Source organism: Gymnoscopelus microlampas (assembly GCF_963454915.1).
Source record: "Gymnoscopelus microlampas genome assembly, chromosome: 10".
Classification (NCBI taxonomy): Eukaryota; Metazoa; Chordata; class Actinopteri; order Myctophiformes; family Myctophidae; genus Gymnoscopelus; species Gymnoscopelus microlampas.
In genome coordinates, this window is record NC_139947.1 from 4,727,367 (window position 1) to 4,857,366 (window position 130,000).

Below are 130,000 nucleotides of genomic sequence, written 5' to 3' on the forward strand. Positions count from 1 at the left end.
GGGCATGCCCATGAGGTTCCCTCGTGGTGTACATGTGGGCTAACTGGCATGTACATATGGGCTAACTGGGCATGGGTTGGAAGTTGGAACACACGAGCGCGTTCTCACTCACTATAAATCGAATAATGTGTAAACAGAGACATTTGTTTTTGTTTTTTGTTTTACCACTGCCAAACTAAATGCTAAGGCCAAAAATAGCCAATCTACAAGCTCAAAAAGATGGACAAAATATTCAACCCCATTTTCAGTTGTACTATATCTTCCTCTTCTACCCCAGATTTTAACCCAGTTTCCTGCACAAGTGCTGACATATTTTACCATTAAGATAGAGCCTGCCTGCTTAGGAGATGATTTGAATCTTGAGTCTGGGTGAGACATGACCTTTGACACAATCTAAATGTCTCAATAGAAGAGCAGGGAGACAAAATGCAACCACCCCAATTATATATATAGCATAAGTTATATTGTATGAACATACTGTACCATACAGAATGGACATTACATTGTATTCATTATTTTTTTTTAAGTATTTGTTTGTATTTATTAGAGATGGCCATAGCAGGCTAACTGTTTAACTGTAACCATTAAAATGATCCCTGGCTAATAAACCAATCTACAAGCTCAAGCTTGTAGATTGGCTATTTTTGGCATAGAGGTTTGGTGTAGAGGGGGGAAAAAGAGCAGACCAAGCACAAGTTTAGTAAGGGTTTAAGTGGTTAAAGGGGCAGCTACCCAACTCACTTTTTCTTAGATTATAAGCCACTCTGAGTCATCTGATACTGACTTGTTTGTAGCGACACCACAGGTGGACAGTATACAGAGGTGTACAGAAAGATTTAAAGAGTGAAGTGCTAAATTTGCGCATGATATAGCATTAAAAAAAAAGTTACATGTGCCGCTTCAAGTCAAAGCAAAAGCTCCTGGTCGAATCCAGACTAGATCCTCTCCCCCTGACTGCCTGTTAATGGCTCTCTCTCTGTGTGACACACAGATAGCAACAATGCAACAATGGGTATTCAAATTAAAAATGTCCTGCTTGCTATGGGTCCTAAAGGCCCCCTCTTTTTGTCCACTGCATTCAAATTTAAACTGACAAGGACAAAAGGAGCAAAGCAGAGAGGAGGATTGCAGGAAGTGCTGCTTCCTAACTGGACAGGTTGATATCCCAGAAGTGTGATTGACTTGGAGTTACATTGTAATGTTTATGTGTTCCCTTTATTTTTTTGAGCAGTGTATATAGCATAAGTTATATTGTATGAACATACTGTACCATACAGATTGGACATTATTTACATTTTATACATTTAAAAAAAAGTATTTTCTTTTATTTATTAGAGATGGCCATGGCAGGCTAACTGTTTAACTGTTAACTGTCTAACTGGTAACCATTAAAATGATCCCTGGCTAGCTCAAGCTTGTAGATTGGCTATTTTTGGCAAAGAGGTTTGGTGTAGAGGGGGGAAAAAGAGCAGACCAAGCACAAGTTTAGTAAGGATTTAAGTGGTTAAAGGGGCAGCTACCCAACTCACTTTTTCTTAGATTATAAGCCACTCTGAGTCATCTGATACTGACTTGTTTGTAGCGACACCACAGGTGGACAGTATACAGAGGTGTACAGAAAGATTTAAAAGTGCTAAATTTGCGCATGATATAGCATTAAAAAAAAAGTTACATGTGCCGCTTCAAGTCAAAGCAAAAGCTCCTGGTCGAATCCAGACTAAATCCTCTCCCCCTGACTGCCTGTTAATGGCTCTCTCTCTCTGTGTGAGCCTGTGGGGGTCACACACAGATAGCAACAATGCAACAATGGGTATTCAAATTATCACTTCAAAGTGTGTGTGTGTGTGTGTGTGTGTGTGTGTGTGTGCGTGCGTGCGTGCGTGCGTGCGTGCGTGCGTGCGTGCGTGCGAGAGAGAGAGAGAGAGAGAGAGAGAGAGCTCGGGTGTTCATTTAGGAAGTCGAATGTTTACATCAGCACAGGTTATGCTGATAAAGGCTGGTGGTGTTTGCTTTTATGCAGTATTACACACTTTACTTAAGTCAGGCAAGGCCATTGTATTTAGTTTTCAGTTCAGTTATTGTTATTTATTTATTGTTTATTTGCTCAGGCATTTCTAAGGACAGCTAAAGGTCCTGCTTGCTATGTGTCCTAAAGGCCCCCTCTTTTTGTCCACTGCATTCAAATTTAAACTGACAAGGACTCAAGGAGCAAAGCAGTAGTGATGGGAAAAACAGTTCATTTCGGTGAACGAACGAGTCTCGTTCAGTTCACGGCAAAGACTCGTTCAAATGATTCGTTCTCGTTCTCGTTCCGTAGCGCTTGCGGTCCCGGCGGAGCGTATGCGATGCGAAACGGTAACTGCATGAAACTGTGCATCTGATCCCACTGACATGACTGCACAGTCTGCACAGAAACACAGCACTGTCATTCACAATCTAATTGCACCATCTTCTTTGTAATATAATGTGTAGAAGTAATACATTACTGCAATATATAATGTAAATTTATTTTTATTTGTCGATAATTATTTATAATAACAATAATAATTGTATACAAAGCAGCCCAAGTCAGTACACTCACATGACTATCGATTTCCAACCATGTCTTTAGCCTACTATTAACTTCATGAATAGTAGCTGTGTAGCATACTGTTTGCATCTTCTACTCAAACTAAAACGTGTTAATTGACCTATCTGTCCTTTGTCTAGGACCATGCATATTTATTTCTTTTGATACTTAAATGTCGTGCTAACACTATCTGTCTTTTGTCCAGGAACAACAGTAGGCTACCTTTATTTCAATTCAAATTGCAATACGCATGCATGTCTATACTGGAAAACTCTACAGCACAGCTTTCTGATGGTCTGTCTGTCGCGGGAGGAATAACAGCCCGCCCGTCGTGTGTGCGGTGTGCTGGGGAGGGGGGAGGGGGTATGAACGAAATCATGAACGTAACAGTTTCGAGTCATGAACGTATTCGTTCACGCTCACGGCAAAGAACTAGTTCTTAAGAACGGATCGATCATGACCGACACATCACTACAAAGCAGAGAGGAGGATTGCCTTGTGGTGGATTTCTGCTTTCATAACTAAGTAAGTAACAATTTAAATGCTGTACTGATCTCTTTACGTTGTAGATTGTGCATTACTCTGTTCCTTAAGCTAAACTTTATTTTCATGCTGTTTTATGCTGCTCAGTTTGGGCATTCTTCCTGCTTGTCTTGGTGAATCATTATATACTGCTCAAAGAAATGTACGGAACACTTTGATCCCTTAATTATTTTGAGTTTTCATGAACTGTGTACATACTGCTAACAAAAACTGCTCAAAAGAATTAAGGGATCAAAGTGTTCCCTTAATTCTTTTGAGCAGTGGTATGCTAGCTAAGGTATTAGCTGAAACTTTTACAAGTAAGAGAGAGAGAGAGAGAGAGAGAGAGAGAGAGAGAGAGAGAGAGAGAGAGAGAGAGAGAGAGAGAGAGAGAGAGAGAGAGAGAGAGAGAGAGAGAGAGAGAGAGAGAGAGAGAGAGAGAGAGAGAGAGAGAGAGCGAGCTCGGGTGTTCATTTAGAAAGTCGGCTATTTTTGGTGCGTGTGTCTGGGATTGTTCTCTTCCATCCACCATGAATGAACCGCTCCAGCTGAGCTGAGGGGGGAGGGGGAGGGATCTCCAGCCTGATGTAAGCACGCAGACTGGGAGCCATCAGACCGTGTTGCCAAGTCTGCTTGTTATAAGCCACTTTGGCCTTGGTTTTGATGTAAAATTGCACTTGTAAATTGTGGTTGTTTTGGTCCTTGTTGTTTTGATCTGTTTAACATTTAAACAGATCTTTATCTATACACATACACTCACTTTAAACTCTTTCAGCCTGGAGCGGGCATCATTAGTGTAGCTATTAAAGTCATGAGCAGATCTACACCCTAAAAAAGCTACAAAGAGGACATAAGTGTTTTAGCTGACATTCATCAACAATGCTGCCAGCTTAACACATCGGGTGCCAAACACGGTGGGGGGCTAGAGCAGCTCTGGAATCACCCACGGTGACTCTGAAAAGGAAGGGACAGATGGATCACCGTGCCCAAAAACATGGCTCCCCATCGGCTCCCCATCCGCTTCCGTTCTATCTCCTTCATGAAAACCTCCGTAGCTCCGAAACTTTTTATGGTGCAGAAAACGAGTCATTTGCGATGCACGATCGCTCCGCCATTGTTACTCGCGTGAGAGATGTTAAAACAGCACAGCGCAGGGTGAGATTTCTGGCACCGAACGTAATCTGTTTTAATAAACTTCTGGCACCCGGTGTGTTAACATACCTCGTGCCTTTTGAAGTCATTAAGGCCTCCCTGAGCTGAGCAATTGAGAAGTCACTGTTACATCAACCCGATCTCCAAGAATTTAGTATACATTGCACGGAGTGGTCATTCTGTGCATAGACAACTGGAAAGCCCGAAAATCTGTGCATAGCCGCCTCGCATCTCGCCCATTATGACTAAACCATTTCGGAGGCGCGCAGTTTCAAGGGAATTGTCGCCACGAAAGGGAGCTAAAGCGAACAAGTTGCCGTCCCAAACGCTCTCTCTCTCTCTCTCTCTCTCTCTCTCTCTCTCTCTCTCTCTCTCTCTCTCTCTCTCTCTCTCTCTCTCTCTCTCTCTCTCTCATCTCTCTCTCTCTCTCTCTCTCTCTCTCTCTCTCTCTCTCTCTCTCTCTCTCTCTCTCTCTCTCTCGGCCCTGTATAAACGCTATATTTCTATTTGTTATTACAGAACTGTAATAGCAGTTCTGTAATAACAAAACTGCCTCACAGATTGTGATTGGTGGAGAGATGGTTCTATTTTTGTCTTTGGCCAATCATTCAAGTGGTTCCACCACAGGCTCTCTAGTATAATAAGAGTTGGTATGTGCCATTGTTTCCACAGCTCCTCCAGGATATCAATCATTTCTGATCAGATCTGACTGTGGACTCCAGACTTCAGGTGAAGTCTCAACATCAACTCTGCTGAACAGGAGGGAAACAAAGACCTTGGTATGCTACTTACTCTCCCTCCTTTTTCATTTCCTCCTGTTCTGACATATTTCCGTCATGTTTTTGTTGCTATTCCTTTAAGTCTCAATATTATTTTTTATTCTCAAACTTAAAATTTAGCAGACGCTCTTAATCCAGAGCGACTAATGTACAGTAGATTAGATTTAGATACTTTCTATGTCTAATGTCTTTTAACCCACATGGAAAGAATGTCACATTTATTTATTCACATTTCTTTTTTTTAAATAATAACAAGCCACATTAATATTGACATCCTTCCCATCACTTGGCCATATTTTTAATATTTATCCAATATATGTAAAACTATGTAAAACTTATATTAATAAAACAAAGAAGGAATAGCTGATTTACAAGCTCACAACACATTGCATCTGATTTGGTAGGTCTGCAAGTTTTGCTATTTGTTGTATGAAGAAGTATATAGAGGCTTCTTCTCTTAACTTAATTTTTTTACAATGATTTAGAACTCTATGAAGAGTCTGTCCAAGAACCTGCCAAGTTTACAATTATTATTGGTTACAATTATTAAGGTAAAGTTAGGCTATTCCAAATGGCCTGATTTAAAAATGGATGTTTGACATCACATGAACTCCACTTTACTTGTTTTGGGAAATTGTACAAGGACAGCGGCCTCTGTCGGTCAGGGTTGACCATGGTAGGCACATCCTATGGGTCTGGGAGGGACAGGTGATGAGGAAAGGTGTGTGAAAAGATGGCAGGTCTGGGGATGTGAGGGGCAATCCAGAAACGGCCCTGTGATCCTTTCTTCTTACATTAGTTAACTTTCCCTTTTCTGAACAACACCTAGTAAGGCCAAGTCCTTTTGCACACCTACTTACAAAGGACATGCAGTTACACAGGAGATGACAGCCAACGTAGAGAAGAAAATAAGTGGTCCTGCACACCATAATCAGAAGACAGAACCAGAGAGAGTCACTGTATCACCCCCTGTATCATGACAGTCGTGACGAAACTTCAACCTGGGTTTTGCACTTTCTCCATTTACGGCCCTACATCTACATAAAACGTTCAGATTTCAAATATAAAGTGCTTAGCTCATGGCCACGGGCGGGTGTAAGTACCCGTATAATCCGGATTGTTCAATAAAAAGCATTTTAATCCGATTGGTGGCCATTGTGTCATAGAGTTATAATGTGTCAGAGTGCAGTGCACCTCCCAACCGATAGGGTTTAGTAGTTGAAAGCATAAGGAAATACGGAGAAAATGGCCACTGATCGAATTTAGATGCTTTTTATTGAATACAGACGGGTATTTCTGAGTGCCCGAGTAGACTTGTAACATCCGTGGCCATGGAGTAAGCACTTCATACTTCAAATCTGAACGTTTATGTAGATGTACAGGTTGTAAATAGAGAAAGTGCAAGAACCAGGTTGAAGTTCAGCCATGTCGACGCTCGTGGCGGACGAGCGTTGTGTGATTCATGGCTAATACACTAATATAACTGCACGGTTACGATACTACAAGTTGCATAACATTTTAATTCCATAAACTAATTAAACATACCTGTTATCTAGTAGAGTAGAAGCACGAAGCACCCGGTTTGTAAATAAATGTTCGCTCAGCCGATAGACGTTAGTTCCTCTGCCTCCCGGTCTGTTCAAAACGAATAGGCTCCGCCTTGAGATGCATGACGCAATGTCTCACTGTAGGTCTGGTCAGTGGTTCTCAACCTGTGGGTCGGGATTTCGGGGGGGTCCCCAGAGGACAGTGAAGTAACAATGTATTGACCTTTTTAATACCTAAAAGTAAAAATAAAAGAAAGCAAAGAAAAATATTATTACTATTACTGCATCAAAAGTAATCAACAAACTATACTTAAAAAACTGGTCAAACGTGGGCCAAATTGTCAAATAAAATATGAAAGGGGCAAAAGTCAGTCAGTGTGTCAGTTAAAGCTAATAGAACTAGATGTTTCAATGGTAAGTTGGCGCTCTTGAAGGTCAGAGGTCAGATGTTAGCCCACAACGTCTCCAGAGGGCTCAACGGTGTGTCTGGCGTCCCAGGTACACCCTTCTCCGTTCCATACTCTCCATATCCCCCACTGGACTCTGCATGGCAGGGGCGTCCTTCTCCCTGAGTCTGGCCGCATACCAATGGTCTTTATCTTGCTGCCCAGTTGTTGTCCTTCCTTTTTATCCACAGCCAGTTGCTGCTTTTTTCCGCAGTATTTGACACAGACTTGATTGCCTGTTGGATGGAGCGACCCCTCACCCCCATCTTCTTCAACAGACTTGTCGTAGATGTTGCAACATAGCCTCTAGTTCCCACTTCTACTGGAAATATGAGGGTCTTCCAGCCGTTCTGGGAAGCTTCTGCTGCCAGGTCTGAATATTTTTTTTCCCTCTCATACGCTTCTTCAACCCCTTCTTCCCATGGTACTGTCAGCTCCACGACATATGCCAGTTTTGCTGCTTTAGACCACAGGACCATGTCTGGCCGGAGTGTTGTAGCCACTATTTCTGGGGGAAAAACAAGCTTTTTGTCGAGGTCCACTTCCATTCTCCAATCTCTGCAGAATGCAGAATGCTTGCATCCTTTGATGTTGTATGGTGCTCTTGAGGTTGGCCTGCTGGTACGAATGGTGTGAAGTGGACCTTTCCTGATGATCTTTGTGGGATAGCATTTATTGTGGTTCGCCTCTGTTCCAATGTTGATGCCAGCTGTCTGAGTACTTGGTTATGTCGCCAAGTATAGCGGCCTTGGGCAAGACTCTTTGGGCACGCTGATAGAATGTGCCTTAGGGTTGCAGGTGCTTGACATAGGGAACAGGCGGGATCTTCTCCGTACCACAGCTTCAAGTTTTGAGGTGAGGGTATCTAAAAGCTTGCAATGTGTTGCATCACAGCTCTACCTCCCCTCCAAAACCATTACTGCTACCACCCTCTCCACCCTCACCACCTGTCTGACTGACATTAAAACCTGGATGCAAAAAAACTTCTTGAAACCAAACTGCAATAAATCTGAAGTCCTCATTATTGGTCCAGATGCCCTCACGCACTCCACTCATAATTTCACCCTGAATATTGACGGCTCCACTGTCACCCCCTCCACCAGTCCGCAACCTTGGCGTCATCCTGGATCCCACCCTCTCCTTCCAATCCCACGTCAACCATCACCAAAACAGCCTTTTTCCACCTCCGAAACATTGCCCGCCTCCGTCCCTCACTATCCCAAACTGCAGCAAAGACACTCATCCATGCCTTCATCACATCCAGACTCGACTACTGTAATAGCCTCCTCTACGGTGCCACCTTCAAAGTAAAAAGAAAAAAACAACTTCAATATGTGCAAAACTCTGCTGCCCGCCTCCTCACCAGAACCAGATCCAGAGACCACATCACCCCAGTCCTCCATAACCTTCACTGACTACCAGTAAAACACAGAATAGATTTCAAAATACTCATTACCACCTACAAAGCCCTCCATAACCAGGCTCCCTGCTACCTCTCTGACCTCAAACAGCCCAGGTGCTCATCCAGGCTCTTGTCATCTCCCGCCTGGACTACTGCAACTCCCTCCTGGCTGGTGCTCCGGCATCTGCCATCAGACCTCTGGAGCTTGTTCAGAAAGCTGCGGCTCGTCTGGTGTTCAACTGCCCCAAGTTCTCCCACACAACTGTCCTTCTCCATTCTCTACACTGGCTCCCCGTAGCAGCTCGGATCCAGTTTAAAACCCTGGTGCTAGCCTATAGGGCAGTGAAAGGAACAGCTCCTTCCTACCTCCGGGCTATGGTTGATGCCTACACCCCTGCCCGACCACTTCGGTCTGCCACCTCGGGGCGACTGATTGCCTCGTCACTCAAGGGTCCTTATGGTCGATCGACACGGTCACAACTTTTTTCTGTTCTGGCCCCACAGTGGTGGAATGAACTTCCCACTGAAGTCAGGACAGCAGAGTCACTGCCCATCTTTCGCCGCAGGCTGAAAACCCACCTCTTCAGGAAACACTACCCTTCCTCTTTGCCTGGCCTACTTGTTGTTAACTAGTTGTACGAACTCTTCTTTTAGTTTTGTATTGTTTTATTGGATCTTGTTTAGTCGATACACTTATTTGTTTGAGCTCGTGCTCATTTGATTTTGTTATTTTGTCTCATCTGTTTAAGAAAGTAGGTAGCTGATATATTGCACTTTTACCTTAGCGCTAGGTATACTCTTGGTTGCTTGTTTTTTGCAGGAAATGCACTTGAGACTTCTGGTGATTAGTAGTTTTCGTTCCCTACCTATGTTGAATACACTTATTGTAAGTCGCTTTGGATAAAAGCGTCTGCTAAATGACTGTAATGTAATGTACCTCTCTGACCTCCTCAAACGCCACGCCCCCTCCCACTCCCTCAGGTCAGGTGATTCAAACCTCCTGGACTTCCCCATGAAAACAAAATACGCACCTGGGGTGACTTGGCTTTTTCAGTTGCAGCCCCCACCCTTTGGAACCCACTCCCACCTCACATCAAAGCCGCCCCCCACTCTTGCCGTGTTCAAAGCCTCCCTCAAAATCCACCTTTTTAGACTTGCTTTCCCCACCTAAAGGCCCGTTCAAAGTCCCTAGATGGGTCTGAAACGTGCGTCAGGGGGTGAGGGATTCCGTCCGTTCTTTACGGACACATGCATGGTCGCTCACGTTATTTAGGGATTATTTTATTTATTTTAAAGTGTACAAGCGTAATACAGATATTCATCCACTAGATGGCAGTTGCAAGAGAGATTGTACCGTACCCAATGTTGCCATGTCTGCTTATTATAAGCGACTTTGGGCTTATTTTTCTGTATAGTTGCTTGTAAACAAACAAGCAATTTTTTATTGGTGGTTGCGGTTTTATTTGGGCTTGTTTCTAAAGTGTAGTTGCTTATTTGGGCCAATTATTATTTAAACCAGTGATTCTCAAATATATATTGTAGATCTGCTATTTTCATATGTGGCCTAGTCGATTATTTTGGGCTTGTTTTCATAGACCTGGTTACTTATTTCTCTCACAAAACCTGGCAACAGGTTTTGTGATGCTACAATGCTATGAAACTAGCATTGTAGCATCTAGCCAAAACAACGGAATAAAAGACACAAACTAGTCCACAAACTAGACAAATACAATGGTTGTCTACAAAACGTGAGTTTCGACCCATACATACTTCACTGTGCTATATTAATTGTGTGTGTGTTTAAGGAATGGCTGGGATACGTAAGGAGCGCCAGCGCTCCTTACGTATCCTTACGTCCGACTATAAATGATACTTAACTCAAACCAAATCGCCCTTCCTGCTTCTTAGTCTTAGCTAAATGTTTTTAGCATTTTAACTTATTTTTCTTCTTTTGCTCCTAATGGAAATTGTTTATTTTAAGCTGTTTTGTAAATCGACTTTGGGTACTAAGAAAGTCTGATGTAGCCTATTATTATTCATCATCATCTGTTTAAAGGTTAAAGCACTATATTCTGATAGTAATCATTGCTATAGAGTGTTTGTTCAGTAACAGGAGTCTCCCCGTCTCTCCAGCTCTTTACTAAACAGAAAATACATTTTCTGGTAGGTGTCAAAATCTCAGCCAATCAGGAGAAAGTACCCATTTTTAAGCTTCATTGTTATAGTGTTCCAGTTCCAATTGTGTCATCACTTCCAATTTCACTTGTTTAATCTATATCCTGATTGAGTTCTCTGTCCTGATTGGATAAAATTGGAAATGAAACTGAAACGAAAATGCATTATCTGTTTTATAAAGAGCTGGAGAGACATGGAGACTCCTTATATGGACAGGACACTCTATAGTAACGAGCACTAAACATAGACCCATTTTGCAATTATTTGAATAATTGCAAATCACTTACCCTACCTTTAAAGTCCGCTTTCCAGGCTCCGCTGGGTTGGACTGGGTTCTCGCTATGGCTTTCTTCCACCGGGAACGGTCCATGGCCATCTCGTGATTGATGCTGAGTGCTTTCATGTCAGCTAACACGGTCATCTGACAGGTTTTCTTAGGCCGGCCACTGGGTCTTGTCCCCTCCAAGTTAATCGACATGACTTTCTTCACCCAATCATTCTCCTCCTTCCTTACTACGTGTCCGTACCATCGCAGTCTGCCTCTCCTCACCACATCCACTATGGCCTCCACTCCCATCTTCTGTCTCAGCTCTGCACTGGTCTTGCTCTCCCTCAGTGACACACACCGCACATCCATCTGATCATCCTCATCTCTGCTCTGTTCAGCTTCTGTTCATGCTCCACCCTCAGGGCCCATGTCTCGCTTCCATATGTCATGCCACTTCTGAAGTTCTGACGTAGGCTGAGTACACTTGCCCTTTCATCTTCAGGGATGGGGCCTTGTATGTTAGAAAGGGCATGAGTTCCCTGAACTTCTTCCATCCACTTCATGGTCCTTATGGACCCCCCCCCCCCCATCAGCGTTAAGCATGTCTCCCAGGTAACAGAAACTGTCCACCACCTCATACGTCTCCCCGTCTGCTACAAGCCCCTCTTGCTCGGCTGCTTCTACCTGTGCGACTTCTCCCCTGCACCGCTTGCCCTGGAATGTTTCGCGGGCCGCTTACAGGCTACCTTTTACTCCACTGCATCTCCTGTGGACCCATTTTTGACAGCCCTTACACTGGAGAGAGTTAGCTTGTAGCTTGTACTCCCTTCCCACAGACTCCACATGGCCATGCTCCTGACTGCGGTATCACTCCCAGGCCAGCACCACCAACCATGACCTTTGACTTCTGGACTGAGTACTGATCCCTGATGCACACCCACCCTTACTTCAAACCCATCACTGTCTCCCATTCCCGTTCTAACTACTGTACATGCTCCACTGTAAAGAGCCATGACCACCAGTCCCTCCTCCACTCCAGACTTCCTCAGGGCCCACCTCACCACCTCTCTTGGCACCCTATCGAATGCTTTTTCCAGGTCAACAAAAGCATAGTACAACCTCTTCCTCTTCTCCTGATGTTTCTCTTGCATCTGTCGGGTGACACAAATTGCATCTGTTGTACCTTTACCGGGCATAAAGCCAAACTGCATCTCATCCACATCTACCTGTGTCCTCACCCTCTTTTCCAACACCCTCTCTAGCACTTTCATTCCATGCTCCAGCAGCTTTATTGCCCTGTATGACCCGCATGCGAGTGGATCACCCTTCCCCTTGAATAGTGGCACCAGGATGCTTTTTGTCCATTCTTCTGGGATGTGCCCCTCAGTACGCTGTTGCACAGGTCAGTCATCCAGTGCACACCGACATCCCCTGCCGCCTTCAGCATCTCCGCCACCACTCCAGATGGACCAGCTGCCTTTCCCTCCTTCATGGCTTTCAGGGCCTTCACCACTTCTGTTGGCAGCATTCACCCTCCACCTCGCCACATCCCACCTCTCCATCCCAGTCATTCTCCACATTCAGTAGCCTTTCCATGTACCCTCGCCATACTTCCTTCTCTCCTCTGTTGTCTGTCACGATGTTGCCATCCTCATCCCTCACACAGCTTGCACCGGTCACATCATGCTTCTCCTTCACCATCTGCTTTGCTATCTTGAAGACGCTCTTTTGCCCACTCTCACTCTCCAGCTCACTTGCAAATTCTTTCCTCTTGGCCTCTTGGGCCTGCCATACTGCTGTCCGTGTCACCCTCTTTGCCTCTACATAGCGCACTCTATCTGCCTCACCCCTAGATTTCCTCCATACTTTATGGCACCGCCTCTTCTCGTTCACTGCACTTTCAATGCTGTCATTCCACCACCATGTCTCTCTTTTTCTTGCCTCACCCCTTGTCCACCCACATACTGTACATCCTCTGTTACTTCGAGCAGGGCTTTCCTCATTGCCTGCCACTTTCCACCCGCGTCTCCTGATTCCGTCGCTTCCTCCACTTCCTCAGCTCTTTGCTCAATCTTCTCCCTAAATTCTGTTTGTTCGACTCTGCTTTCTGTAGCTTCCACACCTTCAACTTGGGCAGATGCTTTTTTTTCCCCCCACTTTCTTGGCTCGCAGAGTTAGATCTCCGATGACTGGGCGGCGGTGAGACACACACTCTTCTCCAGCAATTGCGTTGACATTCCTGACCAGGACGCGGTCCTCCTTTCTGACCATGTAATCTATTGTGCTCTTACATCCGCCCGAACTGTATGTTACTAGTTTGGCTTTGTCCTTCTTGAAAAAATGTTGCACACCACCAGCTCCAGTGCATCTCCAAACTCCAGAATCCTCTCTCCCTCCATGTTCCTCATGCCATATCCCTGGCCACCATGGACTTCATCAAAGCCACCTGACTCCCCTCCCACATGTCCATTCAGGTCACCTCCAAGGATTATAGCCTCATCCTGAGGGATCCCCGACAACACCATAATGGCCTTGTCCCAGAACTCATCCTTCTCATCCACACATCTGCCAACTTATAGAGGGGCATAGAGTGATATGACATTTGTCAGGCACTTCCCAAGAATCATCTTCACAAAGAGGATCCGCTCATTTACCCTACTGACACTTAGCACTTGGTCTATCCACGTTTCAGCGATAAGAACTCCGCTATAGCACTCAATTGAAAGTGCCAACTTTGAACAGGTACAACTCATGCCCTGTTTGACCTACAACCATGAAACTTCGATACACACATGCGTCTCTTCATGCCCGACAACTTTCGTGGTCTGACTTTTGACCTCTGACCTTTAGATTGCCCACCATTTTGAATTATATGAAAAACAGCCATTGGCTCATAACTTCTGCATTTTTTCACTTATGGAAAATCCGCCGCTTTTGTTTTGTCGGCAAAGGTCCTAAGTTCATGTGTAAAATGTTTCGTGCAGATTACTCAAAAATCCCAGGAGGAAATAGATTTTAACTATTGCAGTTTTATGAAAATTATTCATCTGCCCCTAACACATACATGCAAGACTCACATTTCTTTGCAGTAATGTAGAGAGTCATTCCAAACATCACTGAAACCAATCTCACTCCAATTGGCCAAAGGGGGGCGCTATAGCAATTTTCAGAAAATGCAAACTTTAAACAGGCAAAAGTCATGACTCGTTTGGCCGAAAGTCGTGAAACTTGCTTACACTTGTGCCTTGACTCATGAGGAACACATCTATCGCTTTGACCAGTAAGCTCCGCCCTTAGATTGTCCGCAATTTTGAGCAGTTTGAAAAACACTTAAACCCAGGATTTTTCAGATATTTGCGTGAAACTGTATCATCTGTGTGATCTCCTTTTTCACAGTTCCTTGTCTGTTGGTCCAATGGCGTCTCCCTTAAATGAGTGCCTCATAATCTCAAGGTCGCCAGGTCAAGCCTCACTTGATGTAGACTTAATTTAAGTTGAATTGCAAACAACATGACTGTATCAATGAATACATGTGCAAATGGTAAAGATAACCTGAAATGCTTATTTGAGAGTACGTTTTTTCAATGTATGACATATATCATTCTGAAAATAGCCGATCTACAATCTCAAAATTTTTCAGATAGCAACGTGTTTCTGAGCTTGTAGATCGGCTGCTTTCACTGTTTTCGGTTGCGAGGAGACATACAATTTCTCTATTGGTAAATGGTTTGTGAACAAGTGATCTTAGTGTTGGCTTGGTTCCGGACAGAAGGCAAGAGTTTATGATCTTCAACAGACAACATCAGCCTGGACAAAGCTATAGCACTATAGGTAGTGTTGCAGCCTATTAGTCCGAAGGTTGAGAGTTCGATTCCCGTTAATGGCAATAGGTTGAGATGTCCAATCAATCCATTCTGTTTCCATGTCTCTCTCTCATCAATCTATTCCGTTTCCATGTCTCTCTTCAATCTATTCCGTTTCCATGTCTGTCTCTCTCTCTCTCTTCGATCTATTCCGTTTCCATCTCTCTCTCTCTCTCTCTCTCTCTCTCTCTCTCTCTCTCTCTCTTCAATCTATTCCGTTTCCATCTCTCTCTCTCTCTCTCTCTCTCTCTCTCTCTCTCTCTCTCTCTATTTATAAAATGCAAAACACATTTGGAAGTTGTTAATTGCAGACATTAACTGGTTTCAATGTGATTTTAAGTCTGTGAAGTACTATCTACCTCTCAACTATCCTTACTTTGTCTTTGTTTCAGTGTCGCATCATCAGGCTGGCTCCCCTGTTCTACCAGAGGTAAATGAACAAAGAAGCTTGGCTAGGCAAAAACTCCACTGCTGTGATCAGTGTGGAAAACACTTCCCTGCAATGTCCACACTTAAAAGACACCAGCGAATTCACACTGGAGAGAAACCCTATGGATGTGATCAGTGTGGACAACACTTCTCTCGAATGGCCAACCTTAAATCCCACCAGAGCATTCACACTGGAGAGAAACCCTATGGATGTGATCAGTGTGGACAACACTTCTCTCGAATGGCCCACCTTAAATCACACCAGAGCATTCACACTGGAGAGAAACCCTATGGATGTGATCAGTGTGGACAACACTTCTCTCGAATGGCCCACCTTAAATCACACCAGAGCATTCACACTGGAGAGAAACCCTATGGATGTGTTCAGTGTGGACAACACTTCTCTCAAATGGCCAACCTTAAATCACACCAGAGAATTCACACTGGAGAGAAACCCTATGGATGTGATCAATGTGGACAACACTTCTCTCAAATGGCCAACCTTAAAACACACCAGAGAATTCACACTGGAGAGAAACCCTATGGATGTGATCAGTGTGGACAACACTTCTCTCAAATGGCCCACCTTAAAATCCACCAGAGAATTCACACTGAAGAGAAACCCTATGGATGTGATCAGTGTGGACAACACTTCTCTCAAATGGCCAACCTTAAAAAACACCAGAGAATTCACACTGGTGAGAAACCCCATGGATGTGATCAGTGTGGACAACACTTCTCTGAAATGTCTAACCTTAAAAAACACCAGAGAATTCACACTGGAGAGAAACCCTATGGATGTGATCAGTGTGGAAAACACTTCTCTGTCATGTCTAACCTTAAACAACACCAGATAATTCACACTGGAGAGAAACCCTATGGATGTGATCAGTGTGGAAAACACTTCTCTGAAATGTCCAGCCTTAAAATCCACCAGAGAATTCACACTGGAGAGAAACGCTATGGATGTGATCAGTGTGGACAACACTTCTCTGAAATGTCTATCCTTAAAAAACACCAGAGAATTCACACTGGAGAGAAACCCTATGGATGTGATCAGTGTGGAAAACACTTCTCTGTCATGTCTAACCTTAAAAAACACCAGATAATTCACACTGGAGAGAAACCCTATGGATGTGATCAGTGTGGAAAACACTTCTCTGAAATGTCCAGCCTTAAAATCCACCAGAGAATTCACACTGGAGAGAAAAGCTATGGATGTGATCAGTGTGGACAACATTTCTATGTCATGTCCAGCCTTAAAAGCCACCAGAGAATTCACACTGGAGAGAAAAGCTATGGATGTGATCAGTGTGGACAACATTTCTATGTCATGTCCAGCCTTAAAAGCCACCAGAGAATTCACACTGGAGAGAAACCCTATGGATGTGATCAGTGTGGACAACACTTCTCTCAAATGAACAACCTTAAAAGACACCACAAAATTCACACTGGAGAAAAACCCTATGGATGTGATCAGTGTGGAAAACACTTCTCTGAAACGTCCAGCCTTAAAAGCCACCAGAGAATTCACACTGCAGAGAAACCCTATGGATGTGATCAGTGTGGACAACACTTCTCTGTCATGTCCGGCCTTAAAAGCCACCAGATAATTCACACTGGAGAAAAACGCTATGGATGTGATCAGTGTGGACAACACTTCTCTCAGATGTCCAGCCTTAAAAAACATCAGAGAATTCACACTGGAGAGAAACCCCATGGATGTGATCAGTGTGGACAACACTTCTCTCAAATGGCCAACCTTAAAAGACACCAGAGAATTCACACTGGAGAGAAACACTATGGATGTGATCAGTGTGGACAACACTTCTCTGTCATGTCCAGCCTTAAAAGCCACCAGAGAAGTCACACTGGAGAGAAACCCTATGGATGTGATCAGTGTGGACAACACTTCTCTCAAATGAACAACCTTAAAAGACACCACAAAATTCACACAGGATAAAAAACCCTATGGATGTGATCAGTGTGGAAAACACTTCTCTGAAATGTCCAGCCTTAAAATCCACCAGAGAATTCACACTGCAGAGAAACCCTATGGATGTGATCAGTGTGGACAACATTTCTCTGTCATGTCCAGCCTTAAAAGCCACCAGAGAATTCACACTGGAGAGAAACCCTATGGATGTGATCAGTGTGGACAACACTTCTCTTTCATGTCCAACCTTAAACGCCACCAGAAAATTCACACTGGAGATAAACCCTATGGATGTGATCAGTGTGGACAACACTTCTCTCAAATGGCCAGCCTCAAAAGACACCAGAGAATTCACACTGAAGAGAAACCCTATGGATGTGATCAGTGTGGAAAGAGTTTTTCCACTTCAGGCCACCGAAAACGTCATGAGCGCGCACATATGAAAGATACATCTGATTAGTGTGAACAGTAAGACAACAGCTTCATTATAGAGGACGAGAAACTTCAGCATGATGCTCCATTATATTCTTGTTTAAACAATTGTTTATCAAGATGGCATGTTGATTCTAGATGTGTGAACAATAGGATGGGGATGAATAAAATGTTAATTTGTTGATTCAATCCTAGTTAACTTAACACTTGGGGTGCCAGAGGTTTATTAAAAAAATGTACGTTGAGTGCCTGGATTTTTAACCATTTTTTAACCTTTTTCAAGTAGTCACAAAATATTTTCAGTGATCACCGTCCTCACGGTGATCCCCTCATTACACACATAGAGGTCTCGTACAATCGGGGGAAAACATTTTAAAACATTCGGTAATCCGTTCCATAGTGGCAGCCAGTTGAAAATAGTCAAATTAACATTGTAAAAAAAAGTACACAGGAGCAGAGATACAGGCTTTTGAAGTCATAAGTTAACCAGGAAGTGGATTCAAGTCTAAATCTTCGAAAAATGATATCCTGTTGCTATGAAGGAAAAAAAAAAAAGAAAAATTGGAAAAAATTGGAAAAAATTCCAAAACCGTATACATATGGTTTTGGCACCCAATGTGTGTTAACATACTGTTTAAACAAACTGATCTCTTTTAGTAGTATTTCCTTGTAATTGAGTAAAATGTCTTTGTAATTGAGTAAAAGAGTTTCCAGATACATTATTAGAATATAGATGGAATATCTATCTATATTATGTTGTGTATGCTTCATTACTCCCAAGCTTACTATGATGTATTATTATTATCCTTTTGTTATGCTGTATTGTCTTTGTGGAACATGTCCTGCCAACATTTTTCTGCAGATAGAAATAAACAAATCCCAATATTCATTTTAATCTCAATCTTATTCTTTGTTTCACTGTAATTTGACCTGTAGGTGTTTGTGTAGATTTGATTATTTCTGTTTTGTCTCTAATTAAGGCTATAGATTAGATTGTGTTTTGTCTCAGAAGGTTATTCATCATTTAAATGAACTGTTCTTTTTAGTAGTATTTCTTTGTCATTGAGTCAAGTGTTTTCAAAGAACATATTAAAATATAGATATAATATCTATCTATATTCTTTTTTGTACGCTTCATTATATCCAACCTTACTATTTTGTATTGTTTGTATCCTTTTGTTATTCTGTACTGTCTTTGTGGAACATGTCCCACCAACACTTTGCTGCAGAGAGAAATAAACAAAAATCTCAATATTCATTTTAATCTCAATCTTATTCTTTGTTTCACTGTAATTTGACCTGTAGGTTTTCTGTTTTGTCTCAGAGGTTGTTCATGCTTTGTACATTGTATTTCTACAATTTAGGTTAATCACAAACAAACCTTGTACCACTACTAGAGAACAACATTTGTAGTAAAAAAAAAAAAAGTAAGATGCTGTCTCTTCACTAAACCAAGTTGTATTGTTCTGAAGGAATCCCTTTAATTTGTTCCAATTTACAAATTAAAGGGATATTTCACTTTTTAAAACAGTGTGGGACATTTTATCGTCTACTCAGGCTTTTGGGAGCACCCCGGGCAGTTTTTAAAGGATCTACACCATGAATTAAAAAAAAAAATGTTTATGTCCCTCAAACGTTTTTCAAGAGGTTTGAGCCTAAATCAAGCCTCAGATATACTCATTCTAACTAACTTTAAAGCACTTTCATCTGCAATACCGCATTGTCCTGATTTGGCACATGGCGCTATTGAGCCAGTTTGTATTTTTTTTGCATTTGTTTTAACTGAAAACGGGAGGGTAGTATCGCTTGTGGCGTCACCTGCGGGGGCAAATCAATTGGCCTGTTTTGAGACCAATTTACATAAAACCCCATATATGCTGTGAAAGCCTGAGTGCTCAAACTGGGATATTTTTTGGGATAGAAGAGAGGTAGGGGAGACCAAAAACACACAAAAAAGAAGGAAAAGTTCAAATTCATGGTGATTCCCTTAAAGTTGCTATTGATTCAGTATTTAGACATTTGATAGACACGCCCCCTTCCTATACAAACCCATTGTAACTTGATTCTGATGACTGATATTGTCCTTCTAATACGTGAGGAGACCGTGTTTTTTCAATTACTTTTTTCATTTATTTTTAATATTTGTTTTGGAAAATGAAAAAGAAAAAATACAAAAATGTAATAAAATAAACGAAAAAAAGTAATAGAAAAAACACGCCCCTTCACGTATTAGGAGGTCAGGATGAGTCACCAGAACAAAGGACGTCTTTTTGTTCTATCTAACATGTTAACACTTTTTGAAAATGTGTGCAAATCTTTGAATATATATTTTAAAGCAACCTTTTTTAACTTAAATTTGTGCTTCATATCTGCAACATTTCAACACATTTCAACATATTTTGAGATGGGGGTCCGCGGCCAAATACATATCATTTTGGGGGGTCCTTGACATGAAAAGGTTTGAGAGCCACTGCAACATACGTTTTTTTTTTTAAACTGTAGGATCCCCAGAAGCAAAGATTTGAGTTAAAATGTTCGCTTTAAAAAACATATATTCAAAGTTTTGCAAAAATGCTCGTACAAGCTTGTAGATCTGCTATTTTTGAATAGCCAAAGTATAAGATAATTGTTCAAATCTAAAATGACAGATGCTTTCCCGGTCTTAATGGGTTAATTAGTATAACTGTTATGTAAAATGATGTCTCACAAGTTGCATTGCAATCACAATTCTTTATTATCTGAAAAGAAAGTATCCTCACAGTGTCTATCTAACACACCAGAACATTAAACAACCCCCTTTATCTTTAATTCAGATAATGTGCTTGTTTGGAAAAACAACACCCAACCAAGTAAAAGATCATCTGGAATTATTATGTAATTTTTGCTCATTTTTGACACGATGAATCAAGATGAATCAAGGACAGTTCCATCCATAAACATAAGCCACCTTCATAATCATTTTTTTACCAAAACAAATTATTCATAACAACTGCTACTTGCCTCAATTAGATCCATAATACTTCCATTCTTTAAAATCTATGGAAATAAAAATAAAGACAGTAAAGATATTTGGGATCATTTTCCCCATGTCACCCACCATACAACTCCAATAAAATAATTTATAGACTTATTTGACGTGACAAAAGTAAGTATATTTTAAGTATATTTTAGGCTTTATTACCTGCCCAACTTTCTATGTCAAAGTTTGTTCCGTTTTTGTAGCCCTTTTTTTTGTAACAGCGGAAGAACTGGTAAACTATTCAGACCTCAATGGTATAAACAAGCTGTTATGAAGATCCCTGATCAGCTCATGATCTTACAACCACAACAAACAAAACAATAATCATTTTCAGAAAATAGCAGATCTACAAGCTCACAACACGTTGTGATGCGACGCTTTGTGAGCTTGTAGATCTAGCTGTTTTTGAAATATTTTGAAAATAGGGTTTAAGTGGCTTAACTCTTTCCAAGTTAGGTACTGTGTGTGTAGGCCTTTGTTGGGGAAATAAAGGGATCCAGCTTTTTTGAAATTATACGGAAAAATAATTCCCATCGCTTTGTCACAGACACTATGTACATACACTTCCATACCCTGAAAGGGATAGTTCACCCCCAAAATGACTTTTTTTCCTATAGATTACTCACCCCATGGAGACATGGAGACACCCCATGACGGTCTTCAAATTATTGTCTTGGGCGACAAAAAAAAAAAAAAAAAATATCCATGAATTCAAGTCTCCATGGGGTGACTAATCGATCATTTTGATGCGAACTATCCCTTTAATAGCTTTTACCTCTTTCGTGAGAGCTTTTTATTTTATTTTCATGGGACAGCCCCCTTTATCCCCTCAGTTTAGGGTTGGCATTGGAATGGTGGTTGGGGTTAAGGTTAGGCAGAGGTGTCATTTCAGAGAAAAACAAATGGTCGTTCATATAACGCAGTGGAATCTCAACCAGTGGTACTTAAGGGGTTCCGGGTGGTCCCCAGCTAAATGATGGAGAGTTGGTAACCAAATGGACCCTTGTATATCTTTAACTCTTGAGAGCGTAAAATGGAACCAAATGGACCCTCACGGGTCCATTTGGTTCCATTTTACGCTTTCAAGAGGTAAATTGTTAAACATCTGCATTACTTAATTAAAGAATTGTTATTTTGATCAATGTTTGCCTGTCATCTCTCCAATGGAACCAACATCAATACAGCATGGATGGAATTGTGGACAAAATCATATCCAACAACAAAATATTCTACGTTTCGGGTCTGAGAGCTCGGCTAAATCTCATCCCACTGATATAACTGGTCTCCACTAATACTCATTATTAGAAGACGACACCATTTCTGTTCTACTCACTCTGTCTCAAAGGAGAGCTGTGGACAGTTCAGAAACCTGCCTACCAGTGACATCATCGGTATGCAGGTTTGGTCATATCAAACAAGATCTTCATTTTATTTATTGATTTATTGATCGACCGCAATGGCTTCTATTTCAGCGTGCTAACCTTCCAGGAAGAGAAAGTCTGCAACTAGCTTGGAATCCCCACCCGTGGTGTAAAGTAACAAGTACATTTACTCAAGTACTGTACTGCCCTGCCAAGCCAAAGTGCAGTAACTACGTTTTTGGACACACCGACTTAGTTGTGTATCCCAAAGGTCAAATTAGCCTTTGTGATTTTGGGGGATAAACAATTACCTCAAGAACAGATGTACAATTAGTGAAATATCACTTATATGCCGATATCTCATTTGGCTGACCAGTTGAATCACTTTGAATCCCATTTTTCAGTGTTTTTTGTTTTCGTAGTTACTGCTCTTTAGCTTGGCAGGGCAGTGTACTTAAGTACAATTTTGAGGTACTTTTACTTAACTGGTGTATTTCTAATTGTCTATACTTTTACTTCTACTCCACTACATCTCAGAGGCACATATTGCACTTTTACTCCACTACAATTATAGTTACTTTGCAGATATAAATGATTATATTATAAAACATATACATGAACCACTTTAGCCCTATTTTATACCTCGGCTGTTTGAAAATAGCCGATAGATCTGCTATTTTCAAACATTTTAGTACTTTTACTTTTGGTACTTTAAGTACATTTTGATACCAATACTTTTGTACTGTTGTAAATGTCAAGTAAATGCTGAATTCCAGACTTCTACATTGCAATATTGATACTTCTACATTGCAATATTGATACTTTTACTTAAGTAAAACATTCAAGTACTTTTTCCACCACTGATCCCCACCGATGATGTCATTGAGACAGAGTGGTAGACGGAAATTCTGCTACATTAAAATGAGCATTAGTGAGGACCAATTATATCAAGATATGGTTGAACATAATATGTGAAGCACTCCTTTGACCCTTTGTGAGCTTATATCTGCCATTTTTGCTATTCTTAACATTTATTTAGAAAAATTGTTCACCTATTCCCAAAATAGGGACTCCAGGTTCAACGTGTGTGTGCGTGTGCGTGTGTGTCTCTGTCTGTCTTGTCACGTCATGTCATGTCACATGCAGATGGATTGAGAAGCACTCGGCGCTGATCTAAAACCAGATTAACCTGCAGAACACTTCCATTCAGAGGAGGAGAAACTGCATAAAATAAGTGAATTTGAGGTGAAATGTGAACTCTAGGAGGTGAAAATTGCAATCCCCTGAGAGCAGAAAAGACGCCCCTGGAGTTAGGGATAGATTTAAGAGAACATAGGTTGAGGGCTCTTTGTCACTTTTGCTTTGAATATATTTTGTTTCTCAAAACCGTTATTTTTTCCCCCTTATAAATGTGTGTGTGTGTGTGTGTGTGTGTGTGTGTGTGTGTGTGTGTGTGTGTGTGTGTGTGTGTGTGTGTGTGTGTGTGTGTGTGTGTGTATATATATATATACACACATATATATATATATATATATATATATATATATATATATATATATATATATATGTTACAGAGATACAGTATATCAATCTATTCACGATCGTTATTGAAGTCTGAGGCCTCTCAAAACACAAAATCACACGAAACTTACACCATTAAAACATTCAGCCTAATGATGTTGGTATTCTTGGATTTTCTAAATGTTAGTCCATTGTACCATAATCATACATATGTTGCAATAAGCATATGCATGGGACTGAGGCATGGACATAAGTTATACAATGAGAACACCAACATCAGAGGAGCATTTTGATGATTCCACCAGAGGGAGCCAGAGGACATCAGTACCATGCAAACTAGAGTCCTGAGGTCACTCCGTTATCAAGTATTATTGTATTGAAAATACCACAGGGTCATCTTAGAATCTAATCGGTGATTCTGTCAGGTATGTGATTGTGTTGTTTATGATAACAGCTGTGTCTTGTTTACTTATGGAACACCGTTCTTATATGCCAGGAGTGGGCAACTTTGATGGAGAGGGCCACTATATTTCCACCCTCACTCCAGAGGGCCACATAGCATATTATGCTGTCGGCAGACACCTCTTATCTCTGTGTTTTAACTTTTTTCGTAAATGAATGCTGTACTTCGACCATTCTATGTCACGCAAAAGTAGCAAAAATAGCCGATCTACAAGCTCAAAACGCGTCGCACCGCGACGCGTTTTGAGCTTGTAGATCTGCTATTTTTGAATTGGAATTTTTATTTAATTTCAAATGCATTTAGATATACTTATGTGAACTTTTTGAACCTAAGTACAAATACATTGGACATAAAAAGACAAGAGAATTATGATACTAGTCATTAAGCTACTAATATAGACTGAAGTAATTAAAGCGGGTCATGTTTGCAAGTTTGGAATTGTAACAGCTGAAATCAATAATAAATCAGTATTCTGATATTAACCTGTGGGCCGCATTAAGTGAAGGTGGGGGCCGCATGTGGCCCCCGGGCTGCCAGTTGCCCATGTATGTTATATGCCATGATGCTATTGAGACCATATGGTATTTTCAATGGAAATCACAAAGGGGAATATAGCGTCCTCTAGTGGCAGTGATGTCAGACTACGGTTCTCTCTCTATGCATACACACATTTGCACTCAATGGAAAATAAGGTATTGAGCTTTTTTTTCACATATGCATTTCTGTCAATAAAAAACATTAAGTGTGGTAAGTTTGGGGTGATTTTGAGATGTGTTGAGAGGTATCAGATTTCAGCAACAATCATGAAGAAGACGTTTTATCTTGGTAAAAAAAAACAAAAAAAAAGAACAAGAAATGGCTTTGAGGAAAGAAATCCTATCAAAGTTGTGACAACGGATCCACAAAATGAGACTTTTAGTTTGTATAGAGAAGCGTCGATATAATCACATATTAACATCGAAGAGTCTAATGATGACGCATCTGTTTTTACCACTTTATCCAAATTTTATACTTTGGTTATTCAAAAATAGCAGATCTACAAGTTCATAGTTCATAACTTGTAGATCTGCCATTTTTGAAAATGTGTGCAAATCTTTGAATATATCTTTTTTAACCCATTAAGACCAGGGACGCATCTGTGTCATTTTTAGATTTTTTTAGGCTATTCAAAAATAGCAGATATACAAGCTCTTGGTGCGGCACCGAGTGCCGCGCTACGAGCTTGTAGATCTGCTATTTTTGAAAAATCGTGATTTTTTTTAAGAATCACCTCAGGTCTTTAAGGGTTAAAGCGAACATCTTTAACTCAAATCTTTTCTCCTACAAAATATTTTGAGACTGGAATCCACGGCAAAATACATATCATTTGGGGGGGTCCTTGACATGAAAACGTTTGGGAACTGAAACAAATGCAAAAACTTATGTTGCTAAAAATTCGAACCGTTAGAATTTAGAAGACATTTGTAGAATAAATATTCATAGATTTGCACGCATTTTCAAGATCTTTCCAAAAATAGCAGATCTTACAAGCTCGTAGCACGGCGCTCTGTGCCACGCTACGAGCTTGTAGATCTTCTATTTTTGAATAGCCAAATAAACCTAGAATGACGGACATGCGTTCCCGGATTGAATGGGTCAATGATTATTTTTTTCTGATACACTTCTCTATATTTGTAACATTAACAAATATAGCAGCAATGAAGAAAACAATGATGACCAGAACATGTAGCAAAGGGGATGTTTAATGATTTTTTTTTCTCTTTGGACAATGAAATGTACATGTGTCCATTGTTGGATGTGGTACAAATAAACTAATAAAAAAAAGAAAAACCCAGCTCTGTGTCAGACAGCATTCCCATGTTCTAATTCATCTACGTTTTGATTTAAAAACAAACAAAACTAAATGGGAGTGGTGGTGGGTGTCCGGAAGTGTCCAGTCCAACCACACCCCCCCTCCTCCTCCCTCCCCGCAACCTAATTCTCTGCTGGAATTCGGATATGAAAGATATGAGCGAGGATGGTTTCAACTTTAGTTTATCTAAAACATACCAACATACTGTAATGCTCCACATCTATGTTAAGTTCTAATAGGAGGTGGGACTAAAAACTCTCTCTGCTTTCTAAAACGACGCTATAAATGTTACCCAAACGTGAGAAGAACACATGCAGCTGGTGTGTGTTTATGGGTTGGACCAGAAAAAGAAAAAACTAAAAGAAACCTCAAGTTAAAATATAAAACCTTTGGTCAGTGCCATTGCAATGGTCGTTGAGCCAATAAATTATGAACCCCATTTTTTTTAGGCACGATAGCCTAGTCATATGCAGCACCATGAGTTCCAAAGTCCCAACTCACAGAAAGGTTTTTTGTACGTACAACTCTAAAAATCTAACATCAGTGAAAATGTACCGTGGTCCTTTTTTTTTTATCCCACCTTGGACCATGTGCTTCTACGGACGACAGGGAGAAGAGTTTAACTGCTCTTTAAGAAGGTCTGACGCTTAAAGGGGGAATTTCACTTCCAAACATGTTTGGGGTCATTTCAAGGTCTACTCAGGCTTTTGTGTTTCAAGTTTCTTGATTAATTATTTAGATATTTGATATTAATTTTATCAGGCGCGCCCCCCTTCCTATACAAACCCATGTGCAACTCAAACTTGAACCATGATAGATTCATCGAAAACACCCGTTCTTTGTTCTGGTGACTGATATTGTCCTTCGAACGCGTGAGGGGCCGTGTTTTTTCAATTGATTTCTCTTTTTTTAATTATTAAAAAATGTTTTTTAATAATATAAAACGAATGAAAAAAGTAATTGAAAAAAACCCAGCCCCCTCACGCATTAGAGGGACAAAATCAGCCACTAGAAACAAGGACGGGTGTTTTTGATTAATCAATCATGGTTCATCACTTATCTAGGGTGTTCACAAAAGCCTGAGTAGACGTTAAAACAAAGTCAAATATCCCTTTAAAAAAGTGGAATTTAGTTTTTTAGTCTCGTTTCTTTTAACGCGGGCCCTATGTTTTAGATAACTTGGACCACAAAGAGTGGGTGTAAACACTGATTGGAATCAGTTCACCTCTGGACGTTCCGTGTCCGTTCCGAAGGGGGCCAAGCAGGTCATCCAAACCAAACAAAAAATGGACGCTTTTTTTTACATCCACTTCCGTTTGTGGTCCTACCTAAAAGTCCCCCTTTAACTTAGCCACAGTCTCTTCCTCAACCATAAGGGTACTTTATAGTTTTTGTCAACAATAATTATGTAGAAACCGTAGCTGTTGAGGTCAAGACATTTGTCCAATCAACTAGTGGTTAAATAATAAATAGTGGATGGTTTGGACAGTTGGCTTTGAGCACTCACCCTGAGAATTACACCCCCCCCCCCCAAAAAAAAGGAAAGAAAACTAAAACAAAACAAAACATGAAAAGGAACCAATTAACGTAAATAAGCCTTCATATTAAGCAGCCGTGTACAGTAGGAACTCTTGCAGAAGCCATCGTTTCGTCGTCTACGACATCCGTTCCCATCGGAACTGGCCATTTCATTCAAGTCGATTGAACACTCTGCATCTTAAATCCATTTAGACCGGGAACACATCTGTGTCATTTTTAGATTTCTTTGGCTATTCAAAAATAACAGACATGCAAGCGAGCTTGTAGATCTGCTTTTTTTTTTGGAAAAATCGTGGAGAATTTGTGCAAATCTTTTGAAAATATATATTATTTTTTAAAGAGAACATTGTAACTCAAATCTTTGCTTCTGGGGATTCTACAAATGTCGTCTAAATCCTGCCAGTTTGCTGGAGAACCTATGTTTCTATATCAGTGGTTCTCAAACCCGCATGTCAAGGACCACCCACAATGATATGGATTTGCCCGCGGACCCCTGTCTAAAAGTAAGTTTGTTCCAAATGTTCGCTTTATATATATTCAAATATTTGCACACATCTTCACGATTTTTCAAAAATAGCAGATCTACAAGCTCGTATGAGCTTGTAGATCTGCTATTTTTAATAGCCAAAGAAATCAAAAAATGACACACAGATGCGTTCCAGGTCTTAACGGGTTAAATCACTCCCGAGCTAACTTGAATTCTAGTTTCTCATTTATTTATTGCTAATTCTATTGCCAATAATAGTAACACCCCCCTCCCTCCCTCCCCCCTCCCAACCCCAATACAAGTACTGACACAGTTGTGTTATTACGTGGGAATGCTTTAAAAAGGTGTGAATGTCTTGGTCCCCTGCATCACAACGGATGCAGTGAAAAAGTCATGGCCCTCGTCCACTACTAAGAACTTAAAGCGAACCGTGCCGTGAAAAAACGTTATTTCACGGGGTTTCTCGATTTGGTTTCCGTACGCTTTACGAAATTGGGTTTCAGATTTAAGGTTCTCAGAACCTAATTGTGGGGTTCTTCTTGCTTCAGGAGTTCTGGAGAAACCCAGAACGCAGAAGTGATACGTAAAATGTTTTTTTTCTTCTTAGAGAATAGCAAGATCGGCTATTTTCAATTACTTTGATTGGCGTACAAGTAGGCCTGCCTCCTCCCCAAGTTCTGGAAGGTTCTGCGTTAACCCTTCGTAGTGGAAAATAACCATCTTCAGACAAGAATGATTCAACTCAAAACAGAGGTGGGAAAAACCCGGGGGAGGGGGGGAGGGGTGAATGGAAAAGTGCGGGAGCGTCGAGTCAAAATGAGTTCCTCCACAAAAAAAACAAAACAACGTAGAACGTTAATCATACATTCCTCCGCAGCGCAAATTGACTGGCCTTGGACTAGCCCCCCCCCCCCCCCCCCCTCCTCCCAACCTCTCTCAAACAAAAAATAAAGTAAAGTAAGCAAATATAAGACTTCAAAGCGACGGGTCAAGTCGTCTTCCACAGAACAAACAGCGGTAGTGTGTTTGTGAGAAAAAAAAAAAATCTAACAGAAGTGGAGTTTTTTTTTGTTTTTTGTAAATGATTGCATCGAGTGCTTTATAGTATTATCATGACAGTACGCGTTACTTGGTCTATAAAAAAAAAAGGAAGAAAAAAAAAGAAGAAACTACCTTGGTACTTTGAACACTGACCGTTTTTTTTTTGTATTCATAAAACAAAATGATCTGGTCTAGAGAACACTTAGAAAAAATGAAAAGATGCTAAATAACCAGAGGATTGTGATTATTTGTAATATATTTATGCTACTGCCGGTTCCACTGGCCTCAGTTTTGATTTGAAAACCCTCTGAGTGCATCTCATGTTTTGTACACTGTCAAAACAGTGATTCTCAAACTTAACAAAAAATCTAAGGACACCCATAAGTCTGAGAGCGTACAAACGGAACCAAATGGACCCCGACGGCTCCATTTGGTTCCATTTGTATGCTCTCAAGAGTCACAGACCCGTAAGGGTCCCATTTGGAACGCCCCTCAAGGACCCCCACCTTTTGAGAACCAGCGCCGTAAAGCTTTGCACAGGCCGCACCACCCCTCCTGATGAGTGGCAGCCTACGCTTGACTTAAGACTCAGCGTCGCACGGTGGCTCCGTCGCCGAAAACAGATCTACAAGCTCTCGACCTGGCGGTCCTCAGAGTTACTCCAGGGGGTCCGCCAAATCTTTGTGATCCCCTTGAACCCTAGCATCTCTATTATGAGGAACATGAGCCGAAAATAGCAGATCTACAAGCTCACAACGCCTCGCGCTGCGAGGCGTTGTGAGCTTGTAGATCGGCTATTTTCGGCAAAGAGGTTCGGTGTAGAGGGGGGGGAAAGGAGCAAATCAAAAGTATTTAAGGTTTAAGTGGTTAAATGTCTGAAGTGAACCAAAAAAACATTCATTTACACAACACTGATGATAGTCTATGAAGCCACCTGTGAAATCTATTAAGAGGTTTAATCTGCAACACGACTGTATGCAATGTAGGGGGTCCCTACTTTGTCTCTCTCTCAGCTAGGGGGTCCTTGGGCTGAAAAACGTTGTTGAAGAACCCTGTCTTAGAGATTTACCTTTTCCGATTAATCTAGTAATCAAGAAGCACGTTTTTTGGGGGATAATTTCATGTCATTTTCATATATATATATCAATGAATCAATGTAAAAAAAACACAAACAGATCCTAATTGTTTGTAAACAAATAATCGATCTGTCCGATTAACCGTTGCAGACCGCTAGTCGTGAGCTTGAAGATCTGCCATTTTTGACGCCGCCTCCCGCCGTGCGACAAACGTATAAATAAATCAGGCGAAATACAAACAGGAAGACTCTGTGGACATCGAGTTCACCTGCAACGTGGGTCCTGAGTGTGTGTGTGTGTGTGTGTGTGTGTGTGTGTGTGTGTGTGTGTGTGTGTGTGTGTGTGTGTGCGTGGTATACTCGTATTACTGTACTTCTGAGGGCCAGTATAGTAGAATTTGAGAAATAGGACATTTTTGTTTATGATTAAAATTAGGAAGAGATTCAGGTTTGGGGTTTAGGGGGGGTTAGGCTTAAAGGGTTCGGGTTAGAGTTTTACCTGTTTTACAATTAAGTTATGTGGCAATGGCACGCACCGGAAAAAATCGCAGATCTAGGATTTCTCGGCTATTTTCAATGCCGTCCAACAATTTTGAAGTCCTCACGAGTATAGCAATACAAATGTGTGTGTGTGTATGTGGTAGCTCAGCTCGTGAAACAGGCGGTCCGGGGCGAGAGGCCTGTAGACTCAGGAGTTAGGAAGAAGGAAAGAAAGTAGGAAGGGGGGGATATGGAGATTCTTCAGTCTTTAAGTCCAAGACACTCGCACATTTAAGACAGTCTTGATATATTTAGGGGGAGATAATAACAATAGTAATAATAATAATAATAATATAATAACTGTGTCAATAGTAATAACAATAGTATTAAACATCTGTCTGTCAGGGGCTTTTTATTTTGTGGGGGTTTTTTTTCTGTCCCATGGCAGGGTGAGGGGACAGGGGGTGCATTGTCCCGAACACCGTCTGTCTCTGCCCCCCCCCGTCCCCCTCTCTCCCTCCCATTATGTCCCCCACCCATGTCCCATCTGCTGCTGCTGCCAACACCCCCCCCCCCCCCGGCTATGGGGGTCCGAACCGCGGGGGTCCGTCCAACCCCCAACCCCGCCCCCTTGTGTGTGTTTTTTTTGTGTGTGTTTCTGTCGAGGAAGGTTTTGGAGTGAGTTTGGAGGAAGAAGGGGGTGGGGCTTGGTTCCTTTCGTGGTGAGGGGGGAGGGGCTAAGGGTCAGGAGGAGGAGGAGTTAGTGGGCATGGTGTCCTCCTCCTTTCTCCTCTCAGAGGCGGGTCTGGGCCTCGGGGACGTAGATCTCGATGCTGTCGGCGCTCTCCGTGGCAGAGTTCTGTCGCACCGAGGCGGCGCGCTTGGCCGCCATCAGCCGCTTGCGGGCCTCCTGGCGCTGCTTGTCGGCCGCCGTGGAGTCCACGCTGCGGGGACTCTCCTTGCCGCCCGCCGACAGCTTGGGCCGGGACGACTTCTTTGGCACGGACGACGGGAGCGCCTTCCTCTCCTGACAGACAGAAAAGAAGAAAGAAAACATTGCACACCCTGGTAAATTTTTTAATGTTCCGTTTTTTTATTTGACCCATTAAGACCTGGAACGCATCTGTGTCATTTTAGATGTATTTGGCTATTTTGGCTAAAATCGACAATTTGTGCAAATCTATGAATATGTATTCTACAAATGTCTTCTAAATCCTAACCGTTTTTTTCATGTCAAGGACCCCCAAAATATATGTATTTCGCCAAAATATTTTGTTCCAGGGACCCCCAAAAGCAAAGATTTGAGTTAAAAATATTTGCTTTAAAAATATATATATTAAAAGATTTGCACACATTTTCAAAGTTTTTCAAAAATAGCAGATCTACAAGCTCATAGCGCGGCACTCGGTGCCGTGCTATGAGCTTGTACATCTGCTATTTTTGAATAGCCAAAGCATAAAATAAAAGATAAAGTGGTTACACAGGTGCGTTCCCGGTCTTAATGGGTTAAATGTTTGCATAATGTTTGTTGCAAGTTTAGTGTTTGTACTGCTGTACCCTTAACGGGAATCCCTCGTAAAAAGAGATCCTGTACCTCAAATGGTTTTTCACCTGTATAAATCAAGGTCAATAGCCATATATCTCCCTTAGATAGGGTGAGAAGTTCAGCGCAAAGCGGCTCAATGAGTGAATGGATGCAGGCAGTAGATTGTCCGGTGAATGTACATTCAGCGAGTGTTGATGACGCTTCTATTGTCGATAAGAAAAGAGCCTCCCCTGAGGTGTTTGGAGAGAGAGAGATAGTTAACTGAAAACCAGTTTATTCATTCTGCGAAGCGAAACGAAATATAAACGTCTCTTTAGTAATTGTAGACAACAGGCTTCACCTGCGCTTCCCTGGGCACTCGATAAGAGACCAATTCATGTGTCCAGATCAGGAGCAGCAATTCAATATATCTGTCATGTTCTGGTGGAATGAAATAAAGAAAGATTGCATTTGATCCTCGCATCTCCCTCAGGCTGTGCCTGTGTTAATATATATATATTTTTATCCCACGATTTTGTAACCCATTTTTTCACTCAGTGCCAATTGCCTAAGCTTGTAATCCTGGGCGCTACTCTCCCTCTGCCTTCAATGCATGAGGAGTGAGCAGGCCGCTTCTTATCACCTGACAGGGGGGAGTTTCCCCGGTAGGACGTAGCGCGTGGAAGGAACACGTTATTCCAACCAGTTCCTTTCCCCTCCATCAGGCGCCCCGACTGACCAGGGGGAGGCAGTATACAGACCAGGATTACTGCATGTTTTCTGTGAGGGTACCTACCGTAAGGGACACGGGGAGAACTTGCAAACTCTACACAGAAAGGCCCTTTCGCCAACCCCACCTAGGGTATGGGCACTGATGACACGGAGGAGAGGATACGCCCCCAGCGCCCACAGCGTCCCCGGCGGGAATCGAACCCAGGACCTTCTAGCCGTGAGGCGACAGCGCTACAGACTGCGCCACCGTGCCCCTCACCTATTAAACGGGCTATTTACCTTCATGTGTGAACGCATCTGAAACGGACATTCTCCTGTTGCATGCTACATGTGTGAACGACCAACACCGGACAATGTCCTGACTTCAGTCCCCGTACATTTTCCAGTGGTTCATGTGGAGAAAGGGGTTTTTATAACTCTGCTGATGTAACTTATGACACATCATTGCTGTGGATGTGTCATCCACAGCAATGCCGTGTGCTGAGGTTGAGAAAAAGACGGGAAAGACAATCATCTGTGCTCAAGAGTCTCAGGCTCAAACCAAGACTCCAGCATGTGACTCAGTCAGGTATGTGAAGTGTTGTGTGCGTGGGAAGGTTCCAGTACCTTCTTCTCTGGCTTCTCAGGAAGCTGCCAGTTGTTGGCTTTCAGTTGGTAGAGCTCATCAAACTTCATGCTGATGTCTTCTATGGTGAGCTGCAGGAGGTCCCAGAAGCCGGCCAGGTCCTGGGCCGTGGGCCGCGGGTTGGCCTCCACATTCTGAACGAGGGGGAAATACGTGGTTAAAAATGTTCAACTTTTTTCGAAAATAGCCGATCTACAAGCTCACAAAGCATCGCGTCACAAAATGTTGTGAGCTTGTTACATTGGCTATTTTCGAATAGACAAAGTTAAATGTTTCTTATTTTGATAGGGACCCCTAGAACATTGGTTCTCAAAGTGGGGTCCGGGGACCCCCAGGGGTACTTGAGGGGGTTCCAGGGGGTCCCCAGCTAAATAATGGACAGGAACCAAATGGACCCTTATGGGTCTGTAACTCTGAGAGTTAAATTAACATTGATTTTACAATATGAATGGGGGTCCCAGAGGTATAAATGCCATTAAATGGGGGTCCGTAGCCTAATGCATGTCAAACTGGGGGGGTCCTTGAAATTAAAATGGTTGAGAATCACTGCTAGAGAGCCGTAAAAACCTTCTCTTATGGGGGGTCCCTGGCTTATCTTTTCAAATGGGGGTCCGTGGGGTAATAAGTGTCAAGTTGGAGGTCCTTGACATGAAAAAGTTTGAGAATCACTGCCCTAGAACCCCCTTAAGGACCCCAATTTGAGAAACACTGGCTTAGCCACCAAACCCAAACTTGCTTCATTATCCAACATGTTCCTGGAGACATGATTTAGCTGAAGTAAAGGGTAGAGTACCATTTGACAAACTAGATTGTACCAAATGATGTTGAGGAATACACAAATGAAAAGGCTAATTTAAGCTTCCTTTATGTGCAAAAATAAATATGTCAGTTCCAAAACGATCTAACCAGTCACGGCTCAGAATGTGTCCTTTATGTTGGCATAGACGTTGCGCAATTCATCCACCAGAGGGCACTTCACAGTCTTGTATTAAAATGAACCCTTCCATTACATGTGGTTACATTTGTACACTCTTTGAGTTGCAAATGGATACATTAGTTTACACTAGGGGTGTGCCGATATATCGTCCCGCGATATATCGCGATACGTTTTCGCGACGATATGTATCGTTTTGGAAAAAAAAAAAATTGTTTTGGAAAAAAAAAAATCGTATCGAAGTTGTGAGCCAAATATCGTATCGTATCGTTTCGTGAAATTAGTGTATCGGCACACCCCTAGTTTACACTCATACATATTACAGTGTTAAGACTATAAATGTTATGGAGTTCTATCAGATGGTTATGGAGTTCTATTAGACATGTATGGAGTCATATATATTTAAGGAGATCAGATATTAAAGGAGTTATAGCAGATACTCACCAGGTTCTCGTTACAGAGACCTCTGAATTGCTGGAACTTTTTTGCCATGAGAAGCTGGGCACTGCCCACCGCACTGCGGATTGTCCCCAAAACTACAAACACAACACAGGGGCCAAGGGAAAAAAATTAAACACCATTATTATGTGCAAAGGCACTGTACCTCATTGGGGGCAACGAAAGCCAAATCTCTCATTAACTCTCGTCTCAAAATAGCCGTAGCCTGGTCGCTTCTTTTGGGCTCGTTTTCATTGACCTGGTTGCTTATTTCAAATCACAGAATCTGGCAACGCAGGTTAACACCGTTTTGCATGTTTACACAGAGACGCGAGAAGGAGCGTTTTCAAAAGTTTCCACTCTGGAAGGGGGTTTCACTTTATTGTGTTTTCAACCCCCAGTAACGGCATCTAAACGGACGGCATACATACACACTGCGACACAACACTGCAGACCCCGACGCTAGATAGGAGGGTGTGGAGAACGGCTAAAACATAACGGTTAAAGGACAACTTTGGTTTTTTACAACCAAGGTTTATATTTTAGCTTGTAATTAAAGTAAATAAATGATGAGTGTAATTTTTTTTTCATTTACTGCTTTCTATAGTTTTAGCATTTTTTGCGATATTTTTTACAGTGGGCGGGGGCATTCTGTCCGGTGGCTAAATATGCCTTTTTTACACAATAAAAAAGGTCCGGCTGTCTGAGATGGCCAGATGTGAGTTATTGGGGGCTAGAAGAGCTACTGTAAATAATAATAAAGAAAACGCCGGTTTAATGTGTTAAAAAAATACATATTTAGCCACCGGACAGAATGCCCCCGCCCACTGTGAAAACACTGTAAAAAAGATTGTGAAAATTGCTAAAACTATAGAAAGCAGTAATTTTTAAATTTTTAACACTCATCTTTTATTTACTTTAATTACAATCTAAAACATAAACATTGGTTGTAAAAAAACAAAGTTGTCCTTTAACCATAGAGGTTCAGCACAGAACAAAAAAAAAAAACATTTCTTCGTTATTTGGCTACTGTATCATTTGTGTTTTGAAAGGCCGCCACTGTAACAAAGACATTTCGAGGGGGAAAATACAACTTCTAGCTTGCAAGCGTGCAACTTCCAACCTTCAAATTTACAAAGTATACATCCATAGTGCTGTAGGAATACATTTTAATTGTGGAAACCGTTGGTACAATCAAAATCTATAATAGTCGCATCCCATTCAAGTCACTTTTGCATAATAAAACGTATGAATAATTGAAATCTGTTGAGAGCAAAGGGAATGGAGGCTTTAACCCTTTAAGACCTGAGGCGATTCTTAAAAATGTTTTCTAAATCCCAACAATTTAAAAAAAAAAACACGTTTTTTTCTCAAGATTTTTCAAAAATAGCAGATCTACAAGCTCATAGTGCGGCACTCGGTGCCGCGCTATGAGCTTGTAGATCTGCTATTTTTGAATAGCCAAAGAAATCTAAAGTGACACAGATGCGTTCCAGGTCTTAATGGGTTAAAATCTGTTGAGAGCAAAGGGAATGGAGGCTTTAGGTTCATGTGGGCTTCAACGGCCATTCTTCCGTTACTCATTCATATTTCAGACACTGCAGAGGTAGATTTTGAGCCTGAGAGAGACCCAAGATGAACCAAGAGAGAGATGGGTCCATTACAGCTGAACCTAACCCCTCTTCTCCTCACTATAATGAGATGCCGCTCCCGTCCATCAGCGGTAATGAGGCTGTCCAGGATTTGGTCCTTTCTGTTCTCTACTTTGACAGGAGACTATACGTTTGACCTAGAGCCCCTTCTGTGACATCTCTCCCTTCAACTGAGGCTCTGGGTTGTATTTTTGACCTATTTTCCCAACGATGCATCGCAACATTTAAGGTAATTATGACTACAGTCTATAGACCTATGGTTGTCTGTAGTAAAAACAACTTAACCCAGGGGTCTTCAACAGGGGGTCCGGGACCCCTAGGGGGTCCTCAGAGTTACTACAGGGGGTCCGCCAAATCTTTGTGTGATATATGATTTTTCTTTTTACCTTAACCACTTTGAACCCTAGCATCCCTTCTCTGAGGAGAACTTTAGCCAATAAATAATATTTTTGGCAAAGAGGTATAGGTGTAGAGGGAAAAAAGAGCAGACCAAGTAAACAAAAAAAGTATAATCTGAAACACAATTTTATAGAGGGGGTCCCTGCAATATAGAGGGGGTCCCTGCTTTAGGGGGTCCTTGGGCTGAAAACGTTGAAGACCCCCGACTTAACCCATTAAGATTGGGAGAGCATCTGTGTCATTTTAGATTTCTTTGGCTTTTCAAAAATGGCAGATCTACAAGCTCATAGCTATGAGCTTGTAGATCTGCTGTTTTTTTAAATGGTGAAAATGTGTGCAAATCTTTAAATATATATTTTTTAAAGCGAACATTTGTAAAATATTTTGTTCAAGGGACCCCCAGAAGCAAAGATCCAAATGTTCGCTTTAAAACTACATATATTCAAAGATCTGCAAAAATCCTCAAGATTTCCCAAAAAATAGCAGATCTACAAGCTCATAGCTCGGCGCCGCGCTATGAGTGCTTGTAGATCTGCTATTTTTGAATAGACAAAGACATCTAAAATTACAAGAGATGCGTCCCCGGATTGAATGGGTTAAATAAACGTTTAAATTGAATTTTTCGACGGCCTGTGCCAAATTTCCCATCCAAAAGTCACAAAAGTGCTGTTCCTTGCTGCCTGGAGACTAATGCTGAATTCTGTACAGGCTGTTTTACAGCAGAGTATCATTTTACCACACCATTTTTACAACAGATATCCATAGGTTGATGACAACACCTTCACATTTGAGATATGTCGTTGGAAAAAGGTTACCAAAAAAATACATTGATATATATATAGCGAAGGGGGAGGGGACAGATGTGGCCATCTTCAGGCTTCACTGATAAGGCCATCATCTTCATCATGTCAATGCCAGCTCTACACTGCCGTGAACAGACAAGCCACCGCCATGTAAATAATCGGAAGGAACCAATTTCCTCAACAAATCCATCGTCTTAGATCTATCAAATGTATCGTCCAGGTTGAGATTTTTGGACCATTTGAACCCTAGCGTCCCAATTCTACGTTGGACATTTGATGCAAATATCAAATCGGATATAGTAGCTATTTTGTGTAGAGGGAGAAAAGGAGGTGGCCAAGTACACACCCCTGGAGGATAAACAAAAGTATTCAGTATTATGGTTCAAGTGGTTAACCACTTAAAGGGGTAGTTCACCCAAAAATTACTTATTTTCTATCAGTTAAACACCCCATGAAGCATTGAATTCATGGAGATTTTTTTTAGTTTTTGTCGCATGCCTGAGCCAATAATTTGATGACCGGCGGAAAGATGCTTAATGTCTCTGGTAGGAGACTCAAAGGAGTCACTTTGAGTCTCCTACTGGAGAGACTGCCGGTCATCAAATTATTGGCTCAGGAATGCGACAAAAAAACAACAAAATCTCAATGAATTCAATGCTTCATGGGGTGTGTAATTGACAGAAAATAAGTCATTTTTTGGGTGAACTGCTCTAAACCATCTAGACTTGGGTCTACACCTTGTCCTCGTCTACACCAAATATCTGCCAAAATTAGAAGATCTACAAGCTCAGCTTTTTTGGCTAATGTTCCCCCCCCCAGAGTTCATGCAGTACACGAAAGTCTTGCACGCCTCTGCTGTAATCAGCGGTCAGTCAGCTGATGTGACCATCAGCTTTCTATTACCCATTCACCGCTCTGCTGGTCGTTACGTCACACACTCATACTCCAATCACAGCTCACGCATTAGCAAAGAGGTTCCTTTAACCCATTAATACCTGGAAAGCATCTGTCACTTTAGATTTCTTTGGCTATTCAAAAATAGCAGATCTACAAGCTCATAGCGCGGCATCGAGTGCCACGCTACGAGCTTGTAGATCTGCTATTTTTGAAAAATCGTGAAAATGTGTGCAAATCTTCTGAATATATATATTTTTAAAGTGAACATTTTTAACTCAAATCTTTGCTTCTGGGGGGTCCCTGGAACAAAATATTTTGATGGGGTCCACGGCCGATAACATCATTTTGGGGGTCCTTGACATGAAAAAGTTTGAGCACCACTGATACAGAAACATACGTTTTTCAGAATACTGTTGAGATTTAGGAGACTTGGTAGAATCGGCTTCAGGTCTTAATGGGTTAATAAACCTCTGGCACACAATGCGTTAACCGTATTCCATGTGTTGCAATAAATGGTTAAATCTCCTTTGACGTGAGTGTTCCTGCCTGAAATATGGATGCCGAGTGTGTTATAACGGGACGCGGTGGCAGCAGCAGCAGCGTCTCTCTCTCTCTCTTACCCTCCTCAGACAGCTGGTTGTCTTTGGTCTCCGCCTCCATCTGCTGACACCAGCCCTCCATGCGCGCCGTCTCCGCCTGCAGCAGCTTCAGGAAGCAGTTGCCGTCCCGGAAGCAGGTGGGCGTGGCCGACGATGGCGCCGGGCCACCGCTGCTGTTGCTGCTGCTGCAGTCTCCCGGACCCCCGCCGACGCAGTTCCCCGTGCCCAGGCTGGGGTCCGGGGGAGGCAGGGAGGACGGGTCCAGGGCCGGGTCCACCAGGGGCTCTGGAGGGGGGATGAGGAGGAGGAGGAGGAGACAAGGTCATATTATTTTAGTTCAAACTCAAACTAAAACAAAATGAATAATTCGAACTAGAATTGTAAAAAAACGTTTTGGTTAACCCTTTAACACATTCCACGCCTGAGTTTGATATTGCAATGTACTCACCGGTGCCGCCAGCGATTTATTGTTGTTTTTTAGTTTTTTTCACGTCGCCACAGACCTCGCTAAATACCTTAACACATTCACTGCCAGAGTTTATTCATAAGGTACTCACCCACTGCCTGCGTTTTTGAGTTTTATAGCCTTTTGAACCGTTCACAAAAAAATTATATCCATTAAAATCCGCGATCGGATGGTGTTTATAAACAGCAACGACGGACATACGAGCCCTCATAATGTTTACACTTTTCTTTCTTTTTCTTCTTCTGTGGTATCAGCGGGAAAAACAGGCTGCAAACGTCATATCCATTTGGCTGTGACATGGCTGTGACGTTTCCCCACCGGCCATCTTAGATTAGCTTAGCCTCCGATCGGCTATCAGATCGTTTTTAAACACAAAGAGGATAACCGTTCGTCGATCAAAGAAAAATAAAATACAACCGGAGCTTACCATTCGTTTTTTAAACCGTGTGAAAACCATGATCTTTAGCCAAAACGAACCGGAAACGGTTGTCGGAAATTTTAGGATGGGTCGGAAGCGTCATGGGGAAAAAAAAAAATCAAGGATGGTACCAAAAAATGTTTTTTTCGTTATCAAACCACATAAAAAGACGATCCCGAGATATCTCGGTATCCGCAGGTAACGGGTGGATTTAATGTCCCGAGATATCTCGGGATTGGCAGTATATGTGTTAAGATCGCGCGTTAAACTGTTTGTAGACACACAGGGTAGCTGTGTGAGACGCCCAGAGAAGACCGTTTCGATCGGCGATCGGCCATTTTGAAGTTGTCGCGGTTTATGTTAACTCTTTCATTGCCAGGCTTATTTCAGCCTGTGTCGTCCCAGTGCCACGAAAATGGTGCATTTTTCCTCTGTTTGATTTTTAACATTGAAGTGAATGGAGCAGCAATTTTTTGGATAGCGTTATCTCCTAGTTGCTTTGAGATAAACAAAAAAAAACAAGACAAAAAAAAAAAAAAATAATAATAATAATAATATATATATATTTTTTAAATAATTTCCGTTTTTCCGTCATTGGCCATGATAGCCATAGTACCATCGGACGGGAATTCCCGTTTTTGGCAGTCAAAGAGTTAAACAGCGATCAGCGAGGAGAAAAACAACAACCGAGATAATGGAGGATTAGGGGAAGATTTAGAGCGGCGCCGGATGGGAACGAAAATCTCCGGATACGGATATTTCCGTTTCCGGTTGTGCTACAATTAAATGTGTCGTGGCGAGGGAGGCCTACAATGAAATGTGAACCTGCAAAAAAAAAAAAAAAAAAAAAAAGACCACTTCGCGTAGATCTACGCGATTGGCACGCTGCGCAATTATTTAGGTTCGCGTAGATCTACGCGATTGGCACGCAATGTGTTAAGACCGGGAACGCATCTGTGCCATTTTAAGATTTCTTTGGCTATTCAAAAATAGCAAATCTACAAGCTCATAGCGGCCTGCCTTTTTGTTGAAAAATCTTGAAAATCTTGAACATCTTTGAATATATATATTTTTTTAAAGCGAACATTTTTTACTCCGATCTGTGGTCCTGTGGGGTCCCCTGGAATAACTTATTTTGAGGTGGGGGTCCGCGGCCAAATACATATCATTTTGGGGGTCCTTGACATGGAAAAGTTGGGAAACCACTGATATTATAGCAACATAAGTTTTTCAAAAAACTGTTCGGATTTAGAAGACATTTGTAGAATATATATTCAAAGTTATTTTGTATTTTTTTTAGATAAAACAAAAAGCAAATCCACAAGCTCATAGCGCGGCACTTGGTGCCGTGTAGCCGAACACACCGTCTGCCGTGTATCTGAACACACTGTCTGCCGTGTATCTGAACACACTGTCTGCCGTGTATCTGAACACACTGTCTGCCGTGTATCTGAACACACTGTCTGCCGTGTATCTGAACACACTGTCTGCCGTGTATCTGAACACACTGTCTGCCGTGTATCTGAACACACTGTCTGCCGTGTATCTGAACACACTGTCTGCCGTGTATCTGAACACACTGTCTGCCTTGTATCTGAACACACCGTCTGCCGCGTAGCCGAACACACCGTCTGCCGCGTAGCCGAACACACCGTCTGCCGTGTAGCTGAACACACCGTCTGGCGTGTAGCTGAACACACTGTCTGCCGTGTAGCACGGGGGGGATTCAATTTGCCATATTAAGAGATCGACAGTCATCGGCTTCCATGATTGGCCAACCCAACTGATTGGCTTCGGGGATTGGCCAAGCTTTGCGTGACATTTGTGCCACTGAACCAATATATAAGCGATGACGCGCACATTATGACTTAATTGTTTTTTTGGGAGGAATATTTTATAAAGCCAACCTGATCTACAGTGTGAGAAATGGTCTGCTGGACGAATGGAGGACCAGATGTATACAATTATTCTGCTGTTGCAGTGGAGCACAAGGTGTACGCCTTTGGATTATTTCACTATGACAACATGACTCAGATTGATGTCCACGTTTTCAACACTGTGTCTTTACGCTGGAGGAAGTTAAACCTGGTGACAACAGGAAGACAACGCCACCTTGATGGCTGTGCCTGTAATAGGGGCCACATACCTTTGCTGATAGAAGATATCGTCTACATCTGGGGAGGGTCTCCTGCCTGCAATGTCCTTTATGCATTTGATGTTGACACCAACAGATGGTTCAAACCCAAAGTGTCTGGGACTGTTCCAGAGGGGATGTGGAACCACTCAGCCTGTGTCTTGGGGAAGGTCATGTTTATCCATGGAGGAATGGAAGAACATTTTAGACGCAGTAATGACACCTATAGGTTGGACACCACCACAATGGTCTGGGCTTTAATTAACACCAGAGGTACTCCACCACTTTCTCCATGGGGTCACTCTGCCACCATCATCGGGACAAAGATGTTTGTATTTGGGGGCCAACAGGGCCGTTTGGGCAACTACAACACAATAGCAGTGTTTGACACAGAGACCAACTGCTGGCTGAGCACACCTTCTGCACAGCTTCTTCCAGAAGGACGCAGGGATCATTCAGCCTTTGCCTACAATGGCGAGCTGTACATATTTGGTGGTCGCACATTTAAACAGGTCTTCAATGATCTGTGGAAATTCAATCCAGAGACCTTCTCCTGGAAGAAGGTTGAGGCCAAGGGAAAAGGACTGGATCCAATGCATAGCATGAGCTATTGCATTGTGGGAGATCGCATCATCCTCTTTGGGGGAGCCAATGACAATTACTTCACACGCAATTTTGACCTGTATATCGTAGACTTAAATCCTAGCCTGAAGACGTTATGTAAGCTAGCAGTTATTCAGTACGGCGTGGAGCAGTCTGAACTCCCTCACGACATCAAGTGGGAACTGAGAGCCATGACTACCAACAGCAACGGAAAATAAAACAAAAAAATAGCATTCCATAATGCTCTTCTGCATTTTACAGTGGAATCATTATAAAACAAGAAATGACAGTCATATTATACCAGCTTGAGCCAAGCTAAATTAAAACCCTTAACTCTTTGCCTGCCACTGACAAGTTCCCTCGTTAGATTCTGCCAAGGCGCAGCCTGCCACTGACGAGTTCTGACGAGTTTTGAGTTTTCAGTGGTTTTCCACCAGATGGCGCTGTCATCTATCCTATGAATGATGCTTTCACTGCCTGATGACGACAGACCCAACATTTAGGTCATTTGAACAAATTCCCTGCCAAGGACGTAGATCTGTGTCCTTTCAGATCCAACCGTCGACCGCCATTGACGTAGATTTACATCCATTCCAAAAAAAATGTTGCTGTTGAAAATTCCACAAGAGGGCGCTCTAACGCAACTAGACGGAATGGACAGATGTGACTCACTTGCCTCCATTCCTATATTAGGATTTGTAGAAAAACTGTTCTAGCTCAGATTTTTTTTTTGTTGTGAAAACGGGCCCTTTTCAACGGGCCAAAATCGCCGATCGCTGTAAAAAGGTTTTTGTTCCAGTGGATAGACGAGACCCTCCCCCACCCACCGGACACTTTTTGTTTACATTCGCGTGCACATCGTGTCTTCTGCGGCTCTCCAAAGATCGCCAAAACACGGTAAAAAACGCTGGCACCCCACGGATGACGCATATGCGTAGTACCTGGCATTGAATATGTTAAAACATAAAAGCTTGTTTACTTTCTTTTTATTTCCTATGATGAAATGGCTATATCTCCGTTCCTCTTGCTTTACGGCAAAAACAAGCGACTACCCACTTTTTTCCTTAATTTGTTTAACCGTTTCTTGATAAAAAAACATATTTCTTCAGTTTGAGAACCGCTGGTATACACAAACACAATTGGCCGGGGGAGGGAAGCCAGGGCGGAAAAGGAAGGTGATAATTGTCACTCCACATACTCCTACCGGGCTGAGGGGGGCGGAGCCTGTCAGCAGGGAGTGTTGGGCGGGAGGAGTAGGACGAAAGCTCTACATCCTCCCGGTGGGGGCTCCTCACTGGCAGGTGAGTCAGTAGAATATGACCGTAGTGACAACACAGACATGTGTGTGGGGAGGAATCTGCTCACTCGCTCAATTCACACTCGGTCCAGCTCAACTCATACACTGCCATTGACGTGTGTGACAAAAGCCCACATCGCCATTGACGTGTTTTGGTGTTGTCAGTATTTTCCACTAGATGGCGCTCTTCGCTAACATGAGTGACCATTTCATCCTCAGACACAGATCCAGGAGATCACGTGATCGCAAAATTTCTTCCACGGTTCACTTCCTTGTTGTTTTACAATTTAGAAAAACACCTGTATCTCGCCTCCCTGGCTTTACGGGGGGGGGGGGGGGGGTGGTAATTTGGTAATTTGCTTCTGGGGGAGTTGGAGCGGTAAACACACACGTGTACATCCGAGTGTACAGAGCGTAACCATGACTACACTGTCTGGGACGTGGAGTCTAAAAGCCGAGCCGTGGACTTCAAAAAGGGACGAGTTGGAGCCGACAAAACTTTGTTCTGCGTGCTCATGTCCTAAAATATAAACACATCGTGCCTGCATGCGTGTGTTGAGGGTGAAAGTGTCCCACTTGATTAAACTGCAGATATACTGAAGTGCATTTATATATGTATCATTGAGAATAACAGTGATCAAAGCTACTGAAGCAAATTAATAAATAACGTGTTGATCTTTAATTGTACAAGCATGCTGTTTGTTGTGCATGGTGTGGGCTAGAATGCATGTCAAACAGCTCATATGAGAAATACAGCGTCTAATATACACCATGACATGCAGGAGGAGCGAGGAATGGCTGTCGGGTCCAACCTGCTCCTTTCCTCCGGACTCACATCTAATCCTCACCTCCTTGCTCGGAGGCGGGACTAATGCGCGAGTGGAGTGGACGAGTGTGGAAGTTGGAGCCCAACTTTTACTAAGACATCCAGCTGCCTGTAGCATCTTCCTTTGAAAGGATTTATCAACACGGCCGAAGAGTGTTCCGTGTTCTTCTGTGTAGCTGAACATACTGTCTGCCTTGTAGCCGAACACAGTCTGCCGTGTAGCCGAACACACTGTCTGCCGTGTAGCCGAACACACTGTCTGCCTTGTAGCCGAACACAGTCTGCCGTGTAGCCGAACACACTGTCGGCCGTGTAGCCGAACACACTGTCTGCCGTGTAGCCGAACACACTGTCTGCCGTGTAGCCGAACACACTGTCTGCCGTGTAGCCAAACACACTGTCTGCCGTGTAGCCGAACACACTGTCTGCCGTGTAGCCAAACACACTGTCTGCCGTGTAGCCGAACACACTGTCTGCCGTGTAGCCGAACACACTGTCTGTTGTGTAGCCGAACAAACTGTCTGCCGTGTAGCACAGGGGGATTCAATTTGCCATATTAGGAGATCGACAGTCATCGGCTACCCTGATTGGCCAACCCAACCGTGAGGCTTTGCGTGACATTTGTGCCACTGAACCAATATAAGTGATGAAGCGCACATTATGACTTAACCCATTTAGACCTGCTGCCACCTATACGTTGTTATACCTTTGAATCCGGGAGCCACCTTTGTGTCTCATTAGTTGTTGCTATACATATAGCAACATCATGTTATATACTTTTTTTTAGTAAGAATTTGAACATTTTCAGAAATCTTAGGTTAGGTTTTAGAAGGCGTTTTTAGAATCGGCCTCAGGTCTAAATGGGTTAATTGTTTTTTCAGAGGAATCCTTTACAAATCCAACCTGATCTACAGTGCGAGTAATGTTTTGCTGGACAGTACATCTGAATGGAGGACCAAGGCCAACTTGTGATTATGCTGTTGTTGCAGTGGAGCACAAGGTGTACTTATTTGGAGGGGTCCAATATGACGAAACGACTGACATCGAGGTCTACGTTTTCAACACAGTGTCTTTACGCTGGAGGAAGTTGACCCTGGTGACGACGGGAAGAGAACGCCACCTTGAGGGTATCGCCTGGCGTAAGTACCACACAGCTGTGCCGATAGAAAATATCGTCTACATCTGGGGTGGGTGTGGCGTCTATCCACCGAAGTACTACAGCATGCTTTGTGCATTTGATGTCGACACCCACAGATGGTTCAAACCCGAGGTGTCTGGGACTGTTCCAGAGAGGAGGTATAGCCACTCAGCCTGTGTATTGGGGAAGGTCATGTATATCCATGGAGGAGTGGACGAACAGACTGGACGCACTAATGACACCTATAGGTTGGACACCACCACAATGGTCTGGGCTTTAATTAACACCGGAGGTACTCCACCATCTGTTTCAGCATATCACTCTGCCACCATCATCGGGACAAAGATGTTTGTATTTGGGGACTGGGGGGCATCTGCTACAAGGTCAGAGTGTTTGACACAGAGACCAACTGCTGGCAGAGCACACCTTCTGTACAGCTTCAACCAGAAGGACGCTGGAATCATTCAGCCTTTGCCTACAATGGCGAGCTGTACATATTTGGTTGTCGCAAAGATTGGTCAGCTCATACCTTCAATGATCTGTGGGAATTCAATCCAGAGACCTTCTCCTGGAAGAAGGTTGAGGCCAAGGGGAAAGGACCGGCTCCAAAGTATTGCACGTCCTGTTGCATTGTGGGAGATCGCTTCATCCAATTTGGAGGAACCCTCAACCGCACACCTGCTGACCTGTACATCTTAGATTTAAATCCTAGTCTCAAGACGTTATGTAAGCTAGCAGTTATTCAGTGCGGTCTGGAGCACTCTGAGCTCCCACACGACATCAAGTGGGAACTGAGCGCCATGACTACCAACAGCAGAAGAATAACTCCAGAATGTCGCAGAATTGTGAAATAAAGGCCGCCGGGACACAAGGAGGCCGTGCGACATACGATTCTAATTCGGTGCTGATCGGATCCTGCGTTTCTGATACATGGCGTTTTGATTTTGACTTTGGCGACTTTTTTGTTTTCAGTGGTTTTCCACCAGATGGCGCCGTTCTCTATCACCTGAGTGACCATTTTCAGGAGATCACGTGATCCCAAGATTTCTTCCTCCATCCACTTCCTGTTTAGCGATTTGGGAAAACTTTTTTTTTTCCCCTGCATTTTGGCGAGACATGCTATATTCAACAGCCTGTAACAAGGGAAGGTGGGGTGGCGGTGACCTTTTTCTCACGGTAGCACAGTGAAACCCTCCATGCTTAGCAACCGTCGGGCGATCGATCATACATGGATATCAATATTCTGTGACCAGTTGAAAAGATTAGACAAACGTGCATTTATGACAGATGCTATATTCAACGGCCGGAAACAGGCGAAGGGGGGGTCGTGTGAGTTTTTATTTTCTTCTCGCGGCAGCACAGTGACACCCTCCGTGCTTAACAACCGTCCTGGAATCGATCATACATGGATATACATATTCTATGACCAGTTGAAAAGGTAAGAAAAACGTAAATCGCTGGCAGCGGGCAAACGCAGACAGAAATAAGTCTGGCAGTGAATGAATGCAGTGAATTGTGCATTAACCGCCAAGAACGTAGTCCTACGGTCCGTTAAATCCAACTGTTAAGCGCCGAGACCGTAGCCCTACGCTCCGGGTGCTTTTTCCTTTTTTTCAAAAAAAAACAAACTTTATTCAATTTTCGGTACGGCACATTTCAGTGTAACACCACTGGAAGTCGGAACTATTTGCGATCCCGTTTTTCGTTTCCCGTTGGCCTCCATTCTAAGGCGCACACTAAAACTCCATTTTAGCCCTTGTAGTTTTTTCTCCTCGCATTTAACATAAACGGTCAGAACTCAAACATGGCTGCCCCGTTTGACACGCCGTCTTCAGTGGGAGACGCAGGCAGATGTCGGCGATGTATGTAAACAAAGCAGAGCTCACTTTTATGGATTTTAACAAGGTCTATGGCGACGTGAAAAAAACAAAAAACAAAAAAACCTTGGCACTGGTGAGTAAATTCTGTGATTAGCCCTTGGCGGTGGATGTGTTAAGTGGAATGTGTTAAGTGGAATGCACAATATTAGCACCCTGACTCTGTTTGACCAGAATGGAACAGAGCCTTCATTAGTATCATTGGTAACACCTGTGAAGGAAGTGATAATATGGCTGCTGTGAATAGAGCCTATTTTCACTATTTTCCTTAACTTTTTGAATCTCACACCTGACAAATAAAAAAAAACTAAAGAAAACAACTAAACTAGCAAACCCACTGAAATTGATAAACAAAACAAAAAAAGGTAAAAACTAAATAAAAACAAAAACCAATGAAAGATGCAAAAACTCCAATAACCTTGCTGCGAGGAGCAGGGTACCCTGAGGGCCTCCGTGGCGGTGGTGGGGGGGGTGGCGATGGTACTGCTGTCGTTCTCTCCGTTGGGGGTCTGATGGGCGTCGCTGCAGTTCATGTCGGACGGGGGCGGCGGGGCGTCGTCCGGGGTCTCCTGGGGGTCCGTCTCCGTGTTCTGTCTGGAGGCCATGCTGCTGACCCGGCTCAAACTGGACACACATACCCACACACACACACACACACACACACACGCACGCACACACACAAAAATGTTATCAAATGGGGTTCCGTGGCCTAATGCACAGTGGTGGTAAAGTAAAAGTATCAATACTGTAATGTAGAAGTACAAGTAAAAGTCCGGAATTCAAAATTAAGTCAAAAAGTGCGAAAGTATTGGTATCAAAATGTACTTGAAAGTACCAAAAGTACTCATTAGACAAGTTTTCAAATGTATGAAATGTATACAAAATCTTTTGAAAATAGCAGATCTACAAGCTCACAATACGTCGCATCGCGACACATTGTGAACTCGTAGATCGGCTATTTTCAAATGGTCGAAATATAGGGCTGAAATGGTTAATGTATGTTTTGTAATAACAATCAAAAGTAACTAGTAACTAAAGATTAATTCATAAAATAAAATAATTGTAGTGGAGTAAAAAGTACAATATTTGCCTCTGAGGTGGAGTAGAAGTAAAATTACTGAAAATTGGGAATATTCCAGTAAAGTAAAAATACCAAAAAAATGTACTTAAGTAACAGTACTTGAGTAAATGTACTCAGTTACTTTCCACCACTGCTAATGCATATTACATATCACTGAGAATCACTACGCTAGCAAAAACATCATGTTGAAACTGTCTACAGGGGGAAACGAAACGCTGAGTTCGTCATTTTACACCACAATGGTTTGAAGCCATTAGTGAGTTGGACTGACAGGATATAGAGCATGACAGGAGCTGAGGGGACAGACGTCTACAAAAGAGGACAAACAAAAGACAGACACAGACAGACACAAACAGAGAGCTTAAAGGGATAGTTCACCCCATGGAGACTTGAATTCATGGATATTTTTTTAGTTTTTGGTCGCATTCCTAAACCAATAATTTGATGACCGGCAGCGGTTCCGGTAGGAAACACAAAGAGTCTCCTTTGTGTCTCCTACCGGAACCGCTGCCTACCAGTCCGCTGGTCATCAAATTATTGGCTTTGGAATGCGACAAAAAACATTTGTTTTGGGTGAACTATCCCTTTAATGTGATGCTGTGACAGACAGGCAGGCAGACAGACAGACAGACAGACAGACAGACAGACAGGCAGGCAGGCAGGCAGGCAGGCAGGCAGACAGGCAGGCAGGCAGGCAGGCAGGCAGACAGACAGACAGACAGACAGACAGGCAGGCAGGCAGGCAGACGCCCTCAGAGACACAGAACAGTAGAGGAAGCAGGCAGGCCTGCTAATGTGATTATGTCAAACCAGTGCTTCTCAAACTTTTTTTATTTCAAGGACTATCCCCATAACTCTGAGAGTGTACAAATTACAGTCCATTTGGTTCCATTTGTACGCTCTCAGTTACAGACCCGTAAGGGTCCATTTGGTTCCATGTGTACTAGGGATGGCCAAATGGAGACATCATTGATCATTAACCGTTAAGGAAATGTGTTCCCAAAAAAAAGCGCTGTTTACCAATAAAAAATCACACCCTGTCTGAAGGAAGCGGTGCCTTTGATGAGCCCCGTATTGATGTTGTCATCAATATTTGTTTATGGGACAGACACACACCCGAACAGACACACACCCGGACCGACACACAGACAAAGTCAGATATAGAGCGGTTGGCACCGCTAAAAAAATTAAAATCACACCCCTGTGTGAAGGAAGCGGTGCCTTTGATGAGCCCCGTATTGATGTTGTCATCAATATTTGTTTATGGGACAGACACACACCCGGACAGACACACGGACACACAGACAAAGTCAGATATAGAGCGGTTGGCACCTCTAAAAATACCCCGTTTTTCCCCCCACATAATATAATGCGCTATTTACACATTAAAAATAATGTACCTTGCATGCACGGGTGCTGTGGTTAAAGTGCCTGACTAGCCGACCTGCTGCAGCAATAACCCGATGCAAAAACAGGCTAAATCCATCGCTGATTGCCAATTGCAGTGTACGTGCAAACCCCGGAACTGAGTCGCAGTTCACCCGATTAGCAGCCACAACGTTGGCTGCGTACTCTTCATTATGTGTTCACTAGTGTTAGTATAGTGGAAGTCACGTGTGGTTGCGGGTGTAGACTTGGCCTTTTTTTTTTTTTTACGGTTTGCCATTAGCGTTAACCGGTTGCCAATAGGCTCTATGCACAGCAGCCATATTGGGAATGAATTGGGCTCTGTTCCATTTAGTGTGGCATAGTGGTTGTCTTATTTTCAAGGACCCCCATAACTCTCAGAGTTACACACCCACCATAAGGGGCCATTTGGGAACCAAAATGGAGTGTTTCTAGTGAGCCAACATGCACGATATCAGCACCCTGACCAGAATGGAACAGAGCCTTCATTAGTATCATTGGTAACACCTGTGAAGGAAGTAAGATGAGGCCCAATTTCTTTTCAATATGGCTGCTGTGCATAGAGCCTATTTCTTAGCGGTTAACGTGTAACGGTTACCGGTTGGCCATCCCTAATTTGTACACTCTCAGAGTTACAGACCCGTAAGGGTCCATTTGGTTCCATGTGTACACTCTCAGAGTTACAGACCTGTAAGGGTCCATTTGGAACTCAAATCAATGACCCCTTGGTGGTTCCTGGACCCAACTTTGAGAACTCCTGTATTAAACTACACTGCACTAGTGCCGTCATGAACATTTTAGTTGGTGCTTAATTGCCATACAGTAGAAATAATCACCATTAATGATTTTGGCAATGGAACAAAAATATAAAGGATTGTAGGCTTTGAAAACAAGAATTGCACGGTGCAGATATGACAATTAAATTAGATACTCAAAGTCATGACTGACAATGACACTGGTACCAGTAATCTAAATAAATAGTGTACGAGGGCCAAAACAGGTCATATCCTTAATAATATTATATGTTGCTATTTTGGGGAAATGTATGAACAATGTGTGATTTTGACTCAATTCCCAAAATAGGGACACCGGGTATAAAATGGTTAAAAAAGCATGGACAACAATGAAAGTGAAAAATAACGATAGAAATATAACATTATTCACTTCCATTTCATCCAGCTGGTTTTATACAGACGAATGAAAAGGACTTTGAACGATTATGCAAAAAATGATTAGCCATTAGCTCAACTGATTGCGCCGGGCGATTATGTAAGAGTTGTGAAGCAGGCTAGCAGGCTCTAATGTGATTACATTAGAGTCCAGTGCACCGGGCAGACTGTCACAATGTTGGTCCTGCTCTGGTCAAAACAACATCGCATCAATCTGAGAGAGAGAGAGAGCCCTGGGCCGCTGCTTCTGCTACATGGACCATGACCTCGTCTGGTGGCTGTACCATGCTGTCTGTCTCTACCATGCTGTATCTAGCATGCTGTATCAACCATGCTGTCGGTCTGTCTGTCTCTAGCACAGGGGTGGGCAACTTTGATGATGGAGAGGGCCACTATATTTCCACACTCACTCCGGAGGGCCACATTGCATATACTGTCTCTCCGTATTTAAACTTTTTTTGGCATTCATATGTCACACAAAAGTAGCAAAAATAGCCGATCTACAAGTAGATCGGCTATTTTTGAATTGGAATCAAATGTTTTTTTGCAATTTTTTAATTGGAATCCTGAAAAGTAACATTTGTATTAAATTTCAAATGCATTTAGTTATACTTATGATAACTTTATGAACTTAAATACAAATACATTGGACATAAAAAAGACAATAGAATGTTGTCATTAAGCTACTAATATAGACTGAAGTAATTAAAGCGGGTCATGTTTGCATGTTTGGAATTGTAACAGCTGAAGTCAATAATATATCAGTATTCAGATATTAACCTGCGGGCCGCATTAAGTGAAGGTGGGGGCCGCATGTGGCCCCCGTGCCGCCAGTTGTCCATGTATGCTCTAGCATGCCGTCTGTCTCGACCACATGGTCTCTACCATGCTGCTACGCCTCAGAGGCAAATAGTGGTCACAGCATTAGACTCTGACCGATGGCAGATTTTTTGGGCCCGATGCCGATTTCAGAGAGTCCTGGACTAGAGCACTGCATATCTGCGTCACAGTGTTTTTGTCCCAAACGGGCCACCGTAGTAGTGTTTACAAACTGACTTGGATGAAATCACGGGTGAAATCTCGTCTTGCGAGACTTCTGGAGAGGCATATCTAACCTAAACACTGCGGAGAGTTTCCTGTCAATAAAAAAAAGTCAGATATGATCACCAAAAACAAAAAAAAGATTAGAGCGATAAAAATACGCGAGCTAGCGCATGGACCGTTCGCTCAGGTTTTTAGCTGCGGTGGACTCGGGAGGGAGTTATGAAAATGTTCTACTGTACCACTCGTCCTAGGACATGATAATATCATATAAAAAGGTAAGGAAAAGGGCTAGTCCGGAAATCTCCTTTAACCCATTAAGACCTGGAACGCATCTGTGTCACTTTTTGATTTGAGCTAAAAAGCATTATTTTACACTTTGGCTATTCAAAAATAGCAGATATACAAGCTCATTGCGCGGCACCGAGTGCCGCGCTATGAGCTTGTAGATCTGCTATTTTTGAAAAATCGTGAAAATATTTTTTTCATATTTTTTTCCGAAAAACTGTTAGGATTTAGATTTTTTTTTAGAAGCGGCCTCGGGTCTTAACTCATTGAGTGCCATTAACGTGTTTCACGTGTTTTACCGCTATGGTGCAACGTGCCATTAACGTGTTTCAAATTATTATTATTTTTTTTTAACCCAAGATATCATCATCATCTGAAGATGTGCAGCTCCATCCACTCCTTGTTTAACTTATAACTTAAAAAGGCTGTATCTCGCTTCCTAAGCACTTTTTTTTTACTTTGAAAAAATAAAATAAAAATCATAATGGCCAGAAATAGATAATAATTTGGGCACTCAATGAGTTAATGGGTTAAGTAGGGACATGGTTTGTATAGTGTGTGTGTAATGTCGGACGTGACTCACGGCCTGCCGTTCTCCACCTGCACGCCAACGGACTGGAACCTCAGAGGGGCGCTGAGGGGGAGGAGGTCCTCTCTGGAGATGGGCAGAAAGCAGTCCACCTGTCAATCGATCACGGAACGACAGCAAGTCAATCTAATGCGGTGCCCGTGAAACAAGGTGAACTGTTACTGTTAGCCCAGACATACTGTACTGTACAGACTGCAGGGATTAAAGCAAAACACTCAATCTCACAACTGATACGTTCTGTTGGGACCACTGGTGGGACCAGTGGAAGTACTCAAATGTTTTACTTAAGTAAAAGTATCAATACTGCAATGTAGAAGTGCTGTTATAAATCCGGAATTCAAAATTTAGTTGAGTAAAAGTACAAAAGTATTGGCATCAAAATATACCGAAAGTACCAAAAGTAAAAGTACTAAAATGTTTGAAAATAGCAGATCTACAAGCTCACAACGCGTCGCGATGCAGATCTAATGTTTGAAAATAGCAGATCTACAAGCTCATAGCGCGGCACCGAGTGCTGCGCTATGAGGTTAAATCGTGAAAAAACAAAGTCCGATTTTTTTCAAAAAATTGTTAGGATTTAGAAAGAAAAAAAAAATGTAAGAATCGCCTCAGGTTTTAATGGGTTAAATGGGCGATAGCAACAAAATGGCCGATCGCGGTAACAACGTTTTTTCTCCGGTGGATATATGAGACCCTCCCTCGCCCCCCCCCCGGACACTCTCTGTTTACATCAGCGTGCACGGCGTGGCTTCTGCGGCTCTCCAAAGATCGTCAAAACAAGGTAAAACAAGCGGATGAAGCGGATGAATAATACCTGGCAGTGAATGTGTTAACCGTAGGAAGTATTACGTTATTTTTTCTATTAGGACATGCTAATAACATTCCATAGGGCTGGACCACACATGGACAAAAATTACGACATCAACGTGCGACGGGCATCGTCCCCCTTGATGTAAAAGATGAGCCATTTCTAGAATAAATAAAATATTTAAGGTGTTTTTAATTTGACATTTTAGTTATAGAGGAAAAATATAATGCATTATAAGGCATTAAAGGAGGAGTTCACCCAAAAAATGACTTATTTTCTATCAATTACACACCCCATGAAGCCTTGATTTCATGGATTTATTTTTGTTTTTGTGGCACTCCTAAGACAATAATTTGATGACCGTGTGTATTTCCGGTAGGAGACACAATTAAATCATCTACTTTGTGTCTCCTACCGGATACATTAGCCGGTAGGAGACACAAATAATCTACTTTGTGTCTCCTACCGGATACATTAGCCGGTAGGAGACGAGAATCAAATTATTAGCTTAGGAATGCGACAAAAACAAAAAAGAATCCATGGATTCAAGGCTTCATAGGGTGTGCAATTGATAGAAAATAAGTCATTTTTTGGGTGAACTCCTCCTTTAAGGCATATGTGGCTTATTAGCCAGGGATCCTTTTAACCTATTTAGACCGGGAAAGAATCTGTGTAATTTTTTGATTTATTTGGCTATTCAAAAATAGCAGATTATACAAGTTTGTAGCTTGTAGATCTGGAATTTTAGAAAAATAGTGAACATTTGAGCAAATCTTTGAATATGTATTTTTTTAAAGCAAACATTTATAACTCAAATCTTTGCTTCTGGGCCGGATTCTACAAATGTCTTCTAAATCCTAACAGTTTGCTGAAAATGTTATGTTGCTACAATATCAGTGGTTTTCAAAAATGATATGTATATGGCCGCGGACCAACATCTCAAAACATTTTGTTCCAGGGACCCCCCAGAAATTGTAACAGAGTTAGAAATGTTTGCTTTAAAAAATATATATTCAAAGATTTGCAAAAATGCTCATCATTTTTTTTTAAATAGCCAAATAAATCTTAAAATGACATGGATGCGTTCACCAGTCTAAATGGTCTAAGAATCGATGGTCTCACCTGGATTCCGATGGAGGACAGTTTCCTCTTGGGCTCAGCAGCGGGGGACTTCTCTGTGACGGGGGCCAGGCTCAGGGTGTCATTCTGGGGCTGGGTGGAGGTGGAGGTGGAGGTGGAGGTGGAGGTGGTGGAGGTGACACTGGAAGAGGAGGTGGTGGAGCAGGGTTATTATAGTAACACAATAACTTGAGGTGTGCCGATACACTAATTTCACGATACGATACACGGTATTGGGCTCACGATATCGATACAATACGATATATGGCACTTTTTTATTATGAAAATATATGGGGGGGGGGGAGAAAACAAATGCAGAAAAAATAAAAACAAGCTACACAACCAATAGCATTCATTCCACGCACCCGCCCTTGATTGACAAGCTACCCGACCAATATCGGTCTGGTTGCATTGCGCAGGATATGTCGCGAGAAAGATGGCGGATTTGAAATTCCTGAACAATCGGCTTTATTTACGGTCTGTAGAAACCAATAGCGTTGCTTTGTCCATTCATTTTTATAGTCTATAATCAAAACTATACTGAAATTGAAAACCAAAAGTCAAGACGAAACAAAACAAGAACGAAATGACAAAAGTCATATTCTACCAGGTGCTGTGTGTGTGTGTGTGTGTGTGTGTGTGTGTGTGTGTGTGTGTGTGTGTGTGTGTGTGTGTGTGTGTGTGTGTGTGTGTGTGTGTGTGTGTGTTTTCATAGACCTGATTACTTGTTTTTCGGATTGCTTGTTTCTCGCCAAACCTGGCCACATTATATGCGACGCTAAACGCTAATAATGTTTTTTATATAAGTGGTGGCAACATTTTTAGACAGCACACGGGTCTTCCCAACAATAGCGAAGATTTAAGTCAGTGTGAACATGGCCAAATAATAACTTAATAGCCAAACTAGGTCTAATGAAGCACGCTAGCATTTAGGCTAACTATCCTGCCTGAGGCAGCAACTGTTGCAGTGTGAATGAGGGGAGCGGAGGGCGGTTACTGCGGAGGACGGGCCGTCTCCCCATTGGCTTAAAGACCGGGCCGAAGGGGAAGTCTCCCCATTGGCTTAAAGGAGTGAAGGACAGCCAGGACAGGCAATGATGAATAGGTGGCGACTAGGTGTCGAATGATAATGATTAGTCTGACTGTTTGTAGACTCAGGCGCTCTTCGAGCACCTGGTAAAAATGACTAATAAAAAATACAAAACTACAACCTACCTTGTGGAGGAGGTGGAGGTGGAGACAACAGAGGAGCAGGTGACAATGGAGGAGGAAGAGGTGGTGATGGTGGGAGGGGCTTCACGAGGGGCGGGGACGGGGGCAGGGGCGACGGCGGCAGCAGCAGCAACAACAGGTGCAGCAGTGGGGGCGAGGACAGAGGTAGGGGCGGGGGCCAGGAGGGACGGGGGGGCCTGGTGGTGGGCGGGGCCCTTAGCCAGACTGCCGGTGCGGATGCTACAGAGGCTGTCGGAGGAGGTGTTGCTGTCGCCCGATTGGCTGTTGTTGTCGTGGCGATGCTCCAGGTAGGTGTCCTGGGCCGACTCGGTGCTGCTCTGGACCGTCACCGAGATCAGAGGCTTGGAGGAGGCGGAGCAACGAGGCGGGATGGGGGGCGGGGCCTTGGTCCTTCTGCCAACTGGTTAGAGTGGAGAGAGAGAGAGAGAGAGAAAGAGAGAGTTTTTTTTGTTAATGCAATAGGCTCTATTCACAGCAGCCATATTGTGAAGACATTCACAGGTGTTACCAATGATACTAATGAAGGCTCTGTTCCATTCTTGGTCAAACAGAGTCATGGTGCTGATATTGTGCATGTTGGCTCCCTGGAAACACTCTGCTACACCAGTGGGTCTACAGTTGGGGTCCAGGGACCCTCATGGGCTTCCAAATGAACCCTTACTGGTGTGTAACTCTGAGAGTGTACAAATGGAACCAAATGGACCCGTTCCATTTGTACACTCTCAGAGTTATGGGGTCGTGGAAACCACTGTGCTAGACTAAATGGAACAGAGCCTTCATTAGTATCATTGGTAACACCTGACCCCCTGAGAGAGAGATGAAGCAGGGACCCCACCCACTGCATATTGTATAAAAATGTGTTACAGATTAACTTCTTTATAGATTTCATGGATAGCTTCATAGACTTGTTTGACAGCACTAACATCAGTGTTGTGTACATTCATGTTTTGTGTTTGTTTACACATTATCTTTTCTATTAATATGTTGGATTCGTGTTCATGTGTATTTTCAGACATTTAACCCCTTAAACCCTCGATACTTTGTAAACCAGATCTTTGGCTCCATACTTGGTCTGCTCTTTTTTCCCCTCTACAGACCAAACCTCTTTGCCAAAAATAGCTGACAGGTTGTGTGAGCTTGTAGATCTGCTATTTTTTTGGGGGGCAAATGTTCCTCCCCAGAATAGGGATGCTAGGGTTCAAGTGGTTAATGTATACAAATTAAAGTTCCTATTACACAAAGACGAGCCCCCCCACCCCCCGTAGTAAATCTTGACTGGGGACCTCCTTGGGGTCCCGGACCCCCTGTTGAAGACCCATGTTGTAGACTAGATCAGGGGTTTAACTGATTTTGACCCAGGGACCACCATCCTGACTAAGAGCAACCTGGGGACCACCACTATTGTGCGTGGTGGGTCCATCATAGACCCACCCCACTTCTTTCCCGATATCCGATATTGTCCAACTCCTAATTTCCGATACCGATATCAACCGATACCGATATATGCAGGCTTTTTCACCAAAAGTCAACTAATTGTCAGGAACATCACATATCTAATCAAATAAAATAGCTATAATATCAACATAATATCTAAAAAACAGTGATTTTGTTTGTTTTCAATGAAGTGAGTCCTGTGACTCAATGGTGAGTCCCACTAATCTTAGATTAGATATTGGCCTATTTGACAGTGCAGAAGCATAATTGCTTTTATGCCTATAACATTAACGAGCGTCAACGAGTGTCAGCTGGACACAGACACACACACACACACACACACACACACACACACCTGCCCTCTGCAGTGCTCTAATTTGAAAGTGACTGGGGTCTGTCTCTTTTCTCAGCAAAAGCCCTTGAATATGATGGAATATGATTATGGATTACTGTGATTATGGAAAGCTCACATGTCATATCACACACACCATATAGTGAGAACTCCTTTTTTTTTTTTTTTTTTAATTCTGAATGCATGGCCAGGGACCACCTGCAATACGCGGACCACTGGTTGAAAACCCCTGGACTAGATTCATAAGAGGATGATAACGCACACACAAACAGAGCATTGTGCTGCACACTGAGCATACAGTAATAACAACATAAAAATCATAAAAATCACAGGGCCCAGTGGAAAAACAAATCCAGCTTTTTTTACCCCCTCCGCTATCACAGGCTGTCAGGCGCTTTGATGAACGGACACACAACACACACTACCTGCTGTGTGCACTGACGTCAGTCTGTCTGAGTCTGTCTGTCTGTCTGTCTGTCCGTCCCTCCCTAGGGAGAGACAGACGGAACACAAACTACCTGCTGTGTGCATGCATTGACGTCAGTCAGTCAGTCTGTCCCTCCCCAGGGAGCTTCCCCCTTTATCCTGCCACTCCTATAGCACTGCTGCTCTACTCCAGGCCACCGTTTCCCAAACTACCGGTTGGGACACATTTTTGGGCCGTGGACCCATTTTTTTCCGTATTTTAAAAGACCCCCCCCCAAAAAAAAAGATAATTTAAAAAAATAAAACTAATATATTTGTTTTAAATATAAAATATAATTTAAAAAAAAAAAAAATGAAAGTTCTATAAATGGCAAAAAAAACAACAACTATAAGTTCACAACGCGAGCTTGTAGTTCGACTATTTTCACTATTAACTCTTTGCCTGCCACCGACGAGATTTCTCGTCAGATTCTGCCAACACTCGAAAAATTCACTGGCAGTGGCATGGCAAACGATGTGTTATTTCGTGGCAGTAAAAGAGTTAAATAGGGCACACTGTTAAGTGGTTAACTACTCATAATAACTTTTTCTACGATTGGGTCCCGGGTGGAAACATGAAATTTCTCTTCTGGGGTCTTGAGCTACAAAGCTTGGGAAGCAGAGCTCGAGAGTAATCACAGGGACATCGGTGTAGCCTGCTGAATGGACCCCGTAAATAATGTGCTGTAACGCACCATTCATCTCCATCAACAACACCATCACACGTTGTAGGATAGGATGACACTATTAGTCCCCCAGGAGGGAGTGTTTACAGTGTGTTTACGGTGTCAAAGGGTAAAGAAAAGGTGCACAACAATGAACAATCAAATACAACCTTAAAACAATAAACTAGCTCGCAGACACACAAACAGGCTTCTCCACAAACTCCCTCGGCTCACAAACACACCCACGTACACTGTGACAATACCACGCTACGAGCTTGTAGATATATATATATTTTTTTACATTTTGCAAATCTTTTATGTATGTTTTTTAACATTTTTAAAGGCATTGTAGGGAACATTAAGCCTAAATTTAAAAAATATGTATATATATATTTTTTGCATTTTCTCCCCTCTATCAGCCACTATATAATGATGCTGGGGTGTTTTCCTTCATTGAAACACAGTCCTCTGTCTGAAATCCGTATTTTCCCTTCTGTTTATGTTCATGTTGTTTATGTCCGGGTCGTAAATTAACGCACGCATGTGCGTGTCCGTGCGCGTCCGTGCCCGTATCAACTTTTTACTTTCGGTTTTAAAACGCTCTCAAACTTCTTTTTTGAGGCACATAATTTACTTTTAAAAAATCGTTTGGATAGAATTTAGTTGTTTAGCTTCATATATGTGGTCAATTTATCATGAAAGAGCCTATTTAAAAATATAAATTCAGAGAACCGTAGGGTCGGGCATTTCCGCGAATTGTATCCGCATAAGGCAACCTATTTTGGGCATGACTCATTTAAAAAGTCCCCCCTGCGTCACCCCCTGGTGGTCGGGGAAAAGAACTGCTGGAGGGGCGGTGTTTGACAACAGTTTTTTTCTTTGATTATGTCTGAACTCCCTACAATGCCTTTAACTAAAATCTTTGCTTCTGGGGATTCTTCTTTTTGAAAAAAAACATGTTGCTAGAATATCAGCGGTTCTCAAACTTTTTTCATGTCAAGGACCACCCAAAATGTATTTGTTCGTGGAGATTTGCACACATTTTCACGTTTTCTTTTTTCTAAAAAATAGCAGATCTACAAGCTCATACAGTAGCACTATGAGCTTGTATACAGTAGCTGCTATTTTTGAATAGTCAAAGAAATCTAAATGTTTTAACTAAAACCTTTGAATGGTTAGACTCCTAAGCACCATCTATATAAATTACTAAATATCTAAAAGTTAAGCATTTGAACCCTAGCGTCACTATTCTGGGCATGTCATAATAATAGGCAAACGTATGGCAAAAATAGGCAAACATTCAGCGAAATAGCCCCATCTACAAGCTTGCTGTTTCCAGTTAACCCATTGAGACCTGAAGCCGATTCTACAAATGTCTCCTAAATCCCAACAGTTTTCTGAAAAACGTATGTTTCTATATCAGTGGTGCTCAATCTTTTTCATGTCAAGGACCCCCAAAATTATATGAATTTGGCCGCGGACCCCCATCAAAATATGTTGTTCCAGGTACCCCCAGAAGCAAAGATTTGAGTTAAAAATGTTCGCTTTAAAAATATATATAGGCCTACTCAAAGATTTGCACACATTTTCACGATTTTTCAAAAATAGCAGATCTACAAGCTCGGCTATGAGCTTGTAGATCTGCTATTTTTGAATAGCCCAAAGTGTAAAATAATGCTTTTTTAGCTCAAATCTAAAAATGACACAGTTCCAGGTCTTAAAAAGGGATTTGGCGTTGAGGGGGAAAAGTAGGGGACCCCTGTCAACACCGGTATGCATGGTCTTAAGTGGCTTAATGACACATGTAACAGATTAACTACAGTTTGGAGAGTTTTCTTTTCAGCGTGTCCTTATGATGAAGTGATAACGCTGTGGGAGAACAAATCGGTCCTCTGTTTAAACTCGTCGTCACAGAGCCTCGCCTAACAGCCCTGACTGACCACGTTCTACACAGATACTGTAGATACCAGCGTGAATCAGACAGTGGTGGGAAAAAGTACTCGCATGTTTTACTGAAGTAAAAGTATCAATACTGCAATGCAGAAGCACTCCGTTACGAGTAGAAGTCCTGTAATCAAAATTTACTTGAGTAAAAGGACAAAAGTATTGGTATCAAAATGTATTTAAAGTACCAAAAGTAAAAGTAGTCATTATGCAGAATGTCCCATTTCAAGTTTTCAAATGTATGAAAAATAGTTTGAAAATAGCCGATCTACAAGGTCACAATGTGTCGCGATGCGACGCATTGTGAGCTTGTAGATCGGCTATTTTCAAATGGCCGAAATGTATATAGCATATAATGACACCTTTTCGGGTTTTCTGGCCTAAACGTATGGTAATTGTTTGGGCCGGGCCGAACCATGCCTCGGGCCGGCCCAGTAAGGCCCAGTTAAGGCGGGCCTTAATGTTGAGGCCTCTAGCTCTGACCCAGGGCCAGGCAGCACACACACACACACACACACACACACACACACACACACACACACACACACACACACACACACACACACACACACACACACACACACACACACACACACACACACACACACACACACACACACACACACACACACACACACACACACACACACACACACAGTGGAATGAATAGCTGTGTGAGTGTGTGGCTGTTGTTCTGTCATCAGAGGCTGATTGCAGGGTTTAGGAGGCTGAAAAAAGGGGCAACTATGGTGCAATAACATGAAGGGGGAAAATCAGGGGAAAGCCACAGGATTTTCTGTAAAGGGCTGAGGCAGTGGGACTGGGGACGCTGGGGAAATTCTGTGTGGATTCTATTTAAACAGCCCACTGACTGGCTGGCTGGCTGGCAGTGGTGTAACTAAGTACATTTACTCAAGTACTGCACTTGAGTACAATTTTGAGGTATTTTTTACTTTACAGAGTATTTCTTCTACCTGGTGGTATTGATACTTTTACTTAAGTAAAAAAAGAATAGAGTACTTTTCCCACCACTGCTGGCTGGCTGGGATCAACATTATGTCTGACAGGGCTTGGAAAAAGGGAGAGCAAACAAATTGTATCCTGGTCGAATTGCTTCAACCACTGGGCATGTGCGATACTTTCAGTGGTGTAAAGTAACTAAGTACATTTACTCAAGTACTGTACTTAAGTACAGTTTTTAGGTACTTTTACTTTACTGAAGCAATTCCAATGTTCAGTACTTTTACTTCTACTCCATTACATTTCAGAGGCAAATATTGTACTTTTACTCCACTACAGTTCTTTGAAAACTTTAGTTACTAGTTACTTAGCAGATATGAATGATTAACATTATAAAACATACATTAACCACTTTATCCCTATTTTATACATAGGGTATTTGAAAATAGCATCGAGACGCGTTGTGAGCTTGTAGATCTGCTATTTTCAAACATTTTAGTACTTTTACTTTTGGTACTTTAAGCACATTTTGATACTTTTGTACTTTTACTCAAGTAAAATTCTGGACTTTTACTTGTAACAGAGTACTTCTACAGTACAGTATTAATACTTTTACTTAAGTAAAACATTTGAGTACTTTTCCCACCCCTGGATACTTTTCTCTCGTTTCTGTTCTTGTTTCTGTTTTTATCCTACATTTAGAGTAGCCTATTATGTTTTTTTTTACCAATTTAGTTGTCAATTAATCGTACCCTACTGGCTCCTGTCAGCGGGAAGGAGTACGACGGAGGCGCTACCTCCCTCCTCCCACTGAGGGCTCCTCGCTGGCAGGTACAAAGCCCTGTGCAAATACTTGATGCCATAAATGTACAAACATGTTAACAAAGACAGTGCAAACATGTAGCTTAGCCACTTAACCCATTAAGACCGGAGAACGCGTCTGTGTAACCACATAAGCCATTATCTTATATATACTTTGGCTATTCAAAAATAGCAGATCTACAAGCTCATAGCGCGGCACCGAGTGCCGCGCTATGAGCTTGTAGATCTGCTATTTTTGAAAAATCGTGAAAATGTGCAAATATTTGAATATATATATTTTTTAAAGTGTTTTTTTTTTTTTTACTTAAATCTTTGCTTCTGGGGGGACCCTGGCGGGTCCTTGGCATGACATAGCAGATCTACAAGCTCATAGCGCTATGAGCTTGTAGATTTTATAGCCAAAGAAATTTTAAAATGACACAGATGCGTTCCCGGTCTTAAAGGGTTAAGCCCTCTTTTGTCGGAGCGACGTGCTGCACCAAAAAAAACAGCCAATCTACAAGCTCACAATGCGTCGCGTGTAGATCGGCTGTTTTCGCTAATTTGGGGGGAAATGTCGGGAAAGTTTTTCCCGCCCTATAATGACACATGCCCAAAAATAGGGACTGGGCCAGGTTGAAAAGTGGTTAACCCCTTAAGACCGGGAACACATCGGTGTCATTTTAAGATTTCATGTGTGCAAATATTTGAATACATAGATTTTTCATTGCGAAAATGCTTTACTCAAATCTTTGCTTCTGGGGGGTCCAACTTTTCCATGTCAAGGACAACCCAAAATGATATGTATTTGGCCATGGACCCCCCCCCCCCCCCCCCATCTCAAAATATGTTGTTCCAGGGACCCCTAAAAGCAAAGATTTGAGTAAAAAAACGTCGCTTTAAAAATATATATATATTCAAAGATTTGCACAAATGTTTTTTCTTTTTTTAAATGGCAAATCTGCTATTTTTGAATAGCCAAAGAAATTTTAAAATGAAAAATATGTTTTTCCAGGGACCCCCACAGAAGCACAGATCGGAAACGATTTGCACAAATTGTCCTCGATCTCCTCCCAAAAATAATGAAAATTGCAGATCTACGAGCTCGTAGCGCTATGAGCTTGTATATCTGCTATTTTTGATATAGCCAAAGAAATCTAAAAAAATGACACAGATGCGTTCCCGGTCTTAATGGGTTAAGAGTAATAATCGAGGCTGGCGGTTTGAGCAAGTCAAGAAAAAGTAATGTGCGTCTGTTCTAACAAGTAGAGGTTCCAGTCTGTAAATGACTAGGCTAACACCCTGTAATCCCGAGGGAGCAGGCCCTGCGTCATTATAACCAGTGACTCACTCACAGCAGCACCAGCAAGGCCCTCATTACATTACATACATACCACCAAATATACACAAACATACACGGCTATACGATCCTGACCTCCTTTCCCAGTAGCCAGCGAGCGACACTTGTCTGGTCTGCACTAATAGGCGTTAAGTCTCGGCACAGAGAGTTGAGGGGGGGGGACAAAACAAGGACATATTTATACTCTGGCAACGAGAGACACATTCCTGGAATGCCGGCATCGACGCATGACATCCCCAGAGTTAATTAATGTGTCGCTATGTGGCCGCCGAGTGTGAATGCACATTTGTTGTGACTGTGAGGCTGAATTGTGTCTCTCTCGCTCTCTCTAAACCTTAAACGACATTGAAGGCTGTGCTTAAAAAAGAAAAAATGACATTAATGTCATCATTTATACCAGCTTGCGGCAAGGTAAACCCCTTACTAGGTTTGTAATAGAAACTGCAGTTTTTTTTCCTCCCAAAATGTTTTATCCCACAATTCTGTAACCATTTCTTTTCACCCGGTGCCAATTTTCTAAGTGATCCTGGGCGCTACACTCCCCCCACCAGCCTAGGGAGCCCAGGGCCGAGCTCATGCCTCCTTCAATGCATGAGATCCAACTGACCTTCTTGTCACCTGACAGGGGGGAGTTTCCCCCGGTAGGACGTAGCGCGTGGAAGGAACACGTTATTGGCTTTTAAAAAGCATGGCTTTTAGTTGTTTAAAGCCATGCCCCTTTTCCCTAAAGCCACGCCCTTTTTCCCTGGCGGGGTATAAAGAAGAAATGAAGGGCACGCCCCTATTTCGGAAGGAAACGCCTACAATCCTCAGAGTGCTCCTGTTCCTAGACCAGCTTTATCAAGATGGTAAAAAAACCTACAATAAATCACAACCCTTTTTTTTTTTTGCTTGTCCATAATGAAGATTAGCCCTGTGTGATTTATAAACATGCAGTCACATGGAAGTGGGCAAAATCCATACACGGTAAAAAAAAATGCCTCTGCTTATTTAACGAAGAGCATACAAAAATGGAATCAAATGGACCTTTATAGTATTTCCCCCAGCCTTAACAAAGGGCACAAATCCATTGCTCCATCTCATTTTTAGCCGACTTCATCTCTTCTACCTTTGGGCTCGATGCCCAGGGTGTTTAACCCCTTAAGACCCAGTTTTTGGAAGAAAAAAAAATAATAATAATTTTTCATGATTTTTCAAAAATAGCCAAAGACATCTAAGGTGACACAGATGCGTTCCAGGTCTCAATGGGTTAAAGAGCTTGATCTAAGCTGTCCAGTGTACTCTGGACGGCTGGGACAGATCCAACTACTCACCCTCTATACTTCCTTATGACAGCACAGGCAATAAAACCAGGAAGAGAGCTGCTTTGTCATAATCACTGACTTATTGTAATATGTAAACCTAGCAGGCCACTTTATTTCATTTACATAAGCCCTATATATTCCGAAAAGCATATCCACAGGGCGTTGCATCGCAAAGCTTTGTGAGCTTGCAGATCATCTGCCATGGGTGGAAATGTTTGAAGATTTACTGGGCACGTCCACAATGACGGGAGGCATGCGTTAATCCGACAGACCTTTTCTCCGACTATGTGGCATCCGCGTGCGGTTAGGGTTAGGGTGCGGGTTTGGTTCGGGTTTACTGTTTAATGTCGGAGCACTGCGCTGTCGGAGGAATGCGCTGTCGGACTAACGTATTGCACCCCACAATGACACGCCCAATACAGGGATGCCAGGTTTGATGATGGGTTAAAAGTCGGCACACCATCAGCTGCATAATAGGCTCTATTCACAGCAGCCATATTATGAAGACATTCACAGGTGTTACCAATGATACTAATGAAGGCTCTGTTTCCATTCTGGTCAAACAGAGTCAGGGTGCTGATGTTGTGCATGTTGGCCCACTGGAAACACTCTGCTACACCAGTGGGTCTAAAGTTGGGGTCCAGGGACCCTCATGGGCTTCCAAATGGCCCCTTACGGGTGTGTAACTCTGAGAGTGTACAAATGGAACCAAATGGACCCTTACGGGTCCATTTGGTTCCATTTGTACACTCTCAGAGTTATGGGGGTCGTGGAAACCACTGTGCTACACTAAATGGAACAGAGCCTTCATTAGTATCATTGGTAACACCTGTGAAGGAAGTGATAATATGGCTGCTGTGCATAGAGCCTATTGCAAATAACAATGTCAAAAATATCAAATATTGGCCAGAGATGCATCGGTTAGGCTCTAGCTGTCACCTGCTTGCTGGGGCTGTGTTTTTGTGTTTTCTATGAATGGAAATTCCATTTCTGTTTGGCGTTTAGGCTTTGAAGTTGCACAGGGCAGATATGACAAATAACCTAAATATACAAATAAATGACGATATGTTATAATAACTTTAAATACTTATAAGAAAACATTAATAGTGGAAATAGCCATGAGCTTGTAGATCGGCTATTTCCACTATGCTTGAATTTTTTTTATTTTTTTTCAACATAGAAACAATTATGACGAAATTGTGCCATTATCTCAAAATAATCTCGATTAGGTGATAGGGTAATCATTGTGACAGGCCTACTGCCTGCCTGCTATGTCCTGTTGGGTGGCACTAGTCTCAGTTGGTTGGCAGGCAGCACTAATACCTCACAGCCAGAAGGTCCTGGGATTGAACCCGCCACCCGGGCACTTTTTCTATTTGTGGGGCTTTGCAAGTTCTCTCATGTTCATGTTCAGTTTCCTCACACTAAAAAGACATGCCTGCTCAAACATTTCTCCTGCCAGCGGCAGGTCCCTGGGCACTGCTCAGTGGCTACACACACTGGCTACACATCAGAGTGAAGTACAACTTTTATTTTATTTTAATCCCACAATGTTTGTAAACCATTTTTTCACCCAGTGCCAATGCCTAAGCTGTAATCCTGGGCGCTACTCTCCCTCTCCCAGCCTAGGGAGAGCCCCGAACTGATCTCATGCCTCCTTTGATGCATGAGGAGCGAGCAGGCCGCTTCTTATCATTTGACAGGGGGGTGTTTCCCCGGTAGGACGTAGCACGTGGAAGGAACACGTTATTCCAACCAGTTCCTTTCCCCTCCATCAGGCGCCCCGGCTGACCAGGGGGAGGCAGTATTGATTACTGCATGTTTTTTTGTGAGGGTACGTACCCTAGGGGACACGGGGAGAACATGCAAACTCCACACAGAAAGGCCCTTTGGCCAAACCCACCTAGGGTATGGGCACTGATGACGCGGAGGAGAACATGCCCCCAGCGCCCACAGCGTCAATCGTACCCAGGACCCTCTAGCTGTGAGGCGACAGCGTTTATAGGTTCTATGCACAGCAGCCATATTGTGAAGACATTCACAGGTGATGCCAATGATACTAATGAAGGCTCTGTTCCATTCTGGTCAGAGTCAGGGTGCTGATGTTATGCATATTGGCCCACTGGAAACACTCTGCTACACCAGAGGGTCTAAAGTTGGGGTCCAGGGACCCTCATGGGCTTCCAAATGGCCCCTTATGGGTGTGTAACTCTCAGAGTTATGGGGGTCAAATGGAACAGAGCCTTCATTAGTATCATTGGTAACACCTGTTAAGGAAGTGATAATATGGCTGCTGTGCATAGAGCCTATTGGGATAAAAAGCAACCCCCCAAAATAATTGAAAATAAATAGGTTTTTCTTTCTTGTGCTTGCTAGAGGAAGTAAATGGTGTTTTGCAGAGCAACGGGTCCACTTGATCATTTCTATGTGCGGCGCCAATGGGTTTATTTTGCTCCCAAGGCTCTCAACATCAATTACAGAACAACAACACGGCTCATCAGATGTTAAGCAAATTGCTTCCCTTGTGAGAAGCAATGTAGTGGCGGCATTCGGGATGCACTCAGCGCCCATCAGCAGGTCTGTGTGTGTGAGAGCAGATCGGATGACGTGTAATGGTTTGTAGCGCAGCTGGTCAAACCACACACTGTTTTCATGTATGCACTCATGGTCATGACATCCATTAGGAACAGCTGCGTCAGCTCTGCTTCCTAACTGTTTTACGGACAACAGGGCTTTGGGATTTGACAGCCTTGATTAATTACTAGTACATGGTTATTTGCTATTTGTTTTGCTCTTTATTTATTTATTTAATATATATATATATAATTGCTGTCAAGCGATACACTTTTTAATCGCGATTAATCGCATGATGTGTGTAGTTAATCACACGATTAATCGCATAATAATCACATATTTTTTATTGGCTCAAACTTGAATGATGAACTGAATTGCAGTGCTTTGTATTGTATACGTAGCCCTAGAATTTGGGGGTTTATCTGACGTTCATAATGATAGAAAGCTCGCCACAGTGTTTTTTGTCCCAAGAGGACCGTTATGAAAATGTTCTACTGTGCCGTATATTGTATTTCCTGTGTTCCTGCGTTCTTTTTTATTTTAGTATCAAGTATCACCTTGTTGTATATTGTATTAATGCTGTGAGTTTCTACCTGTATGAGCGAGCGAAAAATAAACCCACTTCATTCCTGTGCCGTCGTTGGGCCAAGGATAGGCAGAGTGCCAAAACACCAACATAATCACAGTTGTGCTGATATTATGCAGTGTAGGACTATTAGGATAGGATAGTTTATTAAATCCTCTGGGGGGAAATTCATGGTGTTACTGAAGCAGAGAATGAAGTCTACAACAATGAACAATACATAAACCAAACAACAAAATAGATAGCATTAAACTTTACTCGCTCACACACGCACACACACACACACACACACACACACAGCTCTGTCCTAGTTTACTTGCTTAATTCAACTTACTGTGGTAGTCAGCCGGAGAACCTGGCTGGTCGCTCAGTCTAGGACACACAGCTGGTGACGAGTGACAAATAATTTAGACAAGAAGACACACTTTGGGCCAAAAGGTAGCAAAGAGACAGCCAAGGCAGAAACCCAGGATGGACTGCTTTAGAGACGGAGAAGGACACCAACGTACACTCTGTCAGTTTGTCTGGAAGGACTAGAGTTCTATGCTAATTAGTCAGGCCAGGCTGAGCCTCGGGTTCGTTGAAGAAAAAGAATATAGAGAAGACATTTCAACTGCCCCTAGCGGACAAACGGTAGGGCCGACGGAAATGGCAGTGGATGTGTTGGATGCAGCTCAAAATTAACTTTATTCTGGTATCTAGTTTGCCGCCCAACCTTCCTAGCCCGTGTTATTAAAGGAGGAGTTCACCCAAAAAATGACTTATTTTCTATCAATTACACACCCCATGAAGCCTTGAATTCATGGATTATTTTTTGTTTTTGTGGCATTCCTAAGCCAAGAATTTGATGTGTATTTCCAGTAGGAGACACAAATAATCTACTTTGTGTCTCCTTCCGAATACATTAGCCGGTAGGAGACAGGAATCAAATTATTAGCTTAGGAATGCGACAAAAACAAAAAAGAATCCATGGATTCAAGGCTTCATGGGGTGTGCAATTGATAGAAAATAAGTCATTTTTTGGGTGAACTACTCCTTTAAAGAAAAACGGGCAACAATGGCTAAAACTCAATGGAAAATCTGCTCAGTTCAAAGCGTGCTGGATGCGTGACTTTGAGGACATTAAGGACATGATGACACCTTTTCGGGTTTTGAGGCCTAAAAGTATGGTAATTGTTCGGGCCGAGCAGAGCCTCGGGCCGGCCCCTTAGGGCCGGGCCTTAATGTTCAGGCCCGTTGAGAACTCTAGGAAGGACACAAACATACATGTAGTCAGTTTGTGGGTCAGTTTGTGGGTAAATAACTGGGAAAAGGACACCAACATACGTGCTGTCAGTTTGTTGACAAGGCTGTTTCAGCAGCACACATACTTGTCAGGAAGAGAAACACACTTCAAAAACGCCTCACAAAACCAGAAAAACCACCTTCAACCGCAACCACAACAACAAAAGACAAGTTATAAAAAAAGCAGCAAAGAGCACACGGCCTTGACAGATATTAAACACTTTAACGTAGTCCTCCATTTGGTCGTTTAAATAGAACTGGCAGGAAAAATTATCCAAGTATGAACAACTCATAACTCTAACGTTGTCAAAAGTCTGCAGAGAGGTGGCTCGTGGCTGTGTGATCAGGAAAGGCCAGCTACAGTGTAAGGTTACAGGGGCCCAACAGGGTCCAGAACTATACATCTTTTTTTTCTTTTTAACATTGGAACATTCATTCATTTTTAATAATCAAATATAGAGTCTACTATCGAATTTCCGCTGACAACCCAGACAGACAGACACAAAAGCTTTCTGTTTCTTTCCTCTTCCGGCAAGCCTTACACCAACATTGTTTTATGAATCATTTTGTTCATTGAACAATAGTTTGTTCATAGAACTAACGTTTCTTACGTAAGCACTGTCGCAACGCTACTGATAAACAGACGGGCTCAGGAGGACTATTCCCACAGTCAACACCAAAAGGAAAAAGTTAAATGACTGGGTTTGCATGTGAATGGAAAAAAGGGGGTTTAAATATGAATCAGGGTTAAGAATTCATTAGTTCTTCCCATGATACACACAGTAAGCTCTGCTCTGGCTCATCCTTAGGAATCCTAGCTGCTGTGTTGACCTTCTTATGAAACACATTTCATCACCCACTGAGTCAGAAGTGATCTCATCAATGGAAGTGACAAGCAAGAGTGTGTAATACCATGCTGGATGACTCACAGTCTGTGGATGGTGCTCCACACACACACACACACACGTGGAATCTGCTAGAGGAATACAATGAGCATAACCGTTATGGCTATGGAACATTTTATTAACATATTTTGTTCCAGGGATTTGAGGAGATTTGAGTTACAAATGTTCGCTTTAAAAATATATATATACTCAGAGATTTGCACAACTTTTCACGATTTTTTCAAAAATAGCATATCTAAAAGCTCATAGCTGCTATTTTTGAATAGCCAAAGAAATCAAAAAATTACAAGAGACGTGTTCCCGGATTGAATGGGTTAATCTGATGACACCCATCAAGCGAGGAAAGAATTTAGTTCATTTCGAGCGTCTAAACGAACACAAGTGGCCCGCGTTAAAGGGAGGGAACCGGGCGGGGAGGGTGATATTTGTCACCGTCTGTACGCACTCCTACGGGGGGGGGGGTGAGTAGGACGAAGGCTCTGTCTACATCCTCCCCCAGTGAGGGCCCCTGACTGGATGGATGCAAATTGACTAAATTCGGTAGAAAAAAGGGTAGAAAAGGCAAAAGACAAAAACAAATAATATATATAAAATTTCACCCAACAAATAGCTACACCACCATGTAGGTTGTAGGCTAACATGAATTGTTACCATAGACAGTAAAAAGTATGGACAAAGTTACGCCCATAGACTCTACAAACCGTATATGAAGCCAATTTTTCAACGATTTCAAACACGCCATCTTTCTATATCCTATGCACTCGGAAATTAATGCTATTGGGTTGGGACCAGAGTTGGGGTGGGGAATGAATGCTATTGGTTGTGTAGCTTGTCAATCATAAAATAAATGGGACCATAATTTACCAAAACGCATTTCATGGTGATTGAAAGAAGCCTTTAAACTAGCGACTGGAAGCATATAGTATTTATGACAATGATTATTAAAGGTAATAAAATCAAGTGTAAAGTTCGGCAAAAACCCATCCGCTTGAATGGAAGTTAAATTACTTCTGACACCAGCAGAGGTAAAACAGGGAGGGCATTCATATGAACTGTCTCTTCCTATACAGCCTCAATTTACAACTCAGAAGCTGGCCCCTTGGTTGTTACACCATCATAAAGCCTGGGCTAAATAGCTTCAATCACATGACGTAACAGAAAGAGTCTCCTATTGCACACCTACTTACATGGACAGGTGCGTAGGAAAGAAAATCAAGATCAGATACCTGATGAAGGTCAGCTGGACCGAAACTACTGTTCTAATCTGTACTCAATAAAGTGACACTGAAGTACGTATTCATAAAGTGAATACTTCAACCACAAGACCAAAATAAGAACAGCTGTTTATAATGATTAATCTTTTGTTTGTGTGCTAATAATCTCTTAACATAAGAATTACAAGTGAGCAGCCACATCTGGTCAGAGATGTGTACAGTAGTGTTGATTTCGACAGCAAATTTTGATTCAGTTTTAGTCATAGTCTTTTGAATGAAATTCCATTTAGTTTTAGTCATATTTTAGTAATGTTTGACTCTTAGTCTAGTTTTAGTCGACTAAATCTAAGATTATGGTCGACAAAATTTACAGTTGATTTAGTCGACTAAAATGTATTTTGGCGGTGCCTTGATAGCGTCGTAATGGCTGATTTTACACTCGGTTGCATGCTGAAAATAGCCGATTGATGTGAGCTTGTAGATCGGCTATTTTCAGAGCGCAACAAAACATAAAATGACTTGTCTTTTAGTTCTACTGGATCTCTTCTCCACTCGTCCCTCAACAGTTTAGTCTAATTTTTATTTGTTGACCAATATATTTAGTCTCAGTTTTAGTCATCGTAGCTTAGTTTTTATTTAGTTTTCGTCAGTGAAAAGAGGTAGTCGACAAACGTTTTTCGTCGTAGTTTTAGTCAACAAAATCAACACTGGTGTACAGTACCTTTGGCTAAAAGCTTTCTTTGAAGAATCACAACTGCATGCAAAGCACTGGCCTTAAGTATCAAGTGGGTAGTGAACTAATAAATTATGGATGGTATCCTCAGGTCTTAACACATGCTAGCTAACGTCACTGCGTCAGAGAGTGAGATACAGAGGGTGCAATGTGTTCCAAGATTAGTCTCCGCACTGGAAATGGTTATCTGTCAAATTAAAGCCCAAATAATTTAGCTTTTGTGGACATGGGTGTAATGAAATGACTACAGTTTCCAATTTAAATGTACAAGAACGGAACAGAAAGTGGAAATGTTTGGAAAAGTCAGCTGATATCTTTGCTTGCATGGTGGTTAGCTGGGTTCTGACACGCTACAGCAAAAATAACAGCATCAACCGTAAGGTGACAGCGTGTGAAATGTTCAACGTTATCAACATTTTCACCACCCTAGTGCTGGCAATGATCACATGGTCCTTTGAGACAAGTGTACAGCTGTTAATTTGTGTAGAGAGATGGGGTGATAAATGTCATTTTCCCATCTCTTTTGTACATACAGTGTGTATTTGTTGATGGCATGTATTATTGTGTACATTTTCTATACTATGTTGATGCATTGATTGAATAGGACCACAATGGAAACAAGTCCCCAGGACTTTTTTTGTGTTTTAGCTTTAAAAAGGGATAATTCACCCAAAACATAACTTTTTTTCCTATCGACTAGTCACCCCATTTTTTGTCGCATTCCTAAGCCAATAATGTGATGACCAGCGGACCAGTAGGCAGCGGTTCCGGTAGGAGACACAAAGGAGACTCTTTGTGTCTCCTACCGGAACCGCTGCCGGTCAACAAATTATTGGCTTAGGAATGCGAGAAAAAACAAAAAAATATCCATGAATTCAAGTCTCCATGGGGTGACTAATCGATAGGAAAAAAAGTTATTTTGGAGGTGAACTATCCCTTTAATGTCTTACTATACCATGTGCAGTTTACATTTCTGACTAATTAATTATTCAATCAATCAATGAAAATAGAATAAGGGCAAAAGAATTGGGTGACATTTTCCATGGTTTGGAAATTAGAGACATTTTTTTCTTATTGTGTGCGTTTTGTTTTAACATGGATGTTACATCAGTAAAGTCAATAAGACGACCGTTAGAGGTCCAATGCAATGAGAAAATTGCATTTCTCAATTTCATGGTACATTATCTAACAAAGGACCTGCTAATGAAAGCTTACACACAACTATAACTATTTGTGTAAACGTTCAAAGCCTTTTCCATCTGGTTGTCAACTGAATCCCAACAGATTTATAGAAACCTGATCTAGTTTTTAATTGATATGTCGACTAAATAAATCACAGTTTCTCAACTTCAGGTCCTGGGACGACCAGGGGTTCAAATGAGAGACACTTATGGGTCTGTAACTCTGAGAGTGTACAAATGGAACCAAATGGACCCTTACGGGTCTGTAACCGAGAGTGTACAAATGGAACCAAATGGACCCCCAAATGGGTCCAATAAATTACGCAGCACCAATACATTACGTAGCAGTACGACACACATGAACTACAACATACAAAACACTGACCACCTAAAATCCCTAACAAATAGCAAACCATAATTAAAAATACAAATCTAAAGTGCATCACTAGCCTGTAGCTTATTCCATAAAAGGTATTTTCATACTTTCTTTTTTAATAGGACAGTTTAGATTGAGACTGCCTGACACACAGAGGCAGCTCATTCCAAAGAGAAATACGTGTGTGTGTGTGTGTGTGTGTGTGTGTGTGTGTGTGTGTGTGTGTGTGTGTGTGTGTGTGTGTGTGTGTGTGTGTGTGTGTGTATATATAAATAAAATAATTATTGCCACAACCTTTGCTTCTTGGTATTGCATATGCCGGTTGGTTCGCCCTAGTTTCACAGCAATGTACAATCAACTTAACTTGGCATTACTCGTATCGCAGAGATTTTAAATTATTGTGAAATTGTCCTCCGTTATACACTGCATATCCGGTACCAATTAAACCCTCTAGAATTGGTAGAACGCACCTGTACAGAACGTACTTGATACAGTATTTTTTTCACTCTCTAAATCTCTTTGCCAAAAACAGCCGATCTACAAGCTCACAACGCGTTGCGAGCTTTTAGATCGGCTATTTTTGCTCCACCCCAGACTATATGGATGCTGGGGTTCAAATCGTGGTTAATAGAAGTGGCATTTTCAGAGTTTTACGCATATTTCGGTAATATCGCGATAATATCATAAATCGCAATTATTGTGGTCACAATAATCATGACTTGAAATATCCAGCATCTGTGTCACTTTAGATTTCTTTGGCTATTCAAAAATAGCAGTGCCGCGCTATGAGCTTGTAGATCTGCTATTTTTGAAAAATCTTTTTTTTTTTTCAAAAAAAAACTGTTAGGATGAAAAAACATTTTTAAGAATCGACTCAGATCTTAATGGGTTAAAAAGGTTGAGAACCACTTGGCCTCAGTGACGTCAGTTTACCCCCAGCCATGGTTGCGTCCGTGACTCTGTGGTGTTGCTGGGTGCTAAAGATCATAACACTAGATAATTATGTGTTATTATATTTGAATAGTGCAAAGTTCTATAGATGGTCACTCTCGCTCTCACTCACTCACTCCCACAAGTGTTGTAACATAACTGTCCAAAACCACAAAATGATGAAGGGTCTTTCCTCCCTCCTAATACATTCTTATTAACTTATAATCACAGGAATAGCACTGGCAGAATTAATAGCTCACTATATCTTGATTTACAAGATATTGCACATGCAGGAAAGAAAACCAACTCATTTCGAAATAGCAAATAATCTACTATGTTGATGCTCACCTTGCAATGATAAATCCAACATCTACACTGTCCTGAACAGGATATTATGATACCTTTAACGTTACTATGCAAGCTGATGTAGCCTATACTGTATGTAAGCAGGCCAGGGTGTATTATTTAAGCCTAATTTAATGCCACTCAGAATTATATCCAAGACCCAATTTATGAATTACAAAAAAACACTCAAAATTCAGCGTCAAATGTTGTACCCTAAATATGGGTTCCTTATTAAAAAACAAATCTGCTCTCTGCTCTCAGTGTATAAGGGGAGATTTATTTTCTCAGAATTATATTCCAAGACCAATTTATGAATTACCCCCCAAAAAAGCACACAACACCACCAATAATTCAGAATTCGGGGTCAATTTCTAAACCCTAAATATGGGTTCCTTATTTAAAAAAAAAAATCTGCTCTCAGTGTATAAGGGATGATTTCTTTTCTCAGGATTATATTCAAGACCAAGACCAAAAAACAGAAAAAAAACAAAGAATGCAACAACACCAATAATTCAAGACTCGGGGGGAAAAAATTAAACCCCTAAATATGGGTTCCTTATTGAAATAAATAAATACATCTTCACTCACAGTGTATAATATGGGGAGATTTCTCCTTTTTGGGGCGTAGCTAGCAACTCCAGGCTAAACCAGAGCTGTGTTGTAACAACCAACACGTTTTTTAATCAGAGCTAAAAAACGTTAGCGAAGATTAACTAACAGTACACTAGCCGTGTGCTAATGGAGGTGAACGGTAACGGCTAGCATTAACTAGCATTAATAACAGGAGTTCATTATTCCCCCATACGCGTGTTAATAGCAACGATAGTAAACGTTGCATGGTCACTAAAAAAGCCATAAATCTGTCAAAATGTACAGCAAAACTTTGTGATACAGCTTTAAAATATGATTTACAAAAATGATATATTATTGATAAGTATACAAATAGTATACTGTTAAGATCATATCTTTTGTTTTGTGGCTGGTTAAACCACAAATAACAGAATCACCACACACCACCAGTCCCAGCTTTTAGCTTTAGCTATAGCCGGAAAAAAGCACTGATCTACAAGTTGTCAACGCGTGGCAGGGCGACGCGTTGACAGCTTGTAGATCAGCTCTTTTTTCTCGGCCAACACTCGCCTCGCCTCGCGCATTTTAAGGGGCGATTCCTCTCGCCGCTCGCGCCGCTCTCCTCCATCCACGTTAGCGTCGCGTTATTATCATTAGCCCGTTTTAGCGTGTTTTATCCACACAAAATACACATTACATACGGATATATCGATTCAAAACGCCGTTAAGGAGACACACAAAGCGAAATAAAATGGGTTTATGGGGTTTAAAAACCACCTTACTGTGTCAAAGAGATAAAATCCCGTTGTTCTTCCTTCCATAGACTGAGCAAGCCTGGTCTGTGTGAGAGCGAAATGAACACGCCCTTCACCATGACGCTGGGCCACGCCTACTCGCACGCCAATTGGACGGTTGGAACGTCGCTCTTCGGATGAAGACGAACGCGATTGGTTCGGAGCTTAAAATATTCCTCCTGCGTCATCCCTAGCCACCAACCGAGGCGTTTACTACTTCCTTTTGGGGGTTCCTATTCACTATTGGGTTCCGGCCACATCCGGCCCCCAAGCCTAGAAACCCGCCCCTACTACTACTGTATCCGGTGGGGGTTTTTTTCTTCCACGTCCACAATATTACATGAGTTCCTCGTTTCCGTATCCGCTTGCTGAGAGCCACACGCCACCGGGAACACCCCAGATGACAGCAAAGTGTCAATTTAAAGACTTTTAAGACCTTTTTAATTACTTATAAAAGAAAGAAAGAAAGAAAAGAAAAAGACCATTACTGCATCAAAAGTCACCAACAAACTATACAATAAAAACTGGTCAAACATTAGACAAATTGTCAAATAATATAAGTCAATGATACAAAATGACAGATGTACAAGCTCACAACGCCTCGTGTTTCGAGGCGTTGTGAGCTTATCTGCTAAATTCACAATATTTATCTGTGGAACCGAGTCAAAACTAAATTGAATGTCTCAACTCCTACAATTCCAAGTGCTTGTCAGGGCGGGGGGTCCCCAGTTCAAATATGATTATTTTGGGGTCTCGCAGGCTTAAAAGGTTGAGAACCACAACCAGTGCTCCTGACTGCGGAACCTCTATGACTACGTTGATGTTGATTGTCAATGTGAGATTGTGCGTCATGTTTAGGTTAACTTATTTCTTTTCATTTCGATATATTTTATTCATGTTAAAGCTGATAGAAATAAAAGAAACAGACGTTTATTTGAATAAAAGTAAAACACTCCATCTGTCTGTTATATTGAGGTTGTGCAGGTGGTTCTGGAAGCCGATTCTTAAGTCATGAGTAACATATTTCTTTCTCTTTTTATGTTTACTACAAATTCGTTCTAACTATTTCAAAAATATTTCTACAAATAAATAAAAATAAATCTAAAATCTAACATTTTCAGCAATACCCATTTTCTTTTTTTTACGTAATACTTTTAAACATAAAATGAAAGAAATTATATAAATAAAATAAAATAAAAACTTTTAAGGAGTAGTGAAAAAGCAAATCTGTTGTGAGCTTTGTCTCTTTTCACTAGTTTGGGTCCTGACTCCCAAGACATCACATTTCTCCTTTTTGTGTCTCGAGCTAAAATGTTTGGGAACCACTGCGATACAGCAATGATTAATATATTATCACAATGCAGAGCTTTTTAACAAAAATACTTATACTGTCTTTTCAAAAACATATCACTTACACGCCCTTTGTGAATGCAAAAGGCAGAGAACATGTGCATTATGTATTGAGAATAGCTGCTCTAGTGTTCATATTGCAGGTCTATTCATCCTGTACATCCTCAGGGCCTGGCCGTTTGTCAGTTAAACCACATCAGTGTCTCTGAAAAGATGATTCAACCGCAGCAAGTGAAAGGGCAAGAAAGGTTAGAGTGGGAGTCTGAACAGCAGGCTTTTGTATGAATGAACGAATGAATGAATGAATGAATGAATGAATGCAGTTTTGTAGCTGAAGTCTGGAGACCAGAACATTGCCCCAGGCAGAGGGGCTTTAGCCTCCATTATCAGTGGTGGGAAAAGTACTAAATATTTTTTACTTAAGTAAAAGTATCAATATTGCAATGTAGAAATACTAGAAGTAAAAGTCCGGAATTCTAAATTTACTTGAGTAAAAGAACAAAAGTATTGGTATCAAAATGTACTTAAAGTACCAAAAGTAGAAAGTACTCATTATGCAGAATGTTCCATTTCACGAACAAGTTTTCAAAATGTATACATTAAATTGTATAAAAATCTTTTGAAAATAGCCGATCTACAAGCTTACAATGCGTCGCATCGCGACGCATTGTGAGCTTGTAGATCGGCTATTTTCAAATGGCCGAAATGTATATAGGGCTGAAGTGGTTAATGTATGTTTTGTGATAATAATCAAAATCTACAAAGTAACTAGTAACTAAAGTTTTCAAATAATTGTAGTGGAGTAAAGGTACCATATTTACCTCTGAAATGTAGTGGAGTAGAAGTAAAATAACTGAAAATTGGAAATACTCCAGTAAAGTGAAAATACCTGAAAACTGTAATTAAGTACAGTACTTGAGTAAATGTACTAGTTACTTTAGGACATTGCCCCGGGCAGAGGGGCTTTAGCCTCCATTATTGCCAGTTGAAAGTAGTGAAGTGTTGTTGGTGTATTTTTCATATATCATTCAAACAACTGTACAACACCAGCAAAGATGAAAGCTTCCCTTACCTTCATTTTCCATTACATTTAAAGTAATAACAACATACTGTCAGAAGCATTTATTAATGTTAAAAATACATACTGTATATAAATACATTTCCACTGCCTATACGTCATTTTGGCATGACTGTCGGGGGGCAGACTTTCGCAAAAATAAAAATAGCGTTTAATAGTGTTTAGAAAAGTTGTCAAAAACACATACTGTATGATGAAAATGTACCAGTGAAAGATTATATAAAAATATAAAATATAAACCCCCACACGGGTCGAAATACCGGTCGACGTCCCTTCCGTTTTTTAATAGTATTTTAATGTGTATGTTCTGACACATTAAAGGCCTTTTAACGTTGATCCTGGAGTTCACCTCAGGGCTTCCTTTCATCTATGATCTGTTACTGACTGTGTGAGAACCTACGAGTTCTCACCTTCTCAACTCTAAAGCCTAATTATAATGAACTAGGCCATACCCGTGGGGGGATATGCGCACTTGATTTGGCAACCCGGGAGCCAGCGAACACAAAAACGCTAATAAACAGCTGACATTTGGGGAAAGGGAAAAACGGGCCTCGCTGTTCCGTGCACATGGTAATGGTGAATGTCTGTGTGCAAATTCAGATCAATTGCTCCAGGCACTGAACCGTCGAAATTATAGGAGGATGCTTTAGAGCCGACCTACAAGCTCACCACGTAGTATAACAAAGCATGAATTGCGCTCAATTGAGAGCACTCGGGTTGCCTTTGCTCTTTTATAACTTTTGTTTAATTGAAAAAGACAAATACACAGTGTGACTTTTAAGTTTCCAGAAATGGGTGTTTGAAAACAAGAAGCATCTACCACGTACATGGGCAACTGGCGGCTCGGGGGCCACATGTGGCGCCCACCTTCACTTAATGTGGCCCGCAAGTTAATATCGGAATACTGATATATTATTGATTTCAGCTGTTACAATTCCAAACATGCAAACATGACCCGCTTTAATTACTTCAGTCTATATTATAGTAGCTTAATGACTAGTATTACAATTCTATTGTCTTTTTTTATGTCCAATGTATCTGTATTTAAGTTAACATAAGTATAACTAAATGCATTTGAAATTAAATAAAAATGTTACTTTTCAGGATTCCAATTCAATAATAGCAAAAATAGCAGATCTACAAGCTCGCACTGCGACAGGTTTTGAGCTTGTAGATCTGCTATTTTTGCTACTTTTGTGTGACAGAATGGCGAAAAAAAAGTTAAAGGGTCTACACCATGAATTTTAACTTTTTCTTCTTTTTTGTTTGTTTTTGGTCTCCCCTACCTCTCTTCTATCCTCAAAAATACCCCAGTTTGAACACTCAGGCTTTCACAGCAAATCTGGGCTTTTCTGTAAATTGGTCTAAAAAAATCGTTTAAAAAAAAAAAAAAATCTTATTATTTTTTTTTACTTTTTCCACACAGAACCAGGAGATAACATGCATACAAACTGGCTCAATAGCGCCCCGTGCCAAACAGGACAATGTGGTATTGCAGGTGAAAGTGCTTTATAAGCCAGAGAGAAGTTAGTTGGAATGAGTAGCCTATATCTGAGGCTTGATTTAGGCTCAAACCCTTTGAAAAACGTTTGAGGGACATAGACAATATGATATTAAATATTATTATTATTTTTTAAATTCATGGTGTGTAGACCCTTTAAAATACGGAGAGAAAGTATATGCAATGTGGCCCTCTGGAGTGAGTGTGGAAATATAGTGGCCCTCTCCATCATCAAAGTTGCCCACTGCTGACAACCTTTGTAAAAAATATTTTGAAAACAGCCCAGAAACTAAAATAAGGCTTTTATGTTTAAAACCCCTGGAACCCCCCTCAAAGAGCCCTGGGGGTCCTCGGACCCCACTTTAAGAACCAGTGTTACTTACAGCCACCACATCAAAGTCTCTGGAGCCTTCAGTGCATCCTGGGAATTACCATGATCCATGTGCCCTACCCTTTTTTCTTTTCTATTGATTTTTCAGTTTTTCATAAACAACACAAGACACAGACAAAGGGAGGAGAGAGAGAGAGAGAGAGAGAGAGAGAGAGAGAGAGAGAGAGAGAGAGAGAGAGAGAGAGAGAGAATCCATCTCCACACAGTACACACCACCAGTCAGTTGTTCAATAAATAACATATCAACCATTTGTGCCTCATTCTGTAATACTCACAGCTGCAGATTTATTGAGGTTATGCTCACTCAACACCAGCAGATGTCTGGGGGCATGTGGTGAGGATCAGTAATCATTATGCAGAATGCCCATTTCATATATCATGTTATCGGACCGTACTTATTGATCATTAATGTGTTGCTGGGTAGCTTAACCTTATTGAAAATATATAATAATTCATACTGGCTCATTTATATTAATAATCAGTAGGTGTACTACTGATTATTACTGATAATAGTGCAGTAAAACTTACATATTTGCCTCTTGAGATGAAGTAGTAACATTTAAATATTCAAGTAAAGGAAATACCTCAAATAAATACCTAGTAATAAATACCTCAGTAGGCCTACCTCAAAATCGTACAGTAGGCTAACCTGGGTAAATAATTACTTTCCACTACTGGAAACAAAATGATTAAGAATAGGCTTCCAGAACCACCTGCACACCCAATATAACATAATAATAATACATAATCGTTGCTGTCTGGCAGAAACCAGCTAACTCCATTTTTCCGCTTTTCCACCACCAAAGGGGGGTGGAGTTAGCTGGCTTTGCTGACGTGACTTTCAGTGATTTTTGGCCCCCCCCCCCCCCCCCCCTAAAACATAATCATCAGATATTATGGTTATACTAGGAGGAAGATTTTTTTCAAAAAAGTGTACAGAAATTGTTAAAATTAGGTTTTTATGTGGACACGCCTCCAGTTCATTAAGTATACCTGGTTCTCACCTTAGCACCTCCTCCACCATCTTAGCACCACCCACCTGTCCTAGTCCCTCCTCCTCCTCATGCCCACTCCTGTTGTGTTATGATAATGAGGGGGAGGGTATAATTTGACTGTGTCATTAAAGTGCTGTTTTTATATTGGCACGTTTGACCCTCAAGATGTCAGCCTCCAGGAAGAAACTCAAAATAGTCAGAGAAGACATAAAATACCATAAAAACACCACCAGGGGGCTTAATGAAGTTCTATCAACCTCATAGACACATGAAAAACAGAACAAGTGCAAAACCATGGCATCACCTCTTTAACATATTGTCTTTCTTTGTTGTTCTTATGTTATTCATATGTGTGTAATCTCCGCATCATTGTAAATGAGGATCTCCCTCAATGATCGCTCCGAGAATTTTAAATAAAGTGTTTTTTTTTACTCACTGGAGCAGTATAAGTGTCCGGTGGCGTTGGGCGGCGGGGAGTCGGAGCTCAGCGAGGCGGTGTCGTCGTCCTGGGAGCATCCCGCCTGGATGGCGCGCAGGTAGCTGTGGCTGCGGGAGCGGAAACACGTGGGAGCGGGCAGGTCCAGGGCCTCCACCGCCTGGGAGCCGGTGCCCTCACAGTACAACACCGGCATGGAGGCCAGCGAGCGCCCGCAGCTCTGCCCGCATACCTGCAACCACATGACGGGAGCCAAGGTTATCATTAGAACCCTGCGCGGGAGTGTTTTTCCGTTGAATTTCTGACCATTCCCGCCCACTCCCGCAATGATTTCATTTCTATACAAGCTCATAGCGCGGCACCGAGTGCCGCGCAACAAGCTTCTAGATCTGCTATTTTTGAAAAATCGTGAAAATGTGTGCAAATCTTTGAATATATATATTTTTAAAGCGAACCGTTTTTAACTCAAACCTTTGCTTCTGGGGGTCCCTGGAACAAAATATTTTGAGATGGGGGTCCGCGGCCAAATACATATCATTTTGGGGGTCCTTGACATGAAAAAGTTTGAGCACCACTGATATAGAAACATACGTATTTCAGAATACTGTTGAGATTTAGGAGACATGTAGAATTTTAATCAATGGGTTAATTTCTGTCCGCCGCTCCCTCACACAACAAAGAAATATAATGTAATTTAGTCCCGCGGTACTATATGCGTCCTGCGGCTTCAATATATATTTCCATTGAGATCCAAAAACAGTACAAAAACAGAATGAGATAGTGAGCGGGCGTGCGCAATAGATGGGCTGTTTATTTGTGAGGAGTTGCTCACAGATAGAGGTGAAGTGTTTATATTGCGATGGGACATAATATGATATCAGTATAATATATTGCGACACCGGCACGAGCTGCGCACAGTGCATGGCGTGAGAGAGAGAGAGAGAGAGAGAGAGAGAGAGAGAGAGAGAGAGAGAGAGAGAGCGTGCGTTGTCTGCAGCACGGTATGGGAAATTACTTCTTCTCCTCTGCATGTATAGACATATTTTGCTGAAGTACTTATATAAGCTCTATATTTAGTTTATTGTGGAAGGATGTGGGATTTTGCGGGGCCTGCATTTTTTATTTTGACCGCCTTTTTATTAATCCTGCTCGCGCCCGCAAGATTTGCGTGGGACCTACGGGTACCGCGGGATCCCGCTCCCAATGCAGGGCTCTAGTTAGCGTGATGCTACATACCTGCAACCTGCATGATTATAATTTTTTTGTACATGCCCTAAGAGACATTAAAGACATTTGAACCTTTATCCTTGCTCGTCCAGAGCGTGCATGTAGCAGTAGTGGCTCAGAACCTCTGCCTGATGAGCGAAAGCATAATATATCCCCCGACCAAGGGGGAATTGCCCTTTAGGCTAGTGGTTAAGACGTTGGCTTTCCACGCTGGAGGACCTGAGTTCGAACTCCAGGCGTTATACACACAGAGAGTTCGGCCAGAGCTTCCTTTCATCTATGATGTGTTATTGACTTGGTGAGCACCTCTTCAGCCCCAGGACTGGAGTTGTCACCTTATGAACTCTGAACGAGGGCACTCAGTTTGTCTTTGTTCTTAGAACTATTATTTCACTGTTCTGTCAGAGACGCCGTGTAAAAGGCACAGCTGGCTTGGCGAGGCAGGGTGTGTGACGTATATAAAGTACACAAATCCTGTTTCACGTCAGTTTCTCCTCCAATACATTTCTGATCACAAAAAGCAATAAATTGCTATTTCCACAACCTGACCGACATGGCCCCCGCTGTCATTAAACAAAGAACTCAACGAAAAATACGAACACAATTACCTGTTCTTGCTTCACTGCACTGGCTACCCGTTGCGACCAGAATACGTTTTTCAAATTCTATTGTTTGTTTGTTTGTAAATCACTGAACAGCATTACACCTCCTTACATTACTGACCTTCTGACCCCTTATTCGCCTCGCTGTAATCTCAGATTATTCAAGGCCCCAGGACAAGGCTTATAATAACAGAAGGATGTATGGAGTAGGGCTTTTGGTGTAAGTGCGCCACACATGTGGAATAAACTTCTACTGGAAATTCGGTCCATTTTGCGTCAGTATTTTGCAGTGGTGTAAAGTAAAGTAAAGTAAAGTACACACTAAAGTAAAGTACACTTACTCAAGTACTGTACTTAAGTAAAATGTTGAGTATTTCCAATTGTCAGCACTTTTACTTCTACTCCACTACATCTCAGGGGCAAATATTGTACTTTTACTCCACTACAATTATGTGAAAACTTTAGTTACTAGTTACTGTACTTTGTAGATTTTGATAATTATTACAAAACATACATTAACCACTGTAGATCAGCCATTTTCAAAAGATTTTTAATACTTTTTGAACTTGTGAAATGGGACATTCTGCACAATGAGTACTTTTGGTACTTTAAGTACATTTTGATACCAATACTTTTGTACTTTTACTCAAGTCCATTTTGAAATCCGGACTTTAACTTGTAACTAGTATTTTTACATTGCATTATTGCTACTAAGTAAAACAAATGTAATGCTTTTCCCACCACTGGTGTTTTGTTAAATAAATGCACAGACTAATAGTTGTAAATGTATATAATCTACAGACAATAGCTGTAGAAAAAACAAAAAAACAGTATAGTGTAAGACTAGACGGTAGACGCTGATGCTATTGTGTTACACGTCATGCCTGCAAATCTGCAACGTCGGCATGCTATGTAGCGTAAAATCCCACACAATGCCCTGTGTACACAGTGTGTACACAGCGCGCCTTTTGTTTGTGTAGAAAGGCAAAGCCGGCATTAGAGCCTCAGGAGCCCCGGGGCAGAGCTTCTCAACCGCTTTCATTTCAAGGACCCAGGGTCCTTGAAATGAAAGCGGTTGAGAAGCATATCAAGCCCACGCATAAGGGTCCTGGACCCTTATGCATGGGCTTGATATCGTCTCTGTTGGGTGGAAACCTCATTATGTCCATGTTACTTTTTAGGATTTAAAAAAAAAACTAGCAAATGTAGTGGATACACAAGCTCTTAACCCTTTAAGGCCGGGAAGGAAACGCATGTGTGTCATTTTAAGGTTTCTTTGGCTATTCAAAAATAGCAGATATACAAGCTCATAGCGCGGCACCGAGTGCCGCGCTATGAGCTTGTAGATCTGCTATTTTTTAGAAAAATCGTGTCCCTGGAACAAAATATTTTTAGATGGGAGGGGGTCCGCGGACAAATACATATTAATTTGGGGGTCCTTGACACAAACATTTTGAAAACCATTGATAATAATAATGAGTAACATAAGTAAAAAAAAATATGAAAAAAAAGGTAAGGAAAAAAAAACTGTTAGGATTTACAAGACATTTGTAAAATGTTGAGTTTTTTTTTTGTGAATTTGTAAAAAGATTTGAGTTAAAAACTTTTGCTTTAAAAAAGTATATATATATTCAACCTAAAGATTTGCACACATTTTCACGATTTAAAAAAAAGAAATAGCAGATATACAAGCTCTCGGTGCCGCGCTATGAGCTTGTATATCTGCTATTTTTATATAGCCAAAGAAATCTTAAAATGACACAGATGCGTTCCCGGTCTTACAGGGTTAACCTTCAGTAGTGAAAATCAATGTTTACCTCAATGTTTGCCTGTAATGACATTCCCAAAATTGGTCATTTTCACTAGCTAGAACAATGATTCTCTTTTCAGGCCGCAATTGTCTTTTTTATCGTTTGGGGAGGTAGATCTGATGCCTGCATTTTGCATTTTATTTGTCTTGTCTTTCTATGAGAGAGTGCAATGAAGGCCTTTTAATTTAAATAATGCATTTTCCCACCATTTTTGGATTTAGATTACCTTGGGAATTATAGACGTATCGATCAAGAGTTCACATTTCCCTGGAGGTTGTTTTGTCTTACAGTTAATTTCTCCCCGTCTGTCCGCCTGCCCAATCTGTAACTACTGATGAGGTCAGATACTCCATCCATTTCCAAACATACTGATCTTAATGTACAGTACACTAAACGTCATCAGGAATATAAAACGATTCATCTCAAGAGCCTCTCTTTCCTCTCCCTGTCTCGGTTGGTTTGCCCGCGTTGAACCAAATGCTTATAGCTCATCGTGTTAAATGCTCTCTCACTCAACTCGAGTAGATTGGAAAACTTCATTTCTCTTCAATGATTAAATCCCATTCATCACATCCGCTCTGTTCTGTCTCTCCTTAGAGGTGCTTGCGTTGCTTAAACTATTTAATTATCCTAATGAGCCGTTCTGTGCCGTGCCAAGCATGTGTTTGTGCAACAGACTAGGACCATTATAGCTCCCATTTATTAAGCATTTATTATTTACCTGTCAGCCAAAGCAATAGGCTCTATGCACAGCAGCCATATTATCACTTCCTTCACAGGTGTTACCAATGATACTAATGAAGGCTCTGTTCCATTTAGCGTAGCACAGTGGTTTCCACGACCCCATAACTCTGAGAGTGTACAAATGGAACCAAATGGACCCTTACGGGTCCATTTGGTTCCATTTGTACACTCTCAGAGTTACACACCCGTAAGGGGCCATTTGGAAGCCCATGAGGGTCCCTGGACCCCAACTTTAGACCAACTGGTGTAACAGAGTGTTTCCAGTGGGCCAACATGCACAACATCAGCACCCTGACTCTGTTTGACCAGAATGGAACAGAGCCTTCATTAGTATCATTGGTAACACCTGTGAATTTCTTCATAATATGGCTGCTGTGAATAGAGCCTATAGGCAGTATGCACAGACAGCAGCCATATTGGAAAGACAGAAATAGGGCCTCTTCCTTACTTCCTTCACAGGTGTTCCCTATGATTCTAATGAAGGCTCTGTTCCATTTAGTGTAGCACACTGGTTCTCAAATGTTTTAATTTCAAGGACCGCCAAACACATCCGTAAGGGGCCATTTGGATCCCCCTCAAGGAGCCATGAGGGTACATGCACAATATCAGCATCCTGACTCTGTTTGACCTGAACGGAACAGAGCCTTAGGCCCTGGTTTAGACGACAACGGTCTCTAGAGAAAATGGCAAAATAAAATATCAGATGTGCCGTCCGTTTAGACAGCAACAGCGTTATCAGGGGTTGAAAACGCCATAAAGTGAAACCCCCTTCCAGAGTGGAAATCTTTTAAAACGCTCCACCTCGCGTCTCCACGTAAACATGCAAAACGGTGTTAACCAGTGTTGCCAGATTCTGCGATGAAAATAAGCAACCAAGTCTATGAAAACAACCCCAAAAGAAGAGGCTAGGCTACGGCATGAGGCGATTCGACACATTTGGGGTGGAGGTTCCTCCTTGGCTTAGTGGGAATGTGCGTGCAAAGTTTCAAAGCAATCGGATGCTGCGTTCATGATTTGTGGCATGATGTGCAAAACGGGCAACTCCCGCTAACTTTGAAAGACAATGGTAATTCATAGTCTCCTGCCTTCGTTCGTCCAGCCTGGCGGAGAAACTATTCAGGGATTGTATTCAGAGTCTGTAGCTTTGTAGCTGTCAGTGTTAGCGTTCCTGTGGAACTCCATATTTGGGTAGACTCTCCGACATATTGATGAGGTCATAATAATTATTAATGATGTCACTGTAGAACTTGATATTTGGGGAAGAGCGAAGGACAGATACTCATTATAACAAGACAATCTTCACACTCTTAACGACAGGCTGTGTGCAGGAAGCAGTGTCATGGCCAGGATCCGGTCCTGGTTTCTGCTGGTACTCTACGTCCTGCTCGTCTCAGAGCTCATCCTGGCGAAGAAGAGGGACTTCTATGAAATACTGGGGATACACAGGGACGTCTCCGACCGCCAGATCAAGAAGGCCTTCCACAAGCTGGCCAAGAAGTACCACCCGGACAAGAACAAGAGCCCGGACGCCGAGGCCAAGTTCAGAGAAATAGCGGAGGCTTACGAGGTCCTGTCGGACGACAAGAAGAGGCGCGAGTACGACCAGTTTGGTCAACAAGGACCCCCTCAGGGCTCCGGCGGAGGAGGAGGAGGAGGGGGCGGAAACTACAACTTCCAGCAGCACTTCCACTCGTTCAACTTCGACGACTGGTTTGACAACAACGAGTTTGACTTCTTCAGTCACCAGCAGCAGCAGCAGCAGCAGCAGCAACACCAACACCGGCAGAATTTCCGCACACACCAGAATAATCACGTTCAAGGGGCCAAGAACAAACACAAGAGCCAGAACGGCGGTGCGTTCGACGACGTCTTCGAGGACTTTGAGAGACAGTTCCACGGCTCAGGAGAGCAGCAGCAGCAGTGCCGGACCGTGACGCAGCGCAGGGGGAACGTGGTGACTACTTACACCATATGCTCCTGAGACTGTAGGCAGGGATGAAATGGCTTTATTGCTAACGTTTTTACTAAGTTTGGCTCAGAAACAGGGGTGTGTTGTTCTTGGACCAATCACAGTGTCAGCCTGGTGGTCCCGTTACCTCCGAGCGATGTGAATTCTAGAGAGAGGCAGAAAGGGTATTTTTCGTCTTTAAACCAAAAGAAAGCTATTTGCAAGTGCAGTCACTGGGAACACTCTTTGATTTAAGGGCCTTAAATCAAAGAGTGTTCCCAGTGTTTCAAGGACCCCCACCTATTTGATATCATTTATTTGAATCTCTGGGACCCCAGTCTACACAGTAAAATCCCCAGTGTTAAGTACTGTATCACGAGTATCGTACAGCAGTGATTCTCAACTATTTTATTTAGCATTTCAATATACAGTATCCAATAGGCAACGGACCCCCATTTGATATATTTTGGGACCCGTACGTTTCCATTTTGTACACTCTTCCGTTACTGACCCGTAAGGGTCCATTTGGACGCCCGGTCTGGTGGTCCCCAGACCCCCGTTTAGAACCAGTGATTTAGGCTAATAGTTGTGTTTTTTTTTGTTATGGAATATTAATTCGTGGTTCAGATTTTTGTTTTAGTCTTGGGTATTATTGGGTATATGGCCCTTTCAGTCTGTAACTCTGACAGTATACAAATGGAACCAAATGGACCCTAACAGGTCCATTTGGTTCCGTTTGTATACTGTCAGAGTTCAGGGGAGACCTTGACATTTTTAAGTTTGAGAACCATTGGCCTATAGAGCAGTGGTTCCCTACCCTTAGTTCCCTACCTTTTCCGGATCAGGGCCACTTGAAAATCCCGAAAGCATTCAAGATCTGACCCATCAGACCACTTAACTCAGCAGCCAATAGGCTGCGTGCATTTTCAGAGCATATCTATTTTAACGATTCAATCAATCGCTTGTGTTCCGGCTATTTTTTTTTTTTTACATTTATCTTTGTTATATCATCAGTAAAACCTTAGCGTTTTGTCAATTATTTGGGCCCCACTTTCAATATTGTTTGACAGTACTTTTGGTTACAAGCGTGTTTTGCAAGCATTTTTTTTCTTCTTTTTTCGATAGAAGCGATATCATTCGCTGAACATCTCATATCTGATCGGACATTTTTATTCTTACTGCTTTGACCCTGTCTGGATCCAGGTCTCACTTCTTTTTTCTGCCTTCATTGACAGTACGGTAGAGAAACAGTGACATTTTTTTTCAAAAAACTGTTAGGATTTAGAAGACATTTGTAGAATCCCAAGAAGATTTGTGTTAAAAATGTTCACTTTAAACATATATATATTCAAAGATTTGCACAACTTTTCACGATTCTTCAAAAGAAGCACTCGGTGCCGCGCTATGAGCTTCTAGAGCTTCTAAAAAGCTTGTATATCTGCTATTTTTGAATAGCCCAAAGAAATCTAAAAATCACATCCAGTGTGAAGAGAGTGGTGCCTTTGAAAGTGTAACTGGTTGCATCCGCAACAATCAGCAACAATATGTTGTCACGTGACACGTGACACGTGACAACATATTGTCACGTGTCACGTGAAGCTTGACCAATCAGCCGTGCTCAAACATACGGACGGACACACGGACAAAGTCAAATGTAGGAGTGGTTGGCACCACTCAAAAATGACACACGGATGCGTTCCCGGTGTTAATGGGGTTAAACAACAACACGGTGGTCTTACCTGAGAGCCCACCCCTCGGCCCAGGGTCCCGAAGCCCTGGCTGAAGTCACTGTCCCAGTGGCGGGGAGGGGGGTGGGGGTCGACCGGGCTCACCAGGCAGTCCAGGTTATCCAGGCTGCGATTGGTGTTCAGCTCCTTCAGGGACGGCAGCGTGCTGTGGACGGAGGGGGAGGAGGAGAAGCAGAAGTTGCTCTGTCAAATGTGTACTTGAGTTAAAGTAACAATTAAAGTACATACATGGTAACTTTTTCAAAAAAACTAAAGTTACATCTTATTTCTTTTGTGAGTGACAAATGTTTCACAACACCCATTCCATGAATTTCACCCCGAAAACCTTTTATAAACATAGTGGGACAGGGGCGTCTTTGCTACGAAAATGACGTAATCCGGAAATGCACCGGTTTCCTGTTTGTCCCGGAACTACCGCGCTAGTAACAAAAAGGAATTTCACACTGTTTTTATGCCATTATAGGATTTGAAGATGGAAAAACAACAGCAAAAGAAAACACAGCTCAAGGTAACTAAAGCTAAAGAGAAACAATCCGCAGAAAGTATAAAACAACAAAAATAACGCTTCCACTAAAGACCTGCAATGACGGTAGTGACCAGCAGAGGTTGCTAAAAATCGTTATTCTGGGACCAAGTACGGCTTTAAAGTACTGGAGTACTTGCTTTGAAGAATACTTAAATATTCAAAATACAAATTACAAAGTACATTTTCTTTTTAATATCAATGCATTGCTGTATTCGAAATTTGGACATTTTCCAAAAAAAGAAAATAAAGATTTTCCAGAAATTCGCAAAAACATATCTATAATAGTGAAAATAACAGATCTACAAGGAGATGTTCCGATACAATGTTTCCATTCCGATACCGATTCTGATAACTGAACTTGCGTATAGGTGTCGATTCAGAGTACCGATCCGATACAGGTGCGATATGCCATAACTGAAAAAGAACATGAATAATAGTAATACATAGTAATAACAATTTAATACATTGTTAGTGCAGCCACAATTAGTGAAACAAGACATTTAAATAGTATAATAACATTTAAAAACAGCGGCTCAACCTCAATTTCAAAACAAAACATTCAAAATATACATTTTAATATGATCATCAGATCAGCGATACCAGCATTTTAGGCCGTACGAGTATCAGAGGCATTTCCGATACTGGTATCGGATCAACCCTAATTATGACGGCGTCGCTTGCTGACAGGATCTTCATCGGCAAGAGACGCCGTCATGTGATGCAGAATAAATTAAGCTTAAAGGGCCACTTACACCAAGCATGATAACTATAACTATTAATGGTAATTATGTGAGCGTCCGCGCTGACGAACGATAACGTTCTGTGAACAGTGGCACCAAACACGCTGGGAGGAAAGATCTCCGTGGGGCTGAATAGGTATGGGACGATAATCGTTATTATCGTTTATCGTGATGAAAAAAAGAAAAGCGCTCACAATAATCGTATCGCAGTGATTTTAATTCTTCGTGAAATCGTCCTCCGTCATACACTATGATGAATTAGATTTTGTTGAGCTGCAAATTCAGTCCCACTTAAACCCCTCTTTTCTTGATTAAACGGACCTGTAAAGAACGCATTTGGTACGGTCACCATTTGGTACAGTCACTCTACACAAATCGATTTAGCCAAAAATGGCCGATCTACAAACTCACAACGCGAGTTTGTAGATCGGCCATTTTTGGAGAACGTTCCCCCCATAGGGATGCTGGGGGTTCAAGTCGTCAAACAACAGTGTCATTCTAAGTTTTAAAGGGATACTTCACCCCCAAAATGCCTTTTTTTCCATCCAATAGTCACCCCATGGAGACTTGAATTCATGGATATTTGGTTGTTTTTGTCACATTCCTAAGCCAATAATTTGATGACCGGCCGCAGCTCCAGTACCGGAACCGCTGCCTACCGGTCCGCTGGTCATCAAATTATTGGCTTAGGAATGCGACAAAAACAAAAAGATATCCATGAATTCAAGTCTCCATGGGGTGACTAATCGATAGAAAAAAAAAGTCATTTTGGGGTGAACTATCCCTTTAAGCATATTTTGATTATCGCGATAATATCGTTAATAGCAATTATTTTTGCCACAATAATCGTGACATGTAATTTTCATATCGTCCCATCCTTAGTGCTGAAAGACAAATGAACAGTATGTATGGATATATTCTGACTCTTATGATTAATTATAGGCGAGATAGTGGTGGCCTACCTGAGGTAAAACCGGCTAGCCTATACCAGTTAGCGTTAGCTGTTCATAATAGTCTCCTCATTTCCGTTAATGACCAAACAGATTGCATTCCAGATGTCCTTCTGATGGATGTTGAATGGCTGTCAATGCTTCATAAGATTGCTCTGAAAGTGATCCAAACGATATCGTTCACGACTATCGCCATTGTTTTTGTTGTTGTCGCTATAGTTGCGGTGTGGACGCTGCCATCCGCTTAAGTTAGAATATTTTTTTAATCGACTTATTTAGAGTTATCGTTATTGTTATCGTGCTTGGTGTGAATGGCCCTCAAGAGGAAGAGGGATCGGAGTGCTTGATGGCTGATTTTGTGTGGGCGGGGTTTGTGTGGGAGGGGGAGGGGTTACCATGGCAGATCAGAGCGTTATGAAGAACAAGGCGTGAGGGGTAGAGCTGGCAAAAGGGCGTGAACACAAACGACTGGGTAGGTTGGATCAGCGTTTCCCAAACATATAGGGTTGCGGCCGCATTGCGGCGCACTGAGGCACGTTGTGAGCTTGTAGATTGGCTATTCACAAAAAATGTCTTCATCTTGCAGATTGGCTATTTTTGAAATATAGGGCATCTTAAGTGGTTGTACTTTTGTAAGTTTATGGTTCATGAATTTTGGGTCTTGAGCTGAAAAAAGTTTGGGAACCCCTGGGTGGGTTTGAGAAAAACGGTGGTGAGTTGCAGTGATCGGGCAAAGGGGAAGTGGTGGAGAAAGTACTCAAATGTTGTACTTGAGTAAAAGTATCGATACTGCAATGTAGAAATACTCCATTACAAGTAAAAGCTCGGAATTCAAAATTTACTTGAGTAGAAGTATAAAAGTATTGGGATCAAAATTATTTAAAGTACTGAAAGTAGAAAGTACTCATTATGCAGGATGTCCCATTTCAAGTTTAAAAAAAAGAAAGAAAATCTTTTGAAAATCGCCGATCTACAAGCTCACAACGCGTCGCGATGCGACGCGTTGTGAGCTTGTAGATCTGCTATTTTCAAATAGCCGAAATATATAGAGAGCTTAAGTGATTAATGTATGTTTAGTAATAATAATCTAAATCTACAAAGTAACTAGCAGCTAAAGTTCTCAAATAATTGTAGTGGAGTAAAAGTACAATATTCGTCTCCGAGATGTAGTGGAGTAGAAGTAAACGTGCTGAAAATTGGAAATACTCCAGTAAATAAAAAAATACCTCAACATTTTACTTAAGTACAGTACTTGAGTAAATGGACTTAGTTACTTTACACCGCTGCAAAGGGGGAGGGGGTAGGTGCGGTGCGTGGTGGGTGGGGCAGGCGAGAGGGAGGAGGCCCACGCTCTCCGTCTCAGGATGATGACGTCACACTGACCTCAGGTGCTGCACAGAGCAGGTGCCCTGCAGCGGAGACCACAGAAAATCCCGCCGCATGAGAGCATAGACGCGAGGCCTGCCGTAGCAGCGAGGAGGCCTGTCGTAGCGACGAGGCCTGGCCGCGGGACCGCAGGGGGCAAAACACATGGCAAAAAATATAGAGTTCACCTGTGTAGGCAGGGGTTTTCAAACGTTTTTTTATTTTATTTCAAGGCCCTCAAAAGAACATGCTCACTCACAAGTTGAAAGTCACGATTACAACGAGCCCGCTTCAGCCGTTTAGCCAGCGTATAAAGGGCCAACGGGCCGAAACGCAGTCCGTTGCCTTCTGACTGCTGTGACACATTAAATGCTTTAACCCCTTAAGACCTGAGGCGATTCTTAATTTTGTTTTGAAATCCTGACAGTTAAAAGAAAATAGCTGATCTACAAGCTCATAGCGCGGCACTCGGTGCGGCGCGATGAGCTTGTATATCTGCTATTTTTGAATAGCCAAAGAAATCTAAAGTGACACAGATGCGTTCCAGGTCTTAATGGGTTAAAAGGATCCCTGGCTAATAAGCTTGATATGCCTTAATAATTGCCTTCTACGACTCAAATAAAAACATGTAAAACACCTTATAAATTATTTATTTATTTATTTAAAAAAATAGCTGATCTACAAACGGACGTTGCAACAAACAACGCAAGTAAACTAACTAAAACTAAAAAACAACTTAATATATTTTAAATATTTTTGTATTAGCACATGCATTACATCCAGTCCATAGGGCTGGACCACACATGGACAAATGACATCATCAACTTGTGACGGGTGTTGTCCCCCTTCAGTAAAAGATGAACTATTTCCAAAATAAATACAATATTTAAGGTGTTTTACATGTTTTATTTTAGTTATAGAGGGCAATTGCAATGTATTAAAGGAGCAGTTCACCCAAAACAAATTCAATTGATGTAAATATCAATTACACACCCCATGGAGATTTTTTTTGTCGCTTTCCTGAGCCAATAATTTGATGACCGGCGGAGTCTCCAGTAGGATTGAACAATGATCCGGTCATACAATTATTGTCTCAGGAATACAAAAAAAAACAAAAAAAACTCCATGAATTCAAGGCTTCATGGGGTGTGTAATTGATAGAAAATAAGTAATTTTTTGGGTGAATGACTCCTTTAAGGCATGTAAAGCTTACTAGCCACAGGGATCCTTTTAAAAGTCTTTCAACCTGTGACTGTGAGTGTTCTTTTGAAGTCTAGTATTGCTTGGAATCGGCACATAGTGTTCAAAGAAAGACACTTGTTTCTAATTAAGGGTGCCAAGCCTTTGAAGTGACTAAATTCAAGGACCCCATAACTCTGAGAGTGTACAAATGGAACCAAAATGCATCCTTAGTTCCAACCTTAGTTGGAACACAAGTTGTCAGAAACTGTATATTTATTAGAATAAATACATTTCCAGTATATTTGACATTTTGTTGCGACTGGGGCAGAACACAAATAAAAATAGTGTTTAATAGTGTTTAGAGAAGTTGTAAAAAACAAAAAAAAATGTTTTATGTGAAATAGTTATTGTGGAATGTATAGCCTACTAGTACAAGATTATATCAATAATAGTTTTTGTTTAATTGAAAACATTACACAGTAGCCTACATGACTTTACTATGGCTGGTTATATTTCTTAATATTAATATTCTCTCATCAGGCTTGGTGTGCAGATCTAATCATAACTTTCCAAGCAGAGCACTACCGTAGTGCCAGATTGTTATATATATAAGCAGATGCCGCCCCCTAGTGGCTGCCTTTATATGACTCACCACTATTTCAATAAGTTTGAGAAGTCATTTTCTGTCCCTGCAGTGGCTTCTATTGATCAGATCAGCTATGTTTGGTGAAAATAGTTGGTGTAGACAAAAAAACAAAAAAAGCAGCTAAAAAATGCAGAGGCAACTTAGTTTACTAAGCCTATAGGGTTTAAAGGGCTATTTCACTTAAATTTTCGTTATTGTATTTTTTTTTCTTTTCATTTCCCCCCAAAATTACAAAAAATGAAGGAAGAAACATGGTTAAAATGGAGTTCGAATTTACAATGGGATTATATAGGAAGAGGGCGTGTCCGATAAAATGAATATCAAATGTCTAAATACTGAATCAAACAACTTAAAAACTGTCTAGGGTGCAAACAAATAAAAGCCTGAGTAGATGCCAGCGGTGGCATCATTTTTTACTTAAGTAAAAGTATCAATTACACTGGTACAGTAGATGCTAAAATGACCCCAGAAGAAGTGTGTTGTTTTTTTTTTTAAAGTGAGCTACTCCTTTAAGTGCTCGCGGCAGCGGAGGCGGGGACTCACTTGCGCGGCGGTGGGGGCGGGGGAGGGTGCTGCTCGCTCAGGGAGCGCTGCGTGGCCTTCAGGTAGCTCTGGCGTCGCGCCGCGCTCTTGGGCGAGGGCTTGGGGCTGCCCTCCGAGTCCTCCTCGTCGCTGTCCACGTCCACGTCCCCCATGGCTTTCACGTAGCTGCCGCTGCGCATCCTCCGGCACGGGATCTCCGTGCCGCCGCCGCCCCCCGCCCGTCCCCCGCCCCGCCCCCCCAGCGTACCCGCCGCCGTCCACTCTCCCAGGGGAACCTGGGAGGGAAAAAAAAAAACAGAAACAGAACACATGACGTTCTCATGAGCCCATTAAAACCCATTTTAGATCTATAAGGCCGATTCTACAAATGCCTTCTAAATCAGTAATTCTCACACTTTCGAGATTTAAAAAAAAAAAAGCAGATGTACAAGTGTCACTTCTGCTATTTTTGAATAGCTTACGCAAAGATCTAAAATGACACAGGTGCTTTACCATTTTTAGACCGGGAACGCCTCTGTGTCATTTAAATATTTCTTTGGCTATTAAAAAGAAATAGCAGTGAGATTGTAGATCTACTATTTCTTTTTTTATCATGAAAATGTGTGCAAATGCGAACATTTTGTATCTCAAATCTTTGCTTCTGGGGGATTCTACAAACGTCTTCTAAAACAGTTTATTTTGTGTGTCAAGGACCCCCAAAACATCCCCATCTCAAAATATGTTGTTCCAGGGACCCCCTCAGAAGCAAAGATTTGAGTTAAACTTGTATATATTGAAAGATTTGCACACATTTTCACGATTGTTTTTCCAAAATAGCAGATCTACAAGCTCATAGCGCTCATGAGCTTGTAGATCTGCTATTTCTTTATAGCCAAAGAAATCTAAAGTGACTCAGATGCGTTCCCGGATTGAATGGGTTAAATTAACACTGGAGGATTTGACAGTATAGATTGGGGGTCCCAGATGATTTCTTCACCCTTCTGGGAACCCAATATTAGTAGGCCATCTCCATTGTAAAATCAGTTTAGAGTCTTAACTATGGCTTGGATTTATTCACTGATGCAGTGGAAGAAGTCATGTCCTGCTAATTAAAATGGCATTGAGCTGAACTCATCACATTCACTAATCAATGTGTCCTTAGTCTTTTATCACAAACAAGGAAAGGGAGCTACCGGTAGGCCTAAAGGCAAAAGAACAGAGGTGATTATAGGTGCTAAAGCTTAATTTATTCATAGTACGACAGTGCTGCTTGCCAAAAACAACTGATTTGTCTTGTTAGCTTGAAAATCCGTTCAAGTCAGATAACTCACCATTATGGATTGAAAAACATTTTAGTTATCATTTAAATGCAAGTGTGAATAATATATGTAATCTTGGCATTTGGGCTTCTGGTACATAATTGCTCCCTGCTCAGCACATTAGAAGACAGCCAGTTAAGAGCAGGGAGATCGTTTATATCTTCCCCAGTTTTTGTATATTAAAAATAAACCTTAAAGCGACCCAGTATTCTGGTTTGAATGGTGAATTTGACTTCTCCTCTTTTCTTTTATTGTCTTTAACCACACCAGTGGTTCTCAACCTTTTTGGGATCAGGGCCCACTTTAAAATTTCTAAAGCTTTCTGACCATGTTTATTTCAACGATCAATCAATCGATTGTGTTCCGGCTTGGTGTCCACTGAAAACAGTGAAATCATTATTTTATCCAAAAGATGGCGATGCACCCATAAGGTAATAGCATCAGAAGCCTGGTTTAGTAAGGAATTATGCCATCAGTGACTCGGATGACATCACTGAAACTCACCTGAGCGTGTCATCAGGTGAGGTGTTTAGCCCCGCCCGCAGAAGAAAACTGCTCTAAGCTGGAAATGCCCAAAACATGGCATTTCCTGTTTGGTGATATTTTTTGGTTTTAATTTGTTAACACCCGCATGACGGCAGTAAGGCCAGCTACAACACAGACGGACTTCAGATCAAATTGACTGTGTTTTTCCTACGATTTCATTGGCCATTCTCTCCCCTCGGGGCTCCACACGCTCTGACACCTTCTCCCCCGCGCAGCAGGGGATGCCATTGTCTTTTAAATATCGATTAACATTTCAATCCCACTCACACCTCACATGTTGGCTACGCTTTATTTGGTTTGGAGGCAGAAAAATTATAATATAGGCTTTAAGTTAATAATCACTCTGTCTGACTCGCAGTGTTCAGCTTGCTGCTCGAGACACAGGTTGTGGCTTCTTGTTCTTTTTTTTTTTCTGCCGGCCTCTCCTTCACCCCGGTGACTCTTCTGCTGTTCCAGACGCTGCTGCTTCTTCTGCATGTAGAACGCCATGTTGTCGAAGTTCACCTTGTACAGGTGCTGGAAGCGGCTCTCTGTCCCTGCACCAGCCTGAAGAAGAGCCTCCCAATGGGGTTTGAGGCGGTCCACCACTCGGTTTAGTTGGGAGCTCTCTGCGTCACACTCCCAGCAGCCCTGAGCATGTGATGTGTAGATCTGGAGCGGTGCCTCGCGGCTGTCCAGCAGTACCCACAGTCTGCCTTCGGGGTCAAAGGTGATATGGAGCGGACTGTGGGGGAGGCTCACCCTGCCGCAGACCACCAGCCTCTCCTCGGCCCTTTGATCGATCCTGAAGAACTGCACGATGGGTAATCTCTCACACTGCACGGCTACGTGAGCGCCATCAGGGGAGCAGGCGATGCCGCTCACCGCATACCTCTTCTTATTCTCTCGCTCGGCTTCGGTACTTCGCGTTTCTCTCAGTGCTTTCAGGTCCCAGCTCTGCAGCTTCCGGCCCGACTCGTACTCCCACAGCTTCACCGTCCCGTCCCCCGATCCGGACAGAAGCCACCGCGGGCGAGCCGACGGGACGACCAGAACGCTGACGAACTCGTCGTGCCCCAAACAGAACGACTGGATGTCGTAAGGCGACTTGAGGCGACTGACCCGGATCTTTTCGTCGCGGTCCGCCGTGATGACGTACTTGTCGTCGGGCGTGAGGGTCACGGACAGCAGCGTGGACAGGTGTCCCAGCTTCAGCTCTCCGTCCTTACGGGGATCCGCCACCGAGAAGGAGTAAACGTCTCCCGACTTGTCTGCCGCCAGCACCTCGTCCTCAGCCCGGGTGAACACCAGCGAGGTGCACCTCCTGGCGACCCACCTGGTACTGATGTGTCGCCATGACGATTCACTGCGGAACAGAACCAGCCGCTTGCTGTCGTCGGTCAACGCCGCCAGGTTTCCAGAAGGAGAGACGGCGAGGGCCAAGACCGTGTCGTTTCCTGTTTCTTCTGAACCGTCCCTTTGGCTTTTACCGTCGGCCTTTGTGTCCTTTGGTTTCTTCTCAGCCGTGCTGCAGTCGAACACGAACGCTTCTCTGGCTTGTTTGGTGTGAAGGGCAATGAGCTTTGTGTCGCTACTGCAGACAAACCACTCTCCACATACAAAGATAGTGGCCATGTCGTCCGCCTGTCTGTGTGTGTGCGACGACTGCAGTTTCACATGCATATATATATATGGATATATATGTCCCTTTTGTGCCCATATATGGAGCTGATGATTTGTTTGCGCCTGATGCCATGACGACACATTGAGGTAAGACAACACACTCTGAATTTTTGAGTAGCTGCATTGGGAACTCCTTATATGGTTATGATATAGGTTTTTGTTTTATTTGGGAGGGGGGATTTTTTTGGCTGTTTTTTTTTTTTTTGCTATGAGCTTGTAGATCTGCTATTTTTGAATAGCCAAAGTATAACATTTTTGTTTAAAGTGGTTACACAGATGCGTTCCCGGTTTTAATGGGTTAAAAGTTGCAGCTGACCTGCAGCATTCTGGGAGCGACTAACCTACGCCGATGGTTCCGGCCTTGATGGCGTCTGTGTTTTTTTGTTTTTTTTGGAGTTGAATGAGTGTTTTGATGAAGAATGCTGAATTGTCAAATGGCCTCTATAAATGTGTATTTTATTTTTGCTGAGTATAATAGGGTTGATTTATAGAAATAAACCCTTTTCAATTAATAATAATAAAACAAAAAAAGAGCTCTCGTGGGAATGAGTGGTTAGGATAGGAGTGACTGATTGAGTACCAGCTGGGATGTGAATGGTGACTGAGTGGTGTCTGAAAGAAATAGTTCACCCCAAAAATGACTTATTGTCTATCAATTACACACCCCATGAAGCCTTGAATTCATGGAGATTCCTTTGTTTTTGACGCATTCCTGAGACAATAATTTGATGACTGGGTGTATTTCCGGTAGGAGACTCAAAGGGACTCCTTTGAGTCTCCTACCGGATACATTAGTATCTTTCTGCCGGTAATCAAATTATTGTCTCAGGAATGCGACAAAAATGAAAACATCTACATGAATTCAAGGCTTCATGGGGTGTGCAATAGGCTCTATGCACAGCAGCCATATTATCACTTCCTTCACAGGTGTTACCAATGATACTAATGAAGGCTCTGTTCCATTTAGTGTAGCACAGTGGTTTCCACGACCCCCATAACTCTGAGAGTGTACAAATGGAACCAAATGGACCCATTTGTACACTCTCAGAGTTACACACCTGTAAGGGGCCATTTGGAAGCCCACGAGGGTCCCTGGACCCCAACTGTAGACCCACTGGTGTAACAGAGTGTTTCCAGTGAGCCAACATGCACAATATCAGCACCCTGACTCTGTTTGACCAGAATGGAACAGAGCCTTCATTAGTATCATTGGTAACACCTGTGAATGTCTTCATAATATGGCTGCTGTGAATAGAGCCTATCTCTAGTACAATAAAAAGACTCACCTGGAGGTAATTGCACGCCAGGTCCTGGTGACAGGACTTGGACTTGAGCAGAGTTCTGTTGACTGTAGCCGAGCCCTTCTGTAGAACCTGTCTGGCCTGGCTGAGGGTCATGCTGGACCAGGACCCCCTCTTCACCAGGGGGTCCTTCTTCCCTGACCGGATCCTGCATTCGTCCTCCTTGGAGACCACCTGTGCGTCACAATTATTACATAATAATATTCACCTGGTCACAATTATTTGTGATAATCACAATTGTCGTGGAAATAGCGGATTTACAAGCTTGCAGCTATTTCAGCAATTTGTTTTACGTATAAAATGATTAAATGTATGGGTTGTTTTTGTTACTCACCCAGATACTCATCCAGATATTTTGTTTTTTGTCAACAAAATATTTTGAGATGTCAAATACACAGTCAGCCTACTGCAGCCAAATACATATAATTTTGGGGCTTGACATGAAAAAGTTGGAGCACCACTGATATTATAGCAACATATTAGAATTTAGAAAATAAGGGAACCAGGAGACCTGGTACTGCCAGACCTAGTGGTTGAAAGATCAGAGCACTACGTCACGCTAAGCTTGGCCAATCAAAAAGAGGACAGAAGACAGACCTCTTTTATGCCCATGTATGGAGAAGAATGTTTGGAGAGGGGGACAGACAAAGCCTCTCCCCCTCTTTTATGCCCATGTATGGAGAAGAATGTTTGGAGAGGGGGACAGACAAAGCCTCTCCCCCTCTTTTATGCCCATGTATGGAGAAGAATGTTTGGAGAGGGGGACAGACAAAGCCTCATGTAGACCCCTGGGTCTGGCAAAAATATATGTATTTGGCTGCAGACCCCCATCTCAAAATATGTTGTTCCAGGGAAGATTTGAGTTACAACTGCTCCATTTAAGAAAATATACATATTCAAATATTTGCAGAAATGTTCAAGCGTACAAAATAAATAGCAGATCTACAAGCTCATAGCGTGGCACTCGGTGTAAATCTACTATTTCTGAATAGCCCCAAGCATAAAATAATGGTTAAAGTGGTTACACAGATGCGTTCCCCACCTGCGTAGCCTGACAGGCGAGGAACTTGAGGTCTCCGCTGCTCTTGGAGGTCTTCAGCATGTGGCTGTGAGAGGCAGAGATGGTGTGGTAGCCCTGTGGGAGGAGTCTGGGCGGAGCTTGGCTGTCGGACACCGCCCTGCCCAGGGTCATCATGCTCAAAGGGTTGCGGTAACCTATAGACACGGTGAGGCACGTTTGATCATTTGTACAGCAACTTCTCAACAACAAGGCAATTCAATGTGCTTTTTACACATGACATTAAGCAAAGAAAACACATTATAAAAAGGATAAGGTTGAATTCAGTTAAAAGGAAGAAAATAAGTGAAACGCCTATCTCCTTAAAGCTGCTATTAAGTAACTTTGTCCAATCTGTATGGTAGAGTATGCTAATACAATATAACTTATACAATCTGTATGATATGTTAATACATATAACCAAATAAATCTGTGTGGTTTTATTTGGTCTCCCTGCTCTTCTATTGAGACATTTAGATCCTGTGTTTAGGATGGACACGATCTTTGACACCATTCTGTTTCTGGTTTGACACATTTTCTTATCCTGAAGGTTCTCCCCAGAGCAAGCAGGCGTGCTTTATTTAGCCTGATTATCAGCCTGAAGCTGCGTGGAGCTTCAGTCTGACATTGGCTGCAGTGTCCGCCATTACCAGGGGGAGGGGATTCAAATTTCCCTAAACCAATCACAAGAGATCCACGGATCCGCCTACATCTGACGTCATCGCACAGCTTGTTTTAGCAGACATTCGCTGACTGGCTTGTCGTTAGACCACCCCCACCTCCGACTCTGATTTGACAGGTTTTTCTTTGACCGTGAAAAGCCATAGGCTCACATTATGACACCAGACCAAGAGGAGCAGTCCACTCAGAGAGTGGGCGGGGTCTATGGTCTGGAACCAGGCTAGGCTTTATTAGCTCAGAGGTAAAAATGTCAGCAACACAGTGCAACACATTTGAATTCAGTAAAAAAAGGAAGACAATGGGGTAACATTTGTTCTACTGCTATGCCACCAGGATGTGGAATGCCCTACCAACAGTCATAAAAAAAGTGTGACTCCTTACCCTCCTTCGAAACCGCTCTAAAAGAGCACCTACAGGTGGCTGCAATTTGTAACTGGCCCCTGTAAGTCTAAGCTTATCACCAGAAATCTGTCTTTTTTATTACTACTCGTATATAGGTTGTTTTGCATATTACTGTATATTAGTGTTTGTCATTAAATGTCTTGATGAATTGAATACACAGGACCTTAACGGAAACAAGTCCTGGGCTTATTGGGTTATCCTTTTAGCATTATTATGTATAAATATGTGCCACCGTGCATTTTGTTATGCAAACTGTTAATAAAGTATTCAATCAATCAATCAATCAATCAATCAATCAATCAATCAATCAATCAATCAATCAATATTCAAGGCAGAGAGCAGAGACAAATAAGAGTAAAATTACAGTGCAGAATAATAATTGCAACAATTCTTAATAAAATGCTAAAAGGTGTTTTAGCTGTGATTCAACCCATTAAGACCGGGAAAGCATCCGTCATTTAAAAAATAGCAGATATAAAAGCTCATATCGCTGCACCGTGTGCCGCGATATGAGCTTGTAGATCTGCTGTTAAAAAAAAGAAAAATATCATGTCAAGGGTCCCCAAAATGATTTGTATTTGGCCGCGGACCCCCATCCCAAAATATGTTGTTCCAGGGAACCCCAGAAGCAAAGATTTGAGCTAAAATCGTTCACTTAAAAAAAGAAATATATATATATTCAAAGAATTGCACACATTTTCAAAGATTTTTCAAAAATAGCATATCTACAAGCTCATGAGCTTGTAGATCTGCTATTTTTGAATAGTTCAAAGTTGTCAGCGTTCCGGGATGCGTTTTGCCAAACTGACCTACGGCGATGGTTCCGGCCTTGGTGGCGTCCGTGTCCAGGCCCATTAGGGCGTCGTCCGAGTTCCAGAGCGCCAGCGCGTTGGGCCTGCACTGGGCCCTCTGCTGGTGCTGCTTACTGGGCCCTCCCTCCGTCTTCACGGCCCCCCGGTCTTTACTCTTACTCCTGCCGGTCGGCCTGCCGCCACCACAGCCACCGCCCCCGTCCTCGTTGCCTCCGCCACCCCCCACGGTGCCGCCGCCTCCGCAGCCGCCCACGCCGGCCGTCCGCCCGTTGTTGGCGTTGTTGCCCGTCTCCAGGGACTGGGATTTGGCGAAGAGCTTCTGCACCGAGTGCATGAGGTGGCGGATGCGTCCGGGACTCTCGCTGCGCTGCTCGGACATTGGAGGGGTTAATGACAGTTAAAGCCTGCACTATGTACAGTGGTGGAAAGAGTGCTCAAATGTTTTACTTAAGTAAAAGTATCAATACTGCAATGTAGAGTAGAAGTACTCTGTTACAAGTAAAAGTCCGGAATTCAAAATGTACTTGAGTAAAAGTACAAACGTATTGGTATCAAAATGCACTTAAAGTACCAAAAGTAAAAGTACTAAAATGTTTGCAAATAGCAGATCTACAAGCTCACAACGTTGTGAGCTTGTAGATCGGCTATTTTCAAATAGCCTAGGTATAAAATAGGGCTAGAGTATGTATGTTTCATAATGTAATAATTTATATCTGCAAAGCAACTAGTAACCAAAGTGTTCAAATAATTGTAGTGGAGTAAAAGTACAATATTTGCCTCTGAGTTGTAGAGGAGTAGAAGTAAAAGTATAGACAATTGAAAATGCTCCAGTAAAGTAAAAGTTCCTCAAAATGGTACTTAAGTACAGTACTTGAGTAAATGTACTTACTTTACACCACTGACTATGTAACTTCTTCTCTTCTACTCCGGATTTCAACCTGGGTTCCTGTGCAAGTGCTGAAATGTTTTTACCATTGAGCTAATAGAGCCTGCCTGTATGCTTAGGGGATAAATGTAATCTTGCCTATCAGGTCAAAATTGGTGTCAGATCCTGTGTCTAGGTGAGACATGACCTTTGACACCATCTAAATGTCTCAATAGAAGAGCAGGGAGACAAAATACAACCACCCTAAATGTATACGTACAGTTTAGTTTAACTAAAACTTATTTTTTTGTAAAAGCTATTTTGCAAATGTTTTGTGTGAATAAAATGTAATTTTGACCAATCTGTATGGTAGAGTATGTTAATACAATATAACTTATATAATTGGGGTGGTTATATTTGGTCTCCCTGCTCTTCTGTTGAGACATTTAGATCCTGTGTCTAGATTAGACGCGACCTGTGACACGATCCAGTTTTTGATTTGACATTCATTTTGAAAAACAAATTCTCCTCTGAGCAAGTGGTAAAAATGTCAGCGCTTGTGCATGCAGGACAAATCCGGGGTAGAACAGTACAGTTACATAGTGCAGCTTTAACTGAAATAAAAATAGAAATGAGGCATCACATAAAAAACGATAACTAACTTAAACTGTATTGTGTGTTTACAAAACTCATTAAAACGAACTAAAATCAAGCCCCTCGTTTTAGTGTTTTGTCAATATCCAATATGTTCTTAAAAGTAATGAAAATAGCCGATCTACACTATTCTTCTCAGAAGAATAGTGAAATTAGCCGATCTACAAGCTCACAACGCGTCGCCTTGCGACGCGTTGTGAGCTTGTAGAGCGGCTATTTTCACTTTTCCGGCTATTTTCACTTTTCACTATTCCTCTGAGTATGTCGAAAATCGCCCGTCTAATAAAAACTCAACCAAAACTAAGCATTTAAAAAATCTAGTAAAACCAAACCAAGAAACCTGCTTTAAAAACAAATTAAAACTAAACTTGAAATGGATAAACATGAAGTGAAAACAAAACCAAATTTAAAAACCAATGATAACTATGACTCCACGTTGAGTTTCATATGAAATGAAAAAAAACTAAAATGCAAAAAAATGCTAGACGACTCTATTCAAAAATGGGCAAACTATGCAGACCTGCTTGGACATGCGCCCCCGGTGGAACTGCAGGGTGCTGAAGCCGTCGCGCTGCAGGGGCAGGTGTCTCTCCAGGTGGTCCAGGAGGTTGGCGGGCAGGCGGTTCATCTTGGCCGCCTGGGCGGAGGAGATGGTGGCCGAGCCGCTGGTGATCATGGGCGCTCCGCTCAGGCCCTGCAGGCCCTGCAGGCCCAGGCCCATGCCCATGGACATGGAGGTGGGCAGCGTGCCCGTCCGGCTGATCTGTCCCGATCCGACCCCACAGCTCTGAGGGCAATCCACCTGGAGGGATGGATGGATGGATGGATGGATGGAGGGAGGGGTGGATGGATGGGTAGATAGACATTTAGGCACTCAATAGGCTCTATTCACAGCAGCCATATTATGAAGACATTCATAGCAGGTGTTACCAATGATACTAATGAAGGCTCTGTTCCATTCTGGTCAAACAGAGTCAGGGTGCTGATATTGTGCATGTTGGCTCACTGGAAACACTCTGTTACACCAGTGGGTCTACAGTTGGGGTCATGGGCTTCCAAATGGCCCCTTACAGATGTGTAACTCTGAGAGTGTACAAATGGAACCAAATGGACCCGTAAGGGCGTTCGGGTGGCGCAGTGGTAAAGTCCCTGCCCACCACCACGGAGGTTGTGTGGTCGAATCCACCGTGATGGATTATTAGGTTGATCTAACTCAGAAGGATCGAGGCACATGCACACAGCACATTGTGCAGAGAACATTTACAAAAACATTTAGTCGAGATTTAGTCCACTAAAACTAGACTAAAACCCAAAACATTTCAGCTGACTAAAATATGACTAAAACGAAATAAAAGTCAGCTGTCAAAATTAACACTGTACCACACTGTACCGTGTCAGTGAGGTAAAGCAGTGGTTTCTCAAAGTGGGGTCCATGGCGGGTTCCAGGGGGTCCCCAGCAAAATGTATGATAGTCAGGAACCAAATGGACCCTTACGAGTCCACTTGGTTCCATTTGTACACTCTCAGAGTTAAATTAACATTGATGATTTTAGTAGATTGGGCTCCCAGACATTAAATGGGGGTCCGTGGTCTAATGCATATCAAAGTGGGCGTCCTTAGTATTAAAATGGTTGAGAATCAATGCCATAGCCGTAAGAAATCTTATCTTATGGGGGTCCCCGGCGTATCTTTTCAAATGAGGGTCCGTGGGCTACTATGAGGGTCCTTGACATGAAGAAATCTTGAGAACATACAGTACTGAGGTAAAGAATTCGCCAACCTAGCCTGGGATCAATACCATTTTCTGGGTTTCTGATCCGGTCGGGAGCGGAATTAACTTTCCGTCATCAGGCGGCCGGAACCAACGGCTGGAACCAAGGGGGCAGGTATCACCCCCAAATAATTCCCCGCGATCAAGGGCATCATCATTTTAGGGCCTACCCAATAAAACCCTTGATGCGGCGCAGTTTAGCTTACAGGAATAGTTGGTTTGGTATATCCATCTTTTATTCCGACTTGTAGAGACTGGCGAGAATAAACTAGTACTTTATTTTACACTTTGGCTATTCAAAAATAGATAGATATACAAGCTCATAGCGCGGCACCGAGTGCCGCGCTATGAGCTTGTATATCTGCTATTTTTGAAAAATGTTGAAAATGTGTGCAAATCTGTGAATATATGTATTCTTTTAAAGCGAACATTTTTCACTCAAATCTTTGCTTCTGGGGGTCCCTGGAACAACATATTTTGAGATGGGGATCCGCGGCCAAATACATATCATTTTGGGGGTCCTTGACATGAAAAGGTTTGAGCACCACTGATATAGAAACATACGTTTTTCAGAAAACTGTTGGGATTTAGAAGGCATTTGTAGAATCAGCTTCAGGTCTTAATGGGCTAAATGGGGATTGGGGAAACCAACAGGGGAACCAAAACAAAGCGGCGCCGAAAAACCGGAAACCAGCAACCGGAACCACCGTATTTTTTTTTTTCTTTGTTTGTTTTTAGTAAGGCAAGACCAACCTGGTCTTGCTGGGAGGTGAAGTGGAGGCGGGGGAAGGTGGAGCTGTTGGAGACCTGGCCGAACGGCCCGCTGAGCAGACAGTCGGGGGGCAGCGGGGCGACGGGGCTGCTGGCGCCGTAGTGGTGGAGGCGGGGGTCCAGCGTGGCGTAGTGGTTCATGCTGGGGCTCAGCAGGAAGGAGCCGCGGGGGTCCGAGGAGGTCAGCGAGCACAGGGAGGGCTTCTGGGGGCCTCCTCCTCCTCCTCCTACGCCCGTGGGCTCACAGGAGTCAGACAGGTGGCGGCTGCGGTTGGCGCCCAAGCCTTTCATGGTGGCTGATGAGGAGGGGAGGGAAGAAGTGTTGATTTCGTCGACTAAAACTACGACGAAAAACGTTCGTCGACTACCTTTTTTCACTGACGAAAACTAAATAAAAACTAAGCTACGATGACTACAACTAAGACTAAATATATTGACAATTTCGTCAACAAATAAAAGCTAGACTAAAATGTTAGTGAGGGACTAGTGGAGAAGAGATCCAGTAGAACTAAAAGACAAGTCATTTTATGTTTGGTTGCGCTCGGGTGTTACGCTCTGAAAATAGCAGATCTACAAGCTCACAACGGGGAAGATAACAGGCTGATAACATGGAGCACATGAGACAGTGTCCTCTGCCCAATGAGCTGCTATGCAGCCTGACAGCCACTAGGCGGAGCAGCAGAGCAGCACAGGGACGACACACATGGGAACATGGGATGGAAGTTATCGCTTCCGCCAATGCAAATTCCAACAGTGGTGTAAAGTAACTAAGTACATGTACTTAAGTATAATTTTGAGGTAGTTTTGCTGAGTATTTACAATGTTCGGTACTTTTACATACTCCACTACATCTCTGAGACAAATATTGTACTTTTATACGACTACTATTATTTGACAACTTTAGTGACTAGTTACTTTGTAGATTTGGATTACAAAACATACATTACCCACTTCAGCCCTATATACATTTCGGCCATTTGAAAATAGAAGATCTGCTATTTTCTAAAGATTTAATACATTTTAGACATAAGATAACTTGTGAAACAGGAAATTCTGCCTAATGAGTACTTCTACTTTTGGTACTTTAAGTCATTTTGTTTTACCAATACTTTTGTACCTGTAGGGTGCTGCACCTTAGGGTGCTGCCGTTAGCGCATGGTGATGATGATGACGGTCAGAGAGGGTCTGCAGCGTGGACCGTGAAGGACTCATCCTGGAATGAAAGACACAAAATGTATCCTTAATGTTGTGCTGATTTGAATTTAGGGTACCCAACGCCATCAAGGGGAGACAGGCAGGCCCCGTTACTGAAATTGTTGATATCAGATTGACCTTCTAGCTGTGAGGCCACAGCGCTACCAACTGCGCCATGCCCCAATATAGAGCTATTTGACACTTATTTTAACAAAAAAATAAGTGTGAAATAGCACCACCGTTAAACAAGACAGAGCTTATTAACAGCGTGGCTTCCTTATGGATATCGGACTTCATATGGCCATTCTATACCAACTAACTCCAAAATGTTCATTTTTCAGGAAATGAAAAGAACGAAACAAAAATGGAGTTAGGAGGTTTTGTTCATCATTGATAAGAACAGCTGAATGGACCGCCAAGCTCACAATGAGGTTAGAGGTCAAAAGGGGGTGGAGCCTGGAGTCAGCAAAACCAGCTAACTCCACCCCCCTTTGCTGGAGTTAGCTGGTTAAGCAGAAAGTATGAGGATCCAATGGAGTTAGCTGCTTTTGTCAGAAACACTTTAATACTTTTCATTGTTTCAATATTTTGTTTTACCAACACACAGATGTAAAGGGTGTTCGATAGCACTTATTTATGGGGGGAAAAAAGCAAAAAAATGGTTCTTGCCGGACAGCAACGATATGATATCAGTTATCTACTGTGTGATGTATGGTATACTATGACTCCACATGTTGGCCATGGTTCCACATGATCCGACAGCTAATTGTCTTCTATTATGAGATTAACATTCATAAATATTTCAAATCATATCCACAATTATGTAAAACAAAAAAAAAGACTCCTCCTACCTATTATGGCCATGACATAATATGTGAATATTCCCCCCCGAATGTAGCCGATCTAGCCTACAAGGTAGAAACCAAATGAACCCTCATGGGTCCATTTGGTTCCATTTGTACACTCTCAGAGTTATGGGGCTCCTTGAGATAGGCTCTATTCACAGCAGCCATATTATGAAGACATTCACAGGTGTTACCAATGATACTAATGAAGGCTCTGTTCCATTCTGGTCAAACAGAGTCAGGGTGCTGATATTGTGCATGTTGACTCACTGGAAACACTCTGTTACACCAGTGGGTCTAAAGTTGGGGTCCAGGGACCCTCATGGGCTTCCAAATGGCCCCTTACAGGTGTGTAACTCTGAGAGTGTACAAATGGTACACTCAGAGTTATGGGGGTCGTGGAAACCACTGTGCTAGACTAAATGGAACAGAGCCTTCATTAGTATCATTGGTAACACCTGTGAAGGAAGTGATGATATGGCTGCTGTGCATAGAGCATATTAAAAGAAAGTTTGAGAACAAACTGCTATAGAGTTTACAGTCCAGGAGGAACTTTCTCTATGCCCTTGGAATCGCTAAGTAGCTCAGCGGCTTGGCAAAAAAAAGGAAAAAAGAACACATCTAAAGCCTTTCCCACAGAGAAGTGAGAACGGTGCACCATCAGCACTGATGCAGATAACAGGCTGATAACATGGAGGACATGAGACAGTGTCCTCTGCCAATGAGCTGCTGCTATGCACCCTGACAGCCACTAGGTGGAGCAGCAGAGCAGCACAGGGACGACACACATGGGAATGGGATGGAAGTTATCTTCAACCAATGCAAATTCCAATAGGCTCTATCATATGCACAGCAGCCATATAGGAAATACAGTGGGCCTCTTCCTTACTTCCTTCACTGGTCTTGCCACTTATACTGGGGAAAACTTGGGGAAACAGCCTTTTGTTTTAGTGCCCCAACCACTTGGAACGAACTACAGCTTAGTAAGATCTGTTCCCCCAGATCTGTTCCCCGATTAACATACGGTCAATTTAAATCTTTGATTGCAGACCTACCCACACGTGTCTGCAACATGCTTTTAGATGTGTGTTCTATCACACGATAGGCAGGGGAACATTTCTGTTTTTGTTTTGTTTCTGTTTTGTTTTGTTTTATCATTGATATGAGCATTGATGTGAAAATGTACTGTGATGTATCTCGAGGACACTGCAAATGAGGGAAACCTCAATGTCCTTCGAGAATAAACAAAGATTTGAAATGAAATGAAATACTAATTAAGGTGCTGTTCCGTGTAGCACGGTGGTTCTCAAACCTTTTATTTGCAAGGACCCCCATAACTCTGAGAGTGTACAAATGGAACCAAATGGACCCGTAACCCGTAAGTGTCCGTTTGGAACCCCTTCAAGGAACCATGAAGGTCCCTGGACCACACTTTGAGACCCACTGGTGTAACAGAGTGTTTCCCTGACTCTGTTTGAACAGAATGGAACAGAGCGTTCATTAGTGCCATAACACATAACACCTGGGAAGGAAGTAAGGAAGAGATGCGTTCATTGCAATGTTATGATATTTAGTCAACTTAATTTATTCAAATGACTATGACAAAAACAAATAAAAACTGTGCTGTCAAAATCAACACTGGTTCCCATGGGAACAGAGGCAGTCATAGTGTTTGCCTACTAGCCATATATGATAAACCTCTCGCTCGCTCGCATACACGCACGAACGCACGCACGCACGCACTACCTCCGCTCTCCCCCGCTCTATATCGTTTTTGTCAGGTGGAAACCTCATTACTGTGCGTCCAAAAATAACTTACTAAAGCATAAAAAATAGCAGATCTACAAGCTCAAAACGCTTCGCTTGGTGCCGCGTTTCGAGCTTGCAGATCTGCTATTTTTGATGACGCTGTAGTACGATCAAGTCTGGCGTTCATTTGCGAAAAACCACAAAACAATGGCTTGCAACAGAGGTTTAATGAACTAAACAAGCTTGAAGCCATGATGCAGCAGTAGGGAAAGCAGACATACAACGTGAGATCCAGTAATAATGCATGGGAGAACAATGTGTGAGAGCAGAGAGAATACAAAAATAGGAATGCAGAATTTACATAATGTTGACTCAGTCAGTCTCGTTGTCAGGCTATAAGTCTATTTATTTTATTTCTCTGTATCCTTATCTCTCTACTCTTCAGTGCCGGCATGGATAGAGTCAAGGCCGGCTGGGAATCGGAGGGGTTGCTGGTTCAACCCCCCGCCTCGCTGAAATTATTAGTCCTGACTTTAGAAATAACACACCGGTTCTCAACATGTGACACTTAAAGTTGTACAGTGCAAATAAAAAAAAACGATTTTTAGCAGCCTCTGCTGGTCATTACCGTCACTGCAGGCCGTTCGTTTATTACTGCGTTACCCAGAAATCCATTCGTTTTCACCGGAAGACGGAAGCGTTTCTTTTAATTGTTTTATGTTTCTCTTAGCCAGTGGAGCTTTAGTTATCGTGAGCTGTGTTTTCTTTTGCTGTTGTTTTCGTTCTTCAAATCCTGCAATCTCTTAAAATCAGCGTGAGTTTCCTTTTTGTTAATAGCGTGGTAGTTCCTGGCCAAACAGGAAACCGGTGCAGTAGTTCCTGGCCAAACAGGAAACCGGTGCATCTCCGCTTCCATTTTCCGGCCAGATGACGTCATTTTCGCGGGAAAGTCAACCTCGACAGCGTTCAATAGAAAATATATAAATAAAAGGCTTTCGGGGGTGAAATTCATGGAGTGGGTGTTGTGAAACATTTGCCACTCACAAAAGATATACAATTTAACTTTAGTTTTATTGAAAAAGTTACCTAGTATTACTTTAACACACTTATATTATTCAAGCTATTATTATTATTTAGACCATTTAGAGTCTAAATGGTCTAAATAATAATAATAGCTTGAATGGACCTTTCCGCGGGCCGCCAAATTTCCGCGGGCCACCACCTTGACACCACTGATTTAGACCTATGAGGCCGATTCTACACATGTCTTCTAAATCCAGTTCTCTGAAAAACGTATAGTAGCTATAATCAGTGGTGCTCAAACCTTTTCATGTCAAGGACCCCCCCAAAAATGTGTTTGGCCGCAGACCCCCATCTCAAAATATGTTGTTCCAGGGACCCCCAGAAGCAAAGATTTGAGTTAAAAAATTACACTTAAAATGTTTTTTTCAAAAATAGCAGATCTACAAGCTCATAGCGCGGCACAAAGTTTTTGAGTAGCCAAAGTATAACATATGGTGGTTAAAATGATTGTGCTAAAATCTAAAACGACACAGATGCTTTTCCGGATTGACACACACTAACAGCCCCCGTCCCCCGCCCATGTGTTCCTCATCTGAGCAGCCATCAGCTGGGTGAAGCCGTAAATGCAATTTAACCTCTTCCAGGTACCTTGATGAACTTTAAGGCGAGCAATAAGCTACCCCGAACAATCCGCTCCGCTAGTGAGCAGCCCATGAGCCGCACACACACATCCACCAGCATGCTGTCAGAGTTCACCAGTCACTATGGACGTAATAATCATTTATCACGTGAAGAAAAACGAGTACTCGCTTCCAGTAGTGGAAAAAGTACTCAAATGTTTTACTGCAGTATACTGCAATGTAGAAGTACTCTGTTACAAGAAAAAATCCGGATTTTTTCTTATTTTCAAATAGCCTATGTATAAAATAGGGCTGAAGTGGTTAATGTCTGTTATATAATGTTATCATGTATATCTGCAAAGTAACTAGTAACTAAAGTTGTCAAATAATTGTAGTGGAGTAGAAGTAAAAGTATAGACAATCGGAAACACTCCAGTAAAGTAAAAGTACCTCAAAATTATACTTTAAGACTTAAGTACAGTATTTGAGTAAATGTACTTAGTTCCCTTACACCACTGTTGACCAGCCACTGTGGACGTAACGTAATCATTTATCACGTGAAGAAAGACAAGCACTCCCCCCCTTCTCCCCCCTCCCCCTCAGCCAATCACGAGCCAAGCCAAGCCTGACAATAACTGGCCCCTTTGGACCATAAAGATCCTGGTACATGTTCCTCTCCTCTGTGTTGATGCTGTGACCTACATTTACACCCGCCAGCGATCAATAACAATAACGATGCCTTTTCTCATCTTAGTAGAAAAGTAGACTGTAGGAGGAACGACTGCGCGCGCGCGCTGTGTGTGTGTGTGTGTGTGTGTGTGTGTGTGTGTGTGTGTGTGTGTGTGTGTGTGTGTGTGTGTGTGTGTGTGTGTGTGTGTGTGTGTGTGTGTGTGTGTGCGCGCGTAGTCAGTGAGTCACTGCTCTCCCACAACAAACATGAGACGGCGTGTGGCTACAGTGTAGCTACAGTAACACACACATTTCAATCCCACTCGCCTGTGATGACTCGCTGTGCGTGTGTGCGTGTGTGCGTGTACGTGTGTGTGTGTGTGTGTGTGTGTGTGTGTGTGTGTGTGTGTGTGTGCGCGCGCGCGTGTGTGTGTCTCTCTCTCTCTCTCTCTCTCTCTCTCTCTCTCTGTCTCTCTCTCTTTCTCTCTCTCTCTCTCTCTACTGACTGTACTAGAGCAGTCAGTGTGTGAGTCACAGTGTGTGTAGACAGACGCAGTGGCAGGCAGACACATCTGCCAACGCTTCCACACGCGCGCGCGCACGCACGCGCACGCACGCACGCGCACGCACGCACGCACGCACGCACGCACACGCACACGCACGCACACACACACACACACACACACACACACACACACACACACCTGACAACGCTTCTACAGCAGCAACGCAATTGCATCTGCCTGAGAGCTGTACGGACAAACATACACTCTCCAACATCATCATCATCATCGCCACACACACACAAAAACACACTCCAACATCGTCATCATCACTCAGACACACACACACACACACACACCCCTACTCACTCGTAACGAATGCTGACGCACCAACACACACTGACACGCTACACACAGAGCGTAAAAACAACACGTGCGCACACGGGACGCGCACGCACGCACGCACTACACCAATGTTTCCCAACCTTTTTCCCTTGGAGCCCCCTCTCCTCTTACATCTGACAAAAGCCCCCCACATGCACACGTGCACGCACGCAGGCACGCGCACACATAGACATCAAAGGGGGCTTCAGCCCCTGCCCTTTTAACCCGTTTGTAAAAAACTGGCATCTCCAGACCATGAATGCAGCATTTAATATGGTGAAAGAAATGCAAACGCCCCCCTTTCCATGCCATACCCGAAGGCAGCATCAAGGAGACGTTGAACTCTCCTGAACTTGAACGCGGTATTTTGCGTTGAAAAAAATTGTCCTCTGTGTAGAAATCCATGTCTTATGCCATATCTTCAGTATAGCTAAAGAGTGTGGGGTTGCGCCCCAAAAACAGCTGATCTACAAGCTGTGACGCGTTGTGAGCTCAGCTATTTTAGATTGATTTAGATCAGCTATTTTTGCTATTCACTATATTTCACCAAAAAGTGCCCTTTTAGGGAATTTCAGCCGCTGCCTCTCATCCAACAAATAGCTGATCTATTAGCTTGTAGATCAGATATTTTCACTCTTTTTCAACTTTTTTTGATCGGACGTAGACATGTTTTATTTAGAGATAGAAATGCCATTAAATGGGGGTCCGTAGCCCTAATGCATGTCAAACTGGGGGTCCTTGAAATTAAAATGGTTGAGAATCACTGCAAGAGAGCTTTAAAAATCTTCTCTTATGGGGGTCCCTGGCTTATCCTTTCAAATGGGGGTCCGTGGGGTAATAAGTGTCAATTTAGGGGTCCTTGACATGAAACAGTTTGAGAACCACTGCACTAGAGTAACTACAACATTTCTCTGTCCTGCTGGAATATTTTATCTTCTGGCCAAAAAGTGGATTTTATACCAAAGTTGGGGGTCTGGGACTTCCCACTGAGGAGGCTTTCAACACCATAAAACCATCTTTGTTTCTGTGAGTAGCGAACATATATTGTTTATTTACTGCATGTTTTTTGTGAGGGTACCTATACCCTAGGGGACACGGGGAGATAATGCAAACTCCACACAGAAAGGCCCCTATATATCGTTTATTTTGACTGAAGTGTATAGACGTCGTGCACCCGTTCAAATGAGGAAAATACGTGTGCAGTCGCATAGCATTAAGGAGAACTCCTAACGCTATGGACCTGAGCTAGATGGTCACCAGACCACCTCACACGGCTCAGAGTACAGCACCTTGCAATGAGCCTGGTTTTCACTCAAGGGACCAGCGCCCATGTACCCATGTCAAACTACGTCAAAAGAGTGAGAAACACCCACGGCACCAGAGGGAGCTCCACTGATCTCATCCCCCCCAGATTCGGCACAAATATGGGGATGAATTAATTCAAATTTAATGCCACCAAAATGTGGAATGCCCTACCACCAGCCATCACAAAGTGTGATTCCCTAGTCCCTACCCTCCTTCAAAACCGTCATAAAAGAGAACGTGTCTGCAAAAGGCTCTATGCACAGCAGCCATATTATCACTACCTTCACAGGTGTTACCAATGATACTAATGAAGGCTCTGTTCCATTTAGTGTAGCACAGTGGTTCTCAGATTGTTCAGATTTCCACGACCCCCATAACTCTGAGAGTGTGCAAATGGAACCAAATGGACCCTTACGGGTCCATTTGGTTCCATTTGTACACTCTCAGAGTTACACATCCGCAAGGGGCCATTCGGAAACCCCTTAAGGAACCATAGGGTCCCTGGAGCCCAATTTCAGTCCCACTGGTGTAACAGAGTGTTTCCAGTGAGCCAACATGCACAATATCAGCACACTGACTCTGTTTGACCAGAATGGAACAGAGCCTTCATTAGTATCATTGGTAACATCTGTGAATGTCTTCACAATGTGGCTGCTGTGAAAAGAGCCTATTTGCAACTGGACCTAGACAAGTCGTCTAGCGTGCCAAAAGTAATTACTCCCCACTGTTTTTCTGTTAATATACGTTTAACTGCTCCTAGTATTGATGATTTCTTGTATTATATTGTAGCCTATGTCTTTATGAATTGAATAAACAGGACCACAATGGAAACAAGTCCTCAGGGCTTTTTGTGTTATCGTTTTAGCATCATTGTACCTTTTGCAAAACTGTTCATCAAGTATTCAAACAATCAAAACCCCATTGCATCCATATTGTGGGTGGGAACGTTAGCCAAAAATGGCCGATCTACAAGCTCACAACGCATCCTATCGTGACATGTTGTGAGCTTGCCAATCTGCTATTTTCGGCGAAGAGATTTGGTGTAGACACAGGAAATGTCCTCTTCTGGGGGTCCCTGGCACAAACCATTTTCAAATGGGGGGGGGGGGGGGGGGGGACCACAGGAAAATATATATTTGGGAGTCCTTGGCACGAAAAATACATTTGTAGAATCGGCCTCAGGTGTTAAAGGGTTAAGCAACTTAAAAACGACCATTTAGAGTAGTAATGCACAAGCCTGGCATTGGCTCTCTCTCTCCCTCTGAAAACACTTCTAACTCAGATCCATTTTTTTGTGATGAAAACCACTCGTTTTCAACGGGCCATAGCCCCAAAATGGCTGCTCGCGGTTGGAATGTTATTGTTCCAGTGGATACACGGATCCCTCCCCCAACCCACGGACACTTTGTTTTTACATTTTTGTACATAACGTGGCTTGCAGCGTTTCAAAGATTGTCTATTTAAGGTAATAAACGCTGGCAAGGGGACACAAAAACAATGTTTAATATCATGGCGGGTAATGTGTTAAAGTGGAATACCCCTTTAAGCCTGAAATATACTCTGTCGTATCCAGCTCCACAAGCTCACAACTCGCTGCTCGACACTGGCTGACGCCAAACTGTAAATGAAAGCATGTAAAGCCTATAGGCTATTTTATGAGAATGTTTTGCCTGTAATGAAATGCCCAGAATCGTGACGCCGTTAATTAATGTGTTCTGGGAATAAGATCACACTCAATTACTGTAAATATCATTTCACAGATGGAGAGGGCATGTGTGTGTGTGTGTGTGTGTGTGTGTGTGTGTGTGTGTGTGTGTGTGTGTGTGTGTGTGTGTGTGTGTGTGTGTGTGTGTGTGTGTGTGTGTGTGTGTGTGTGTGTGTGTGTGTGTGTGTGTGCGTGCGTGCGTGCGTGTTCTAAAATACTAAAGAATCAGAGAAAAACTGACATATGGACCTCCAAACAGTAAGCGGCATTCTCCTCATCGATCAATGCCATTTTAACGTTGCTTTTTCGGGCTAAAAAACTATTTTCTCCATTTTCAAACTTCTTGTGTTTTTTTTTTTCATGCCAAGGACCCCTGAATTGATATACATCTGAAAATGTTTAGTGCCAGGGACCCCCAGAAGCAAAGATTTGAGTTAAAAATGTTCACTTCAAAATATATATATTCAAAGATATGCACACATTTTCAAGATTAAAAACAAATAGCAGATCTACAAGCTCATAGCGTGGCACTCGGTCACACAAACGCGTCAAAAGTAGCAGATCTACAAGCTCGAAACGCGGCGCGAAGCGTCGCGTTTCGAGCTTGTAGATCTGCTACTTTTGCTAATTTTCCATTGGAATCCTGAAAAAAGTATCAGTATTGGACATATGAGGTTACCACCCGACAGAGACGATAAGTAGGTCTGTAGAACTGCACCCATAGATTGATCTGACAGTTGTTTTTTGTCCCCGATGTCCCCCGGTGTGCCCTGGGACACGCAAATCCTCGGGGGTCTTTAGTCAACCGGTGTGTGAAGGTGAACCAGGGGCCACAGCAATCATCATAAAACAAGATTGGACAAGTGTGACTTAGTTCTGGATGAGAGGCGACAACCCACTGGTCAAGGTCCTTCTATAAAACCTAAAACCTTGGGTTCAGGCTACAGGGCTGTCGCCATCAAGGCATTTTTTTTTACGATAAATTATTGTACAAATTATTGCGATTGAATATTTAATTGTGTTTTGATACTGAATAGTGGAAGAGCTAAATAAAAAATACATTTCGGTTTCCCTTTTAAACAAAAATTGCACACGGCAGATTATGACAAATAAGTTAAAGCTCACAAAGTGTGTGAGCTTGTAGATCGGCTATTTTCAAATAGCCTAGGTATAAAATATTGCTAAAGTGGTTAATATATGTTTTATAATAGTCATTTATATCTGCAAAGTAACTAGTAACTAAAGTTTTCAAATAATTGTAGTGGAGTAAAAGTACAATATTTGCCTCTGAGATGTAGTGGAGTAGGAGAAAAAGTACTGCAAATTGGGAATACTCCAGTAAAGTAAAAATACCTCAACATTTTACTTAAGTACAGTACTTGAGTAAATGTACTTAGTTATTTTACACCACTGCGCCCCCCCCCCCCCCCCGACGTATTTTGAGGCGATCATTTTTCAAAGGTTAGTAAAAACGCTCGAAATCGCTGGCAAGGGCAGCTTACAGACGATGTTTTTAACTCTGGCAGTTAAAGAGTTAAAGTGCAATTTGTAAAATTGTATACTTTCAAAAATTCTTGCTGAAATAGACTAGAACGTGTCACGACGTGATGCTTTAATGAACTTGTAAATATGCTATTTCCGCTTTATAAAGGTCAACGTGAGCAATTCTGATGAAAAAAAGGATTGCTTTATCTCAAATAATAGCAATCAGTCGACTATGACACAATTTTCACAAGCCGTTAGTTCAGTCAAGGCAAGACTGACTGAACTAACGGTTCTGCTCTCCTGTTAGGCAGGACTTGCATTGTTCTTAAAACTTTTAGTCAGATCTGCATCCAGGACCTTCAAGATCTGCCAGGTCTTTTGTTCTCCTGACTTCAAAGCACCACTCGCTTCAAATAAGCTCATTCGTGCCACTTCCAAGTTTGCCGTTGATGTCTGCTCGGATAAGAAGCTGCTGTTACTGGAGGCTGGCAGAGAAACGCTGACAGAGTGCAGTTATATAATACACTTTATTGACACTTTAAAATAAAGTGCTTTCCTTCTCAATAATAATGGTCCCCCTGGGATGTAAGGAGCTCTGGCCCCTTCTGAACGAAATGAATGGGAAACGGTTTGACTTCAAGTGAACCAAAAGGATTCTAAATGGATGCTCTAAAATGAAGTGAACAGGTGGGGTAATAATGGTGAACCTATCCCACATGGAATGAATGAGTGAAGAAAGAAAGAAAGAAAGCGGCCATAGCTGAGTGGTTAGTGAGCCCGCCTAGGGAGCCAGAGGCCCTGGTTGCCCCAGGTACGTTTCCAGGCCAGGCCAGCAAATGAGTCGATGAAAATAAATTTGTCCCTGAGCAAGACTCTTAACCCCTAATTGCTCACAGGCCCTCATTGGAAACAAGTTAAAGGAATTATCCTTATATCCTAAAGAAAGAAAGAAAGAAAGAAAGAAAGACAGACAGAAAGAAAGACAGACATGTTTATTGGGATCACAGAGATAAAATGGGGGTCAATGCAATGGTTTTCAAACTGTTTTAAGTAAAGGACCCCCTCATTAATATGTATTTAACCTTGGACCCCCATCTGTAAAAATATTGTGGCAACAATATAAGATTTGTATTTTTAGAGAATAGCAAGATCTACAAGCTCTCGCAAAACGTCGTAAGCTCGTAGATCGGCTATTTTCAAACAATGTACTGTATATTAGGTTAAAGGGATTAAATTGATTGTGACGCTATATTAGTGGTTCACAAACGTTTTAGCTCGAGACCCAAAAAAAAGAAATGTGACGTCTCCCCGGGACCCAAACTAGTGAAAATAGCAGATCTACAAGCTCACAAAACGTAGGAAACGGAAAATAAGGGACATTTAACTTGCGGCCCATAAAAAAAAGGGTCCGCGACCCACAAACGGGGCCCCGGCCCATTGCTTGGGAACCACTGGCCCAACGCATAATGGGGGTCCTCCAAATGAAAAAAGGTTGAGAGTGACTGACGTTACGATATAATAGAAACAAGAGCCACGTTAAAGCAAGGAGGGTATATTGCCAGGAATCCAATCTTAAGGGTGGGCCAGAACGAAGAATGGTGTAGGTGGTCCGACCGACACGGCCAGCTGGCCAGCGCTTTGCCCGCCGCCATCTGATCACGATGCCTTGTGAAAAAACACGACCCGTAAGCACTTTTTACAGCATCATTTTTTTACACGTTAAGACCAGGAAAGTGTAACCACTTTAACCATTCTGTTATACTTTGGCTATTCAAAAATAGCAAATCTACAAGCTCATAGCGCGGCACCGAGTGCCGCGCTATAAGCTTGTAGATCTGCTATTTTTGAAATCTCGTGAAAATGTGTGCAAATTATTGAATTTTGGGGGTCCCTGGAACAACATATTTTGAGATGGGTGTCCGCGGCCAAATACATATACTTTTGGGGGTCCTTGACATAAAAAACGTTTGAGAACCACTGATTTATAGCAACATACGTTTTTTTAAATAACTGTTAGAATTTGTTGAATCCCCAGAAGCAAAGATTTGAGTTAAACATTTCTGCTTTAAAAAACTATCTATTCAAAGATTTGCAAAAAAAAATCACAATAAAAAAAAAAAAAACAGATCTACAAGCTGAAATCGCGGCACTCGTGCCGCGCTATGAGCTTGTATATCTGCTATTTTTGATGACACGGATGCGTTCCCGGACTTAATGGGTTAAGTCTTTGCCGAGATATGAGAAGCACATGGGGTCGATAACTCAATATCTGGGGAGTGATTTACGGTGTGTATGCAGATGGCTGAGCGAAGGGACGGAGGGACTAAAAACCCACAGCGGAGTGGCAGCGCAGGCCTTAATGTGTCATATCCAAACCGTGTATCCTCAAAACTGTTACTTTTCAGGATTATGGAAAAAAGAACCATGTGTTCCAATGGATCCATCCATACATCCATCCATCTGCAGTGGCTTATCCGGAGTCGGGTCGCGGGGGCAACAGTTCCAGCAGAGAGCTCCAGACTTCCCTAACTCTTTCACTGCCAGATTAAATACATAAATTAATCACCCGCACTGCCAGCAATTTTTGGTTTTCCTTACCTTTTCAACTAGTCACAGAATATTTATATCCAGAAAAAGTACTCAAATGTTTTACTTAAGTAAAAGTATCAATACTGCAATGTAGAAGTACTCTGTTACAAGTAAAAGTCCGGAATTTAAAATTGACTTGAGTAAAAGTACAAAAGTATTGGTATCAAAATGTACTTAAAGTACCAAAAGTAAAAGTACTAAAATGTTTGAAAATAGCAGATCTACAAGCTCACAACGCGTCACGATGCGACGCGTTGTGAGCTTGTAGATCGGCTATTTTCAAATAGCCGATGTATAAAATAGGGCTAAAGTGGTTAATGTATGTTTTATAATGTAATAATTTATATCTGCAAAGTAACTAGTAACTAAAGTTTTCAAATAATTGTAGTGGAGTAAAAGTACAATCTTTGCCTGTGAGATGTAGTGGAGTAGAAGTAAAAGTATAGACAATTGGAACTACTCCAGTTAGTCAGCGCGAAACCCCCCGGTCGCTTGTTACAGGCCGTTGAATATAGCTCGCCTCATCCAAAATGCAGGGAGAAAAAAAGGAAAGAAGATACAGCTATTTCCCCAAATACGCTAAGCAGGAAGTCAATGTTGTGGGTGGTGGTGATCTTTCGATCACGTGATCTCCTGGATCTGTGTGACTTGAGGATGAAGATGGTCACTCGTGTGTTAGAGAACAGCGCCATCTGGTGGAAAACCAATGAAAACTAAAACGTTGTAAAAGTCGTCTTTAACTGACTAACATACTTCCTCCTGGAGGATCCTGAGGCGTTCCAAGGCCAGTGTGGAGATACAATCCCCCCCAATCTGGTCAGGGGGGGGGGTCTCCTCCTCCCAGTGGGAGACGTGCAGCGAGGACCTCCCTATAGGGAGACACTCGGGAGGGAGGGCATTGGTACAAAATGCCCGAACCACCTAAGCTGGCTCCTTTCCAAGTGAAGGAGCAGCGGAAGGAGCATCCCTCGCGGATGACCGCACTTCTCAGCCTATCTCCATTGTCGTTATTATTTAGTCACTAGCTCTTGTTAGTACTTCTCATTGGTTCAATGTTTATAAAAAACCTCGGTTCTTCTTTGGCCCTTTACAGTGAGTGTGCGTGACATCCCCCAGGCAGGGTTGCCAGATCTGCTTATTATAATTTCCCCGCAAGATTTTATTTGAAAATAGCCGATCTGCAAGCTCACAACGCGTCGCATCGTGACGCGTTGTGAGCTTGTAGATCTGCTATTTTCAAATAGCTGATGTTAAAGTGCTCATGTGGCCCATAGTTGCTTCTTTTGGGCTGGTTTTCCTAGACCTGGTTGCTTGTTTCTCTCACAGAATCTGGCAACACTGCCCCCAGGTATCTAATTTATATTTGGTCCACTCTTTTTCCCCCTCTACACTAAATCTCTGCAGAAAATAGCACGTAGCACTGCGAAGCTTTTTGGACCGGAAAAGGGTACTTTGACAGCCAACATATCTTGAAAATATATTTTTGAGTTTCCATTTCTGCTAAGCAGCTAGCTAGCTATAGGCTTCAACTTAGGACTTAAAAAAAAAAAAAAAATGCAAAGGCAAACCTGAAGTGGAGGAAGGCAGGACATCTGCTTTATTTTCTACTGATTTTCAAAGCTTGTGAAGTGCAGACTGTTAGACGGGAAGCATTTTGAACATTGTGGGAGCCAGCCAACATGTCTGTATTGAGAGACTATAGCTATTTTACTGCTTAAATCAGAGTTTCTCAAACTTTTTCATGTAAAGGACCCCCAAGTATGATATGTATTTGGCCGCGGACCCCCATCTGAAAATGTGTTGTGACTGGGGCTCCCAGAAGATAAGATTAGTGTTTTAAAAAAAATCTTGTATATATGCTATTTTGGAATAGCCAACGCATAATGGATAAAATGGTTAAATTGATTGTGATGGGGACCCCCTGGAACCAACCCCCCCCCAAGGACTAACTTTGCCCTGTGTTTACAAAACAAATGAACATTTGTACCAGTCATTTCCCTCTATACCAGGAGTTATCAGCCACTGGAGTAAGTATGGTGGTGTTTACCTGCAGAAACACACTGCCTTCCTCTCGCTGTATTTAGTTTTTTTCACTGTTTGTTTTGGTCCCTTTGTCCCTTTCTTGCACTATTATGCTTGAACTGCACCTACTGTACCTAATCAGCTGTATACAGAATATACTGTGAAGTTGCTTACACAAAGTTAGGTGGCAGCTACTGAAGAAAAAATGCTGTTGGTTGTTTTTTTTTATGCACATGTATATTTGATGATGCTCTTTTTATTCTCTTTTTGCTCTCTTTGTTTGACTTTCTTTTCTTTAAATCTTTTTACGATTTCTATCATTATTCTATTGTTGTTATTACCGATGCTGCTGCACTGTCTGAATGAAGCCTAAACCAAAATACGTTTTACTCTCATGTACCTGTACACAAGATGTAACAGTAAAGTACAACCTTGAACCTTGACAGGGACGTTTAGGGATACCAAAACAACAGGCTAGGAAACCCCCCCATAAGACAAGATTTCAAAGGGATTCCAAGATTTTTCAAAACTTTAGCCTTGAGTACAAAATATTTAGTATGACAATGATTTTGATGGTACAGTGTACTCTTTATAATTTGCTGGGGACCCCCTGGAACGCCCTCAAGGACCCCTGGGGGACCCCAGGCCCCACTTTGAGAACCACTATTTTACGGTGTGTTTGTTCCCTCTCTCTCTCTGCCCTCAGTTTCCTGTCTCTCTACCACACTTACGCCTATTACCACTTCACTTGGTAATGGGTAGCTTCCAGTGAGATGTAGCGACCATGCATGTCAACATTTTAGTTTTCTTTATTCTGTAATCTGTGGCAGAGGAATGCCTGAGGGCCAATTATACACTTCTGCACCTTGTTTAGCACTGTCGTCCTATTAGCGCGTTGTGATGGCTTCTTATATCATTGCTGTCAGACATGAAACCTGGTATCTCCATGTTTATTCATTTTTTAATTAATACTTATTAACTCATTCAATCCGGAAAAGCATCTGTGTCATTTTAAGATTTATTTGGCTATTAAAAAATAGCAGATCTACAAGCTCATAGCTTGTATATATCCGCTATTTTGTTTTAAAATCGTGAAACTTGGCCAAATACATATAATTTTGGGGGTCCGTGACATGAAAAAGTTTGAGAACGACTGATATAGAAACATACGTTTTTCAAAAAAAAGATTTACAATCCCCCAGAAGCAAAGATTTGAGTTACAAATATTCGCTTTAAAAATACATATATTCAAAGATTTGCACAAACTATTTTTTCAAAAATAGCAGATCTACAAGCTCATAGCGCGGCACTGCTATTTTTCAATAGCCAAAGAAATCTAAAAATGCACAGATTCTTTCCCGGTCTAAATGGGTTAAAACACAACTAAAGACCTTTCTGTTGGCGCTGCCTTTGAATTGTCTTTTTTCTCTCTCTTCTGCGCTGTAACTGATAACTATATCTGTTATGTTTTACTTCTTTAGTTTTATGCATCCTGATTGTCATTGTATAATTGTGCTTTCTTTGCTTGATGTCCTGTGTATAGCACGTTGAATTGCCTTGTTGTTGAAATGTACTCTACAAATAAAACGGTCCCTACTTTGTCATACCGTTAGCTTCATAGCGTAATTGCCTATACGTCATATTTTGTATAACTCTACTCTCTTAACACTGCTGATTCGCCCATTATGTCCTCAGAATGCTTGTTACATTACAAAATCACATACAGTATCTGCCTAAAAGGCCATTTTTTCCCGAGACCTTCAAATATGACTTAGGCAATTATGCTAGGAAGCTACTGTAACGCTAGAGTGCTTCACAAAAGTAGTGAAAATCTACAAGCTCACAACGGCGCATTGCGACACTGTGAGCGTGTAGATTTTTGGAGATACAAGGTATTCAGTCTAATGGCTATAAGAACCTTGATCTTCTCCGCTTTGTGCATGGTGTTGCTTCAAAGAGATCAGCCACAAAATTGGTCTTTTTTTCCTTTCTTTCTTTTTTGAGATAAGCTCCCCTCTCTGTCTTTAATATGATTTTCACCTTAATGAACTCGATGTGAAACACACTTAACTGGGTTTTATTTTATTTTTTATATCTGGAGCTCAGAGTGCAAAGCAGCCCTTCCAAACACAGTCAATGCCTCTGGAATAACTAGCCTTACTGTCACAGCTGTGACGCTTTAGGCCTAATTATACTGCCTGCCTGGTAGCACTATGGTGTCACTTAGAGTTTAAGTGGTTAAGCTTCCTCATGTTCCTTCCTTTTTTCTTCTTTATTTATTGTTTTGAGGGCGCCCGTGCACACGCATGCGTGTGTGTTTGTGTAAGTAAGTGTGTGTGTGTGTGTGTGTGTGTGTGTGCGTGTGCGTGTGCGTGTGTGTGTGTGTCTGTGTGTCTGTGGGTGTGTGTGTGTAAGTATGTGTGTGTTTTAAGTCAGGTATATGGGGGGAGGGGGAAGTACCATTATATTGGTAAATGGTGCATTTATATAGCGCTTTTATCCACAGCGCTTTACATAGATTGTGCATCACATTCACCCATTCACACACACATTCACACACCGATGGCGGAGGAAACCATGCAAGGCACCAACCTGCTCAGCGGGAGCAATTAGGGGGTTCAGTGTGTCTTGCTCAAGGACACTTCGACACTAACTCTGGGGGAGCCCGGGATCGAATATTATACCGTTGCTGGTCCAAAACTGTTACTTTTTCAGGAAATGTAGAAAAATATATATATTTAGTCACACACTCTTGTTAATACTTTTCATTGGCTCAAGACTTTTACTTGTAAATAAATACTGTACATAAATAAATTGCAGATCTACAAGCTCACAGCACGTCGTGATGCGACCCGTTGTAAGGTTGCAGCTCTGCTATTTTTGCTCCCTTTGTGTGACACTGTTGCACGAAGAAGCAGTATAGGGTATTCATTTACGGAGAAAAAAGAAAACCCCTTGACATTATAAAGATACAAGGTTTTTGCCCGAAAGCTACGATATAATAGGATTCAATACAATTCTTTCTTCATCACAATAACATACTGTATATGAACTGGAGCTACAGTAATTGTTAATATTCCAAAGGCATTTCAAGGTCAGAGCCTGCATACATATGAATAGTATGAATGTATAAAGATAGTCAGTCCCTTGTTGACATTGGAGACAAGACCTTGATATTTGCACAGTAATTGTTCTGTGTATTTTAGTACTATACTTGATTTAAACAATTTGTTTGCACTACCAGGGATTATTTTAACCCATTAGTGCAGTGGTTGTCAACCAGTGGTCCGGGGACCACCAGTGGTCCTTGAGGGGGTTCCAGGGGGTCCCCAGCTAAATGATGGAGATATCAAATGGACCCTTATAGATCTTTAACTCTTGAGGGCGTAAAATGAAACCAAATGGACCCTCATGGGTCCATTTGGTTTCATTTCATGCTCTCAAGGTTTCATTTTACACTCTCTCTAAGAATGTGGGCATGTATGATATGTATAATTAATACAGACATACTTTCTTACATATTATACTATTAATTACATATATTAATACAAATTACTACATATTGTTAATAGCATGAGTTATATTATTATTGATATGATTGATAATGGATAATATGGATAATTGCATTTAGTAAATACTTGGCATAGAAAAAATAGCAGTCAGGATCAGCATTTACATTTTGATTGATTCTTTATGTGCTGTACTTTATGACACTAGACATACAGTAATATTTCTAACAAACATCAAATCAAAACGGATTTCCTGGAATCAAAAACCTACATAATCGTCACTATTTAAAATCCAAAGACAGACGTATCCACTTTCACTTAAAATTCACTAAACATTCACTTCAAATTCACAACTATTTTCTAAATTTGTGTGTGAGACTGTAGCATGACGACAGTAGGGCGTTCATTTATGAGAAAAACATTTAAAAAAGTAGAAATATGGAGATATGTGGTGTCTGTCCACCAGCAACAATATCTAATATATACCATGCTGTTTTATTATGGGCTCTTCTGAGCTTTCTGATGTTGTTGCCAGAAACTGAGCCAGACAGACTGATTAAAATGTCAGTTTCTCCATATTAAATCATAATTTTAACGGCAGTATCAGTCCATGAAGACCACAATAACATACTGTATTCATGCACTGGAGCTACAGTTATGGTTAATATTTCAAGGTCATGTTATTCCATGAAGAACAGGGAATAGCAATCTTCTGCTCTCTTACATTCAGTGGACAGTAATGAAGTACATTTACTTGAGTACTGTACATTTTTTTGGATACTTGGACATATGAAATAGGATTAGGAAGCATCACTGAGGAGGTGGGAAACCCTTGTGCTTGCTACCAGGAAGACTTTCCAAGCTGAACAGCATGATGCGTGATGACCCCGCCCCCTCCAGCTGGCAATATAACGCCCCCACAAGGGAGGGGGCGTGTACACTGTGTAGTTGTCATCAGAAAAGGACGTCACACGACATGACACTTGGAATTTACGCATAGACACATAAAGGTAGGCCGCCATATTAGAGGGGGCACGCGTCCTGACTACTGGCCAATCACAGCTCGTCTTTTCCAAGACTTGGCAGAATCTAGTTATATAAAAATACAACATTTTTTATACAACTAGATTCTGACACCGTCCGGAAAAGACACCAGGCTAACATGCAAGGAAAGTATGCAAGTGTAGGAAATTAGGATTTAACTGAAGGACCTGAGAGATGCACCCCCGCTGTGTTAGATGAGAAGAATCCAGAGTACAGGTCACTACGCCCCCAGGGGGGGGGGCAGGGCGCGAGGAGGGGGGGTTGTGGGTCGAAACTCGTTATCTTCCTTTCTCTTACAGATATAGGGGGAGACTGGAGAGCTATTGGTCTTTGAACATGGTGCTGATGAGAGCCTATTATTCCCTAAACCTTTTCTTCTTCTTCTTTCCCCAGACACTAACAGTTACAGAGTCTTTGAAAGCACAGCCAGCTGTAAGGAAGGTCATTTGGACACGGTAACTATAGCGGTATGTTGATTCAGGTTGACTGGAATAAAGACATGCTCAAAGAATAGGCTCTAT

The 130,000-nt window shown here is 42.2% G+C and overlaps 4 protein-coding genes across 4 annotated transcripts; 2 read left to right on the plus strand and 2 right to left on the minus strand.

Moving 5' to 3' along the window:
* Window positions 1–30,948: 30,948 nt before the first annotated feature.
* Window positions 30,949–109,124, minus strand: dlgap4a (discs, large homolog-associated protein 4a; the record flags this gene model as incomplete). The annotated part of the gene is made up of 17 exons (XM_084067989.1): window positions 30,949–31,385; window positions 33,222–33,374; window positions 34,619–34,710; window positions 38,984–39,247; window positions 48,140–48,345; window positions 53,291–53,388; window positions 55,227–55,365; window positions 56,439–56,849; window positions 82,978–83,213; window positions 91,053–91,206; window positions 94,661–94,738; window positions 97,014–97,288; window positions 101,806–101,994; window positions 102,863–103,035; window positions 104,770–105,139; window positions 106,812–107,093; window positions 108,816–109,124. The coding sequence occupies 17 exons, from the start codon at window positions 109,122–109,124 to the stop codon at window positions 31,152–31,154; spliced, it is 3,663 nt and encodes a 1,220-aa protein (XP_083924115.1). The 3' UTR covers window positions 30,949–31,151.
* LOC311053219 (kelch domain-containing protein 3-like) lies at window positions 41,773–42,801 on the plus strand (the record flags this gene model as incomplete). Its single annotated transcript, XM_084068677.1, has 1 exon — window positions 41,773–42,801. One exon carries the CDS (start codon window positions 41,773–41,775, stop codon window positions 42,799–42,801), a length of 1,029 nt encoding a protein of 342 aa, XP_083924803.1.
* Window positions 88,705–89,346, plus strand: LOC311053220 (dnaJ homolog subfamily B member 9-like; the record flags this gene model as incomplete). Its single annotated transcript, XM_084068678.1, has 1 exon — window positions 88,705–89,346. One exon carries the CDS (start codon window positions 88,705–88,707, stop codon window positions 89,344–89,346), a length of 642 nt encoding a protein of 213 aa, XP_083924804.1.
* On the minus strand, window positions 99,170–100,471 carry LOC311053221 (tRNA (guanine-N(7)-)-methyltransferase non-catalytic subunit wdr4-like; the record flags this gene model as incomplete). Its single annotated transcript, XM_084068679.1, has 1 exon — window positions 99,170–100,471. One exon carries the CDS (start codon window positions 100,469–100,471, stop codon window positions 99,170–99,172), a length of 1,302 nt encoding a protein of 433 aa, XP_083924805.1.
* Window positions 109,125–130,000: the final 20,876 nt, after the last annotated feature.